Source organism: Vidua chalybeata, chromosome 3 (assembly GCF_026979565.1).
Source record: "Vidua chalybeata isolate OUT-0048 chromosome 3, bVidCha1 merged haplotype, whole genome shotgun sequence".
Taxonomy (NCBI): domain Eukaryota; kingdom Metazoa; phylum Chordata; class Aves; order Passeriformes; family Viduidae; genus Vidua; species Vidua chalybeata.
The window spans coordinates 2,441,853-2,558,398 of NC_071532.1; the positions used below are offsets into that span (position 1 = coordinate 2,441,853).

The following is a 116,546-nucleotide window of genomic DNA, read 5'->3' on the forward strand; positions in this document are numbered from 1 at the left end:
TACAATTACAAAGCTGTACATATGAATGTAGTCACTAATCCCACAGGCATCCATGAATTCTCACTCTTTTGTTTGTTTAGTTGTTATTCAATCTCTTTTACTTTTCTTTCATCTCTTCCTTTGGTTTTCATACCAATCTCTTCTTATCCATTTAGCTGTTGTCTTCCCCCTCTCTCTCTTATTTTTCCCCCTCTCTCTTATTCATACAGTTTTTGGAGCTTTGTTAGTGCTGACTGCCTTTCTTTCCGTAGTCTCCCTGTCCCCCTATCTCCCTTCTTCCCCTGCACAGCTCTGTGCATGGGAGAGAAAGCAAGAGAATGTTAATTTTGCCCCCTCATAGCCACATCTGTACTCACATGCACCAGGGGAATGGCAGCGTGGTGCTTGCAAGTGCATGGATAATTTGGGGGGAAAATGCTGCTTTAGGTTGTTCCAGCACAGTTCCTGGGGTGCCCACGTTCTTCCATCAGTGCCACTGTAACACAGAAACCAGACCTCAGAAAAGTCCTTCTTAATTGTATGGTCAGTCAAGAAAATAAGCTCCAGTGTGTAACTCCAGCTAGATCTGAGTAAAATCTGATGCTGTAATGATCTGTGCTTCCAGATGTATTTTTGATACTTTGCTATATCTGTAGTATATGTCCCACAGGGAAATTTCAGCCATTTTTCTTTACCCGAGTTATCCTTGCCATGTGACATTATTGCTAAAAAACTTCTTCAAAATTATTAGGCTTCTGACAAGCTGCAGAATTATGGGGTTTATACAGTCCTGAATTGACCATATTTTTTCTCAAATCTCTGGTTTTAGTTTGGACATTACACAAACACTATAGGACCTCCATTATTCAGACACCTTTGAATGCCCTTTGGCTACAGCAGCTACATGTCCTCTTCGTCTCAGAGGAAAATAATCTTTAATACACTCTTATCTTTTGAAACAAAACATTCTTTTTCTTCTTTTGAAATCTCATGTGTACTTTTGGGGTTTTAAGCAAAGTCTAACTGCATAGGCACCCAATTCCAACTGTGCAGCAATGGGCACTGGATAACTTAAGACCTTTTAGCCCCTTCAAAAACTTCATTTCATGGTGAAGTGAAATGAAATTTCACTTTGCTGTATCTGAATGTGTGCCCCTGCATGCAGAGCTTCTGCAGTTGGGTGAGTGACATGTGATTAGGCACCAAATTGCAAAATATCAAATACAAAATTTGTGGCAAAAGCTCGAAGAAGTAGACAGTTCTATCATGTCTTCATTGGGGGCATATTTAGCTCTTTGGGATTGTCAAAAGAATTCAGTTTCAGGAACAAAGTATTTTCCATAGGAGATTATATGACCCATCATCACCTAGTGAAAAATGCTGTTTGGGTGCTTGTGTGATAGCACAGTTCACATTTTAGGTAGGTAATGCCCAGTATGCAGGGCTTTAAAAATCAATGCCAACCTTTTACACTGCCCCCCAGAAGCTGATAAAAATCCTAGGAAAATAGTGGTTTTTCAGCCATAGTTTCAATCAGTATTCCCAGTCCTCCCAAGCTTAGGGATGCTACAGATTGAAATGCTTGCCAACAGGAGTCTACCTTATGTGTTCACCTTTTGGGCATTAAAACTACAAGTAATCCTATAAAATAGACATATTAAAATATAACAACCAATCCAGCTACAATAACTCATTCACACCTATTGCTATTGGGCCTGTGATTGTTATGTTATTATTATTATTAATTAGTTCAACTAAACACTTTTTGCAAAAGGTCACTTTTGTAAAAAAGTGATTTCCTCCAGTGGTGTGAGTGGGCTTGGGCTTTGACCCCTCCTCAGCAGGACTGCAAGTGGTCCTGAGCTCTTGGGGCATCCAGAGCTCTCAAAAGCTTTTCTTGGAGCTTGAGTCTATGTGGTGGCAGTTCCCAGCTTTCCCAATGCTCCTGGATAGCCTTGCAAACATTTAACTTGGCCATTTCAAACCTCACTGCCTGGAATTACATACCTTGAAAACCAATCTTGGTAACGTAGAAATGCCAAGGGCTGCTGAATGCCAGGAAGCCCAGCTGGCTCTCCACTTCTTTCTGTCTTTTTCCAAGGATGAGAAGTCCTGGAAAAAGTCTCATCCTTTTTCCAAGGATGAGAAGATGAGAAATTCTGTGGAGCCACAGCATCGTCAGCACTGAATGACAGCAATGAGTACAAGCGTACAGGTTATGATGCATTAGATGTGCAAGAGACTTTACAGGTTTTCTTAAAAGTGCAAATATTTATCCTTTAATAAAAGTCTTCAAAACAGTGCAGGCTGCTTGTATTAAAGATGGGTGCATCCCTCCTTTCATGAGCTACAGAAGTCAGGCCAGCAGTGTGGGCAAGTTAGACTTATAGAAGCTTTGTAGCTTTATAAAACCATTCTTTGTCAAAAGCTTCCTCAGCTAATGGCCATATCTGAATTTCACAGTCTGAGTGCTGTTCAGAAAGAAACACGAACAGGCCACCCTGCCAGGAAGACTGAGCAGATGAGACATCTGCAGACAGAGAGCAACAGCCTCACATTTACAACTCCTGGTCCTCACGGGGGACTTCAACCACAGCAGGACATGAGGAATCCAAGAGGTTCCTGGAATCCTGTCGAAACCCAAGGTGTCCCTCAGACACTCTTGGATGTTCCGGGTCCAGGGCAGAAGCCTCTGAGACCCTGGCAGGCAGCCAGAAACCCCTGTGGTTTTGAGTTTGACCCATGGAACAATTTACCAACTTTGCAGGAAGAACAAGAAATCACAAAAGTTTAGATATTATAATAGAAGTAATCACAAAGCGAAAGGTAGGATTTTTGAGTGCTGTACAGGGGGGGTTTTAGGCCTTGTACAGAGGGGTCTGAGTTTTGTACATGGGGGTCAGAGGTTCTAAGATGGAGGGATTTGGGCGTGCCCTGTCCTCCTTCTTTCTCCTTCCTATCCTCCATGTACTTGGTGATGTTGGCACTCACAGATTGGTTTAGAGCAGAAAGTCACTGTTCAATATAGGTGATAGGCATTGGGGAAAAACCATAAACATTTAACACGTAATGTGTGATATAAAAGATGGCACCAGCCCCCTGGGCAGGAGAGACGGAGAGAGACGCAGAGGGAGAAGGAGTCAGGGAGAATGTCAGGAAGTCTGTGTGCCTTGAGATAACATACAATAAACTGCCTTGAGAGCAGATGACTGAAGACTGCTGAGTCTTTCTTTGAAGGCACGGGTTGGAGGAGAGACTTTACCACCACCCGGAGTCACCCCAATCTGGGGGAGATTCCGACAGAATCCTTTGATGATAACTTCTGTCTCCAAGTAACAGAGGAGCCAAGGATGAGAAATGCAGCGTGAGCCTTGCTCTCACCAACAAGTAGGGGCTAGTGGGGAATGTGAAGCCCAAGGGCGGCCTTGGCTGCCAGGACCATAAATGAGTTTGAGGACCTCAGGACAGCGAGGAGGGCGCACAGCAAGCTCATTACCCCTGACTTCAGCAGCCTTTGGTTGTTTCAGGCACCTGCTTGGCAGAGTCCCAGGGGGAAAAAGCCCTGGAGGGAAAAGGGGCCCAAGAAAGCTCCAGATCAGCTCCAAGCTCAGGAGTGATACATCCCAAGAAAGAGGAGGACGGGCAAATTACCAGGAGGTCTGCATGGATGAACAAGGAACTCCTGGACAAGCTCAAACACAAAAAGAAGGGAAGAAGGTGGAAGCAGGTGCAGGTAGCCTGGGAGGAACACAGAAAAATTAAGCAGATGGGATCAGGTTAGGAAAGCTGACACCCTGATGACACCTAAGAAAAGGGGAAACACAATCCCCGTTTTTACAGAGGGAAACAAGGAATACCCAAAGAAATACATGCCACTCAGTCTCACCTTCATGCCTGGCAAGATCCTGGAGCAGATCCTCCTGGAATCCATGCAAAGGCGCATGGAAGCTAAGGAGGTGATTGGTGACAGCTGATTCATGCATTAAGGGCATGACAAATTGGGTGGCCTTCTAGGATAGGGTTACAGCAGTGGTGGATGATAAAAAGCCACTGACATCACCTACCTGGACTTGTGCAAAGCATTTGACGCTGGCCTGCATGACATCCTTGTGCTAAAATTGGAGAGAGATGGGCTTGAGGGGTGGATAAGGAGCTGGCTGGGTGGTTGCACTCAGAGCTAGTCAATGGCTCAGTGTCTGAGTGGAGAGCAGGACAAGTGACATTCCTCCGGGGTCATACTGGGACCAGCCCTGACCGACACCTTTGTCGGCAGCGCGCTCGCCGGGACGGAGCTCACTCTCAGCAGGTTCTGGGGATGGCCCCGAGCTGTGTGGTGGGATCGGCGTGCTGGAGGAGAGGGACCTTGAGAGGTGGGAGAGGCTGGAGGCCTTGAGACTGTGCAAACCTCATGGAGTTCAGCAAGGCCAAGTGCAAGGTCCTGCCTGCGGGCCAAGGCACACATAGAGGCTGGGCAGAGAATGGATTGAGAGTAGCCCTGGGAAGGACTTGGGGGTGCTGTGGAGGAGAGGCTGGACGTGAGCCAGCAATGTGTGCCAGCAGCCCAGACAGCCAGTGGCATTCTGGCAGGGGCAGCAGAGCGAGGAAGGGGATTCTTTTGTGAGAGCCCACACGGAGAGCTGCACCCAGCTCGAGGGCTTCCAGCACAGGAAGGATATGGACCAGCTGAAGTGACTCCAGAGGAGGCCACAAAAATGCTCATTGACCTGGAGCGCCTCTCCTAAAGAGGCTGAGAGAGCTGGGGCTGTTCAGTAAATATTCATAGAACCATAGAATGGTTTGGGTTGGAAAGGACCTTGAAGATCATCACTCCAAGCCACTACAACCAGCACACTGCTCACCCACCAGCATGTCACAGGGAAGGCAGTAGGCTCATGGCCTGATGTAATTGAAAGACAAGATTTGGTTTTTATTTTTTGCACCTTCAGTCACATTTCCATTTCCTTTGCTCCTGAGCTGATGGTGCAGTTATAAGGTTATAGAGCAGGAATTTCTCAGCTTCTACTTTTTGCTTCTTCCTGAAGTTCTTTTCCTTTTGGCTCAGACTGTTCATACCTACAGCAGATTACTTCTACCTGGCTCTAGCCTTCAAGGAAAAAAATGCATTCTTCAAGCTTCATGACTTAATTTCATTCCTGATTTAACCAAACCTCACACACAGCAAAACATGCCAGCATCAATCTGGAGGCAGGTATGACCCAATCACAACGAAATGACAAACGTATATATCCTTCTTAGGTAGGGAAGCATTGTTATTCCCAGTTTACTGATAGGGAGACAAGGTCCAAGGGAACTAAATTATTTGCCCCAGATCATACAGACTTTTTGGAACATAGCTAGGAAGTGACTTCCAGGCTCCTTGGTACATCCAGATTTGTAACCCCTAGACACAGTATGGAAGACAGCCTGCCTTTCTAATGTGTAGGTATGAGGTATTTTTAAATATATAAAAATATATACATGTATATACATATAAAAAACTTGATGAACATTTAACATAAATATTTACACTAATAAACATATTTCTTCATATAAAGGATTATGATAACAAAGGGGAAAAAAAGCATGTGAATAGCACAAAAACATTTTGGTCAAAAAGCCTTGAGTGGGTGAGTTTAAGGATGGGAAACAAATGCCTCCAAGTAGATATTTGTCATTCTAAAGCAAAATGGAGCAATTATATGTTTTCACAGAGATAACATTTTGAAATATGTTAAATATTTTCCTATGGCCGTTATCAGGGAGAGTATGGTCATGGATAGCTAAACTGGCTGGTAAAAGTACTGTGGTTCAGATGTGGAGAATGGGAAAGTGTGGCTCTGTCTCCCACATCATTGTTAATTTCTCAATCAGAGAAGCTAAAAAATTAAAATTTAAAATCCATACTTGCTTTGAATCAACTAACCACACTGATGCAATTAATTAAAAAAAAAAATCCATTATACCAGCCTGATTTGAAGTTCTTCTACACTTTGTGCACAGCCACATTCATGATGCCACATTGCAACACTACAGGGGTATTGCTGGGAGGAGAACATGGTACAGCAAACAGAAAGATACTGTTTTAATAGAGAAAGCTTTATATGAAAGCCACTTCTTCTGAGGATCTAACTTTAAATAGCCTGTAGCTTCCTTTAACTGTGAATCTAGCAGCCTACTTTCATCAGGCTACAAATTTACTTAATAGGTTATGATTATTATTGATTTGATCATGATTACTCTCAAATTTATGGTGTTGAGGAACTGACCCAGTATCTTTTGAATTCCATTTAACTGAGATCAATGCCAAATGGATCAGGCTGCAGAGGCACAGAGAGCTGTGGGGAAAATAAGGTGGTATTATGTTTTATTGGTTTTTCTCCCTACCATAATGGTACAATTATAAACAAGGAAACCCCATGCCTTACAACCCTTTCCTCCCTCTCTTCTTTTTTTTCAGATCATTTACTCATCTCCCTGTAAAAGTAATCCCATCACATGCATTTGAAGGACTGCGAGATGCCTTCATCATGTAAGTTGTCAATATTTTCCATAGGATTTTCCTTAATTTCTTACAGAAGTCATCCTTTTATAATAATGTAAAATGCTAATACGCTCTATTGATGAAATGAAACCCCAGGGAAAGGATGAACATAGCATTCCTTTTCATGTAAACAGTACACAAAAGATCCTTTGAAAATATGTGGTTTTTACAGCTGTTTAGAGATCAAATAACGAAATATTAATCATGTCAGAGAGAGCTGCATACAGCTCAGTAACTGATGAGAGGAGCATTTGATTAGCAGAGGAGATAGATTTCTATCATCAAACATTACCTCTGCAATGACAGCCCTGGCACATCATGCATTATTTATAGAAGACCCAAAGAAGACATTTCATCAGCATTTTGCAGTGAGAGATAAGCCTGGCAGAGGATCAGCAGGATTGAGCCCTTTCTTTGATCTTTCAGTTTGCAAGTGCTGTAATTTTGCACACGGGGTCTGTGCTGCTTCCTGACCCTCAGCATTGTACCTATTTTCCATCAAGGATTCAGACCATAAGGCTCTTCTCACCCCTCTTGCCCTCATTCCTGCTGTCATTCCAGCTGAAATGGCATGCTTGAGTCTCCATTATTTTTTATTTTTTATTTTGTCTGCATTGAGTGGCCTCTAAAGGACAAAGTTGATGACACAGCAGTGCAGTGGAGAGCAGGGGAATGACCTCCACCAGAACTTAAGCAGCAGCACAGAAGACGCTGCTTTTTCAAGGTGCACTTTTTATACTGCTCTGCTGCACATATCCAACAGCAATACAGTATTAAAGCAGAATCCAGTGGAGCTGTATTCTTGCATCCTCTTGCATCTGAATGTTTAATGAGAACTTAATCATTTTCACACTGGAGACCAACTTAAATCTACAAAATTTCTGCTACCGGTATCACTTGAGGCTACACTTTTTCAAACTGTACACATGTCATATTCTCCATAAAGAATGCTTTGTTCTTGGACATCATCCCTTCCATAACAGGAATTTCATTGATCCTTTTTTGTGCTTTTAATGAATCTCTCCAAATTCACTGCGTGGGAATCAATGTACATTTCTGAAGTTGCTTTATAGAACACTTCATTATTTTATTGAGATTTAGTGCTGATTTGAAAAATGGATATTTTATAATTATAAATCTCTAAATAAGCTATTTGGCAACACATCATTCTCTGAAAAATGATAAATTATTCTCATGTCGTAAGTCATTGCAACATATGTAAATGGAAAAACTGTGGCTTACAGGGAGGATCCCATGGAAGAACTGTGTTTCAGACCCCAAAAAAGTTCTGTGAGCAGGCACTGATCCTTCCCAGCCTGTGAATTTCTGAGGATTAGGTGCCCATTAATCTCTGAGGATTAGCAGGCCACTTATTCTACATCCATCTTTCATTTATAAGTAACCAATGCAATACCAAAAATAACATCTTCATTTAATTAAGATGATCAAACAAATCTTTGATAATTCTTTAAGACATACATACACAATAACTGCATGATTTCTGGTTTGCATCTGCCTTTACCACTACAAATGAAATACAGAATTTATTCTGCTCTAAGGGATTCTGTATCACCAATAGAGTTGTCTTCTCATAATTGCAATTGAATTAAGGGACTCAGGACTGTGACAATACTGACTCTGATGGTGTAAACACATTGCAGTTGTTTGGAAAATATTTTTTCTTGAGAGTGTATAATCTTAGGTGTGCCTTTCTAGTCAATTCTGTTGAGAATTTTTGAAGATCTTCCCCTTATATATGCATCAATGTATACTATTCACTTTCAGGATTCAGCTTTGCATAGCCTCTTAGCTCTTAACCTAAGAACCATCTAATAAGTTGGTTTTGTTTTTCTGTGTCAGTATTGATTAATCTCGAGTACACATGTGGAACAGGAGCATCTGTACATCACAATCCAGAGTGCCACCAAATACATGCATGTTTGGCTGTGTCAGGAGGAAAAGAGATGCTTCCTTTCAGTTTGCATACGTGTAGTGAAAATGGCATTTAAATCCAGACATTGTTCATGAAGTGTGCTGAATCCATAGCTGAGTATTTCTACATCTGTGGATGAGATGACCATAGCTCTGACTTGATAATAACATATGAAGTGCCGTGACCATTGTCCATGCCCTCACCCTGCAAAAAAATTTACTAAGCAGAACCAACGATGGGAGGGAGGAAGAGGCTCACAAGGCTTGGGCTCACCCTGCTCACATTAGTTCTGGCCCTCAGTCTCTAGCTTACCTGCAATTTGCTGAGGAAATGGAGATTGGCTGTTACAGTGGCACTTATTCCTAAGGGTTGGCTTTCCCTTTTGCCAAGGCAGAAAAAGGCTTGTCCTCTCTCAAACCCCACTGGCACGGCCTGCAAGGATGTCTGAGGTGAGGCACGGACAAGACTGATAGGAGGGGTTGAACAAGTGTGCACAAAAGAAGGAAAGCCAATTTCTGGGGTCTTTTCTGGTAATGTGTTGCTTTGTGTCTGCTGTTTTCATTGCAGTGAAATCTCCCAGAGTGACTCCCTGGAGAGAATAGAAGCAAGTGCCTTTGACAGCCTTCCCTCCTTGTCTGAAATGTGAGCACCAGTCAAAAAAAGGCATCCATGTTGTGGTTTTGGATCATCAAGGAGTACACAGGCTGCAGAGAAGTATTCCTGGACCAAATCTGTCTCTGTTACTTTGATTGGCTTTGATTGAGACCTGTGATGGGAAACATTTCTCTCCAAAGCACTGTATAAAGCAGTGAGCCCTCTGTAAGGCCTGGCCTTGGAGATCTAGCTCATGCAGAGATGTCCCTGCACAGAGTCCCACTGCTCCCAGTGAGCTCAGTGGCAGGAGTGGAGCTCTGGCACTGTCAGGTTTTCTAAGTAGGGAAATAATTCGGGATGACAACAGATGAGAAAAATCTTTCTTTTTGAAGATGCCGTTTTCAAAGCCCTACACTATTTAAATGCAGCTGCTTAGTATGCATAGCTCTTCTGCGGAGCACTAAAATATTACTCAAACAGAACACGCACTGATTTTAAACTTGACCTCCATAGCACAGGCATCTGAGAGAGAGAGTTAAAAGCAACAGCTAGGAGAGTGCTCTGAAATATTTAGTGAAATTGGAAACTCTAAATCTGATTCAATATCTCATTACTGCCTTTTCCGCACAGCATGACCAGTGAGTGGCTGAAAATTGTGCAACTGAGGACAAATTCATCTCTTTCTTCTTTTATATGTGAACATCACTGAAGCCAGTTACTCACATAAGCAAGGGATACAGATCAGTCGACCTCCGAGTCCAACTTCCACTAGAATCAGTGGTGTGCTTAGGGAAGGAATGAAAGATTTGACCCCATGCATTCACCGACAGTTTATGGATAGCTTGTCTTACGCCTGTCTTCCAAAACCCAAAAGCTAAGCAAGGCCATTAAAGAGCTATAGGAAGCTGGCAAGAAAACCTCCTTGAACCCTGAGAGCTGTGCAGGAAGGACCCACATTGCAAGGGCTTGATGTCCCAAGCTGCACTCAAGTCCACACTCAATGGATGATCAGGGTACTGAGTTCAATGGCATCCTTGAATTTCAAAGTTTCTTACTATATCACATGCTAAATGGATGATCAGGGTACTGAATTCAATGGCATCCTTGAATTTCAAAGTTTCTCACCATATCACATGCTAAAACCTTTACATTTTGTAAGTCATGCACTGGGAGGAAGCTGGGCTACAGTTATTGGCCTGTAGGGCAAACAGCTTTTCCAGATAGCTCAGCTGCAGGAAGTGCTCCTTGATTAAGAGAGTTGCCCATTTTTGAGTGACCACTAGCAAACAGGATTTCTCACACATTTCTCTCCCAGTTTCTGCTGATCCACTTCTACCAACCACTGCTCTAAGGAAGGCCATGGAGCTAACTCCCACCAGTGACCAGGATATCCAAGCCAGACCAGCTCAGAGAACCATGACAATTCAGGCACTGTTATCTTTTGTTGGCTGCCTAAAAATTTCAGGCCATTTTTATTACCAACAGTGCCTCAAAATGCACCCAGCAGCACATTTGCAGGCTGTTTTCTGAGAAAGTAAATTGCAAGCAAAACTCAGGGCCCTCCCAAATCTATATTGATGATAATACTGAAATATTTTTCCCTCACTGCAGATTAATCCTGAACACAAAAAATCTGTTGCACATTGAGGACGGAGCGTTCAGAAATCTTCCAAGGCTAAAATACTTGTAAGAAAGAGTTCTATTCCTTTTCTGTTTGCTCTATTTATTCTTTTCTCCAAAGGAGTAGACAAATCAAACTAAGGAGTGTAAGGAAAAAGGTTTTTCATGCATTACAGTATCCTAGAGGTACGTACATTGTTTACAAGAGCTTTAACCTGGAGTTAGCCAATAGTGAGGTCTTTCAGTGTACAAGGGCAGGGCAGTGATGGACAAAACAGAAGTCTGCAAAGTAATTCAGATAAGTGCTTATTTTTAGAATAAAGCTTTCAGACTAACACAGTACTAAACAAAAGATGTAACTAAAATCTCTCCCTCATGCTTAATGTAGTGAGAACATATGCTGCTCCTCTAGGATACTGCTTGAGAATACTAAAAACTTGATTTTTACAGGCCTTACAAATACCTTTGGAGCCTACTTAAACAATTAGACTTGTCAGTCACTTTTTAAAGCACTGTTAAACTTAGACCTACCAAGTCAGCTTCTCATTGCGTCCACTCTGGTAATATTTTCTTCCATAAATAGGAATTATGCTTTTCTCTAGGAGCATTTGTAACACTGGAATAAGACAATTTCCAGACCTGACACAGATCTTCTCAATGGAAGCTCATTTTATTTTGTAAGTAGAGACCCATGCTAACCCAGCTGTGTTTTCCATCTTATTCCTGAGACACTGACAAAAACACCTTTTTTCTTTCCTTCCAAAGGGAGCTCTGTGATAACTTGCGTATGACAATTATACCACAAAATGCTTTCCAGGGGATGAACAATGAATCACTGACACTGTGAGTAAAATAATCCTAGCTCCAGCTCCTTCTGTGAGGATAACACTTCTGCTTGAGGAAAGTGGGTTGACTTGATGAAAATCTTGACATTAAGCCCCATGAAAAGTAAATATGTATTGTGTGTTGAATTTTAAATGCCTAAGAAACATAGGGTTGTTCTTCAAGATGAAGAACAGATTTTATCCAAAAGATAAGTTCATTTAGGAAAGAAAATAGGACCAGGGATCTAAATCTTCATCTGCCATGCAATGTTGTTTTTGAAACTACCATCAGCAGGATATAAACTATAAAAACTGCATTGGAGGCCGGAGTCTTTGTTCTTACCATAGGAATGTGGTTTCTTGAAACAGTGCTTTCAGGGACCAAGCAGTCTGAGAGAGCCAGCTTCAGCTGCACAGGGTCCCTCTGAAGAGAAGGGATGGAGACACAGAATAAATTGGTACAAGCTACAGATGCTGCTTCTTACCCTGATTTCTTTTGCCTCAGCTTACTTTCCTACAAGATCCCCGTAAGCCTCCACACCCAGGACTTTCCTTTTAGCCAACAGTGGGTTCATTGCTTCAGCCCCCTGTGAGGTGGGTGGGTTTGATGCTGTGAGATGCCCCACCTGAGGAACACAGAAAGCAGCAGAAAGCCAAGGTGTAACGTCCTCTGCCAGCACAGCAAGAACTCTGTATGCATTTCACAACTCACTTGGCTTCAGGAAAACTTCCACCAAGTAGCGCCGGAAGAGCAGAAATCACAAGATGGGCCTCTTGGCAGGATGTGGCCAAAATTTGGGTCTCCCTAGGAAGGACCCAGCAGCAGCAGGCACCCAGTTGGTGTGGTAGCCACAAGCCCAGCCCTTGGGGCCAGGCTCCAGTTCACATCCAATGGGAGCCCTGCCCAAAACTCCGGGGGTATCTGCACCTGCAAAGGAGCTGTGCACGTGAGCAAGAACTGCAGCTGATGGGCTCTTCATCAGGCTGATGTGCCAGCATGACAGTAATTTTAACCCGGATTTTATGTATTGACCAATACCTTCTGGAAAGGAGAGAGGAACTGGGTATAAATGTGACTGAATGCTACTCCTACACGATGCTAAAGAGGAGCAATTGCTTGGATTAGTGCATCATTTCATCTTATGAGTCTCTTTCCTCCCAACAAGTTCTCAAAATAACTTCAGAAAAAATATTATTCTGCTAATGGTGCAAGAAAATGAACATAAAAGAGATGGAGAAAGGTGCTTAAAGTCTTTACTGTAACCCTAAAGTGTATTAAATGGGAGGGAGTCTAAGTCAGGAAACAGCCAACAGTCATTTTTCTCCCTTCCTTTTGTGATTGGGAGCTCACCACAAGAAGAAAGGAATTATCTTATCAGCAGCTTCCTAATTGTAGAGCTACGTGTTAACTCCACCCCATGTTGTTAGCTGTAATTAGGTGGAGTAATTCCTCCTGCTACAGCATGGTCTGGTGAAACACAAGTATCTATGGAGGTGTAAAGTCACCCTGCAGTCATACTTTGCACTGCAAGTAGCTGATTTAGCCTTTCCAGCAGTTAATGTTTCTTGTGGATTGGGAAATTGATCCTACATATTGTCATGGTCTTTAAGGCTATCACTAATTTCAGCGTTGTGCTGAGGTAGATACCATCCATCAAGTGGAGTCAGGTGCTCCCCACACTTGAGCACTTGGGAGCAGGCTTCACAGGGCCAGTTTGTGCTATCCCAAAAGCAAGTGAAAAAGCAAGAAAAATGTTGTTTAATCCATAAACAGTTCCAAGTTTTCTAATAGGGGCTTAATATTAAAGAAAAAAATAATAAATGCAAGTGACTATGTTGAATTTCTATTGGATAGGTGAACTTGATACCACAAATGGATATTAACAGACCCATACATTACATCTCCTGCTGAAGGAAAAGAGCTGGACCTGAGGTGTAGCAGATCCCAGGCTTTAGGTGTTTGGCCCCAGGGTGGGGAATCAGGAATCAGGGTGGCATCCAGTGTCCCTGTGCAGTGCAGGGGACAGCGAGGCTTCCACTGCACAAACCAGCAGCACTTTGGAGAAGCTGATAACTCACTGCCTGCTGGGTGATGCACAACTCACCCCTGCCTCTCTGCAAAGCTGTCCCTTGGAAGATTTGTCCATCCATAGAGGATCTGAAATCCAGCAGCTCCCTCCAGGCTTTACAGTTACTTTCCACCTGACACATCTCTAGGCCTTGCAATCTTCCACCACAAAATCCAGGTCTCCTGCCTCCAGATTGTGTGCCAGGAGCTTACCTGGACTAAAGTCTTGTTTCTGGATCTCAGCCCCCGGCAGGCACAGGTGAGCCCCTCAGCAAGGAGAGGATCTGTACCTCAGCAGAAGTTCTCTTCAGCTGCTAAACAGGAAGGAGCTTAGATCATTTAAACTGCACCTTTGTTAATTTAAGAGCTATAGTTACCTTCAGTCTTTATAAGCAGAACCTCTAATCATTAAAATGAATGCAGCACCGAGGTTTGAAACTTGTAGTACAAAATGTAACCTCACTTCTTCCAAATCTTTTTCCCTTATGTTTGCTTAATCTCCAGCAAGTTGTATAAAAATGGATTTGAAGATATCCACAGCCATGCCTTCAATGGGACAAAGCTGAATCAGTTGTGAGTATGCTATCCCTCCTCAGTAATTTACACAGTAAATAAGAATTTAAATAGTGAGAGGCTCTTCCTTCAGTTTAACTGGCTGTGTCTTCTGTTTCCCAATACCCACAGGAAAACTGCATCTTTCAGTGTCATTGTGACTCAGTCGTTAATCCTCCAGCTCTCACTGATTTTCCTGGAACAACATCCCTTAAAATAGTACAGCTTTTGTGAGAAAAGCTCATAATTCTTAAAAAAAAAAAAAAAAATCATAACTTAGTATAGAACTTGAAACAGCAGCCCAGACTAAGGAATCTACAGTTTATGTCTGGAAACATCAGTAGTTTTTAATCCCTCTCACACGCTAGGGGACTAGTGTGTTGGTTTGGGCAAAATGTATATTTGCTACCGTAGTGAAAGAACCAGCCTGGTTGTTCTAAGTCAGAAGAATTTGGAATTTATGACTTTGAAGTGCAGATGATAATGATCTGAAATGCTGATCATAATGATCTGGTGGCATCAGAGAAAGTAAAGGTCACATGGGAAATACAAGCACTCCTCAGCCAGGCAGTGCAACAACCACTGCTCTGGTGGGAGAAAGAATTGAAACGGGTGAAGAAGAAACCAAAAAAGTGATTTTTTAAAACACAGATGTAAAGAGAGTTCATTTTCGGTTCCACAGAATCCTGAAGGACAACAAGAACCTCAGGCGGATACACGACGATGCCTTGAGAGGGGCCACAGGGCCAGATGTCCTGTAAGTATCCACAGCTGCATGACCTGAGTGTCCTGTGGGAACTGCACTGTGCCACCAGAGCTGTGTCACCACAGCAAACACAGGCTTCGAGTGTGGAAGGAGATTTGATCTCTTACCCTCTGTGTACAAAGTGGAAACATGTCAAGGAGATGCCATGAAATTAGGGAGTGAAAGGGGTTTGCACCCTGGCAAACACATATCAGTTCTAGTGTTGGCATTGATCTCCACCTCCTAGACATTTTGGGTTTTTTGCTTTATTTATCCTCCTGATCCTCTTCCTGTATCTTATATTCTGGCTCTAAACTAACTTGTCCTTTGGTAGGATGCATATGTTTTGGCAATATATATATAGGTTTAGAATTTGTTTATAAAAGTGAACCAGTTGATTGCACACTGTAAACTCATGCTGAATAAAACTCGTTATTATCATCCTCATGATTTATTAATCAAGGACTTACTGGAAGGCTGTCCTGGCTCTAACTCCATGCAATAAAACACAGTGTGCTTCTGTAAATAGCACTTTGTGCTGCACATGCCTTTTTTGTGCCTTTTATCGGTGCTTTATGGAACATGGCATTACTGATATCACTTTCAGAATTATGGGCCTTTTTTTCCTTTGTTTAATGTCCTGACTCTGAAAATCCTCAGTCACTGATGGACTTTCTTCACACAAACAGCCCCTCTGAAGTTACTGTAAGCCAAACTGCTTGCATTTGTGTTGGCAAGAATGACAGATTCTTTTGGGGTTTTAATAGCCATTTAATTAAAGCATCTACAACAGCCCTTCAGAGCCAAGCAGGGAACAAGGAGGGCGTCCTACCTGTTAGCTGGCTGGAGAGTCACTACTGCCTACCTTCTTCTCTCCTTGTCTCTGGCTTAAAGAGGCATCCCTCACTCCATGCATGAATTTCAAATGGCAAGGTTAGGACGCAGCCCCTGGAGTGGTGGGTTTCAGTTTCCCCAGGACCAAGGGAGCTCCTTGCCTGGCTGGAGCTGCTGAGCCACAGGGATGCTCTTACCCTGCTGCTCTCCAGTTTCACAGACCACGTCTCTGAGCTGGGCATCAGATGCTGAAGCAGCTTTGTAGATCTGAACTTTTATGAAAAAAAAAAAAAAAACAAACAGTTGCTGTTACCTACCATCAAGCTTTGGTGGTATTTTTATAGGGATGAAAAGAAAAGTGAATGCTCTCTTTGTTTCGCAGGGATATTTCTTCAACAGCTCTGGAGTCCCTGCCTAGTTACGGGCTTGAGGCCATTCAGGTCTTAAATGCAACCTCATCTTACTCGTTAAAGAGGCTGCCACCACTGGATAAATTCAGCAGTCTTCTGGAAGCTGTCCTAACATATCCCAGCCACTGCTGTGCTTTTCGAAATCTCAGGACAGAAAGGTAAGTCCAAATAGCACATTATGGTACTGCCGTGCTTCAGAAGTTACAAAATGGCAATTCTGCTTTATTCAGCTCACATGGTTTGATTATCTTTATTCCAGTTACAGGGAAGCTGTGGTGCATTGCAAGGCCTTGCAGGAAACAGCAAATCTCTGCTAAGACCAGAAAAATTATGTCCATTTATTTTAGAGCAGAAATGGATCCCATCCTGTGCCCTGGATCTGCCAGCAGAAGCATTATTCTAAGTTTGTTTAAAGCTTACATTTTTCTTGGTATCTCAATCAAAAGCCTACTGGCATACAGAAAACAAACCTTTATCAATAGCACATTGCCCTAATTAAAAAAAAAAAAATAAACCCCTGTAGCCTTTAGCTTAATTAATACAGATGATATGATGACATAGTAGAAAGGGCAAGCTTTCAATTACCCACCAAAATGTAGGGCCTGTCACAAGCCTACAGAAAGAGGTTACACGGTTTAGTTCTAACCATTTCAAGTAATAGACAGTACTGTTCTCCCCACAACTGGAGCTCCCACACAAGAACAGCTTTGCATCCACAAACTTGGGGCAGTTAACCCAACACAACTGGAGCTCATTTTTCAGCATTTATGCTTCAAAGAAACCAACCCACAGTTGGCTTCAGGCAGCCAAAGCAACCCCAAATGGGTTTAGTCTGAGCCATGAAGGTGCCTCGTTTCTCATCCGTCTCAAATGAAGGCCACAGAAGTGATGCACTGAGCAGGCAGTTGTGGGAGGCCTGGTCGGTGTCACTCCCATGCCTTCACTTCAGGGATGTCCTGGAAAGGCAAGAGTACATTCCAGTTCTTTAGGGTAAAATTAGGGGTTAATCTATGCTTTCTCTGCCTACGTCATTTGACTAAGGAGTTCTTGATTCTGCAAGAACAGAACAAAGACTCTACTGTTAAGCATTTCCATTGCTAATGAACTGATTCTGTCACAGATCACATCTCTGAGTGTATTAAATGCAGGAGCAACTCTGGCAGAGAAAAAAAGATATTTATTCTAATAAACATAACTACATTTCTGATGCTCTATTATTTTTGGGGTACTTGACTTTGAAGCATGAGCATGGTCTATAAAAACAGGCAGGCCTTAGTAAGTCTCTTTCTTATAAAGAAGTGACTGTTTTCTTAGTAAATTGCTGGGGAGGAAATCCCATGCAAATCAGGAAATGACTACTCCCCTACCAGGGGCATCAGCAATGTGGTGAGACAAAGCCATTTCCATTCATACTGGTAGAGTACCTGGCTGCTACTTTCAAAAGCCTCAAAACCAGAGATTTTGCCAAATGTATCATCTTTCAACTCGTACTACTCAAAGTGCTTTACTTCAAGCTTGCAATGTCTACCTCCGGATCCCAGACAGCTTTTAAAATAGGGTCACCTGGGGAAGATTCACCCCATGCACCAGTATGAGTGCTCAGCTTTGGGGCTGAGCTGCTGGGAAACAGCTCTGCAGAGGACCTGAGGACCTGTCCCTGAGCCAGCAGTGTGTCCTCGTGGCCAAGAAGGCCGATGGTGTCCTGGGCTGCATTGGGAACTGCATTGCCAGCAGGTTGAGGGAGGTGATCCTGGCCCTCCACTCAGCCCTGCTGAGGCACATCTGGAGTGCTGCGTCCAGTGCTGGGCTCCATGGGAGGAGAGAGACGTGCAGCTCCTGGAGCAGGTCCAGTGGAGGGGGACAAGGATGATCGAGGGTCTGGAGAGCCTCTCTTGTGAGGAAAGGCTGAGGGAGCTGGGGCTGCTCAGCCCTGAGGAGAGAGGACTGAGAGGGAACCTCATCAATGTCTGTCAGTATCTGCAGTCAAGGGGATGCACCAGGCTCTGCTCGGTGTTGGGCAATAGGACAAGAGGCAACAGGCAGGAACTGATGCACGGGAAGTTCCATCTGAACATGAGGAAGAACTTCCTTCTGTGCAGGTAACCGAGCACTGGAGCAGGTTGCGTGGAGAGGGCGTGGAGTCTCCCTCACTGAGGATATTCCAGAACTGTCTGGAATGTGCTCTAGGATGACACAGGGAGGTTGGACCGGATGCCCCACCATGGTCCCTTCCAACCTGACCCATTCTGGGGTTCTGTATCAGGCCAGTTTCCCAGCAGCTGTCACCAGGCACTTCTCCAAAAGCCAGCCTAACTGCTTCCATTCATCCTGGTGGAGAATCTGGCCTACTTCAATACAGTATTTCAAAACACACCATTTAATTCAAGTTATTTCACTATAAAAAAAAAATACATCTTACACAATGACCAAGCTGAAAGACCATGGTTACACACCTTACACATCCTGACACTGCCTATTTTCACAGCATTTGAAGTCTTCTTCCCACTTCCAGATGTCTGCAGGAACATTTGTGCTGCCTTGAGGCCAGCACTGGCTTACCTTACATGTCTGTGAAGATCACTTGCAGAGAAGACAAGGCTTTGGCCAAAATCCAGCCTGAAACTTAACTTTCTTCTCATCCTTCTTGCAGACACAATTTGTTGTTTTCCATTTTTGACAACTTCTCCAAGGAGTGTGAAAGCACCATGAGGAAACTGACTAACGAAATGCTGTAAGTACCTCTCTGCATAGAGATGATGGAAGTAGCAAATACAGACCTCCTCCCCTCTCTGCTGTTCACATGTTTTTTCACTAAGCAAGCCTTTGCCTGCCAATTCAGTCACCCCTACACGTTACACAGTGGTAATTTTACTATCATTAAACCAAGATCTGGATTTTCAAAAGGAAAGGAGACTAAAATACCCTCATGATTTCACAAGCTTTTTCATTCCAGTTTGTCTTCTGAATTCTGAAAGGATTTCAAAATAATGATTAAATATTTACAGAAGTTAGTGGCCTACATGGAGACTTTCCATTCCCTGAAATAAATGCTGTTGTTGGTGTGATTCAAAGAGCTTCTATTGTTTTGTTTTTTTTTTTTTTTGCCTATAGAAAGGATAATCCAATCTCTGCATATCAATAGTTTTCCATGGCAGAATGGAGTCCCTGAGCTAGAAGTGTGATGACCCCCTGCCAATGGTTTTACTCTGCCTAAACAATTCTTTTCATATCATCACAGTTTTGCTTGACAGTGTTCAGTGTGACAATGAGAAAGGCTAATATCAAAACTGTTTTGTTGGCTGTGCTGGATGACACAGGCTCTAACCCAGCTTTTAAGGGAGAAGTTTAAAGATTTGCTATTCTTCATCCCTCTGCAGTTAAATGGGAGACCATGGTACTTCTTAGCATCCCTGACATGGCGTCAAAGCATTCTAAAGTCTAGAAGAAACAAGCCTATGGTCACAAAATTCCAATGGCTAAATACAGCTGAAATGTGATTGATTCATTGGGATAATTACTTCCTTGGACATTGTCTTGTTTGCTGGTTGGTGAGGCCTCCTACACTTGCCATTTGGTTTTATCTGTCTGCTTGTTTTGGATTAGCATCTGTTGCACTCCTGCTGTGCATTAAATAGTCTGCCCAGCCTGTTGGCTCCTGAAGCTTTTTGCTTTGGCAAATCCCAATCCCAGCAGGCATTATAATAAGCAAGTGAAAGTAAGGTTATGGTTCATGGGCTTAATGGCTGCAGAACCACAGCAGAAATCATCTGAAAGTCCTGAATACTTACTAGTAGTAAAAAAAAACACAAAAATCCAGCTTGCACATAGCAGCACATTCACACAGCCTCTCAGAAAATCACGATAATTTTATAAGTAAATAGAGTCAGATGTATTCTCTGGTCTTCCAGTTTGAGCCAGGCAAGTAAATGCAAGACATTGGGCAGTTTTCCATATACAGAGAGAAGTTAGGATAACAAATTTGGGACGTTATTTGCCCCACAGGAATAGCTGAAAACCAGCTCAGTTTCATTTACCAGTTAAGACCCTGCTCCAGAAATATCATTTAATGGACATGCTTCAGTAGATGTGGAAGCTTAAGCATGTATTTAAATTACCCTAAAGCTACCAGTTTTCTCAAAAATTGTCCTCAATAGAGATATTTTCTAGGTCTCACACTGCAGACTGAGTGTTTGCCCACCAAACACTCACAGTCAGGATGATTGGGAAGTTGGGAAATAGGCACCTGTTATGGCAGGAAAGTGCCAGAAAAGACAGTGCTTGCTTTTAACACGTTTCTTCTTTGGCAGGCTTGTCACCATACTCTTGATGACCTAGAGATTTTAGAAGTCTGTCTTAAAAAACCTACACTTTTTATTAGGCATCGGGTGCAGCCTAAATTTAATAAATTCCCAGCTATCAGTGTGATTTAGTTGACCATGCACTTTCACTCCTTGCCCAATGATACTGCGAACAGCAAACTCCTCAGCACCTCCCAAGCCATACATAGTCTCAGGAATTTGTTTGCTAAGTGCGTTTCCTAAGGGGAGCAAAGGTGCACAGTTAAAATCCATAGGTTATGTTAGTATGGCTTCTACTACTGCCTGCAAAACCTCTGTGCATCGAACCTGTAATCCATCAACCCAAGTGTTACTGTGGCTTGGACTGCAGCCAACCAGCAGCATGAGAACCATGGCTTCTTCACAAAGCAGTAAAAGTGAAGTACTTACAAATAAGCAAGTTGTGTAAGAGAGCATTTCTGTGGATGGGACTGTGACCCCTGCTGCTCTCCAAGGCTGCTTCCCCAACACAAAGCATCCTTGCAAGGCTTTGTTATTTGTAAACACCCTGTAGAAACACATGGAGGAAGTCACTGTTTTAGAACTGTTATCTGTTGTCTATTGAAAAAGAATGCCAGAGACATGTAACAAATAATTCATTTCTGTCTGGGGGGTGGTTTTTTCACGGTTACAGCAATGCCTCCAACAACACATTGCTGTGGTCAGCGGAGAGGAAGACACACCCCTTTGCAACAGAATATGAAAGTTCTCCCTACAGCTACTCAACCATTTTCGATGACAGCGAAATGGCTGGCTTTGACTTCGAGTATGACTTTTGTCAGCCTAAAGTCCTCACATGCACTCCGGAACCAGATGCCTTTAATCCCTGCGAAGACATCTTGGGGTACAGCTTCCTCAGAGTGCTGATCTGGTTTATAAACATCCTCGCCATCGCCGGCAATTTCACCGTGCTCCTCGTCCTCCTGACCAGCCACTACAAGCTCACCGTCCCTCGCTTCCTCATGTGCAACCTCTCCTTCGCCGACTTCTGCATGGGGCTGTACCTGCTGCTCATCGCCTCCGTGGACGCGCAGACCAGCGGTCAGTACTACAACCACGCCATCGACTGGCAGACGGGCAGCGGCTGCAGCACGGCCGGCTTCTTCACGGTGTTCGCCAGCGAGCTGTCGGTGTACACGCTGACGGTGATCACCGTGGAGCGCTGGCACACCATCACCTACGCCATGCAGCTGGACCGCAAGCTGCGGCTGCGCCACGCCGTGCCCATCATGCTCGGGGGCTGGCTCTTCTCCATCGGGATAGCCGTGCTGCCTCTCTTCGGGGTCAGCAGCTACATGAAGGTCAGCATCTGTTTGCCCATGGACATCGAAACGGGCCTGTCGCAAGCCTACATCCTGCTGATCTTGGTGCTGAATGTTGTCGCCTTCGTTGTCATTTGTGTTTGCTACATCAAGATTTACATCGCTGTGCAGAACCCGGAGCTGGTAGCTGCCAACAAAGACACCAAGGTCGCCAAGAGAATGGCAATACTGATCTTCACGGATTTCACCTGCATGGCCCCCATCTCCTTTTTTGCCATATCCGCTGCCTTCAAAGTTCCTCTCATCACAGTGACCAACTCCAAGATCCTGCTGGTTTTATTTTACCCCGTCAACTCCTGCGCAAACCCCTTTCTCTACGCGATTTTCACCAAAGCATTTCGGAGGGATTTCTTTCTGCTGATGAGCAAGCTTGGCTGCTGCAAGAGCCGAGCAGAGCTCTACAGGGTGAACTATCTCTCTGCTTATAACTCCAACTGCAAGAATGGCGGCGCAGCCACAGCCCCCACCAAAGCCTCCCAAGGATTCCTGCTCTCGTCAGCCTTAGAGAAGCCCTATCCTGCACCACAGGACAAGACATCTCACAAGGAAAATTTACCCGGAGTGCCAAGTTACCCTTTGCAAGGCCAGTTGTGATTATCTTAGTGACTGGGGATTGTTTTACAGTGTCTTGAACATTCCATAATAAATAAAAATGCCAGTCAGTAATTCTTATGCAACATAACGGTTCTGACATTCAAAGTGGTGCTTTCCCTTCTCTTCCTTTGTGATGATAGGTGTGGAAGGTGGCTATTAGGCAAAACCTTTCTCCATGGGGAACCAGAAGAGTCCAGGAGTAGTCAAGTTGCTCTTGAAGCTAGCAGTTACTGCAGTGATTGCAGCCTGGCTTCTTTTTCTCCAAATCTGCTTCCCTGGTGTTTGCTACCTTTCATGGCTTCTTTTTTCATTCCTATCAGCTGTGCTGGCATTGTTGGTTTAAAGAAAGAGGCACTAAACTAGATGCCTCCATTTCATCAACAGAAACTTCCAATTACACAGCCACCTACACACAGTTAAAGAAGAGCGTTGAAGTGATAGGCTGTAAAGATGTCACCAAGGAGGAAAGGTGATCTATTGAACCTTTGTCACTGGTAATTTTGCAGTTTACATTAAATCTCAGTCTGAGCTGGTGGGTAGTTTACCTAAATTATTAACCCATACGCAGCCATGTGTGATCTCACAAGAGATGCAAAACCCCCTCTGCTGCACACAGGACACAACTTAGGGTATCACATGTGAACACACACAAATCAGGTAAACTGTAAATGCTCCCTCCCGGCAGCAGGAGAGCTGCTTCCTGCACAGGCAAGGACGTGCTGCCTTCTTTTCCCTTCTGGGACAGTCTCAGGAATGATTTCCACCTGTCCATTCTCTGACATTGCCAGTGGCATTCAGGAATGCACCAGGGCCCCTTCAGCACACACAGTCCAACTCTATTCCCAGGTGATGAAGCAGAGTAGCAGAGTAATTACTTTTTTGTGACAATGTTTTCCCATTAAAATCTCTCTTTTCTTTCACTGTGCACTGCCTGATGCTAAGTGATCATGCTAAATTCCTGGTCCAGATTTGTGACTGCACTGCTAATTTAAGTAAGTGCAGAGTCTGATACATAAGAGAACAGTACTATTTCAATCACTTTAAACCTTTGACATTCTCCTTTTCAGCTGAGTCCTTTGCTTTCAAGTCTGTGACAGGAACTGAGTTCCAGTGCACTCCTCTTGTTGCCAAAACACTGCACCACAAGCTAAATTTATTTCACATTAATGAAAGAAATTCTTTGTACTGGTGACTGGTCTATCATTAGTTCATAATTGTGATAATTAGAAATAACATCTCTGACCCACTCTTACCTTCAGCATAATGCCATGATTTCAATCACTGCAAAAGCTCTTGATGTAAGCACAGGTGTGCTCACAAGCTGTTCCACAGGTGGGCAATGAAACAGGATTGAGAACAGAGGAGACTTAAAACTCTGTAGTTTAGCAATCAATACAAATTCCACTTGATGCACCTCTTTACACACACCAGCCCCTGAGCTTAGCCAATGATCAAATGGGACTGTGATAGGATATCTAACTATAATACAGCCAAAGGTACCGGTGTAAAAAAATAAAAAACTTCTCTGACACCTATCTCAAAACTGATTTTTTAGACTCATTTCTTCTGTCATCCCAGGGAAGAGTTCTGCACACAATTTAGGACATGACAGCACAGTATCTTATCTGGGCAACAACTGATTTACTTGCATTATGTTTCAACAGGATAAGAGCTTGCCAGCACACCCTCCCCACCACATAACATGGGCAGGAAACTACAGGCAAGGGAGATGAGTTAGAATTAACAACAACTGATGGCACCTGCCCTACAGAGCTGCAGAGGTTAACAGCCAAGCAGCAAGAGAGTCTCTGCGGGCATTTTTCTTTTTGTACCTGCTGCAAGTGCAGTGAAATCCACCATTTACAAAATTGCTGTTCTAAAAAAAAAAAAAAAAGAATCCACTGACAAAACATCAAATGTCATTTATATACTTAAATTTCGTCTATGCACAAAAGTAAGCAAGTAAGTAAAACTTTAATAAGAGATTTAGACATGACAGAGCTTCTCCTACAAGTTACACTTGTTATTCTATCTCATGATTTTTACTTTACCTTCTTTCTGGTGTAAAGTTTTAGACAGCCATACAAGTTACACTTGTTATTCTATCTCATGATTTTTACTTTACCTTCTTTCTGGTGTAAAGTTTTAGACAGCCATTTACTGAAGTATCTTTGAAGGCCATAACTGATATTACACACTTCATCCTGTCACATCTGCAGCAATATGTTTGCTAAACTGTAAGTAGGAGCAATCAAAAACATTAATTCAAAAACTATTTAGATCAAAAGCACTGATTACTGTTCAAGTCACAGGCTAGAGCTTACATTTTAATAAGAAACATTTTTTTTTCAATATAAAAATTCCTGACTTCAGGTGTATTTTGTTGTAAATGTCCTGTTCAAAGCTGTAATTCTTTACTAACGTCATCTTTAAAACTAGCTAAAAACTAAGTGCTCTTTAGCAACTTTATTTTATAGTGACCAGGAAAAACAGGTCAAATTCAGAAGCACCATTCAGAGCCTTCGTGGTGCTGAGTATCCAGTCCTGTCCCATGGATTCCTGTGCCACACTACCTCTGCTCCCAGTCTTTTCTGACATTGGAAATGGCCCCACAGTTCATAATGTGCACATTTACAGAGCATGAGCACCTCAGAGCCTGTGAAAGAGTGCTGAAACCTACAAGCATCTATCACGTGGTAAGAGCTGCATGCTTTGTGCATTTATGGGTCTGAAGCGTAGCATCAGTGCAGCTACAAGTCATCTGAATGGGGGAAAAGAAATCAAACACTGGAATACTTTAACTGCCTCTGAACACACAATTCTTCACCTTCCAGCAGCAGCATGTATAAGAGACAAAAGGAATGTCACACTTGGTTCAAGTGCTCTAGTTCAGTGTCCTGTCTTTGATACTGGACAGTAGCAGATGCATCAGAATAAGCATGCAATAGAAGAACTACTTCCATTATGAACAAGGGCTGGGGTTTTTCCCTTCATTTCTTCCATACATTCATTCTCTCCCACTCTCAGATTTTTCTTTCCCTTCTCCCAGCCTCTGCACCCTCTCAGGAATTAGAGATAAGCAAAATGCCTCACAGTGTCTCATTCCAGCAGACACGGGAGCAGCAGCCACAGGGGAGGTGTGCCTTAGTGTAGCACTGCCCTTCCAGCAGGATGATCCTGTTCTGAGGCAGCCTGGCTACAGCTTTACCATGGAATTGCCCATCTTGCCCTACAAGGAAAAGGAGCCAGCCAGGGAAAAGCTGCAGCTCTGAAAGACAAGGGCCCAAAGCTTCTTTTGGACCTTTATTTCTAGAAAAACTAACAAAAAGTTGAAGTTGGGAGGAATGCAGTTCTCACTGCCACGTGCATGGCTTTGTACCCATTTCTCTAAGAGAGTTTATACTAAGGGAGCACAAAAACAACTCTGTGCTAGAAATGTGTATGAGATGACACTTTTATTACTATGCACAATTTGTATCATTCACAGCTTACTGGTGTGTAGTCCTAGAACAAAGGGGAAATGTACAGTAGCAAACTTCAATGACTTCGCATTGACAGTGAAAATAAATCACATTTTAATATTACATCACACTACTCATTGCATCTCAGTAGACATAGCTAGTACAGAATAAACAATAATAATTCTCATATATTGAGAGTTCCAGGATCTTTCCCAGAAATTTCCCTTATTGCATCTACAGTGCATGTCTTTAAAATGAAGTCCAAAAAACACAAAGCAACTAAAAAATCAAGAGAAGTGTGCAGCTGAAACAGCTACAGGTTTCAGGCTTGCATAGCTATTGCTTTTTTTTTTCAAGTCAAGTGTCTTTGAAAAGAATAACACAACAGTGTAATTTTATATTTCAAGTCATACCTCAGCTTTTAAGAGCTGGGGAAAAAATAACAGAACTAAAACTTATTTGATTATAATCAATAAGTCATTCTTTACTAATTACTAAAATTTCTTTACCTTCTTGAATTACGAACAGATATAACATTTCAAGCTTTAAAGTTATTCATTCCAATGATGCTTCTTCATTGGAAAAAATTTTAAAAATCAGAAAAGAACAGCAAAGACAGTGGTTTAGTTTGCAAACTAATCAGATTAACACTACAAATTACCAACACAGATTTTTGCATATTTTTCATCACAGCTTTGCTGCTTTGGGGTTTGGTTCTTTTTTTTTTTTTTTTTTTTTAAATGGCACAACAACAGAAAGTCCAACTGTTTCACAGAAGGCTTATAAGAAAATAATGCCACAGCCTTCAAGGACATACTGGAGTGAAGCTTCACCACTCTGCATCTCCAGTGGCTTTTGCAAAAACATGGTCTTTACCCTCAATGGACATCACTCCATCTTTTAAGTAGAACTTCCATTTGTTCTTAGTTCGATGTATCTGGTAAAAAATAATAATCAAAATTAATGAAATCACAGATATAAATTAGGCCAGTCATTAAAAACACCCAGCAAGATTTAAGCACAACCTGTTTTACACAGCTTGTTTTTATTTTAAAATCCTTACGGCCCAAAATATTCAATGGAATATTCAATGGAAGCATTATACTTCAATTGTTTATAAGGAACTCCCTGCCCCCACAAAGAGAGAAACCTCCTGAATCTTATCCCATCCTGTCCCACAACTTCCCCCTAAAAACTGTTACCTATGACAGCTCAACACCAGCAGGACAAGAGAACAGTAACAGGGCAATCCCAAAACACAGCACACCTTGCAAACCAGTGTACCTTAACTAAAATGCAATGTTCTCCTTTTCACATGGCAAAGCAATGTTGCATGCACAGAAGTCTTAGGAACAGGCTAAAAGCATCAAAACTTGGCTTAAAGGCAAATTTTGCTATGAAAAAAAAAAAAAAGAATGTGCATATTGTTTCTTTTTAAATGCCTGCAAGGAGATCCATACTTCAGAAAGTTCTGTTTAATATTAAAAGTAATTTTAAATAGCCCTAGAAAATCCCTTGAATTGTCAGCATCAGTTTTCAATTCCAGAAAGAAAAGAAAAGAAATGGGACAGCAATTTTACCAAGAACATTGTCTTAATGGTAATAAGGAAATTAAAGACATAACTGGTTTAATCTACTTTCTACTGGGCCTACATGTTTTATTAAACCTGTATTGCAAAGGGGAAAGTTACCAACATCTTTCCCCAGCTTCTGTGACTCCCAATTTCTAATAACATCTGATATTAAATTTCCTATAAGGCATGCCCAACGCTGACCTTCCTAGTAGTTTCTTTTAGATTTTCAGGCAATTTTTTAGCTTATTTCAGACAAAACTTGCTCTAGATAACAGTATGCACTACCTATAGCAACTGTAAGGTCTGAGTTCTGAAGCTGCAAAACTTGGTGTACCTTTCAATACAATGCAGACATCAATGGCTTCATTTCAGAGGCATTTTCTACACATATCCCTATAACTTTCCAAAATAACTGGTCTCAGGAACAGTCAATCTGTCACAATTTATAAAGACAATTTTCTTAGCACCTCACTGTTTCCTAAACCACAGACAACCACACAAAAAAGTTACAGGCCGAGTTAGACACACACAAAAAGTTCTCTAGTCACTTTTGAAAGAATATTTAAAAAAAAAGTCAAGGCACACTCTTAAATCTTAAACAAACTACAGACACATTTTTCCATATTTGCTTTAAAATATGCCCTTTTTTTCTCTTTTAAATTACTGATATGTAAGCATCCAAAACCAAACAATAGCTCAAAGGACTCAATTTGATCTTCAGGAGTTCAAAGTAAGGTTGAATTTTAAGCATTAAAATGAAGGTGGACAATAAGGCACTTAATGACTACTTGGTTTCTCAGACAGAACAAAATTCTGGTATGAAAATCTCTCAGTGAGCACTACAAAGACAAATAAAAAAAACAGTAAAAGAAAGTACATACACCTTTCTTTCTGTTATCCTTTTTAAAAGCCTTAATTCACAGCTGAATATGCCTACATACATCCACGGAGATGTTGATCTTACTTAAAAGTTAAGGAAATAAACAAGCTTTTGCATCTTTACAAATCATTATTTTGCCAGACTTGTTGTTCCCTTTTCCTTTAATAGGCCATTATGATTATCCTCTTTTCAGAAAACAGTAGGAAAGTCTTCAGACTATTGTCAGCTAAACACATCATTTAAACACTCCATTACAGCATTAGAGTTTCTTCAAAAGGCACTGACAGGAGAGCAGAGATGGATTTGCTGCAGATATTATTTAGGATGATTAAGGAACAAAGATAAAAGTGTATTACTGTACCTTTTCATACTGACAAACTATCACATTGTCAGTGTCAAACAAGTCTGCAATGTCCTGCTCACTGACATCATCACCAGAGTTTAAGGGGTCCTAGAGATTAAAATTCTGTTTTATAACCTCTTTCAGAATAGCAATGAATATACTTGGAATCAAACATACCCAGAACAATAAAGTTACCATTGCAAAAATCAAGACCTGGAGGCTGTGAAGACCACGTTGCACCAACCTCATTTACAAGTACCTTTTACATGTTTGCATTCTCAAAACCCAAAACACCCTAAACAAAAACACTGGTCAAAAAAGCAAAACTGATAAAGCAGACCCCAGTAACTGAAAGTTGCTGGTCAAGTTGTATTTATATGAAGTCCAAATGATACAAGTTGATTCTCTTGTGAACAAACCCATAGGATACAAAATTGCATATCTTTATGAAAAAGGAAAGCCTAGGAAATGCAGGGCATTAGAGGGAGAACAAAGTTCTTGTTCATTGTTCTCTGTCTAATCCCCTGTGGTCCTTCAGAAGGAAAGGAAACCTAGATTTGTATCCTGATCTTATTTAAATAAATCTTATTTAAATCTAATTCTTTAAAAAACATCTTACTTAGGTTAAAAGCAGAACTCCATTCCACTGAGGCCAGGGTTTTACAATAAAACCTTAATTCTGATAGCTAAGTATTTTAATTCATCCAATAAACAAATTACTTTCCAACAGTTCTTTCATTTGGCCATACTCCTCATAATGTGCTTTCAAGTAATTTCTCTGCAGTACCTCCTGTCCCCAGAGGTTTGTAACTTCACTGTGCATGCCCTGCATCAAACTAACCAGGAACTGTTCTAGGTCCAACAATTCAACAGTCAAGAGAGATCTAATACTGTTATGTGCTTCTAAAGGTTTAAAAGTAAATTACCTCCTCAACTATGTCTATCTGGAGGTTTTCATTGTCCCCATCACTGCAGCTGGACTCTGTGTTTGAAGAACTGTCACATTCTTCATCGTAGTCTTCCTCATCATCCAGAACTCTTAGATCCTCTGAATCAATGAAGCCAATGAATTCATTCTCTTCTTTATCTTTTGTTTGTGGTATTTGTTCCTTGGAAGAAACATCCCCAGTGCCATCAAGCTGGCTTATGCCTTCAATGTCACTGCAGAGATCTTTCTCCAGCGGTAAATCCGATTCCGTCTGCTCCGCGGGTTCCGTGGGACAGAAAGAAAGAGACCAGGGACAGCTTGTGAATCAACACCACCCATGTTCAGCACAAAGCCTGAGATTTTTGTTTAATACATCAACAAGCCTGGGGCACTAATATGAGAGTTTCAGGTCCTACTGCTTGTAAAACCTGAGTACATTTGTAAACGTTGTGTTGCATCTAACTTAAATGGAACCCAGGACAAATATCCCTCAGCAATACAGAAAAAAAATTGTCTTACCCTTTTCTCTAAACACCCTTGTACTCAAACAACTCTAAAGCAAAGGCAGTCAAGTGGACACTTAGAATTTCTATTGCAAAAAAAAAAAAAACCTCCCATAAAAACAAAAAAGGAAGCTACTCCTCCACCCCTAAAAATAACATTTTTCATTTTTGAAATAAAAGTCAAGATGAACTGATCCCTCTCCCTCAACTCATTCAAAATGCTTTGTTTAAATAAGATATAAAAAGCTGGGAGAGACAGTAAATATTTCAGTACTTCAAGTTACTGTTCATAAAAGTGATAGAATTCCTAAACAGAGCATTCACAGGAGCATAAAAGGGCTTTAAGGTTTCAGCTATCTTCAGTTTCTCATTAAATCTTTATTGTAGCACTTAATTCCCATCCACATGCACTTTCTAGTTCAAGAAAGGAATGCTTGGTTTTGACCTCCCATTCTCACTACAGTCAGCCTTCATCATGCTGCCATCAGAGTTCAGATGAGCAACATTGCACTTTCTATTTACAGACATTGGGCATTACTGTAATTAAATTTGCATTTAATAAATCTGCCTCAATCACATATGAACACTACAACTCAAAGTCACCAAGCCAGCCTGAACTTCAAACATCTCCAAGTAATTTCTGGCACTAAAATTGGGTGAGGTCAGGAAAGCAGCTTGTTAATTAAAACCACTCAAGTTTCCCACACAGCTCCAGCTGAGTTCTGGTTTACCCAGGACTTTTTCCCCAAGGAAATATATTTTCTTCAAGGAGATTTTCACTTATCAAATTTGGCTTTTCATTTGGCTGAATGCATTCTCATTACATCTTTAATGCTCTTCACACATTACAAGTTAAAATTAATCCCAGCTGATCTTGTGAAAGCACTTTGCCCACAATTGACCAGTATCCATATGCAGATCAGTGCCAGAATATTGAAGTCCTCAAAGAGTCTTTCATGTCTGCTTAGTCACAAAAAAACTGCCATGAATCTCAAAAGTAATCAATGAGTCTAATACATTCTATCTATCCATTACATTTTTCAGTATTTTAAAATTGGTATTCTCATCACAGTATTTTAGCAGTAGTTTTGACAAATTCTTAATGTAAAAACAAGCAGTCAGCTACTGCTATTCTAAACAAGCTTAAGCCTGAACCATAAAATCAAAACAACTTTTGTTCTTCTCACAGAGAGGCGCTAGCTGTCACTTAGAAATGTGTCCAAACAACCATCTCTAACAGATGTACTTTCATTTGCTGAGAAACAAAAGGCCTTACCTTGTCAGAGGAAGCCATGCTGCCCTGATCCTTTAGAAATGCATTTTCATCCAAACCTTCCCCTGCAATAATCAGGTCAATGATATCATCAGACACCTGCTGCTGCAGCAGCTCAGGATGCTCCATGTCCAGCTGCCCCTCCACATCCAGCAGGACACTGCTTGAGCTGCTTGCCAAGGATTCATCCATAAAAAGTCCTTCAGAGCATTCTGGAGTAAACACAGCTGTGTGAAGGTTGTCATGCTGGAATTTTTCTGTGGATTCACTGCACTGATTCAACACTGCATTAATTTCAAACTCCTGCAGACTCACAGAAGGCTGCTGGACCAAGGTAGCAGAGGTCTCCAGGTGTTGTTTTTCCACAAAGCTTGGTTTAAACAGCACAGCCTGCTGGACAGCAGTCTCCTGGGGCTGCAGTGTTTCACCAGCTGCACGGGCAGCAGATGCATTCAGCTGTGTGACACTGGCAAGGCTGGCCTGCAGAACTGAAGCTTGCCCAAGGGGATGAAACATCTGCTGCACAGGGTAGTGGAGAATGCTTCCATCTCCCGAGGCCTGTGTGACCACAACAGGCACATTCACCTTGTAAAGTTGTCCTGCAGAGAGAAGAGTTCAAAACTGCTTCATCAGGTGAAACTACAGGCTCATCCAGGCCACTGACCTGTCACCACTGAAAACAAGAGCAACCACCAGGGCAAACTATGAGAAAAAGGACATTTGCAAAGCAAAACTTTCCTCAAGCATAATTCCTGCCCTTGAAAATCAGGCATTCAGAAGCTTTCCAAATCATGGCTTCCAGCCAGTCCATCATGTTTAATACCTCTTTTTGGGTTTGGCCTACACAGTACCCTGTGACAGTAAATTCAATAATTTAACTACATGCTGGATTTAAAATAAATAAAGAAATACCCTGGTTTTGAATTTTTCCATGTCATTTCAGAAACTAAGAAATGCAAGATGAAACAGTAAACTAGTCTATAGCTACAGAGAGAGTTCATCCCTTTAAGGACATTTAGGTATTCTCTCTAAAAAACCTGCCTATTTTAGTTTAAAAGAAACCAAATAACCCCTAATTTATATATCTTTTCTTAAGAAAACCACTCCAAATACTGAATGCTTAAAGTTATTACTATCAGTGTTAAAACAGATGCCGGAACCCAGTTCTAAATTTCATGTGATTTTTCTTCTCCCCACTCACTGGGGAGTGAGACAGAGTCACTGGTACCAGTCTATAGGTCTCATGAAAACAGGAATTATACCTGAAACAGATAACTAGAGACATCAGTTTTCATCAAAGAACAGCTGTTTGACAGAAGAGTCAATGACTGAACTAAGCCTTCCAATGATCACACCTAAACAGTACAAGGAGTTTTATCACCAAAAGAATGGGATCCAAAAAGTTAATGGATAGTTGGATTTTATTTTAATAAGAAATCAATTTTGTCTCTGAAGAACCACAGTGCCTTTAGCTTTTTGAAAGCACAGCAGATTGTCCCAGAGAGACAGGGAGAAGGAGATACCCGTGTCTGGGCTGACAAAGGAAAACACTTGTTACCAGTTGTAAAACTGACACACCAACTAATCAATGCAGTTACCTCCCCCACACAGCCACTACAAAAACAAAGAGGAGAATGACCAGCTCTACCCTACACTTCAACCGGTTTCATCTACTGTCCCTGGGACTCTTTCAACATCCCCAGGGCACTGCAAGGGTTGACATCTCCTCGTTACCCTTACCTGGTGCTGGCTGCAGCATCACTCCAGCTGGCATCTGTAAAGGATAAGCTACACACGAAGGGACAGCAAGAGTCACACCCACTCGTGGGGGCCCCTGCAACACAAGAGCTGGGTTCAGGCAGGAAAGGACACCGAGTGCCACACCTGGAATACCCATGGGAAACACCAGTGAGGGGCTCTCTGTGGTCATCTTCACTGGAAAGCTGCATCATGCTTTTGAGATTTAGACAGATGAAGAGTATTCTGCACTGACAGAGTAATGGCTTGCCCCAAGTGTTTCCTGCTTTCCAGCTATCACACTCCCTTTTTGTTAAGGCAGCTTTTTCCATAATCCCCTCAATGTACCCACCATCCAGAAAGGTGTTTTTCTACTCAAAGTCACTTTTACCTAAGTTTATGCATTACCCCACACAGCACAGGTTTGCTGTGTTTGCCTAGGCCTATGAAGTCACTTCATATTCTCTATTCCTCCTGGGAAGCAAAGAGTTGGATATACACCTCCCTTTCAATCTAGCGGTTCTGAGGAAATCCAACTTTTAAATCAGGAAACATCTTCCCAATATTCCATTTCAACTTGACAAGCTACTTAGCTTGAGGCTCAGGAGGCACTCAGTAAGTTCATCAAGCTCTGGCAATCAGTGGCTGGTCCCCAAAGAAATTTTGCTACGCCCAGAATTCTGATCTTGTCAACTATAAAAACACTCGTTTTCCTTCTGGATGATTTCTACACCTCACAGATAATGCTGCTCCCAGCTTCACCAGTGGTAGTATTTCCCAGCCATGCACTATTTTAACAACCAGTAATAATTTTTTTTCTTTAAAAAGTATATGTAGCTGTGCATTTCCACTACACTTTCATTCTATGGGCTAAATACATGCAGCTGTGTCTTTCCAGCATTTCTGGCTTCACTCCTTGCAGAACCAGCTGGTACATCCCATCCTTTTTCACTGCTCCAACAGAAGCAGCAGTGTTGCAACTCTCCCTACTTAAGCCTAATAACTGGAAAACAAGTTTAAAAATTTATGAGTCCAACATAATCAAAATTGAAGTAAAACAATCACTACAGCTACATACCAGTTTTGCTGCTGTGAAATGCTGAAAACCTCTGCCGGCCTGGATGACATAAGAAGCTGTAAAAAAAAAAAAAAAAAGCCACTTTACAAAAAACATTAATTTCTTGGATACAGTTATCATTCAATAATTTACAGCAAACATGGGTGAAACTAAAGCAATCTAACTTCAATTCATCCTCATTAGTGAGCACAAGTATTGCCTTGTCAACTTGAGGAAAACATGCAAGTATTTTTTTCACAGCAGAGCAAGTCCACTGATGCAAAAAGTAGGAACAGTAGGATAAGATTTTCAACAGCATCCAATACTGAATTGCACGGGAGAAAAAAGGGCAAAGGGAAAACTTTCCTGGGATTTTAGAAGCAAGCACTTTAGGTAGCCCTAACTACTTTGAAAATCTCTAGCCATGGGGCAATTCAAAGCCCCCTTTTGGAAACAAACAGATTTGCTCACACTGCTTGGCCTTAGTATTGCCCTTTAAAAACTTAAGAGTAAGAAGGTAAGGCTCATTAAATATAAAACCTGCAATAGCCTGCAAACACAAAAGTATATTCCTTTTAGTCACGTGAAACTAATAAAATACCTGCCTCCAGAAACAGTTCATTCAACTAGGAAGACTGTAAAAAAAACAAACACAAAAAAGGAAGAAAAAAAAAGAAAATAAGTAAAGAACCCCACTGATAAAGAATGCCTGCCCAAGCTTGAAATACACCGCAACACAGATTTTCATTAAATCACCTCATATGGGGTTTGTCCTTCATGGGCAAAGGTCCTAACAGCCTCTCACTTTGGGGTAAGTCTCAGCTGAGTACTACACTCTACCACAACAATACCACAGTGGTCAGCTGGACTTTATTAAGAATAGGTCCTGATGTCAGAGACTGTGTGAAAGTCAAGTACTCCTCTGCAACAGGAATGCTGCTTTTAGAAAAACTAACTGGAAGATAAACTAAAAGGCTTCCTCTCTTCTGTTTGAGCAAGGGATTACATTTTAACAAACTGAGAACAAGATTAAGCCCCAACCTGACAGCAGAACTACATGGCACAAATGAGCCATAAAACCTCTGAACATCAGGGCACACATCAAAAGGGGAAGCAGGAGCTTAACCCTGCAGGTAAATTTGCAATTGAAGGGCTACACTATTGGACTGCAGACAAGGAGGCTAAAACTCTGTGCATGTTTTGCCACTGGAAATGAGCAGCTGATCAAAAGCATGTAGACACAATTCTATTCGTTTATTAAAGTTTAATTCATCATTTACTGGTCAAATTCTGCTTCCAAATAATTACTGTTCCACATCAAGCTAAATATATGCATAAGATATATACACAAACCAAGATTATTCCAAGTCTTCCAAAAACATCCCTGAATCACCAAGATATTCTGAAATTGCATGCACTGTGTCCAACAACATCTGACCTGCTGAAGTCTGCAAAATGCTGTGAGAACTGTGTGGCAGCTGCAGACTGAACCGTGGAGAACAGTGGCTGTGTTTGAAGAAGCCTTCTGTTGCTTTAGACTGTGTCACCTTCGTTTCCCAAAGCTGCAGGAAGATTATTAAGGTCAACAAACATCAGCTTTAACAACAAACTGCATCAAAAAATATAAGCAGGTATTCCCAGCTTTTCCAAGAGTAAATTGACTGATTCTATCCAACAAACAGGGTAGCAAAAACGAACCAATTTCAACTCCCAGCAGCCCCCATATCACTTGCAGGATTTGCAACTCCTAAATTAGGGCAAAAGTTTGCATGTTTAGGAGGGCAAAGAAATGGACAGGTCCATCATCTCAAAAGAAAAGCACAAGCACAACTGCTGTTAATGCAAGGGAACCCAACAAACCTGCTTCAAGTCTTTCAGAACCTGCTCCTCTACACCCTCCTCTGCAAAGAGTTCCCGCACACCTTCAACCACATCTTCAATAATGGACTTGTATAGTTCAGGCTACGTTAGAAAAAAAAAAGAAATATTTTCAAGTTAAGAGGAGCATTAAGTCATTTGAAAAGATAGCACAAAGTCTAATCTCACTTCATAAAGTGCTGTTACAAACTGAACAGCATGAACAGATCAGTTTAATAAACTGAATGACAAATGCAAAGGTCTGCACGTCCACTCATTCTTTCAAATCTAACACCCTAAAAAAGTACCGGATTTGAGCCTCAAATTATTGTTTAGACTACCAATAATTTGGTAAATGCTTAAGAAAATCCTAGAAACATTCAAAAACCATTGCTGTGCTGTATTTTCAAACAAGCTTGTCTAACCCCATTATATCATACTAGAATCATTGCTCCTAATCTAAGGGCCAACCAATAATACAAGCTATTAAAAATGAACCCTGCCAGTTCCATCAGAAGCAGAATGTAAGGAACCCACAAAAAGTAATAGAGATTTTTTTTTTACCTTTGTGGAAACAGTCTGATGCTGCACAGTAACCTAAGTGGAAATTTGAACACTACTTCTATCAATACAGATCACTCATCTTACATTACAATAGGGCTCCAACAGAACATTTTATTCTTTCTTCTGTCCATGCCAGTGATTAAATCCTAATCCTCCAATCAGACCTGGACAGCAGATACACATGAGCTTCAAGTTTCCTACACTCCAATGCAAATGTAAGATAATGAGCCTTTAGCAATTTAAAGCTTATTCATCTTGACTCTCATTACCATCAGAATAGCCTACACAAGGTGAAAAATGAAGCTGAGATATTTTAGGAAACCTTACAAGATTCTGGATTAATAATATATTTTTTTAAATATCAAATTAATATTTTACTTATCCTAAGTTATTCTAAAGCTCATATGACAAACAAGTTCTTTTCAAAGAAAAGGAGGTATTAAGAAGTAACATGCTACACTTTCTTCAAAAAGCAACCAACACAACTACTTTAAAACAACCATAGTCATGTGTAATTTCTTATCAGGGGTTATCAACATCCAGAGTCCCCCAGCACTTTTTCAGGATACTTATAAAGATGAAGAGGGGAAAAAAAATTTGCTCTTGTATCTCTACACTAAAAGCTGCTGATCAGCCCATATGTCAAATGCTCTGCCTTCACTGCTAATCCAGAAGAGAATCTAAATGTTAATCTTTCAACGGGCCTATTCCTCTCCCCAGGATTGCCAAGCTACAGCGAGTACAAATATTTATTATGCTCTATAAAAACTGCACACAGGAACTGTAAAATTCAAACACCGCATGCCTGCAAATCAGAGGAAAATGGTTACAGCACAGGCGCTGTTGTACTCCAGCTTAATCCCTTCGCACGCAGGCACTCCTTCGGCAGAACCAGGCCATCCACAGCGGGAACTGTCCAGCTCCGGTTTTACCCGTGTGCAGTGGGGTGGCTCATCCACGTCCCGTTCCAGCAAAGCCTCCAAGGCTCCCCTGGGACTCTCATGCTTTGAGGGAGCCCCAGGAAGGGCGAGGCAGCAGCGGCCAAAACCCGCCGTGGCACCAAGGCCGCTGCCTCCCTGCCTGGCACCGCCGAGCTGCCACAGCGTCCCTCGCACCCCGCAGCTACCCAGTGCCAACCCCTTTTGCCCGCAAATGGTCATTTTCAACAGATATTTTTTTTTTTTTTTAGTTAAAAAAAAAAAAAAAAAAAAAAAAGGCTTTCAATGCCGTCCTTGGGCTTCCCGCGCCAGCGAACAGGTGGAGGCTCCTGGCCAGGCCGGGAGGCGACTTCCTCATCATCCTCATCCCTGCCCCCAGCGTCCCGCCAGGAGGAGCGGCCAGACCCCGCTAGCCTAGCCTAGCCGAGCCGAGCCTAGCTTAACCAAGCCCAGCCTAGCCACTCACCACGGGGCTGCCGTGAGCCATGGCGGCCGCCGCCGCCTCAGCCCCCGCCCGCCTTTAAGGCGCCGTTGCCCGGGGGACGCGGCCGGCCCAGCCCGGGCCCTGCCCCGCCGGCCCTCAGGGCTCCTGCGCCCCCCTCACACCCCAAAACCGGCTCTGGGGCACGTCGTGCTAAAGGCAGAACTTTAAAAACCCTAAAACTCAAAGAGTGAGCCGCCACTGTCCGGTCTGGGCAGCAAGCTGCAGCCTGAAGCATCGCCTTTTTTGAGCACAGGATTTCCCGACCTGGGGAGCCGCAGGTGTTGCCGGAGGTGGGAATGCGCCTAGGCGAGCTGGCTGCAAACGCGTATCATTTTTGCTCTAATAAACCCTGAAGTCGTGATTACCTCCTAAACGGGGATAGCTGAAGCTAAGTGTTGCAGTTAAGCAGCGGCAATCTGGTACAACTACTCAATTATTGCTTACATTTGCAGCAATCTGCTCATATGTTAATGCAGAGATCTACTAATTTAGCAGTTACTAATCTGGAAAAATGTTCATTAATGTCATAGGTGTAGGAGAAGATATACTTAGGTCTTTATGCACCTTCGGTTGGTGTTGCCCTGAGGCTTCTGAGAACCTAGAAATAGAATCTCTTTTTCCTTTCATTTTCCTTTGTTTTTCTTTTTTTTTTTTAGGTAGCTATGTCGTTACAGTGCCGTTTGGCTTGTGAAAAGGATTCTCACCCATTAAGCTTTAATTTTTAAGCCTTACACATCCTGAAAAATGAAAATATTTTAATGAAAATACTGTCAGACCCTTAATTAAATAGCCAGACTAACACCTACAAAATAGAAGAAGCAACACCCTTAATAAGCTGTGTTTTCACAAGTGAGACAAATGCAATTTGCTATTGAAGTAATTTTTCTCTGCAAGAAAATATGTTTAATGACACTGCTTAAGTCTTGAATTAAACAGCAGTTGCATATTCAGCTGTTCTGTATGCCCTCCATCATTGTGAGGAAAAGGCAAGCCACGTTGCTTTGCTTACAGAATAATTTAAATAATAAACCACATTTTTTTTTTTTTTTTCCTTAAAGCACAGTGCTCATTTGAAACTGCCTGGGCCAGTGCATACCAAAAGTGTCCTTATTCTTCTCCTGACTTTTTTTTTATTTTTCCTGTCGAGATAGCAGGAAGGAGCTGCAGCCTTGAGGCTCTTGCTGGGCCCTGAAGGTCGCAGATGGGGGATCCTGCAGCTGGCTGCCACCTCCTCGTCAGGCCTGACCCAGAGCCATCGCCTGCCAGCACGCTCTGCACGCCTTCTAAAAGGTGCAAGTGCAGCGAGAAAATTCCACAAATGAGCTCCCTGCTTTCTACCTCCCTCTGTTTATCTCAGGGCTACAAAGAGCCTTAGAATCACAGCAGTTTCCACGCCTAACTTCAAAAAGGAGGAGAGCCGGGGAGTTTGGTACTAAAGGATTGCTCAGCTGTCTCAGATGGTGGTCAGGTGTCCACGGGAAAATTTGCAGACTGTCATGGTTTGGCACTGGTGCAATGCTGGTGCTCCTATGGAAATATACCTTCCCAAATAAATGCTGTGAGACGTGATTAGGAATAGAGCAGAGCAGGCTTAAGCTTAATAATAAAGGGAAAAAAAAACTTTATTAAAGTACTACTACTATAAAAAACACACACAAAATCTAGGATTTTCGATGAAAACCTTCTAAAACATTCCTCCTCCTCCCCCCCACCCCAGTTCCAACAAAAACTACAGTGAGACACAACTCGGACAAGAAAAGTCGAGTCAAAAGTCAAAGCAAATCATCCTTACCTGCACTTGAGGTGGACAGCATGTGTCTGTATTTGCATTTCCACAAGGCACTGTGGGCATCCCCCTTGTGTTCTAAATGATACCCTCTGTGTTGTGAATAACAAAGGGCCTGTCACCGGGTCATGCCAGCTCCCTTCATGCTGGGACAGCAGATAAACCTACTTAGAGTACACAGATATCACCGGGGAGGAAGTAGGAAAGGGAATACAACTTTCCAAGCTGCACAGGGAAGTTGCAGAGGGCACTTCCTGCTAACCAGGACACTTCTGTTTTCACCTGTGGCCTAGGAACACACCTTCTGTAATTTCTTTTACGAATTCCTACGGAAGGTGTCTTTTCATCCAAGCACTCTCAGCCGAACAGCGTGAAAAAGCCTGGTATGCACAGAAAAAATTCAGTCATTTCTGAAAAAGGGGAAAAATATAAAAATATCTGTGACTAGCATTACTCATACTGACTGGCTAGCTTTGATATGGTGAGCTTAACCTACTGTCTGTGTCCTGCCAACACTGTTGTCATTTTTATGCTTACGGAAGGTTTTAACATTCCACTTTAATCCCACTTTTAAGAGAAGAAACTGAGGCACGGACCCACCAGATATCCTGCCAGAGCTCACAAATGACAGCCAGGAACAGCATCGGGGTTTCATCAGTCTTGGTTCAGTCTCTTTAAGAGCTCACCAGAGTTTTAGAGGAGGAAAGATTAGCATGCTGTTCAAAACCCTCCTGATTTTTCAGGGGTTTTGTCTGCCTTTGGGATAGTGCTGCTTAAGGGCACCTCAAACATTCGTTTACTAGACAGGCTTTAATTTGTAATTATTTATACTCCTTTTGGTACATGATGTCTAGAGAAGATTTATTTTTGGATGATAAGCCTTTATTAATCATTTAAAAAAAAAAAAGTTACCGTTTTCAAATGTCTTCCTTGTAAGAAATGGAGAACCCTCAGCACACTCAGATGCTTGGTCATGAATGCCCTCTCCTGTCTAAATCCAGCATTGCTGCTGGAGAGGAACACGGCCACACAACTGCAAAATTCTTTCTCAAGGCACATTATACAAACACCTTCTTGCCTTTTCTTTCCAAGTAAAGGCAATCATTCTTAGGAGGAACTGGTTGCAGAATCCAGGCAGTCCTCATGGAGATAACGTGACATGAGCAGAGGTGTAATTTCATTTTAAAGATACCCTCTAATGTGTTCCCTTTGTTTTCAGCTGTTGACTCATAGATATATGGCACTCCAGGCTCATAATCAATTTTGTTAACAGCATGATTTTGTTACAAGCTCCATAATTTCCCTCGGAGTTCTGAGACAGATAATACTGGGACCTGTGATTTGTTCCTTTTTCATTTATCATGTGTGACTCCTGTTTCTTCAAGAGCCTCTCTTTTTTTTTTTTTTTTACCTGATTTAAGCCACTTTATCAGAACTATAGAAAGAGCTCTGCCTTAATTCAATGTAATGACAAATTTTCAGGACATTGGGTGGTTTATGAAGGGCTCTGACCTGTACAAACTGCTATATAAAAATGGCAGTCTGATGGATTGAATATACTGAATAGTTCTGTATATCTCGGCTCCTCAATAAGCCCAAAGACTTGTGTAGTATCAGTAAGCCTAATTAAGGATGAAACAAGCCTTGCCTCTCCAAATACTCACCCTGATAGATATGCCTTATGTGGACAGAAAGCCTCAAAGGGAAACAGCAGCCACCTGGGGTGGGGCCATTTCACTGTGCTTATTCTTGTGCCTTTCTATCACACTCCTGCTGGTGTCAGGCTCAGTGCTCAGCCCCTGTTCCCTCACCTCCTTTGCTATCTGCTTTCTTGCCCTGGGTATGATGTATGGATGTGTACACCACCCTTTTTTCCCCAGAGACACCCCAACCTCCTGACCTGGGTCCTAAGAAAAGCCACAGTCCAGCTCCCTTCTCTTTTGTGCATTGTCTTTGCCTTCATGGCTCTTTAAGTCCTTTCTCTGCCATCTGGTTTTACCCTTCTTCATCAGTGGATGAAATCTCACCCCTTCCTCACCTGTCTGTAATTGCAACTCATCTGCTCCTGGCTCCCTGGCTCCAGTGGGGAGGGATTAGCTACCAGGGGGTGCAGTGGGGGAATAAATGCCAGAGACATCATTTCTCCTTATTTGAATTAGCTGCTGGAAGTTTGCTGTTGAGCAAAGACAATTGGAGAAGTCCAGCAGTTTTAGTGTGAAGTTAAATAAGAGCAGAGCAGCATGTTTTGGTCAAGGCCAGTTTGCTCCGCCTAACACTGAATTTGGTAATTTCAAGAGGAATAAAGCTGAGTGGCTGCATCAGGCCTTTGCAGCAGCAGTGGAATTTGCAGCACCAAGCAACCACTAAAATCACCCAGCAAGTGACTTTGAGAGACAGGCTGAAGCACAGCTAAGCAGTCAGGCTGTCCTTCTTACTGCCTCATTAATACCAATTTAACTCTGCTAAGGAATAACTCAGCTGTATGGAGAGTAACCTTCCTTGTCATATTGGCTGTGGGAAGCATTTATATGAGGACCCTAGTATTTGCTAAAGGTCATATTCCTGAGCTTCCTTTTCTGAGAAAACATGGAGGGGCTCCTGTTGTCCTAATACACAACTGTACACACCTTTCCATTTTTCTTTTTCCTTTTCTTTTTACCCCCAGCTCCACTTTTGTGTAGACCGAACCTGAGCAGATTTTCTGCACTCTCATTTTGACATTATAATCACATAATTAACATCAAAGATATTCAGTAATGGATTCACATGGAGGGGGCTAAAACAGCCTGTTTCTGTTCAGGCAGCAGTTGGCTCCCTCTGCTTTGGATGAAGTCTCATCTAAATCCCGGTGCCATCACTTCATTTAGACAGTGACATCTGCTCCGTGCTACAGATGACACATGAAGGTCCCTTCCTAAATGGCAGTCCAAGAAGGTTACAGTGGTAGCTCACTTCTGGATATCACCAGGCTAATGCCTCAATTCTTGCTTTAAATCCTCCCTTCTTCACTGCTGGGTTTTGTTTGATATTTTCATTGCATTCCTTACAGCGCTGATCTTGTCATTTCCGTGGCCTGAGCAAGATTGTCCTGAGGACAGGTCACCTCTGCCGGGAGCGGTGCAGGTGTCAAACGGGAATGCTGCAGGCCCAGCAAGCTCTGCTTGGTGCACCATGGCAGGATGAAAGCAGGGCCCCCTGCCTGGCCTGGCACTGCCCTGCTCGGGTGGGGAACCCTCACGGTGCCCCCCATCAGTCTCGCAGCCACCTGCTGTGCCCGCAGTGGCTCTGCCCATGCTCCCCTGCTCCTTTTCCAGCTGCTTCATCTCCTCCTCCCCACCCCAGGAGATCATTCACTTCCTTCCCCACCCAGCCACCCGCAGCCATTCCCAACTTTGTTCTCAGTACCTTCCCTTGAAGGCGCTTCTCTGCATGGGTTCCCCTGCACTTTTCTGTTTCAGTCCCTTTCCTCGGTAAACTTTTCAACTTGACTTGGAGAGGCATCAGTTCTCCTTAGAGACAACTCCGTGCAAACACGCTCTGCTTGCTGCCCCCTCCTGCCAGCTCCCGGCTCACTCCCCACTTCCTCTCTCTTACCCCACTGCTGCTCACTCCTCACACATCTCTTCCATTCCCAGCACATCCCTACTTCCGACCTTTTCCCCCTGCACTTTTACTGCTGGGAATGGAAGTGAAAGGTATTCTCAATTAAACCAAAAAGGCCATCACAGTGCAAAGTAATACTAGATTGTACCCACTCACAACCAGAAATACCTAATCACACTGGGATTTGGGATGGCAAAGCAGAAGGTTGAGCCAATGCTTTTCTTTTCTTATTATTGGTGAGGCTTCAGCAGGGAGCATGAGCACCACTTACAACATGTTATGCTTGTTATTGTAAAAAATTACTGGTTGTTTTTGCTAAGGAAAGAATAGCATGTACAAGGCATTGCAAATACTAGGAAGCTGTCCCAAAATGTTTTCATGTTTTTACTTACATTCTAGCAATCTGCCATCTCATTTTTTCATGTCCCTGATTCATGTTGTTCACTGATACTTTTAAACATTGCACACAGTTTAAGCTCTTTAAGTGAACCATACTTTTGCTAGATACCTGCTTTCCATTTGCAGGTGCTCACTGAAGGATAGCACTCCACTGAAGTGAAAATGGATGTTAACTCTATTTCCTGGTGGTTCCCAGAATAGGTGATTGCTTTGCTACAGACACCGCAGCACAGGACAAGCGGCACAGTTATTTTATTCTTTAAGCCCATTCTTTGAATGCTGCCTCATAAACCTCTTGCCTCATTCCCATATTTCCCCACAGAGGTCTGTTTCCCTAGTAACAGAACAGACTTTGAAATTTGTGAAAGTCTTAAACAGTTGTCACTGCGTTATATTCAAATACCCCAGAGAGACCAGAGGGAGCACTCAACAGGAAAAACCACGGCATTCTTTGGGTTAGTACTGCTAGGAAATAAGGCAGAAAAGGGTCTGCCATAAATCATGAGAGCCCCCCAGAGTGCTGCATCCAGCTCTGGGACCCCCAACACAAGATGGACACAGACCTGCTGGAGAGCGTTCAGAGTGTGGCCACGGAGATGCCCAGAGGGCTGGAGCAGCTCTCTGTGAACACAGGCTGAGAGAGCTGGGGCTGCTCTGCCTGCAGAAAAGTTCCAGGGAGACCTTACAGCACCTTCCAGTACCTAAAGGGGGCTACAAAAAGCTGTGACAAGAGCAATTAGTGCTAGGACAAGGAAGAATGGTTTTAAATTGAAAGAGGGCAGGTTTGGATTAGATGTAAGGAAGAAATTCTTTACTGGGAGGGTGATGAGGCACTGGCACAGGTTGCCCAGAGAAGCTGTGGATGCCCCACCCCTGGAAGTGTTCATGGTTGGCTGGGACTTTGCACAACCTGGTCGAGGGAAAATTGTCCCCATGCATGGCAGGGGGATTGGAGCTGGATGATCTTCAAGGTCCCTTCCACCCCAGACCATTCCATGATAAATGTAATATAGTGCATCGCTGAGCTTTCTGCAGCCAGCTTTATCTGAGTGATATTCCCCACTCACAGGCAGAACTGTACTTTCTTATGAGCTGCAATACCTGATGATCAAGATCAACCAGTTAATTATAGTAAATTCAAAACTAGCTTGATACATTTCTAGTGAGGGGACAAGAAACTGCTAGTTTGAAATACAACTTTATTTTTTTAATCAATATGCAATCTACAAAATGTTATTACAAGATTATCAGCATGATCTCTTTGCATTTATACTGACAAAAGACCCAAATAAAATTATAGTTTCCATTAGGAGTAACAGCACTGTTTCAGAGTTATCAAAATTATTGCTAAGAACTACTAACTGCAGCACTTAGTTACTGCGTTAAGTCATAAAAAGACAAATAAATGCAAAATAGAAGTATGGACACCAATACCACAGCAAAGAAGTCTGCCAGGTAAAATAAACACAACCAAAGTAACATGTGAAAACATGTGTTCAGAGTTAAAATACTTCTGGACAATTAATACAGAATCTGGAGGAAAACAAAGCAAGGAACATAAGGATGACAGTGGCTTGGTATCAAGCTCAATGGAGTACATCATCATCCTCATTGCTTGAGAGTTTCTACCCAGGGGCAACAGAACCATTGTTCCCAATCTCTGCAAACCTTCAGCTGTGGCATCCATAACACCTCTTTTCTTACCCTTTGTGCTCTCTTCTGGTTGGAATAAGCAGGCATTGCAGGTTTCTTACTGACATAAAAAATCATCTACAGACCATTACCACTATTCCTTTCTTCTTCTTTTTTTGCCTCTCTTTTATTCTTAAGAGACTTTGATGCAGATCCCATTTTGTCAGTTAAAAGACTTGCACTGACTTCAATGGGTGTTTGAATCCAAAATTACATCAAGTACCATTTACCTGGAGTAATACAATTAGCACGAGAAAGATGAACGCAAAGATAAAGTCTGTCGGTTTCAGCAAATACGATACTTTGTAAGTAAGGCAAACACTATAAAAATAGTTGTCCTCATTGATTTCTGTTTTAAATATAAAATCTCCCAAACCCTGCTGGTCCTTTGCGAAGGAAACACAGATAACATCTAAACACTGTCCTGAAGTAAATGTTAGTGAAATGTCAGCATCTTAAGTGACGCAGGCAGTTGGAAGCATTTCAGTGATTGCAGGCACTCGCTGTGGGAAGCAGAGATCAGACACGTGTGAAACCTGGTTCCTCTCATGATGCCAATACCTCATGGGTTATTTAAAGCTCCAGTCCTTCTGCTAGCTGGACACTGCTTATGCATCACAACAGCTTATAGCAACTGTTCCTCATCTCCATTCCCCTTCCCAAAATTACAATTAGACTACTTGTAGCCAAGATTTCTGAAGAATTCAGAGCCCATATGTTTACTCAGTATCAGCTGCTGTAGTACTCATGGAAAATGTTAGCAATGAGTCTTAAAGTTAAGAATATTTGGTCAGTAAGTTATGCTCAAGACAACACAGAAGAAAGGAAAAGCCTGGTTATTTCTGGTTTGGCATGTTGCAACATAATAGGAAGTTAAAATTTGATGGCAGGGGAAAAGAGTCAGACAACCCAAATTTTCTTTCATTAAACTGCAGCCTATTTTTAAACATTCTGACATCAAGGCATATGAACATCAGTGTGAGACTGAACAGGGCAATTATTCAATCTTAGGCTGCACTAATTGTCAAGTTTAAACTGAAAGCCATGTATTAAACAGAGTAACTTTCTTTCAATGTAGCAGTATTTCTGTGGATTTAATTCCCTGTTATCCTGATCCAATTCTGATTAAAGTTAATTATCTTGCAACCCTCAAATGAAAATCCAGGGGTTTGCATCACAGATAAAGCTGTAGCTTGACCTTTTTATGCTACTGAGTTCAGTAAGTCTGAATGATCATTTGCACCATAACACCTTAATACAACTCTCTAGCAGGAATGGTGACTTGTAAGGTGGTCATTCATTATTAAAGCCACTCACTGCAAACAGTAGCTTGTATCTTGAAGGGTCAACACTACACAGCCTCAAACACATCCTGAGACACAGCAGCCACCTGAGAGCACAACAGCAGCCACAGCTCCTGCAGGACCTGCAATACCACCAGGTACCCAATGCCCAGGTGAGTGCTGTGAATGGAGATCCTAAGATGAAAGAGAGATGGAATGGAGATATTCAGGTTCCTTGTTCTTAAAAACAGAAAAAAAGGGGCCAGCTGGGCGAGACAGAGAGCAACCACTGTTAACAGGCTTACTGAATTAGCTGTTTAATGCCAATCAAAACAAGTCAGCCTCAGACAAAGGTAACTACAGGTAATTGCAATGCATATTTTGCTTCCTCTACCTCACTGAGCAAAGAGGTTAATAAATATTGTAGCTGTAGTACAACCATGGACTTCAGCAAACTGCAGAGCTTGCCATGTTGCCAAGTATAAACACTTTGCCCTGGTGGCAATGCTGTGCCCCTTGGTTCAGCTGAGCAGAATATAAAGCAAAATTAAATATTAATGAAACACACCAAACATGACTTGAAGGTGCTAATGGCTTCTCAAGTCAAAACACAGACAGAGGAGGCAACAGCTGAGACATATTTGGATCACTACTATAGTCCAACGCTCGCTTAGATTTATAACAATATAATCTGCTAATAAAAAGGGATATATAGAGAAGCCCAAATACCATAATAGTCTATTTGGGGCTTTGGCAATGCAATACCCATAAAAAACCTGCCCTCAGGACTTACTATGGAATCTATTACCCATTTCATTCTCAGCTTCTGGATGGGGGGAAAAGTTTATTGTGATGAACTAGGTTCATATTATGGTCTTCTGTTTCCTCAGACTGGTGATTTTCTCTGTGTATGTCCCACATATTTCTACTTTTGGGGAATACCATTTATCTGTATTTTTACACAGTGTTCATATAAACAGTTACAAGCTGTACAAAATATAAAGTGAGGCAGTGCAATACTATATTTTGTTCTCTACAAATTTAGTTTGAAGTAGGGCTAATTTTAAGAAAACTGCAGCTAAAAAAAAAAAAAAAGGGTATCACGAGCACTTTTTAAATTCATTGTATTGTTATAGACCTGGAATTACAGCCTGCAGAAAATGGCAAAGGAGATAATTGCTGAAGGGAAGTATTAGAACCTTTCCCTAAAGGCCAATTGTTTGTTGAAAACACAATTATCACATTGACATTAGTGATTAGTAGCTCAGGCTGCCTGATGAAGCATCACAGCTTCATGTCTCTTGTGACATTCCTGCATTATTTCCCCATGGAAAATGCCTTTAGAGCCAGGAGCATGAAAACATCTCCCTTTCCATGCATGTCTTAAAAGTTACTCAAAGCCGCAGCTCCTGCAGTTTCCATACCAACATCTGGAACTTGCATCCTAAAGGAGACACAGAGCAAACAGCAGCAGCCAGTCTTTTCTCCAGCTTGTGGGGGGAAACCTCCTCTGGTGTAAATTCTCCAAGCCTCAGCAGATGATATGGGCTTGGACTGATTTACACTCACTGAAAATCCACCCCTTATCTCACTTGATGCAGTAGTGAAAAAGAGCTGTCTAATGTTGGCACAGAAACTCCAATCACATCTGCCATATGGAGTTTTTTGCCCAAGAGATTTCTTTGAGTGAACCTAAAAAGTGCTGAGGAGGGAACAGTTGCAGCCACAGAAGAATCAAGAGTGTTATTGCAGAGGACCCTTTTTCCCAGTGAAATCACCCATCCAACTCATTAATTAAGGCTCTTGTTGAGAATATTATTTGGACTTGTTCTACTCACATACATCAAGGGGTACCAAAACATGAGGGACTTTAGTTTTCAAACAGCACTAAAAAATGTAATTGGTCCTTTTGGACCTTACACAGGTGCTGGTAGATCATAAGCACTCTGGAAGTTTTCATTACCAAATATTACATGTCCGAGTGACATAAACCCTTTGAGTAATGCCATTAGGTTTCAGTAGGGAGTATGAAATCATTCCCCAGTCAGAACAGGAAAATAATTCCCCAGATACACAACAGGAAAATAATACATTAGAATCAGTCAGTGAAGTGCTCACATCCTGCTGCTCTGACAAGGAGACCTTACTCATACCAGGACTCCCACGACAGGAAGTTTACTGGAATGCAGGCCAGTCAAATGAGTACTGATTTGCAGACTCAAACCCATAAGCACTAAAAAAAAAATTCAATGACCGTGTTTACCCTAAACTAGGTCACTGCGCTTCTTCTAACAATAGAATTTCCTATGTAAATTGATTCCTACTAATCTCCTATGACGGTGCCTCCTGTCCTCTTTCATTGCATTAGGCAGTTGCCAGCCTTAGCTGGGTCTTCTCCATCAAGCCTAATCCACTTCTTTTCAATTTCAACCTGGAGGTAGAAAACAAAAAACAGCAGGTAGAATTAGCAAATAACTGGACACGGAAAGTGTGAACTGCAGCAACAGCATGGAAAAAGGCTTTGACACAAAATCACAATATTTCCAGACCCAACAGATTTCAAAACCACTACTCCCAAAAATAGCTCAAATGAGGGAAAAAAAAAAAAAGCTGCATTCACATTTCTGTTTTTCAGTCTCATCTTTGATCAGACAAGGAATTATTACTTAATGATTCTTTTGCCCAAAGTCATTATAAAAAGTACACGCAAGATATGTTTCGAATACAAAGCATATTTGCTTTTCAGATACCGTATGGGGGAGCAGGGAGGGACAAGAGGAGGAAAAACATGGAAAGCATAGCCATGAGAATACCTGGCAATTGTAAAAAGCTTTCTGAACCACGTGTTTCTGGGGCTGCAGGTCGCTCTCTATGCCCAGGGACTTCACTTCTGTTCCCGAGGCACAGGTGTCATGGACAGCAAACTGGACAGTAGCAAACGGGTACCAGTCAGATGGTATCTCCTGGTCTGATCCCAGTTCCAGTTTGTAAGAGAGGCTGTGTGGATGATCCAAACCTTGGGAAAGAAAAACACCACACCGTTAGCAAATTATTTTTTCTTTGTTTAGGTTCATCTCCTAGCAAGAGAGCACAGTTTTATCTTTTGTAAACACAGAGCTGTTGTTTGATACAAGGTTATTCTATCTATAATCTTTTGCTATTTGGGCATAAGGTGACCCCTTGTTCATTTTCTGTCTGCTTCAGCACACTTGTCACAGTCATTGCAATTTTACAAATTAATTTACACAAGATTTACCAGATCCTTTCAGCTTTTCATTGAGAGAATATTACAAATGTAGGGTTTTGTCGCTAAATCCAAATTATTTGATGGAATCTTAGTTTTCCCTTAAAAATACATTTCTTAGTCTGACAGAAAAATAAAATCTGGAAGGTCCCAATGTAGCCAAGGCAGAGATGCTGCCCTGTGTCCAATAACCCTCTTTCCAGAGCTCTGTGCTGTAGAATTTTTACTGCAGTGCTTATTTCAAGTACTACAGCTATCTAGTGTACCATCATTTATTACACTATGTCCACAGCAGGAAGATAAAGGTGCAGCTCAGAGTGCTGCTCAAACAAGATGCATCCCACCTGCCAGGATAAAGGCTACCTGGAGTCCCTGTCTAGTTTGGAAAAGAACATAACCCATTTCTTTAAAAAAAAAAAAAAAAAAAAAAAAAAAAAAAAGTACTGCTAAAATAACTGTGGTGTTATAAAGCAGAGTCATTAAGGATTTGTGCAGCATATTCTGAATTACTTTAATCATCTTAGGGATGATCCTAAGGATCAGCTGCTTCAGCATTTCTTACATGTGGCAATGATAAGGGCAAGCACTTCTCCTGGCACACAGGAACACGAGGTGAAAGCCTGAAGCAACTGGAGTCAGCAGACTGACTGTGTGTGTGAAAGCAGGATAATACAATTTAATATAATGAAAAGAATCCTCTCCAAATTCTTCAGGGCAAAATGTAGCAATTCTTCCTTTCTCCTTCTCTCCAGGATTTTAATAATCAGCATAGACAACTAACTATGCTTTGGCTGCAGGCAGGGAAAAAAAAATTAAAAAAAGAAGAAGAGAAAGGATTGACTGTATTTTGTCAAAGGCAAGCCTGGCAGTGTATATTTGGTTTTCATCCATTACACTTAATGGAATCTTGAAGTTCAGGAAAAAAATGTCCCATTCTTTATGCACTGACTTCCTCCAGTGACAGGAATCAATTCCAGATCAGAATGAAGGAAATACTGAAGATGGAGTTAACATTAACTGAGCTTTATCCACCCCATGGGAAAAATCATGCTAATATTCTACATCCACAGGCCCACAGGCATTTTGTAAGGCAAAAATAAATAAAAAAGCTGCATCTCCATTGCTCCTAGGAGCCCTGGGCTGGGTGCCTGTCTGTGCTGCAGGTTTTCCTGCACAGACCTCTGGGCACACCTCAAGAGAGGGTCCTGCAAGGCACTGGAGCACAAAGATCCCCATTTTGCAAGGAGTGCCATGCCAGGGGCATGCAGCATGTGGCTGAAGTCTCAGGACAATAACACAAAACACAGAGACAGGTAAAACTGTAACATCAGGGACTTTATTATGGAAATAGAGGAGGGAACAAAGCCAGAAATACGGATTACAGCCACCTGCCAATGTCTTGAGAATGAAACTGGAGCACAGAACAGGCGTGAGGAGGAGATGGTGTTTCATCACTCGTGTACCCAGGGACAGGCAGATCTCTGTACCTCCATGATGTGAGCCTTGTCCGTGATCTGCTGCTGGTCACCTCTTGCTGTGTCCATTTCTGCTGCACTAACACTCTCTTGGTCCACAGTCCCTCTTCCAGACTGCCCAGACATGGTGGAATGAGCCTCTGTTGATGTGGGCCTCTTCCATCCTTGACTCCTCTATCATCCCAGCAACAGGATCATCCCAGATGAGGAACATCCTGTTCCAGGGCCACACTGCAGGATGTCAGGCCATCTGAACTGTGCTCCTTTTGGCTCCCAGGACCTGCTCTCCTTTCCCATGGTGGTGCCAGGATGCAGCTTGGCAACACACTTACTTGACCTGCTCTTCGTGCTGTTTGCTGGGTTGGGCCTCACAGACTGCACAGTTCATTCCCACAAGTGAAGCATCCTGGGCAGCACAGCAGGAATTGCAGCACCAAAATGGCATGGCATGTCTTGTCCAGGGAAAAGGCCAAGCCCTCTGGGGCTGTGGTTAACCAAGGACCTGAGGAAAAAGCGTTTGTTGCTTGTAGTTAATTTGTGGTAGAAGGCAACCAGCATACATCTAAGGGCTTTTGGAGATCAAATTCAAAATCTTCTTGAGGTTTTTTAGGGGAGAGGCCTATGAAGAAACAAATAGCAATGGGAATTGTCTAGCAAATTATTCTGTCTTCTGAGAAATGGAATCCAGGAATAATCACTGCTTGGAATTTTCCTGGGATGGTAAATGTTGGATAACAGATGTCCGCTTGAGTCCAGGCATACATGAGCCATACCTCTTGGGCTGTTGCAGATGGTTTCCCTGCTGGACATGGCATAGTTGTGATTCAGGACAATCCAAAGAAACCTCTGGGTTTATATTCCAGCTGACCTACAGCCATAAGGTGCTGGGATGCAGTGAAATCTGGGGTGCTTCCTTTTCCTTAGGTGGTGACCTGCAAAGGCAGAGATAAGTTTGGGATTTGGATGAGAATGATGCCTTGGGTCCTCTGGAGCAGGTTCCATTGGACCTTTTTGCCTATTCCTAAAACACAGGGTTCCCCCAGCCCATCTGTCATTGTACCAACACCAATGTCAGAGGGAAGTACTCACCCCTTCACTTGTGGAGAAGTTCTTCTGCCACTGCTGGGCTGTGCTAGGAGCGTAGAGCAGCTTCTTCCCATCGGCTGACAGACGACAGAGTGACTGACCAGCATTTGGAAAGACTCTGAACATCCCCCTAGTTTTCACCTAAAACTGAGAAGTTCTTTTCATCTCTGTTCCATGAAACCACAAGGCTTCCCAGGCCTTGTGTTACACTGGAGTTAGAAGAAGAAAGAGAGGCTGTGTGTAGAAGATCCTTTTGCAAAATAAACTGTAATGCTGAAAAAGCCAGGTGTTGGCCAGAAGGAGAGAAAAGGTGGTGCTGTGGAAAGACAGGTGGGATGGAGCAGGCACACTGTGCTAAGGTGACATATTCAGACATATTCAAGATGACTTGTTCAAGCCCAGCTATCCAAAATGTGGCCCATCAGGCACTGTCGACACATGACCACCTGGACTGATGAAATCAAACCACTCCTGAGAGGCAACTGGGGAGATCACTGAGCTTTTACTATCTAATTTATGAGACAGAAACCCTGCAGTTTAGTTGTCTGTGCAACTTGTTAAGACTTCTGTGAATTGAGAGATTTTAGTCTACTCTAGTCTGAAAATCTGGCTCTAGTTTCCTAGAAATATTCCAAACTCTTGCTCTCTGTCTACAAATACCAATAAAAAAGCCAAAACAAACAAAAGATCAGTAAAACTATGAAACTAGATTCCAAATATCATTTAGAATTCATACAGCATTTCAAAAGCAATTAATAATCCAACTTTGCACTTATTAACACAGTTTGGCCTTTTCACCTGTATAGGTAGCATTCAAGCAACCTTGATCTGAGAAAGGCTCATGAAGCAAAGCAATTTAAGACAAAATAATGTACTGATTATCTTAGTTATGTAATAATTCCATTTTTGCCAAAATAGGTCCAGTTCTAAAACTCTTACTTTGAACATGAAAACATAAACAATCACTAAGGACAGATTTACATACATTAGGGTTGTTAGAAGTTAATAACTCCTGCAGCTATGTCTAAATGGGTACATTTATGCAGCCTGCTGGGAGAAGTGCATAGGGAATAGAGGAGTGGGACAGTACCACCACCAAGCACCAGCTCACTGTGGTGCCAGTGCCAGAAGGAGGTGGCTGGGCAGGGATGGAGCCCGCCTGACAAAGCCATGGCTTTGAGTTTCCACCTGGGCAGTTTAGAAAAGAAGAAAAGCAGCTCCTGGTGGTTCCTGGGAACCACATCACCTCCCACAGCAGAGTCCATGCACAGATGCAGTAACAAGGCTGCCAGCAGCCACAACCTCCTCAAGCTCCAATTTGCTGTCTTGTTTAATCCCTGCTTCCTCAGTGGCTCCGTGATGCAGAATGGAATAAGAAACAATCAGCTGAATTACTGCTGCCTTACACAATGGCTCAAGGATAGAGGTGTCCTAACAGGAAAAAATCACAGAGCTCAAATTTACACAGCAAGTGATGAAAGCACAGTGCTTTGCAGTTTAATCTCTCCCTTGCACTCTGGGAACTCCCTGGGAAGCAGCTGACACAGCTTCTCCACTGCAAAGTCTGGCCCCAGTACTGTGCTGAAATCATAACGTGTTCTGCATTTCCTTACACAATTTCACAAACATAAGACTCAATTCGCAGAAATTTCACTGGATCAGCCCTTCAAAGCTTTCTTCCTTTCTTTTCTCTTTTTAAAAATAATGCTAAAATTCTGACTCCAAATACAATATCTATATATCTGAATAGGCACAGGCAGCTTTTAAAAGTCTGGTGTTTCTTGCAGCTGCTACTGACTTCACTTGGCCAGCACTTTTCCAAGAAAACACTTCATTAGAATCCAGTGGATATTAACATATTTCAATGTCTATAAATGGAGCCACAATATAACTGTAAGCAACCTTTCCTTCTCCCTTCCTTTTTTTTTTTTTTTTTTTTTTTAATTTTAAGAAGCCTTGGACAAAGCTTATTTTTCTGCCTGTGGTAAACACATTATGAAAGTTTACATATTTCTATTAGTTTGACTGTCTCCAGACTTTTGGCACGCCTTGGACACAACTCTATTTTTAAACTCTTAACTGTGTACAGAGCACTTGATATAGAGGTTTAAAATTTGAGTGGGCAGTATTACTACCAAAATGTTTTTTCAAATGCACGAACATTTCACAGAGACAAATGATTCTGCAGATCTCAGCTAGAGGAATTATTCAAATGTCAGAAGTTTAAGCTACTGCTAGAAACTAATGTAAAGCTGCGGAATACCTCAAAAAAAACCCCAGTTCTTCCTTTCAAATAACTTAAATCTGAAGTTAATTGTGCATATCAAATCTTCAGGTGAAAAGACTGCAGGAAATTCGGAAGACTTACAATCTTCTTTAAAATTGCCTACCCTGCTGACTTGATTTTACAGAAGCAAACCTACATTAAATAGCCAAGGATACTAAAAGCTACCCCCAAACAATCCTTGGGAAAACACATGGGCCACAGCAACATGGTGCAAATCTCTGAAACCTGGAGCACAGGACAGGGATTTGGAAGACCTGAAGAATCTTCTTCTGCCTTCTCATTCTCCTACATCTCTCCACCACTCCTCTGCCCTCCCTGTCCATTTTCCAGCCTCCCCAGCCCATGCCCTTCACTTCCTTCCCTCTGTCATTGCTCTTCCCCCACCATTAGTCCTGGCTTAGTAGTAGAATGTCTGAAAGTGGGACTTAAGAAGGTAAAATCTTTTCTGGACATTTTAAAGAGGCAGTTAGCCCAGACAGGATAATACAAGACTAGTGCAATCCATATGTTAGTATCATACAGTTACCCCCTTTTTCAAAAGTACAGATTTTACAGGTATTTTACATTAAATGCTTTAACAGGTGCCCTTGTCTTACACAGATTCCCCAAAGCCTCAGGTACACAAAATGCAAAGGATCAAGCAAAGGATCAAATGCCCTCACTCTACAGAACTTGAAGCAGGATATGTATTCCTCAAGAATTTTTATGCCTTTAGAAAAGTACTATGTCTTTAGAAAGGTACTGGTAATATGACTAAAAATTGGAATTTTAAACCCAAGTATTTCTATTTTTCTTCTTCAAAAAGAAGAAAATTCCCATTTTTCTTCTTCTTCAAATATTTTCTCCTTTAAATTAAAGTAAATTAACTGCTTCCACGTGTGCAATTAAAAACGTAGCTGTTTGTACTGCTACCAGTTTTCAGTGAGAAACCATCAGAAAGGAATGGGAATAAAGTGGGAGGCATTTTTTGTCAGTGCAGTTATTGCCATGAATGTACAATCTCAATGCACAAACCCATGAAAGAGGTAATAGAAACCAGCCTTTGCAAGAGCACAGCACTTCCTGCAGCAAATTTAAGCCCAGCACCTTCTAGTTCTGTATCATACCTACCATTTCTTCAATGATGCTGGAAAGCCAAGACCCAGCAGTGACAATACCCCCTTTTCTATTAGCTGTGTGATGCTGGGTGAACAAATCATTTTACCAACTTCTGCTTCCCATCCCACCCATTGCCCAGCTGGTACAAGGGAAGCATAAACCCTCCCCTCAGCCTTACAGATACAGACTTGAGGTTTACTCAGAATGATCAGCTCTGCTTCCATGATACCACACACTTGAAATGACTGACTTGCCTCCATCAAATAAATTACAAAAACATGGCTTAAAGAAACTGGTAAGCCTGTATTCTCTTTTTCCTAAAAGATTATTCTGGCTTCTACCAACAGCATCCCACAGATTAAAACCCAAACCACAGCAGCTGATGGAGGTACACAAGCATAAACCCAGTGAAGACACACACCCAAGCCCCTAGCACAAATTATTTACTTGAATTTTTATCTGGAAGCCTGTCAATCTTCCACACCACGGCCCTGTAGGCGCTCTCGTATTTTGCTGTTCCGACCGAGACTTGGATTACGGGGTCAGACTCAACCTCATGCAAAGCCCCAAGGCACGCTCTCCTATTCATTTTCGCTTTTAGGGACTTCTGCCTTTGGAGGTTCATAGTCCAAAGTGCTTTGATCCACTGTGTGGGAACAGGAAAGCGTATCATAACATTTTCACAGTATTTCACAGAGGGTAAACGTGCCGGGATCTGAGCAGCTGAGGACATGTTTATGAAAGCCTGAAGTTCAATGTATGCCCCCTGAACCACCACTGCAGCCTTCACAGAAAAGGGAAGGTCTTGCCCATTGTAGCGCGTCCTGAAACGCATCAGTTCCAGCCTGCAGGCGTCCGGGGGTGTAAACTTAATAATCCGTGACTGCTCAAATTCCTGTGCTTTGACACAGTTATGGAAATGGCAGTCGAGAATATCGATCCACTTCTTCTCCTGCTCCTTCTCAAAGTAACGCTCGTCCCTCTTCTGGAGCTCCAGGTCGTTCAGCGTTAGAAAACACTCGGCACCGCCGTTCACAAAACACAGGCAGTAAACGTGTGTGATGACCGCACTTTCTACGAGTTTTCCTTCTGCCTTAGTGACTTTCCCCCAGAAGTTATCCACTATTTCCAGAGTCATTTCTTGCTCTTCGTAATTCCTCTTTTGTCTGGAAACAGTAGGAAGTTTCATGAGCTCCTCCTCGACCGTCACGAGGAAGTCGGTGAAGTCGTTATAATCGGTGGTGCCCAGCTTCAACATCTGCTCCACCTCTGGCTCGTGGATCACCTCTACTTTGGGGTGGTACCTCCTCTTCTCTGTGTAAGACACGCACTCAATCTTCACAGTGTGGATTTTTCCTGAGACGTTGTAGCTCTCCAGTTTGGGTTCGGACAGCTTGCACTGCGGCTGCAGCTGGAATTCCTTGAAAGGTTTCTCCAGGCCCTTTTCGTAATACATCTGCAACACCCCTCCAGCCAGGACGCTCAGGTAAATGGGGCCCCACTGCCGGGATGACATCATGTTCTTCTTCTCAGGAATCCTCAGCATGAACGGCCACCCATCTGATTTCTGGCTCCTGAAAAGGCTGTGTGGGATGGTGGGGGAGAGCCTGTGCCACGCGTGGGTGCTGGAGGTGGGTGGGTTTTCCACGGCCTCACAGCTGTCAGCTTGCAGGTGTTCAAGCCTCTGACAGATGTAACTGAAGGAGCCCTGGTTAAGGCTTTTCTGATCATGACATGTTTCTTTGTCTCTAGCATGACACCCGGTCCTGTCAAGCACTTTGTCCTTCCTGTGCATGCTAACATTAGCTGGCGACATGCTGAGGGAGCACCCTTCCTTCCAAAAAGGACTGGAAAAAGCACAGTCACTGTGGAAGTACGGGAAGTGTCCTGGAGCCAGCTCCTCGCAGTTTCCTGGTGGGTTAGGGCTTCCTTCATCTGCTGATTTGGAGACCAAAGTCTTACCTGGATGGTCATTAGGTGAGGAGTTCAAAGGAAGGCTGCTGGGTTTCTGCGAGGCTAGGGATGAGCAAATCCCGGGGGATGGAGAAGGGTTAACATTTGATGGCCATTCAGGGATGGGGTAAAGCATGTGAATCCCAGACTTTGGAATGCAGGGGTTTCCTGGGTAGTCTCTGGTAGGTGTAGTAAGTGGAGAGTTGCTGGGGGGTCCAGGGCTTAGGTAGAAATCAACTACAGGAGATGAGAGCGGAGTGCTGCCTGTAGAGGATGACCTACTTGAAGACTCATGAACACTGGACAGGTTGAGCTTAAGGCCATTTGGCTTGCAGCTGCTCTGATTGTCAGGTTTCTGAGGTGACTGGAAGAGAGGCTCATCATCAAAGGTGACCCAGTTTGCTGGATTTGGGGAGCACATCTTGTAGGAGAAACTTGAGGCACTTGCACAACACATCACCCGCAGGCCATCTATGAAGAAACAACAAACATGAATCAAATCAAGCTCAAATCACACAAAGCTCAAATCTGCAAGCAGTTCACAAATCCAACGTATTTTGTTTTACGTGTATAATCTGAGGTAGCAGTGTAGAAACTGATACACTGCCCGTGAATCCCCACTGCTCTCCCAGGCTGGGGATTGAAGGGAGCTCTAAGCTCTATGAGCTGTTCAGAGCATCTGATGTACAGAGCCTCTCAACCAGAGAGAGCAGAATGCCCCACAGCAGTACAGGACTGCTTGAATAATACTTTCAGTTTCATTATATACAACATAATACTATACAGCTTATGCATCATTTCAAATATGGGCAGAGATTTTTCCATACTGGGCATCTGCTCTGGGTAAGGTTTCCCCTCCTTCCCCCATCAAAGAACCCAGCATTTTACTAAGAATGGTGTAGCTGTTTCCAAAAATAGAATCAGGAGGGAGAGAAGGGATTATTTTTTTGATGAAAAGCTGTAGCAACTCAGTGCTGATGGCAAAGGTATACATCCTGCTGTCATCAGGGCAAAAACCTGGATGCCTGCCAACCCTTTACATCAGTTCCTTCAACCCAGGCTTACGCTCTTGGAGACTGGACATGTTACAAGGAAGCATTGGAAAGGCATTAAACTTTTAAACAAGAAATTAGCCCTAAGGATGAGCAGTACATTCCTGCTGAGGAGTAGACTGCAAGCCTACACCGCAGACAAAACGCTGATGAAACACAAGTCAAGGCCAAGTAACAGCACTCACATCTGCCAAGCACTGAATTGGCTGGTGGCCTGGGAAAAGGACAGGTCTTTAAACCAATTAATAAACTACACTTCATCAAACAAAGTGTCTTTGGTAAAGGGCTCAGCTGGATGTCCTCTGAGCAGGACTGCAACCAGTAAATCATTAATCTTGCCTTCGTGGTTCTAAATCGCGCGCTGGAATTTAAATGCATCCTTATGCAGGGCATGTTGTCCGCAAAGTTTTTCCTCCCCGCTACTCCTGCCTGATGAGGGAGCAAGCAAAAAAATGCCAGTGCCTGAGGAGGAATGGAGCACAATGAAACACCAGGGGGGCACATATAAACATCGCTCATTTGACGGAAAGTTACTCTTGTTCTGTCAGGACACATCCACATTTGCCTGAAAGCACAAGGAAGGCGGAGTTCACTTAGACAGAAACCACCTGCATGTACATTACCCCATTAATTAATGTCAGCTAATGATGACTTAGAGCTATTGCCCTTCATGCACAGACAGCCACAGTCAGGCTGTTTAATTGCACAGCACTACAGAATCACATAACCATAAAAGCCATTCTTTATCTGTAACACGTAGAGAACAGTTCGCTTCTAGACATGCTACAGTTCAGCCAAGTGAAACTTGTGCTACAAGTCTTTATTTTTATCATTATTTCTGGGGCAGTTCGTAGCCAGTAAGAAAGTGCCATAAACTGTGGCACAGTCTGCTTACTCTGAGGCTGAGCAACAGAGAGCTCTCAACAGAGGGGGACGCTGGTCCTTCATTAGTTTTTGAACTCTCGACCTTTTTGTTCAGAAAAAAATATTTGCACTATGCTAGTTATTTTATAAGCACTCTAATCACCACTTACAGAAAGAGAGAGAGAAAAGGAGCACACAAGTACAAATTACTATCATAGCTCAGACACACACAGCTACCAGTGTATCCTTCACCCACACAATCACTTCATCATAAAGCGCAGCAATGGAAAGAAAAATCACAGCTATTTGGTCTTTGACTTGGTCATCGTTTTTTCCTCCCATATCACACCCTTCTCCTCCTCTCCCTCTGGCTGCCACCATGGCTCTTTCAGCATTAATTATTTCTAGAGCTGAAGTTTCAAAGTTTTCAGCCCTTTTTTCAAAGCCTCATTTGTTAAGAGCAGCTAATGTGATGCTGCTCGGGGTGTGGCTTTTTCCTGGAACAGCTGGGACACTGGGGCAGCCTGGTAGACAAGAGAACATAAGGAAACAGCCTCAAAGGCTGCCATTAAAAACTCCTCTGGCATTTACAAGACATAAGGGATGGCCAGAGAGAGAAAAAAAAAAAAAAAATGCTGTGGATGGAAGAAAAGCCTTTCTCTGCAGAGGGGCTCTGGGGATGCTGCCACAACCCTCCAGTGTGACCACAGCCATGCTCAAGGGGCAGATCACACAACACTGAGATGCACCAATGGAAAAGAAATCATAAAATCGGGTGTTTACAATAAAGTACACATATGCAGACTGTTTCCTTTTCTTGTTAGAAATGGAATTTTTCAGTGTCCTTTATTATTCCCAGATGTTTGGGTTGTTTTTTTTTTTTTTTTTTCCCAAGGTCTGTTACTATTCCCCTTTTAAAATGTGATGTTGCAGATTATTTGGCAGGGTTTTTTTTCCCATTACAAAACAAAAAGATGTTTGAACTCCACCTGCCAAACATTTAACTTCAGTCAGTAAGTGTCAATGAAGAAAACCACTTTCCCAGATGGAAAAAAAAGTGGAAAAAACCACTTTCCTCTGCAGACACAAAACCCTCGGTGTACCTGTCAGAGGCTGCAGCTTTCACCTCTTGTTGCTGTTGCAGTTATGTGGGAATTTTTAAAAAGAAAAAAAAGATGCTGATGATAATAAAAACACACATGCAAGAAGTGTTGGAATAGATAGTGGTTCCCCTACTGTTGCTCACCAATCCCCAGAAATGACTACTAGGAATGGAGAACAAAAGCCCAAATGGATTTTTACAAGTTGATTGGATGATGTCATGCTAATGAAAGGAAATGCAACCTCTTGTGTGTTAAGGACAGCATCACTTATCTAGTATTTTTTTTAAAAATCAGTCTTATGCTGCTTTACTCACTTGTTCTCTGATTCTTTTACATCTGCACAATGCAATAAAGTAACGCTTTCCATTTCTATTTTGTCCTAAACCGTGATCCAAATTCCTTCCTATGAACTGGGACGTTTTTCCTTGAAAGCAAAATAAAATTCAGGCTTCAGGATGGATGTGTTTTTCCTCCAAAAAGCAAAAGTCTCCCATGGGACCCACATAAATGTAACCCAAATGCTTTGGGTAAAAGGAAAATGATACAAGACACCATTGATCACACATGTTATGTGGCCTGTGACATTTAAATTACAAGCACATGTGGTATACCTTGTTCAGATATGAGGCAGGAAATACCATTTTTAGAATATTGAAACTTCCAGTAAAAAAAAAAGCTGGCTGAAATAACAGTTTCAGGTGCATTAATTCCAGTGAACCCAAAAGTTGCCATTCATTTCAATTCATCCTCTTCTGCCTGAAAACAATCTTCCCATTTATCAGATTAACACACTCCCTCAGCATTTAATGAGCAGTCATTGCAGCTTAATTTCTTCATTTTAATACCTTGAGGACAGAAAGAAGAGAAATCCTATCCTATTATTGAGAGATTTCGTAGGCTGTAGCCATCACTGGGTCCTTTGTTGCTTCAGAAATCCCAGATCAAATCTGCAGCAAAAACACGGCTCCGCTTTCGTGCCTCGCTGGGGGATGTGGTTACCTCTTCCTACACTGAGCACTGAGAACAGCTCCCTACTCACTCTAAGGTGCAACTCAAGGGATTGGCTTTGGCACTTTTAACCCTGGCTCCTCAGAGAGCTGAGGTTGCTGGCGTGCCACCAGCAATGTCCCCAGCCGTGTCACCTCCTTCACAGCAGCAGCACTGAACCTGCAGGGTGCACGACTGGGCCCCCTGCACAGCTCACTCTCCCTTTGGGGTCTTTCCTAAAATTTGGCACCAGTCAAAACCCTTATGTTCGAACATAAAGGTCCTCTTTTAAAAAATATTGGAGGGGCATGGGGTCAGCTAAAGAGGGACGTCAGGGAAACGCCTCCCTTCTGCAAAGCATAAAGTAAATGCAGTGTTTAACAGGCAGCACTCACACTCCCAACACAGAGAAAAGCATAATTGTATAAATACATTCCTTACTGCCTCTCTAGCTCCAGAAGCCATTGCAGCTCCAGAACTGTTAAGCTACACATCCTCTAAACAAATTCCCTTTCTAACACCCAAGCACGTACCTTATGTGTGCCGCTTGTTCAGCGGGGTTTAACTGGGTAAACACCAGCCTCGTTACTTGCTCCAAGCTCAAAAAAAAAAAAACAACAACTCAGATTTATCTACATACAGGGAGATAAAAGAGTTAAATAATCCTTTCCAAACAAGCTGAGCTCTTCACATGAGCTGCTCTGGTTGTGGACAGTGCCTAGTCATTTTTATTTCTACCCTTCCAGAAAAACTATGGACCCCATACACTACTACAAGTCAATTTTATTTCCAGGAGCAAGGTTGTCTGTTGCATACAGGCCATATAGAAATGTAATGCAAAGCTCTGCATCCTGTGCATGCTGTGGTGAAGCTGCCCCATAACCACAGCATGAGTTGTTGCTGTTCCTTGTACAAACACCCAGACAATTCTTCAAGCATTTTGCCACAGAGTGCAATAGTCTCGCAGGGAAGTACAAGTGCTCTGCAGTTTAAGCAATAAAGCACATATGGTATATAAAATGCCCTAAATGTTTCTAAGCCCTTGTGACATCCAAGTAAAACATGGCAGATTTATCTCTGTGTTTTACAGCCATATTCTTTGTGTCACTGTTTCGGTTATTACTTAACTCTGCAAAAGAAAAAACTTGAAGCACAACTTCTGCATAAAATACTGCTTGATTTATGATGATTTGCCTCAAATTTTACTTTGATACTACATGTGGCTGCACTTCTATTTAACTCTGCTTTTTCCATCCTAGATACACATAAAAAAAATTTCTCCAGTCTATACAACTGAAATAAACATAAGCAAAAGCCACAACTGATGGAAAATAGGAATTTCTTGGCATTTTCTTGTATTTGGGTATGGATTAAGCCTCCCACTGCATTACTCATTTTAGAAAATAAGGAACTGGTGTAATAGTCAAAAATACACCGACTTCAAAGTGCAATGTGACCTTTTATTTACATTGCTCACTCTCTGGGGCATAGGCACAGCTGGGAGAAGTTCAGAGCTTGCAGCTAATCTGTTTAATTTGGAATTCCTTACTCTTGGCCCCGAGAGCTGGAGGAATTAAAGCTTTCAGCTTTTGACAGTGTGCACGTCCCCAGAGCAAAGGCAGGCCCAGCTCTTGCAAACATCTCTGGCTGCTGCTTCCTCCTGCCTCGGGCACAGGGGGGTTACAAATCAGGTGCTTGGTATTTGAAGGCACAAGCCTGAAAAAATTGCCACTTTAAAGGGTATCAGCACAACCCATCACAATTCCCAAGCAGAGACAGCACTCACGTTCCTTGATAGGGAAAAGGGTTGGGCAGAGGCTGAAACGCTCCCTGGTGAGGACGATGTCCCAGGGTTTGGGGTGTGGGGGACCCCCCCACCACGAGGTCAGGGATGATGGTGACAGCACTGCTGGTCCCTGCACACTGGGAGAGCATCTGGGAGCCAGCCAGGGGGGATCCTACAGGTGCTGCACGATGGAGGCCTGAGGAAATTCCAACTGCTCTGCCTCTTCATGCTTTAAAAGGCTGCGAGCTGATATGAGAGTCACACCAGAGGGAAAACCTATGGGATGCTCCCAAATGGAGAATGAAAGAAAAGCAGCCAGAGTCACATCTCTGGTAACTGCTCAAGCCTGCTCAGCTGTGCCTGCAGTGGATCCCCCCCAGAGAAGCAGCTCTTCTTGCTGACAAGAGGAGGAGGTTGGAGGGTGAGGATCTTCCACTGGATGTGAAAATTTAGCACAGCTACTCAAAACAATTCCTGTCTTTGCCACGGATAATCACTCAAACCTCAGCTGTTAGGCACTGTAAAAAAAAAACTCCTTTTCATGTGCAGATCCATTCTGGGAGTCCTTCCCTAACGCTCAGATGTGAAGTCATTCCAAAGCTGCCTCGAAAAGACAACAAAACATCATGCATGGCTGCTCTTGTGTGTAACACCATCAGCTTCAGCCCCTCTTCCCATACACGAGCCGTGATTCCCACACCCTCCCTCACCCTGCTCCAGCAGTCACATCACCACGGCTGAGTCACATCAGCTTTGTCCTTCACTGTTTTCTTAGTGGGGAACAGGAATCAAGGCAGAAAAGCCTAGAGACGTTTCACTGGGAGTGTCTGTATGATTTTATGGAGGCAAACCAAAGGTATTTCCTAAAGAAATTGAGAGATTTTTACAAATCACGGCTGCACAGCCACCCGGGGTCTGCACCCTCTCAAGGATTTTTTTGCAGAGCTTGTTATGAGGGACATAACTTTCAGAATGAGATAACATAAACTAAATAGAATAAACTAAAAATAATCATTTTTTAAAAATATATTTAAAGAAAAAAAAAAAAAAGAAAAAGAAACTAAAATAGAGATCTAGTGTAAGTGCCATCGGGAATGCAGAGGTGAAGCTGCAAAAAGCAGCAGAGTCCTCTTGCCCCACAGGCCACCTCTCTCACCCGAGGGGAGCTGTAAGGTTTCTCTCAGCAGGTCCTGCACTACCTGCTGGGACTCAGCCCACACCCAGGCACCTTACAGAACACATCAAGCAGTGAATGTAACAGCGTGGAGAAAGAAGCCAGGCAAAAATCAGCCTCCAGCTGCAAAACATCCAAGGCTCACAGGCTTGCAACAAGCGCTTTCTGACCTAAAAAACCCAAGCCACAGCTGCATGTGACTACTTTGTTTCAGGGAGATGAAATAACAGCTGACATCACACCATAAACTGCATAATTCTGGTACCTAAAGAAGAGCCAGAGGTACACTTAGAACCGGTTTGGTTTTCCTTCCAACATAACCAAAGTGACAAAAAACACATTTATCTCTGGCATGTCTGTCAGAATAGCAACAGCAGTACTCAACACGAGTCCGAGCACCTTTCTTGAGTACATCAGCTCTAACTTCTCAGTCAGCTCCTGCAGATGACACCCAGCAGAGTTCCACCCCAGCATGTTCCTGTTCTCTGGGCAGATTCCCTGTCTCAGGAGGTGACAGACTGTCCCAGGTGTCACTAACACAGCTCTAGAGACCCGTGGTTCTGTGCATCTTTGGGCTCCAGGCTGGGAACAGAGAGGCAGGACAGGGGGCCCTGCTCATGCCCCGTTTGCTGGCAAATGGGATGGCCAGGAAAACCCTCAGGAAGACACAGGCTGCTACCAAAGACAGGAGGAACAGCTTTACTAGCTCAAATTAGAACTGGATTAAATCCTGAGAACCACAAAATGGTTCTTTATGTTTTAGTAAACTTCTTTAACAGAAAAGGCTCGTTTTTCCTAGAAGAAATAGCAAAAAGGCTGATGAAATCAGTATTAACTACTCAGTGTTTTTATTCTCTTCCTTTCTGGATATCACAGTATCAGTATTAACTACTCAGTGATTTTATTCTCTTCCTTTCTGGATATCACAGTATCAGTATTAACTACTCAGTGATTTTATTCTCCTCCTATCTGGATATCTGAAGACACATCTCTTGTGTGCAAGAGGTGACTGCAAGGTGTGATGCAAGACATGATTGCATCTTCTCAAAGCAAAACATACCATGTATTGTGAAAACTTCTTTGGTTTTTTTAAAGCTAGAAAGTGCTCACTGCAAACCTGTGACCCCTAAAAGTTTTTTAGCTGGAAGTTAGTATTTGATCTGTGCTGGTGCTGTACTTAATTTCTTCCCATCCTGTGCATGGACAAAGTAGGTAAATCATGTTTAATTGACTCCCCTGTGTTCCTGTCATGTGTAGAACACACCTCCCACAGGGCCCACTCACATTTAGCTCCCTGGGCTAGTCCTGCTTCATCCTCTGAATCACACTCCTCTTCTGCATCACCACAGTGGTGGCAGAGCTTACACCCCACAGGCACATTTTGGAGAGCCAAGGGACAGTAGGGGTTCATGTAAACTGTTTATTGACACCAGCTGTCGTTTTACTGTACAGAAGGTTTGCTGGGTTCTTTTAATAATAATAAAAAAATAAATGCTCTGGCCTAGAAGAGACAGGAAAATAAATCTATTTTTATTTGCAGCATTTCTGCAGGTCACTAAGTTAATGGAATATTACTGCATCTACTGAAGCTTTTTTTTTTTAACTGTGTTTAGGAAACATGTTATTATTAGGAACACACGCACATCCCACAGAAGTGCTCTGGTCACTGCAGCTCTGCACAGGACTCTGGCAAGTACATCAACATCCCAAACCTCTCCCTCTCTTCTCCCCCTGGGCAGAGACAGAGATTTATAATGGACTAAGAAGCAGCAGAAATGCAGCTATGGGTGGCTGTCCCATTTCTGTAATAGCAACAACTTTTTTTTTTTTTTTTTTTGGATGAAGCAGCTCTCTGGATTAAAAAAAAAAAAAAAAAAAAAGCCTGAATACTTTGGCACACGGATCACATATCAAAATATTAAGCTGGCTGTGGTGAACAGAAAGAAGTTTAAGCCTGGTCCTCTGCTAGTGTTTGCAGTGTCCAAGGGAAGGGAGGGATGAAATGCCACAAAGAACACACAGCACAGAAGAACACTTTAAAACTCTTGCCTCTAATCTCAAAGTGATAAAAAATAGGGAAGCTGACAGAAATACCATATTTAGGAAAATCACTGAACAGCATAATAGCCCCCCCCCCCGCTTTTTTTTTTTTTTTTTTTTTTTTACTTTAGTTTTAGTTGTGAGTCAGTTTTTATATCTGCCCTTAAAACTGCCTCATGCTTTAGAGCCCAACAAACACATGGCAATACCTTCCTGGAGTATAAACCCATGACATAAGATTCATAGAGGTCTTCTAAACATGAAAAGTACTGTCTGACAGCTGTCAGGAGCATTTTCTGACAGAACAGCTCTCACCTGATCTGTGGGATACTCCCCTTCTCCCTGCTATAAGGCTTACAGGAATACTAGCACTAAGGAGAAGATGTGCTGATTAAATCCTTGTTTAGCTGGGTGCAAGTACTGTTAATAGCAACTGCTGACAGTCATGTCAGAAAGTGTAACTCACAACACAGACACCAAAAAAAGCCTCATTTGGCTTCCTCTCCAAAAGCCTTTTAAGACAGACACGTGGGCAGCCTGCTTTTCTAAAGCAGAAGACGTCAGCTTATATTTATGCCAATCAAAAACAGAAGAAAAGGAGTGGAGGACCAGAGGGATCTGGTTTACCCAAACACAAAAGCCAAACACTGCCCAGGATTGCGCATCTCTGTTTTCATGTTGGAGTTCACGTCCACACGCCAATTAACTTACAAACCTACATTAACTTGCTATTCAGACACCATCAACAGGCTGGGCCACTAAGTTTACAAACCTTTTGAATTGATAGAAAATAACACTGACTACATATTCATGAGGGAGAAGGAAAACAATCAAAGCCGGGCATGAAGCAAGGACCTCATACCTGCCTCGGGGCAGGTTTTCCCAGGGGTGTAATTTACAACTCCAAGCCCAGGTAAATGCAGCCTGTGGCCACACTCCCTGTTGTACAAATTCCTCTCGAGCTCAGCCACAGCTGGTTACAGAGCGCAGTGCTGAGCTCTGCCCCGCTCACACACAGAGGCAGGGAGGCAGCTAATCTTTCCTCACAGCATTTTCTCCCATTGCACAAATCAGACAGCATCAAGTTTTCTCTTCAGCTACTGCTTTTTCTTCTTTCACAGCCACAGAAGAGTCTCGGTCCCCAGACAGGGCAAAGTGAGTTAACACCAAAATGTACAGCTCATGTTTAAAAGCCTCAGGCTCCAAAACTTCTGTTCCCTCCTCCCCGGTCAGTCATTACCACTCTCCCCAAAAAAAGCTAAGTCCTGTTTGCAGAGAAATCAGTCAGGGTTTCTCCACCTCACAGAAAAAAACACTGGGGAAGCATAGAATTGTGTAACTTTCCCTTGGGTCCGTAGAACAGCTTAGTCAGCAGTTTTCTCGGCACACTTGTTTCCCACAAATATCAGAACAGCTACACCTTTAAAAAAAAACCTTACTGCAAAGCCCCCTTCGGTGAGCACTTACCTAAAGCCAGAAAGGGGATATTTTCTGCATTTTTTTTTTCCTCATTTACACCTTAAAACTCCATCCCCAGGGTCTGCACTAGGGGGACATATGGTCAGTGCAGTTTAAACATCCCAGCCCTGTGCAGCACATCCTCTGCATCCGCTCCGTGTGTTTTCCTAAAGCCCCCGCTGGATTTATGGGAGAGATTTCTGCAGCCACGCTTTCAAACGCCCTGACCCTACGTGCATACTTTAACATCATCAGCCGAACCACTAAGAAAACATGAGAAAAGCTCCAGGAATTCAATTCGCTTCGAGTATTAAAGAAAAACACTCCTCGCTTGGCCCCAACAAGGCAAAAGTCATGGGAATGCGATCCCTTAGGATGCCCGGCACCCAAAGCCTCCCGATTTCCGCCGTGATTCACAGCCCCGGGTGCCCCTGGGCAAAACCACCCCCTTTTCCCCACTTGTACTTGAAAAGAAGAGGAGAGGAAGAGGAGGAAAGAGGAAAGAGGAAAGAGGAAAGAGGAAAGGAAAGGAAAGGAAAATGGGGAAAATAAATTTAAAAAAAAAAAAAAAAAAAAAAGAAGAAAAAGGAGCCAAATATTTTTGTTAAATGTATCATGTTCTTACACCAAAACAAAAGAGCCCCATCCGCCGGCCCGTTTCAAGGCAGAACTTCGTGGCTGCGCCTCAACTACCGGGAAAATTCCTCTTCGGGCGGAGTCCCCCCCGTGCCCCGCTCCTCTGGCCCGGCTGCCCCGGGGCAGAGCCGCTCCTGAGCCGCTCCTTACCCGCTCCGGTCCCGCTCCCGTCCCGCCAGGGCCCGCCCGCCACCGGGAGCGCAGCAGCGGCCGCGGCCGGGCCGGGGGCGGCGGCCAAGGACAGGCCCCGCCCGGCGCATCCCGCGGGAGCATCCCCCGGGAAAGGCACGGCAATCACCCGGGGAAAAGGCACGGCATCCCCCGGGGGAAAGGCACGGCATCACCCGGGGGGAAAGGCACGGCAATCCCCCGGGAAAGGCACGGCATCTCCCCTGGGCAGCCAGCACGGGCAAAGCTCCTCCAGGGAAAAGAGATCCTCCGAGGGTTGGGAAATGTCTGAATAACTGGCAGCACATTTCTCTCTCTCTCAGGATTTTTCATAGAGGTGCACAGAGAGAAAGAAAGAGAAAACAATTTCTGTTCCTGCTCCTTGTTTTTCTCACGTGGAATGTGCTTGGAGAATTGTTTACCTGGGCTGATTGCTTGGTTGGATTCTGGTGAGGATTGTTTGAGCCTGATGGCCAATCCAGCCCACCTGTGGCTGGGCTCTCAGAGAGGGGGCACGAGTTGTGAGTGAGTTAGATATGGTAGTTAGAAAAGTAGGTTTGTAGTTTTAGTACCTTCCTTTCTATAGTATATTAATGTATTATAGCATAGTTATAATAAAGAAATCATTCAGCCTGCTGAACTGGAGTTGGACATCAGCATTTCTTCCCACTGGGTTCGCCTGTGTTTTACAATAAATAACCAACAGGATTGCACAGTTGTGGTACCTTAAAAGTCCTTCTTACCCATCCCCCTCGGCGTGCACCTAGCAGAGGCGCAGAAAGGCTGCTCCCAAAGGAACACATGGATTGAATGTGGAGGGTGAAGAGGGGGAAACCAGCTACAAAACCCTGCAGAGGGTTCCCAGGGACACGGGGCAGAGCTGCCAGGGGCTGCAGACACCCAAACTGCCCATCTGAAAGGCTTCCAAGTAGCAGGGACAGCTCACTTAGAGCAGCGAGCTGCGGTTTCTTGTGTAATCCACCCAAAAATCTTTGTGAAGCATTATACATCCATTTCAGCTCCACTGCTTTCCAGTGGTTAAAATTTTAATATTAAAATTGTGTTTTAATAAGGAAGGACCTCCTTATGTAAACTGGGTTTGTTTGTTTGTTTGTTTGTTTTGTCCCATTTATCTCCTCTGTGAAGTTTTCTTATGTTTTCTGTAAAAATGAAGCAATCCTACCTCTTTGTTTTATGCATGGGGAGCACTATTCAGGCTCTGTCTGCATTTGCAACAGAAGTGTTCAGTACAGTTTTCCCTACAAATAAATTCTTTTATAAGCTTAACATTATTACACAAATTGCACTAGGATGAACACTGGCCATTTGTGGTTTAAAGAGTTCTGCATTTGTTTTCTTGATTTGCAAAAAAATCCAGTGCCAAATTCAGCAGGGAATTTTTTCACCATAATTTAACCAGTAACTTGTTGCAAGCCAGGGAATTGTCATGTTCTTCTCTCCTTGAAGGCCTTTTCTGAGCACTGCCAGACTGAAGTCTCCAGGCTCAGAGAACAGGGTTAGGCAGCTCCACCTGCCTCCCTCCTCCCAGCAGGGCAGCCCTGGAAGTGCCAGAACCTCTTCCCTTGGGAATTCCATCCCTCTGAGTCTTCTGCCCTTGAAATCCAGGTGTCAAAACTGTATTTCCATAAAAACTGCATCTTCCATAAACAATTCAATCTTCTGCCTTCTCCCGGGCCACACTCGACCTCTTAGCAGAGGGAACCAGTGGATCAACACCTCCTGTTTTGCCAAAATGAGTCCTTCAAATTCTCATGTACTCCTGCACAACATTCAGTGAAACCTTTTTTTTTCCTGTTCAGCTTCCACATTAGCTCTTCCTAATGGTTTTCAAGTGGGAAGGGCATTAATGTCTCATATCTCCTTATCGAGGCATGCATATCTAAAAATAGATCAGATTTTCCTTTGCTGAGACAAGTGTATACATTTTCAAGACAAGACTATTATTCTCCAGTAAATTCTGCTAGCATTTTCTCTTCTAGAATAATTCAGTGCAACATAAACTCAAGCACCAGAGGAAAAAAAAAAGAAAACAAACTGATACTGAGATTTAAAATTCCTTAAAATAATTTGACTTTGATGAATAGTAGATGCAGAACAAATTACAACTATTAAAAGTAATTTCTACTGCAAATACAATTTGAAGAGCATTTCACATAAAGATACAGTATTATATGTTGCTAGAGACAGTTCTAAAACTCATTCAACATTTTACAACACTAACAGATTCAGTTTACATTGCTGACTATATTTAAATTGATCTTAACATGATTTGCAGTGTTTGCCCATTTATAAAATGTTTACTGTCTATGAGTATTTCCTCAAAAGTGAAACCTGTCAGTTCATATGTGGCTAGAACCAAATATTTGTAAATAGAGACAGAAAAACACTTGTTTCTAGACTTATTTTAACTCTTTCCTCTACTGCTTTGCTTTTATTTTAGCAAGAAATTTCTGCAGAAGTTCATCTTAACTAATACGTATTTTGTTTTGAAAAGTCAAATTCTCCTCACGTTAAATGAATCCATCTTTCACTGAGTACAATTGCTATTAAAAACTTACAAGTTTAGTATATTCACTACTTAAATAATGCAGATTTATTACATATAAACTGGTAATAGAAATTTAGCATATTGATGTCCTTTTTGTGAGAAATTGAGTCTTTGTTGGTTTCAAACATTCCTGCCCTCATGGGCTCCATCAATAATCTAAGATAAACTTGTTCTTGCCTGCTTGTTTGGACTAAAAATAAACCAGACTTTCCAGACTTCAAAAGAAACTTTTGGTCAAGTTGATTGTCCCCTCGGCAGGTCCAAATTTCCTGTCCAACCCTGCAGATGCTACAGACAATTTGAAAGTCACGAAGTGCAAGGCACAGAAGAGCTGCAGCACCAGTTCCAGGACTGCAGCTGCTCCCTGTGCCAAGGGCTGCAGTTAATGAAACTGCACTGAAATTCTGCATTCTGACCTTTTCAAGCTCGTGGCTTCATTAAAATCATCTTTCTCGGATACAGCGCTCTGCATTCGCTATTCAAGCACAAACTGAAGACTTTTAAATCCAAGGGAAAAGAAAGTTGAAGCTTTAAGGGAGAGCAGGCAAGGATGAGGGGGCAGAAAGGGGAGTGTGTGGCAGTGTAAGGTGTTCTCACACTCATTTCAGAAGCAAAGGACTTGATACAGGCAGAGCCTGCAGGAAGCTAGATGCCACCATTGACTAGACACCAAGAAAATTCATGAAAGAATCCCTAGTGCCTAAAACAACTGGAAATGACCTGGACTCTTAAGCTTTGTGGGTTTAATTCTTCTCTTCTCCGTGTTGTTTATGGGAGACCATAACTACAGTTTTGACTCCAGGCCTGGGGTTCTTCATTAGTTAAGACCTCATCAGCTTAGAAAGTTTTGGACTCACGGGGGGAATCGGTGCTAAAACAGCTAAATTTTGCTTTCTACTGCTACCTCTGCAATTTCCACGTAAGAAGTTTATAACCAGAATTCTTTTTAGGGCTGTTGGCGGGGAGTCTTGCCCTGCAGATTAAGCCCAAGGAGAATCACACACTTGGGTTTTTTTTGCAGCTCAGCATTGCAGCAATTGGGGTATTTGCCTCTGTAAGGAGCTGGGTGATTCTGAATGAGCACTGACTTGTCTGAAGCTGCCTGCACACACAGCACAGGCAGACAATGAGGGCTGCCCCAGGCGAGTTTCCATGTGCTGCAGTCCCCTGCCTTACAAAGGTCTTCCAAAGCTCTTCTCTGACCCCTTCTGTAACCACGCTGTCAGCGCTGCAGGCACAACTGGCCTTAAAGTAGGTTTTTAACGCTGTGATTAAAAGAAATATTCAGGAGTTGGGGCAAAAATGCCCTCTAAACAAACGTGGATTGAATTCACAGCCGAGCAGTAGTGCAGGTAGTGACAGAGGCAGGAAAGGCAGAGCAAGAGACAACAAGAGTTCTCAGAGCAGCATCCAACCTTTGTGGGAGGAAGCAATCAGACCTCTGGCAGCAATTACAATTTTTTACTGCACTAAGCTTTGTTTTTATTATGACCCTACTGTTGCTAAGATAGTGCTCTCAAATTACCTTACATACAGACTGTATTAAACAACAGGTTTGCCCAATTTACAGGGCCAGATGGTTCTCCAAAGTTTAATGTATCATTGGATTTACACTATTAAAAAAACCCCACAGCCTCAGTAAGTAACTTCTCCCTTCTCCTGATAGGCACCATGTGGATACAAAGTTTATTTCCTTTCCTGTTTGCAATTGACGCCTCACAAGTCGGGGCAAATCTGTTTTTTGGAGCCCTAGGAAGCAGTGTTGAACAGTGAAGTCAGCATCTAGGAAACATGCTGGGCCAAAGACCTTCACACCAAAACTTCATCTGCCAGCAAGGGAAGGTAGAGCAGCAGGATTATAAATACAAATTAGAAATTAAGCTGGCTTGGGGAAAAGGGAAAACAACCATATAAACAGCCAAAGGTAGGAAAACAAACTGTTCCAGCCTGGATATTTCACATGCAGCAAGAAGATCTGGCACATTTCATCATGCCATGAGATGTTGAACTGGTTCAGAATGAAGCTGAAGGGATTAACAAGAGACATGACAAACACCACCAACTTTAAAGCAACACTGTAGCTGATTGCTGTTTAAATCATAGTTGTAGCAATTCAAAATAATCATTGTCCAAACAGCAATGAGGTCACAGCTTATGACACCAGCCTAAAATTCCTGTTTTAGGAGTTAAGCTTTCAGGCAGGGAAACCTCTGACCTCCAGGAGCTTAAGGCCTTTTAAAATAGACAATGGCTTTGGTGCTTCTTGGGCAGTTTCAAACTGATGAAGCAGTTCTTATATCTGATAATGGTTCTTAAGAGGGCAATCTTGAAGTTAAATTAATGCCTGATTAGAGCAAATATTTATTTGGAACACCCAGAATAGTTACTGGGGATGTGCTTTCAGAAATCTAGGACAGCTGAGCATTTTGAAAGCCTTGAATGTGTTAGTATAGCTTTAAAGATTTTTTTTTCTTGAAAATCCAATTAAAACCATTAATATAGTGGTTTTCTGAATTAGCCACTTAAGCCTGAGAATGAGAGGTTATTCATGAGGCACCCAACATTATGGAGAAATTAATTAAGCACTCAAAAAATGCTTTAAAACTTGTGTGTCATAGTGAACTGCCATTAAAAAAGGTAACTGACATTCAGGCTTTTCTTTAACCCTGGTTTTACACTGTATTGTGCTGAAGGTTTTTACACTTTACAACACTTTCTCACTGGTTTCCCCAATTAACCACCTCAAAGGCAAACATTCACACTGCACATTTTTGAAGATTAATTCTATTAGTAAAATTTCCTTGCTCAGATTTTGCACATTCCAGGATACTCTGCATGTACCATTGCAAACAAAGTAGTTCAAAATAATTTTTCTGGAAAATTTTGCCTCAAAGATGAATTTTTAGCTGCAACGTTGAAACAAGTCTTCAGTTTTTTTTAACAGCAAAGCCTTGTGCTGTAGCAATTTTGACATTTAACAGCATTTGAGATATTGAGGAAGATTCAGCATCACCTGGTTAGCAGATAATAAGCACAAGGAGTTGGTGTTTCCACTTGATCCAGTTTGTAATGCCACTGAGTTCAGTGTAACATCCTGTGGCCCCTTACAACACTACTACAGCAGTATCCAAAACACTGATTTAAATTTCTTTTGGGTATTGATAATTTAGAGTTGTCTAGAACTTACTCAAAACATTTCCTTGAAAAACTGAAGGCAGCTTAAGTGATCAGAACTGTCTCTTCTTGAGCATGGTTACTGTTTGCTGAGGACGACACCCAAATGCATTTCCAAACAACACTGCAAAGAAAAAATGCTGATAAACTGATGTACACTGGAATTGTACCTAAATGCCTGCACATTCTACATGAACCCCAGCTTGGATATTGGGGTATACTCTGAACATGCATTTGATTTTTTAATGCAAGTTCTAAGCACACACTGTTTTTATTCAGACATGTAAAAAATGGCCTAAGCAAAATCTTTTCCTAAAGGCAGCAGCCTATGGAAAGTACTATTTGTAGAAGTAGTATCAGTTCAATCATTTGATTCAGAGAATTAAAATAACTGGACTAGTACCTTCAGTGCAAGGTGAGAGTTCTCAGAAAAGGCAGCTTCAGAAGAATTGGAAGAAAGCAATTCCCAGCCCTAAATGAAACAGCTGAAGCTGTATCTGCTTCCATAAAACAGCTGGAGAGAAAGCCAACATTTCCCAACCCACATTAGCACCAGCACATAGTGCTTAATTCAACATCAATAAGAAACCCTGCAGGCTTCCCCACCATCTCAACCACTTCTATTTTGCATTTCTAAAATAAAAAAACTCTCAGAACAAAGAGAAGCCCTGAGAGCACCTAGACTGGTGTAACTACTCCACTGGCAACAGCTGGCACATCCCATCACAGTGTCACACTCTGCAGCCTGGGCACAGCCAGAAGTAAGGGAAAAGTCAAGCTGGTTTCATGTGGTTGATTTTATTATTACATACTGATAATACATTTCAGCACATCTGGTATCAGAGTAAACCCCCGTGGGACAAAAAAAGTGCCACAATGGAAATTATGGAACAGAAGACTGGTGTGGAAAGTGTGGAGCAGCACAGCATCTGTTTAAAAAAAAAAAAAAAAACAAACAAAAAAAACCCCACCCCAAAACACCAACCAAACAAAAACTCAATGCAAAACCAACAAACCCCACCCCCCAACAACAGATCAATGCTGTGAAAACTTGTGATATTAAACTTCACTTGAAAAAAAATTAAAAAAAAAAAAACTTAGGAGAGAACTTTTTTTTTTAAAAAAAAAAAGAGAAGTTTCAGACAAACTTCTGAAAACACAGGAAAAACCATGTGCATCCCCCCAGTGAACCCATCACAGCTCAATTCCGTGAAGACCTTTTGCAAACTGAGTGCTTAAATCTTCTACATATTTCATATTCTTCTTTACTGCAAGAGAGCACAGTAAGCTGATCTATTCTACACACATTGTTTCACTCTTTTGGGGCAAGGGACAATCACAGTTTCCTCTAGCCTTAAACAGCTATTTCAACCAATATATATATATACATACATGTGTAAACAAAATGTTACAGAAATGGCTTAAAGCAATTAAGTATCCCAATTCAGCCATTTGTGCTCTTTACCTCAAAATCCAAAGTGCCAAATACAAGCAGGAAAGGTTTCCACTGTTGCAGTCTAACAATGATCCCATTTACTCAATGAATTTGTAAAAATCATTTCAAGTCACAATTCCAATTAATTCTAGAGGGCTGAGAACAGGAGTATTACATTTACAGTAACTGCACAGCTTGCATGGCCAAAAAAAAAGTCTCCAAACTCATTTTTAAACTGTTATTAACAAGTAATGGAATGTACATGTGCTGACCATTAAATGTAGAACTCAAAAATAGACACCTACTTCACCGATCCAAATTTGTTAACATATCTGAAAATATACAAAACCTGAAGTTGTTACATGAAATCAAAACCTGGTTTTAAAAAGTGCACAGTAAAAACTGAAGGTAATTACTATATAAATTATCCACAGAGTGTGTATTTCCTGGTTTAGAGCCAACATTAAGTTCTGTTTTATCTGTTACAAGTACTAAATATTTTCAAGCCATTTACAGCACCAATTCAGTTTTTACTTGACCCAACACCAGCCTCAGCTTCCTGGAGCAAACAGGAACTGGATAATGAATGGTCACTATCTGCATCCTGTGCAGCAGCAGCTCCCAAAGACTCAGCTGTAAGCTATCGATTTTTGTTCTTTTTAGAATTTCCCTGCAACAAGAAACAAGCAAAGAGAACGTTATCATTCAGGTAAGGACATCTAGACAGGTAACATACAAAATCTGATGTCTGATAATTTATGCCTACAGCAAACAAGGCACAGTCAGACTGAAAATAAACACTCCACAGACTTCTAAGTTTGACAGATTGTAACCATTTGCTCTGAAGATTCCTCTATTTCTATAAGCACAACAGAGGCAAGTACCAGATAGCAAATAAGCACAACAGTGCCTCACTACAACTTGTGAAAGACATTTGAGGGACATCCCAAGACATTCAATTGCATTAACACCACTAATATTGTAAGGGCAGTGAAGGCAAGTCAAATCATAATTCACTTCAGGTGCTACTCCACATAACTTCTTATAAAATAATTGCATCAAATTAAAAATCAATCCCCCACCATGTTGGTTTTTTTTTTTCCAAAATTAATTTTATTTGAATTCAGGTTGTAGAGATTATTCCCAGCTCAGAATAGAGTTTGTTCCACAGCTAGCCAACTCACATTTGACCTTCAGTAATTCCACAAAGGAAATGTGCAGCTTAAAATAAAGTTTTGTGCAATAGTTACTTGCTGGCAAATCTCAGTCTTCCTACTTCCTGAAGATAACATTTGTTTTGAATCTAAGCAACAACTCTCTCCAAGTGATAAAGGCTTTAACTGCATCGTTTGGATTTCAGCTCAATCTCCTACATTTGGTAACATCTGAAAACCTGTGTGGCTTCTGTTGGGAGATTCTGGCGTCCTTACACACAGATTACCAAGTCAAGTCTTAGAAGTATGGCAAGTGAGAAATTCCAGAAAACATTTTATAAAAACATTAAGTGCTATGGTCAGTATGCAGCCAAGAGCTTCCTGCTGGAAACACAGTGGCTTTTACACCACAAAGTAATTTTAAATGCCAAGTTAAAACACTCAGAAATCTGAAGAAAAGCAGGGGGAAGAGTTTACTCTAAAAAAATTAAAATCACCATCATGGGATATTTAATTAGAACATGGAATTTTTAAAATTATTTTTACTTTTTTAATCCTTCAGTGACACCTGCTTCCATGCATCCCAGTAATAAGGGGAATAATGATAATTTATTTTGTTTCACAGTCAGACAAGTGAAGGGCAAAGGCCTTCACAACATCTGTTCCTCCCTAGAAGCATCAGAATAGGATATACCATGGTTTAATCACTGGCTGCTCAAAAAAGCAGACTTCTGTATTTTTCATCATTAGGTAAGTTAAAAATCTGTTTCTGACAAGTGGGTAGACTCCTTGCCTGGTAAAGAATTTAAGAGTGCATTTCAAGCTCACAGAAGAATACCAGTAGCTACTTTTTCATTCCTACATGAGGGACAGACGAGCTAAAACATGGAAATAACAGAGGGAGACCAGCTGCCAAGGACAGAGTATGCTGCAACCAAAAGGAGTGCAGAAGGGACACTTCTACCCAGAATTACATCATAACCACCCAGCCTCAACAGCTGGATTTACAAACAGCTCCATTTTCACCACAGTGGAACAAAAATATCGGTGTGATCTGCCATCAGAGGGTACAATTTGAGAACCTAATGTGAAGCAGGGACATGAAGAGCTTGTTCTTTGCCACGTGTTTAGCAAGAATCTTTTTCTTCACTGAAACCTGCAGGAGCAAGTTTGGAGTTTTCTTTCCATGTGGCTCAGGGTAAGAATTACAGCTTGTGAGCTGGTTTGTCCAAGGGCAGTGCTGCAGGAACACCAAATGTAACCCTCCCACCACCAGCTGCAGCCAGGGCCCTGTGCCAGCACTGCCAGCTCACCTTACTGGCCATCTTTAGTGTGTCAATCTCCTCCCTTTGCTTAGTCAGGGTTTCATTCATACTGCACAGATGGTCACTCATCATGCTTAACTGGTCCTCGTAGCTCCTCTTTGTCGTCATCAACTCGTCCTAAGAGAAAAATAAAATGACCAGAGGCCCTGGCTCAGTATTAGTGATACCTGGCAAAGCAGCACACTTCCACCTCCACTTAGTAAGCTCCACTTTAATGCTGAGTGTGTGCATAGTTTGTTCTCTTTATTTTTGTGTTGTTTCCTTTAGATTTTTTCCCCCCATTTTTTATGGCATACATAAAAGAGTAACAGCTAAGTTTTCCACCACTGCTTCCAGCCAGGAAACAAGTAGTGTTTATAGGGTTAAAGCATGGCCTGTGCAAGAACACACATGGCATCCAAAGCTCCACAGGCAGCTAGAGAGAACTATGATCTCTCTGGGATTACACAGACATGGGGGCATAGTGTGCATGACTAGAACACAGCAATGAAGGGATAAACACACTTTAGGAAGGACAGAGGGGAAGAAATCATGCTCTGTGTCAAGAAGTGGCTTGGAGACTAATAAATTTCATAAGTAAGAGAACAACAGGGTGATATGACAGGCATCTGCTGCAAGCAGATAAAAATCTCCCACCCACAGACCCTGATCCTCATTTAACTACTCTGACACATCCTGGAAGGGCAGCAAGGTGGAACACAAGCAACTGAAGGAGTTGTCTTGAGTGTGGCATAGAACTTCTTGATCCCAGTGATCAGTGGGACCAAGAGATGCTCTCTGCTGGACCTGTTACTCACAAATAAGGAAAAGCTGGTCAGGGATGTGAAAGCCAGTGGCAGCCTTGGCTGCAGCTCCCATGAGTTAGCAGCATTCAGGATCCTGAGAGAAGCAAGATGAGTAGTAGAATTACAGCAGCCCTAGACTCAAGAGGAGTAGATTCTGGCTTCTTTCAGGGTCTGCTTGGAAAGGTCCCAGGTAAAAGTGCCCTGGAAGTTACAGGGGCCCAGGAAAGCTGAATGAACAAGGAACAATCCAATGCCTAAGACACGGAGTGACTGTGGCAGAAGACCAGCATGGCTGTAAGGGAAATACCCATTTCCACAGCTTGATCTGAACTCTCTGCTCTGACCAAAGGAGGGGGACAAATCACCTTCAGAGGACCCCTCCAACCTAAACAATTATTCAGTACTATGCAGACTACTAAAAATATAAATGGTGTGTGCCTGCTATCTTTTCCTCTGAAGTTTAATATGCAGTTGGAAATCAACATTTCATGCCAAGTTCAACATTGACTGTGGAATTTCTTAAAGGAACAAATCAAAAAAGTGTTTAAAAAGGATTGTTCATGGGCACAACAGCTCAGAGTTTCTAACATTATATTCACAGCCTGTATGGAGCAATTTTGGTACTCACCATCACAGACAGATGAACAACAATGATATGAACTAAGTGTAAAGAGAACACTAGAGGAATTTATGAATTGTGTAATTATTTATACTTTATTGTACTACTGGCTTCTTTCTCAGCTGTGTGGAGGAGAAGGACAAAGGGACAGGACACTCACAGGTGTAAGAGTTGATTTTTGTTAACAACAGTTCCTTAAAGGTAACCCCAAAACTATCTTTGCTTAATATTAAGGTATCTATATTCAAAAAATCCAAATCAACCTGGCATTCTTTAACACTTTCAGACCCAGGTGCAAGAAACAATTAAGAATTCCTTGTTTCATCTGAAATCAGTCAAAGCACCACCCCTTTTGACATTACAACTCTGTCATTTTTATGAAAATCCTTGACATCAAATGTGTTAAGACACAAAGGTTTGGTCACTATAACTTTTTCCTGGAAGCATGTTCCACTTCCACTTTATACCTGGGATTTAAAGTGTATTATTTAAAGCTCCTCTCTACATACCACTAGAGCTTTTATATTCCACAACTCAGGACCTAGTAATGCCATGGCCAGGCTAGATGGTTGTAATTTTTCTGCTCCAACTTCCCCTTATACATGATTACAAAATGCACCTATTACATTACAGAACAATTTACTTGCCTGTAATCTGGTGATGTTTTGACTGGCGAGCTTCAACTCTTCTGTGAGGGATTCCTTGGACTTCTCTGCCAGAGAAAGTCTTTTGGCAAGTGCTCGACACTACCAAGAACAGGACAGGGAGGGTACAAGGGACAAAAGTCAGTTCCACTGTATTGCCTTGTGGCAATGCTTGCTTTGGACTTCTCCATCTTTCTGTGATACTTAAGATTTCAAGAAACTCAGAGCTTGTGCACATTTTTAAATGCAAAGGTAATGGAATAGTTAACATGAAATGTTTCATTTTAAAGAGCTACCATATTGCCAATCCTGTAAACATTGTATTTTTCACGTAACTGCTACAAAACTTCCCATAAGTAAAAAGCCATACAAACAACTCACTTCACACAAGGCTCAAATATCACAGAAAAGATGGTTCCTCCATACTATGTCATCTTCCATTAAAAAAAATATTTAAGAGGATTTGCTCTGTTAACCTGGAGCTTTAGTGTATTGCACATCGTTTATTACACAAATCAAAACAGTCACTACTTTCAAGAAAAGTTCCCTCATGACTTGAAAAGAAAAGGAATAGATCCAATGAATCATCTTGTTCATTCTTGCAGTATAACTTATGCCTAAGAGCCAATTCTCTCAGGAGAGCTATTTCCATCACTTCATAATACACTCAAATATTTTTGAATGACATCAGCATCACTATAAAATTAAGTCAAAACTTCCTTGGTAACTAAAACCAGCTGCTTCAGCTTATGTGAACAAACCTATACATGACACACATTATACTTCTTAATACAGCCAAGACAAGGCTACCAAAGAATTTATTAAACATAAAAAGTTCTTTTACAATATGTTTTTATGCATGCTAGACCACAATCAAAAATTTTCCAGGAACAGATTTTTATAAAACATTATGCTCTATGTATTGAAACTCGCTATCATAGCACTTGCCTGTGGGGAAGTGCAAAAAGAGATTTACTGTCCTTGCCTGCATGCTCACCTCAGCATGGAAGTGCACTGATTTGCTGTCAGCAAGCTGCAGGTGAGAGGTCAGCTCTGCTATCCTGGCCATGTAGTGAGTTTTTATCAGGTCTTCACGAGACTCAACATCTGGAGCCTGGCAGAGAAAAACGTAAGCAGACAACATTTATGTTTAGCAGACTGAACACCTGAATCACAACATTGCCTCTGTACAGACTTTTTTTCTTCTTTCCTTCTGAGCCCTGGCTGTTCTATCAAAAAGTATCAAATTCCCCAAACACAACAGATGAATTACAGCAGGCCACACTGCAATTTGTCACTCTGATGGGGACTCCTAATGTCAGAATTCCTTACAGGACAAGGAGCTGACTGAAGAGGTAAGAATTTAACTTGCTTTGATAGATCAAGTGTCTGATGAAGATGAAAATTCACTGCAGAAGTGAACAGCTTTCACCTATATGAAAACTTACTGTCTCTTCCCAAAAGAAAGAACTCCTTCCCATTACTGTATTTCAGAAGTATACAAAAGTCATAACCATTACTGATGTTGCGTGTTCCAGAAGTTTCTTTAGACATTTGAAATTAAAAAAGAAAATAAAAACTAAAAAAGCCCAACTCAGTAGTTTACAGACTAACCCACTGGAGTCAGCTTTCACAGGATTTTTCACTACCTTCAAGTTCAGCACTGTGCAGAAGCCTTTAAGGACTTGTATCAGTTATTATCTAGCCCCCTACCCCTTTTTAATCACACTTTCAGAAGACAAGGAGGAGCGAAGCAAACTACACATCAGTTCCCTGTGACACCAGAAAAGGGAAAGCAGTGAACCTTACTCATTATAGCAGGGCTCAATAAAGTGAACCTTACTTGTTATATAGCAGGGCTAAATAAAGAGTTAACATTTAGTCTGAGGGCTGGTTCAAGGTTTGCTTCAGTGTGACCTCTGCTTTGGAGCCCAGGCACTGCAGCCAGGGTCTTATATGCAGCTTGAGCCCTTCCTCCAGGGTTAATTGAGGCTTGGGATACTTAATTGAGGTTTGGGCTACTGAGGCACAGACAGACCAGTGCCTTCCTCAAATTACAGAGAGCATACCCTGAACTCCAGTTCACACTAATCCAAAATGCTTACACGGGCCAAACACAGTTCACTAACAGAAGAAGAAAATTAAAGAACACGTGGATTTCAGAAATTTGACCACTTAGTACATAAAGGCTACAGGGTCAACTTGTGCCATTATACAGGAGTATTCTTGGTAATTAGACCTGTGGGGTAAGTTTAGCAGAATCAGAATTGAAGTATTTAACAGATGGACTTTACTAATGTTTAAAACATATTACCTTTTCATTATCAGTAGTTACAGTCAACATTCCAATCTAGAACAAGGAAGAAAATACACTTAATGAGAACTGCAAAAGAACAGATACCATAGCTTCATTTTGGTTTCAGTCATAGAAGGACTTTGAATTAAAACAAACTTGCAACCATTCAAACTGAAACCAAATTTAAGTACTTCCACCTGTAACATAAACAGGAGCGGTCACATGAGTGCCTTGAACAGAATTAAACCTGACAGCAGCTCTCAAAAATATATCTCCTGCCTTAGGAGGTACACAGGGAAAAGGCAATAAAAGCAACAAGATGCAGCTGGGTTCCTATGGTTATGCAACTGCTTGATCATATGAAACTAATTCAGAGCCACATTAGCACACTGAAACATCACTTGTCATGTTTAAGAGGAAGGAAAGTCAACCTGGATTTCTTGAATAGCTTCCAAATTCCTTCCTTTCCCCTCTGACTAGTAAGCACTGACAAAACTCTACAGGAGCAGTGTAAGCCCATAGCTGGTGTCATGAAAGGAGATCTTCCCAGAGAATCTAAGGGGCTTTTTTCCCCTTGATCTCACTAGGACTAGAGATTCATGTTGATGGGACACATTCATACAATATGTTGACCTGTGAGTAACATTCTCATCAAACTCCTAAGGAGGAATCAAATAGAGGATCAAAACCTTATGATGCCAGTGTACTTCAAAATTGGGTATTTCAAAACAATCTACTGGTTACTTTTATTCTGGAGCAGGAAAGTGGGGAGGACAAAAAAAAAAGAATTCTATTGAATGCTGAGTGGATTTATTATTTCTTACAGATGACATTCCTGTTAATACCACTATGCCACTTCAGAAGTAGAATTCAGGGGAAAGGCCAATTCATTTAGAATATGTTAGTAAACAGGAAAAAGCCATTTACCAACACAGAAGAGCAAGGAAAGAATGCATACTACATCCAAAAGCAATTGCTGAACCCAAATTGACCCCAACACCCAATAAGTTTTCAAACCCATTTACAAACTCTACCTACCTACCTCCATTTGCTTTAACATACCTAGAGATGAATAAAAGTATTGCAAACACAGGCCCAACCCAAGATACACACCACTTGCAGAGTTTCCTAACTACAGACAAATCAGGAGGCTAAGCACCTATTATTTCCCCCTCAGTTACACAAGGACAGAACTACAAAAATATCTTCACAATACTAAAGACAGTGAACAAAGTCTCAAAATCCAAGAAGTGCCAAACTCTGCAGAAAGAATTTGCAAGCAGCTTTGCAAATACAAGGACCCCAAGAGTGAATGCTTTTCAATAGAGTCAAAAGGCTTTCATTTTTAGTGTTCCACTGATCAAACAGCACTGCTACTAAAGAAAGTGGATTTTTCTCTATTGAAGGGAAAGGTCACTTACCAGACTGGTGCTCTTAATAGGTTCCCTCAGACTCTTTTCTGTGGTTTCCTTCTTTTGTTCTGCTATATTTGGCAAAACCGAATGCTCCTGGATAGTTTCAGTTAAATGCCCACTAAGAGAGTTCTTCAGTTTTTGGTTTTCTTTCTCTAGCTTAATTTTAGCTAGCTGAGCCTCCAACATCCAGTGTTCTTTTTCTTGTTCAAGTTTTGCAATTTTCTCCAAACTCTGCTGGACCTTTAGGAGGGAAAGTTTACAGTCCAGGTTATTGAACCCAGGGAGGAAAAAACCCACACACAGGAAGTGTTTGAGGACAGTATTATTTTAAACCATTACATAAGTGAGCTAACAAAGTGCAGCAGGTAAACAACCACTGTTTTGAGCTGTGTGCTTAGCTGTGGCTCTTTGCCAAAAATGGCCACGTTATTTAATTAGTCTGAAACATGCACAGCTCATAAAACTGGCAACATTGAGTACAATGGTGAAAAACCAAAGCAGGGAAGAATTTTATAGAAACTTGAAAGGTGTGTACCTGGCACTATCACTACCTTTTTCTATGCTAGAAAGACAAACTGTCCCCTCCCACACAGACAGAACCACCCATTTTGTCCAGGTAAGAAAACAACTATGGAACAGGGCACATCTAATCACTGCACATTTCTGCTGAGATTCATTTCACTCCTACTAATACACTTCAAATATTGGTAACTACAAAAAAAAAAAAAAAATCAGCAAAGTATTTGCTTCTATAACAGTTCAGTAACAATGAGTCAAGCACACGCTCAGTATACAAGTTAATAAAGAAGTGTAAGTATTAATTAGTTATTCTCATTCACATGAAGCAGTGGACACACTGTGCAGGTCTTTTAAATACCATGCTACCCACCCTGTTTCACCTACTAGGAAAAAAAATTATATATATGCATACTGGAAGATAGAAACTCTAATCTATTACTCTAACTGAAAAGAAAAATCAGTGCTCTTAACCAGTGCAAATAATTCCTGCATAGTCCAAAGAGGACTCAAATCAGTATACAACATTAAAATTAATCCTTCAGCATGTCTTATTCCTGTCTTTATTTTGCATTTATTTTAATTATTAAAGATTACCTGACTTCTTGTATTTCCAAAGGAAGGTATCAATGGCATAATCCTGGCTCCTCTATCTACCTACATGTACATTCTGCAGAAACCTGACAAGGGTTTTACTTTCAAATCTCTACAAGACATCTACAGTCTAAGGTTCAGCATATTCATATATACCTACAAATGACCACAGACATAAATGTGGAGACTCTGATACAAGTTTACCTTCACAAAACACACTGCCATACATGTCAGTACAATACCTGTTGTGCAAGACCTTCCCTGCTTTCTGTAGAACTCAGGAGAACTCTGCGATTGGCTAAAGCCTCTTCATAAGGCACTGAATCTGCACAAGGCTGCAGAAGAATCAAAAAAACCCTCTCAAAACATGTCACACACTAGATCAGAACATGCATTCTGCTTTTATTTTCTTACTACTTTCCTTACTTTAAGTAAAGGGGAAAAAACCCCCCATGTTCCATGTGCTTATTGGGCAGTAGGAAAAATGGTTTGAGCTCTCAAGAAATACTGCCCCAAAAGGTACAGTTGATTAAAAAGTGCTCAGAAAGCTCTGAGTGTTAATTAATGATCAAAGGCATCTTACAGTCCTCTTTATAGACATTGCAGTAAAGTGATTTAGTAACAACTGCTAAGCATATCACTTAATTGTTAATTTTAATGGAGGCAACAGGGAGATCTGACTGCATTCAATCCTTTGGTTCAGCACATTTTCTGCAGGGTACCTCCTTTTTTTTCCCCTATGTCTTCCAGTGAATGCAAGTGTAAGAATATGTTTTCATTAGCTCCATACTCCTGGTGAATACTGGAGGAAATTTACATAAGCAGCCACCCTCTTCTCCTTGAAGTCTTGGCACAGAAATAATTAGTGGAAATGGGGAATGGCAGAAATGGCACATACCCTCAGCTGTGAGGGCAACTACATACACTCCCTAAAGTTCTCAGCAGCATTATTGCACTGAGGGCTCCACTTCCTCAGCCAAAACCTGTTGTTCAGACAATCTCTTCCATTCCAAACCCTGCAAATCCTTAGTTTGTGTTCTCCTTGGCATAACCATCAACAGAACCGTGCAAGCATGCTGGCTGAACACACCTTCTTCAAGGACTTCATGAAAGCAGCTGCCTTCTTCTTGTACTGCAGCATGCACTCAGCTGAGAGAGGGCTGATGAACTCTGCTCCTCCCTTAGGGCCGTAGCTCAACGAGGTGCTGAAGTGATCCAAGTTGTTGCTGAAGAACGAGGCCATCTAGACACATCGAGAGAAGTGGCTCTTTGAATTAAGTTGACCAGAAGGAGCAATGAGTCTTTCAAGAGACAAGTATTTAGTGAAGCTGGACTTAGCAAGACTTTGAAACAAGCTACAGGCTCTTGCATGTAGCTTACACCTTCCTGACACAAAGCATCCTCTTCACAGGATCTGCTTTTATCACTCAGTTGTTTTTAACTCATAGCCTGAAAATAACTCAAGAATCAACATGACCCTACAGATTATTAATATCAGAGGCACACACAGATTTTCTAAATCATTCAGCTAAGTTTTTTTTTTTTCCTTAAAAATCCGTACAAGTTAAGGCATTGTTTGAAACAAAAATATCCATTACCTTGCCCGCTCCATTTGTTAAAGCAGCAACAGAGGATAAAATACAGTCATTTGTAGTTATGAGTTTCTGTGTGGCAGTTGGAACTTCCTGTTCTAAAGCAGCTTTCTGACTATAGTGCTTGGAAATATCTGGAAAATGAAAAGCACATTTATGCCAAATTAAGAATAAAAAACTTTTTGAAAGTCACTCACATCTTAGCCTAAATATATCAATTTCAACAACACCAACATTTTTTTTTAAAATCAAGTATTTATAATGTAAGAACATTCTCAATGTGCCTGATTAAAAAAAGAGTAATTGACAAGTGAACAATGTGCACCTATTTTAAAACAGAGTACTATTGCTACAGAATGGAGAAATCCCAGCTCATCACCACCACAAATTGTAAATTTCACAAATTGTAAGCTGAAATAATCTTATGAAGTTCAAAATTAGCTGGGATTGAGAAAGAAGAGAGAAATCAAACATTCTGGAGTATGAGAGTGTGAGCTATTAAGAGGAGCATTTTTGTTGATAGCTAATGAATTCTACTGACAGTTTTCTTCACTACTTCTATTTCTGTATTTTCTTTAAAGTATAAGTTGGATTGACTTTACAGTATAGCAACCATATTAAGAGGTAGAAAGTATTTTAAACTTATCTATGCTACAAAACTCTTGGTTTAAGGTCTCATTTTGTGTGAGGTACAACCTTAAATATCTCTTCTTTTTTTTTCTTTAAAACAAGGACTCCACAAAATGGGGCCATACAGCTCATGCTATTCAGAAAAAGAAAAATTGCTTAAAATTATGAAAGCTTAATGTTTAAACAGCTGACTAGTAAAAATCCAGTTCATTTCTATGGATTATTTTCTCCCCAGAAACAGCTACATGGTACTGAAATTCTAGGTATTCAGGAACATCAGATTCAAAATTGAGTTTTAACCAAATACCCCTTCACTGAAAACATAACATATCCATGCTGTCCTGATAAAAGCAAGGTAAATCATTTTCCAGAAGAAACCAAGTTTCAAAAAGAACTCAAGACTTCTTTGTAACCTTTGGCTATACATTCATGTTAAAAATAGTCATCACCCTAAAAATAGGAAGGAAAAATTCCACTTTGAAGGCAGGTACTAGGCCAGTGCTACATATGCAGGGGGAAATACATACATTTCACAGCATTCCATTTGTGTGCTAGCTTCAGGAGAGCAATGAAGCTCAGAAAGTAAAAGTGATACTGCTAAGGAAAATCTGGAGAGCCACAATTAAATAATCCAGCAACTCTGAAGAACAAAGCTAACAGAATGGAGGAATGAAAACCACGCATGAATGTCTAAAACAAGTGGTTAGTAGGTTTAATTTCTTAGCTTGTACAAGTAAAACAAACCAGATTTATCACTTACAATACATTCAGCACTGTCACAGAGACAGTGCCTGTGTGCTACACTAAACAAGAAAGCAGCAAAGCTGAAATGAGAAAACATTCCCAACTCTCACCTTTTAAAATGTCATGGAATCCATGAAGACTTGCAGCAATGTTTGTAAACACGAAGTTGTAATTTGTCCTAAGGAGTCCTTCTGGTCTTGTACCTAAGAGTAACACATAAGAAGGAAGAGAAAAATCACAACACTAAGGTTTGACCATGAATGAAAAAAGGTAGCTTTGAAAACAATTCAATTTCTACCTACATACCCCATTTGCATGGAGTATGAGCCATAACAGACTCACTTATATACTCATAATTTACTTAAATTTACCCTTCAATATCAAATATATACATATTTATCCAATTCTGGCAGAGCAGGCAGGTGACTTTCAAGTCCCCTAGTTTTTATTCAGATTTCATAAATACCAATTGTGTTGGTCTCAAAAACCACACATATAGAAAGACATGCTCACAGCTGTAGGAAAGACAATCTGGGCCTTTCTAAAGAGTGAAGACTGGAATAACCTGAAGCTATCCAACTTTAACCAAATACCCCTTCCTACTTCCAAATACCCATTTCTTACTGCTATTTACAGGATGCATTTGGAGACACACACACACACACACAAAGGCTTTACCTCATTTTATTCAGTCATTACCACGAGAGTTGTAATAACCTTATGAAAACGAGGGGCTGGAAGTGATGATTAGTGGGAAAAAGTAGTTTATTAACCATTTCATAATTAAGAGGTGACAAAAGGTACACTGTCAATTATAAATATTATAAAAACCCACAGAAAACCACTCACAGGGTAGCCAACCAAGCCAGCACTGACACTTACTTGGTAAGGCCAGAAGGCTGACGTACGTGTGGAGCCTCTCAAAGACTGCAGTCAGCCTTTTCATGTCTCTGTGCAGCTCCATATTTCTAGCTCTTAAAGCAGCTGTGCAAAGAGAAGACTCACACTCTTCTTCCAAACTAGGAATATATGAATTATTTTTTTTTAAAAGCAAGCAATTGCCTTAAAAAGAACAAGTTCACGAGTTTTAGAGCACATACGTGTTCTCTACCACCCCAGTCCAAAGCAACAGCAGACCAGGAATTGATTTTAGAAAGGCTAACACAGCACATGAAATTACTGTGTGCATGGCCACTCCCAGGTGTTTCTGTCACATCTCACAGCAAGGAACTGATTGCAGCAATTTAAGTTTGAAGACTTTTCCATCTACTACATAAATTCTCTTTTGCTTCCTAAGGAGCACGAGAACAGGTATAAAGGAGGCATACATCAAGGGTTTTTTTTCTTCCTTAGTCCAAACCCTCTCTTAAAGCAGTTCTTTGCACCTATAATTCACCTTTCTTCAATCAACTCAGGAACAAAGATTTTCATAGCAGAAGGGATGTACACCTAGCCGAGTTTTACCACATTTGATACATTTACTGATTGATGAAGAACCTTCAGAGAGGCTCAAGGCATTAAGAGTTTCAGTGTATCACACCTGAATGGTATCAATGCTATTGAATCACACTATAAGAAACATTGAAAGCTTCATTATTTTTAAAGACTCATCTGTGAGGGAGGGTGTGTGTGGAGGGGCTTTAAAATACATGCTTTTAATCCTAATGCCTCAAAAAAGCTGTGTCTAATCTCATGGAAAAAAACCCAAATAAACAAACAAACAAACAAACAAAAAAAAAAGAGTTCAGCCTTTTAAGACAGCAGAGGCCAGAGTATTTTAAGGTTTGACTTAATATTTGAGTTATAGGGGCTGACAGTGCTGCATGCCTGACACGGTGCCTTTAAATTTGATCTATCAAATGAAAGGTACCTTTTTAACTGATAAGGAAGAATCTTTCTTAAAAAGCCTAAGTAGGAAGCTAAATGTTCTGAGAAGGCCTTCAATTTCACAGTTGTTTCCTGTAAGGAAATAACGACAGGTAAGTGGTTTTGCTCTGTAAAACTCTTTTTGGGTGCTAAAAGGAGGAAATCTTACCAGGACTGTCACAGTATCCTCCGTGATGCTCTCAAACAAGTGCAGCATTCCTTCCTCCAGAGGGCGAACATAGGAAGCGTTTTCATGGAGATACTGTGAGAACTGAGCACAGAGAGGTTTTGAAATGGTGCTTGCTGACAGCTGGGGTGAACTCTGCCAAGGTCACAACCGAAGGGGACATTGTGGCAAAGCCCCTGTCCCCTGCCTAAGATGTCCCTGATGAGATACAACAGTTCAATGATGTACAGCAAAAAAACACACCCTGAGGGAAAGTGAGAAGCACTGGAAGTCCAGGCAAAACCACACCTAGGGCTTTGCCACTGCAAATTGTCTCATTTCAGCTGCCATGCAAAGCACACCAAACCCTCACTTCTTAGTTTTTAGACATTCCTGCATTCCTTTCTCAACTCCATCCAATTAAAGCTAGATCCATGCACCATTTAGCCAGCAGAATAAACTATCCCACCTTCCCCCCAGCCTCGTCCATCAGCACAAACATTTGCAAAGCTATGCTGTGCAAAGTACTGAAGAACTGAACCCAAGTCAAACTGAGAGCAAGAGATGTGTCTTTTTTGTCTTTTTATCTGTGTCCAGTCCAGTTTTCAACACGAGTCAAAGCATGCTTATGCTAATGCAAAGCATGGAGCTCCAACTGATCACAGGAGAATTTTTATTTCTAAAACTATGACAGCTTTGGGCAATAGCGAAACTTTGGCTTCATGGACCTGCCTGACTTTGCTAAAAATTGCTTAATTAAATCCTACAGTTAATTTTGCCTTCAAAAAAGCAGATTTGAGAACATAAGGTGTACTCTTACACAAAATCAAATGTAACGACACCATCAGCTTTCCATTCTGGTACCTCAGTATCACAAAAAGCTTCTTCCACAAATTCATACAGGTAGTCAAAAGCAATCCTGGCTTTTATTTTACCCCACAGAAAGACACCTTCACCTTTGATTATTTACACCACAAGAGCAGCTAAAGATCCCAGGCAAACAGAGTACAAGAGATTTTCATTGTTCCTTGTGTTATTACAGTGTGGTAACACAGTGTTAACAAGAAGAGTGAGATGCTCAGCTCTGATCCATGCATGCACAAACCTGGATGGAATTAGGGAAAATTCCTAAATCTAAGGAGGAAGAAATAACACATGCAGAGTGCTCCTGACTTGTGTTGCAAGAGAGAGGATTTGAATTATCCAGCATGATGCTGTAGACCCAGCAGAACCCAGCAATCCAAACCTTAAAGAGAAAAGGAATACTTGAACCTGGCAGGGAATTGTCCACATCTACTTTGAGTGTTTGGTGGGGAAAATAGCTTGAAAGCACCAGACAAGACCTGGAGTTGGGGAAAAATAAATCAGTGCAAGTCTGCTAAGCCACTACCTGACACTTGTTTCATCTTCTCTACCATACTAAGGGGACATTTCTGACCAACTTGGTGGAGTAGCTAAAATCAAAATTAAAAAAAAAAAAAAACCACACTGAGAATACTTGCCAAGCAAATAGATAAATTAATCAAAAATACAGGAGCAACTACAGCTTCACTGAGCAATAAAAGATGCTTCAGTGCTGGAAAGTCACAGCAAAAGCCCTGAGAAGTAGCATGCATTGAGGGAATTAGGCCATGAATACACAATGGGGCAGACTACAAGAGAAGTAATTATGAAAACAAAGCCTGAACTACTGAATCAGAGTCAATTATAAGACAAGGAAAATGAAATTATGGTTCTGATTAAGTTGCCTGTTTCAGCTGTGCTGAAAAACAATAAAGAAGTGTTAACTAGGAGTTCGGGGAAAAAAAAAATCTTTGAGAAGAGATGTCTAGGAAATCTGATTTTATTGCTTTAGTGCAAACTGCAGTAGGATCTAAGAATGCAGTCACCACACTGGGTCACATCAAAATAAAAAAAAAAGAGATACCACTCCTGCCCCAAAAATCTTAAAGATGACTAAACCACATAATTTTCACAAGAAGGACATGCCATTCTGAGTGCATTTGGTGGCAGGAGCAAGAAAATGTTCTCAAACTATGCTGAATCTCTGCAGAAGGCTATTCTTGACTAAAACAGTAGAAATAACTGAGAAGGCAAACGGAAAGGGATTTCTCTAGTGGATAACCACCTTCATAAGCATACTTGTTACCTGAAAAGAAATTCTAGGAGGTTTTCCAAAGAACAGGAAAGTTTTGTGATAGTTAACATTGACACCACATGCAAACCACAATTCACCTCAGTACCTTAAGCCTGAGCCCTAGCAACTACTGAACTGAAATTAAGAGACTGATTCACAAAATACTCCCTGCAACTTAAATACTCACAGATCCCCTTAAACTATGAAGTCAACCCTGATCTTAATGCAATTTGTTCCAAAGCATACATGTATGCATCCCCACACAAATCCTCATGCACAGTTCTTTTCTCTAGTTCACAGCATAGGAAAAAAAAGTCAAAACATGCAGCTTAACAGCTCTGGATGATACTCTCAGAAAATCTTTCCATGGAATTTTGTCAAAAAAGATGAGTCAGATTTCTCACACTAATTTCAACATGCTTTACAAACTTGAAGCTTCAGAACACTTAGAGGAAACATCTTCACCCAAGCAGCCCAAAATCAGCTAACAAAGTTGTTTTTTGACAAGGGAACAGAGTCCAGGTTCTCTTCCTCATAAGTCTACCTTTTATCCTTTATTTAATATCACAGCTAAACACTTTAAACACAAGACCAGATTCTTTCTCAACATCTCCTATGCCCCAGTGCATTAACTAAAACAAGCTCTATTCAGCAGTGCAATATTTGTGCGTGATTATTTTAAAACTTCAATTTAGCACTTAAAAAAGCAAAGCTTTGATTTGACTAGCATTTGATTGTGCCTTCTAGCAGAGGCAAAGGATTCTCTGCAGCTACACCTCACCCACATTCAGAGAATTCATGGAGCAGAAAAGATACCTCATGCAGGAGGGGCTGGCTCTCAGGAACACACTCACAGCAGTCCAATAAAGGTGGTGCAAGCTTCCATGACTAAGATCAATCACTTTAAAGTCTAACTAACTGAATATATTTGTAGCTGAAGAGTGTAAAGTTTACCTTCTGATTCAAGGGTGATATTGTGTCTGTTGCAGAATCAATGGGGAAGATCTGTACCTTCTGCTCAGTGTATGTGTGGAAGTTCAGGAGAGCTGTTACAAGTTCTTGGACAAAAGCCATGGCCTGGCCAGCAAGATCTCGCAGCTTCAGCTGTAAAGACAGTTATAAAATGATTGTATTTGACATGGATCTGTTTAAATATGAAAAAATGCCTGTCTGGATACAAAAAAATCATTATCAGCAATTTCTTTCTTGTTATTACTTCAACCTAAAATACATAAAAGCAATTATTTTTAACTTAATTTTTATTCATAAACTACAATGTCACTCAGAAGGGCACATTGTTCTTTGACAACAAAGTATCTTTTTGTTTCACACAACTGGCGATGGTTTGCCTCTGCTGCATTTTTCAAACTTGCAAGCCACAAAAACACTGAGAGGCCAGCACAATTACAGAAACCATGTCTGAAATTTCCAAAGAACAACAGACTAATTGCTGACAACAATTGCTCAACACCAGGTTGCAAGGAAAAGCTCAGTTTTCTCCCAGAATGAAAGGTGTCTGCTTCTCTAACCAAGAACACTCAATTCTTATTCTCCTGGACAGAACTGAGCTGCTGCTCCTGAGTAAGGCTGTTCTGTGGCTTTAGTACAGCATCCAGGTATCAAAGAAATTAATCCAGAATGGAACATAAATCCAAGAGAGAAGAAAGCTATTCTCTGTTGGGATTTATGGGAAGAGAATAATGTTATAAGTGACATTTCAGCCAAGAATAACTTATCCTTCAGAGACATACTCCTAATGCTTCAGTGGACTGTTAAATCAGGTCAGTCTTGATTACGGATCTGGGATGGTGGCAAGTAATTAAAGCAGTCAATATACTCAGCTTGTGTATGTTAATTAGCCATGCAAGGAAGGGAAACAGACACTATTACTGTTTTGCTGTCCTTTACACCACAGCCTGTGCTAATACACCAACATTTTGCCTCCACTGGCAAAGCCAGTCATAAAAATCTGTCCTGGAATATTTTCAAGACTGCAGATCTTGAAACATGAGGCTGCCTGACATAGTGCTGGCAGAAAACAGTAAAAGGAGAGAGTCTCCATGCAGCTATTCAGATTCTTCTTGGAACTCAGCAGCAGCAACCTGAAATTTAAGGCTATTTCCGTAACAAAACTGAACAACAGGTCACCTGTTCTTACAGCAGACGTTATTAGGAAAAAGGACTCTTTATAGGCATTTCTGAGGAATGGAGAAAGCATCTGAACGCACTAACTTGAAGACCTGAGACACACAAGGAAACAGAAAAACCCCACAGTGCTGTAGAGTCCTCAGTGGTAGCAACATGGGAAAATTTTGACTACATACAGGTTTCTGGTTTGCTGTTGTAAAAACCCTTAAAATATTCAGTCATTCACAGAAAAGCAATGCTCATTTTTGAATAATGAATACACAACATTCACAAGGAATCTCAATAAATTACGGCAGTGAACAGAAACTGTTTTCTAAAAATGTTGCAATATATAAGAGTTAATGCTGCAAGTAAGAAGTGCTTTGGCAAGAAGTAAATCCCACAAAATGTAAATGAACCATGCAGAGATCTCAAAGTGACATGATTTATTCCTTGAAAAGGTTGTGACTGGTGACAAGTAATGTTAACTAATACAGCATTTTAGTGCACACACTAGTGTGCAGTTTACAAATGCATACAGCTCAAGGGATGTGACTGAAGAAATTCAGTTTGAGGGAAAAGGAATTTAGGATACCTTTCCAACAAAAGGCCTCTGAACTGTAGTTTTAATCAGCTTTAAAAATGAAATGTTCCAACCTCTAGCTTACTGAAGGTTGACCCAATAAAAGAATATTTCATATAACTTTAATAAGACTCTTTGACATAATGATACACACAAACTCTTGAAAAAAGTGCAGAGGCTCTGTGGGCAGAAATGCCCTCAAAATATCATGGCAGCAGTAAGACAGGCTGTCTTCTGCCATTTGAGGTACTAAAATGACTGGTTTTATTTCAGCATCTGTGTAGAAAGTTGCACAGGGTCCCATGAAACCACAAGAAGCACTTACCTGATTCCTTCTGTTGTGCAATGGTACATTCAGAGCATTGTATCGAGCAGATCCTACAGGACAAAAATTGAGTTATATGCACTTGTTAAACTCTAGGGAAGAGACATTTTTTTGTAAATACTGATTTTAAAAAGAAAATTCAGTGCAGAGATATTACAGGTTATGTGAGCAATATTAACTAAAGAGATACAACAATTGACTCCAATAAAGTAGGCCTAAATATCCTCACTTAAGGGTTTCTGTGATTAAGTGGAAAGGAAAGCAGTTCAGTACTTGCCTCAGATTCTAAGTCTAAATTTAATCATCTGAAGACCCTGATTTTGAAAGATAAGAGCAGACTCCTCTTGCCCAAAGAACAATATTCATCACAAACAAGAGTGAAAAAATATTTTAAAAGAAAACACACTTAAAGAATTCAAGATTATCTTCAAATTTCAATTACATTCCAAGGAGGGGCCAAGACTAATATATTTTGAATGGTTTCCATGTTTTTAAAGCTCCTGTATACACTTAACATGTTGATAATTTAGACTAAGATGTACTCTCCATCTATTTCAGCATTCTTCTCTAGTCATGAAGTAACTAGAATGGTTATTCAGTTACAAGCAGCCACAAGTAGAGGGGAAGAGGGCTATTTGTACCTAGAGAACAGCTTACAAAGTCTTAGAGATTTAAAAGGGGTCACATCCATGCTCAATTCAGTTGAACAATAACCAGATTAGTTTAAAAATTGCTCACAAAGGAAATTTACAGTTTCTTGGTCCTTTTGTGTCATTCACATTTGGCTGTTAACACACGGAAAGAGGTAGTTATGTTTCGAGGAAAATAACCCTGTCTAAAATGACTGAATCCTACTTCTAACTAAATGCTACAGAAAACTTTTTCTGCTCTGGAAATCATGCTTAGAGTCATTTGATTGTTACTGAAATGAGCTGCTAGTTACACTTGAAGCCAGCTGCAGGGTCTACAGGAAGACAGCTGGAATCCACAGCAAACAAACATCTGAGTTTTGTTGATCTATCACTAAAGAGATGCTCTCTATTTGCAGTGTTTTCTACCACACAAGCAAAGGCATTATGCTATGGCAGCTGAGTAAGCAGATAAATTATTTTAGCAAAGTTCTTGCTACAATGATAACCACCTAAAAAAAAAAGCAAGCTAAAGAAGCCGAAGTAAAAATAGGCAGCAGATGCCAGGCAAAGTGAGAGAAGTGAAAAGGATACCAACACCTAAGTATGACGTGCTGTATGGGAGTCAACATTTCCTAAAGAGATGATGATCTGGTGTTCCTGAGCCAAGACTCACTGCATTGCCAAACCAGTGGAGAGCTTGGAACACTCACCCCTGCAGCACCTGCCAGATCAGCTTTCAGAGAACCTAAGGCTACTTAAAACATCGTCAGCAAGTTTTAAACTGAATGAAAAATGCAAAAAGCCACCAATGAAATATACAAGAAATTCAAAAGCCTGTTTTCACTTCTCTGCTCCACCTTCACTACCTTCAGCTTTTTCACTATTCTAGGTCATCCTGGCCTGGAAAGGTCCAGAAGAGCCCAGGCAGTGCCTGTCCACCCTTGTGTTCAGCTGTTTAGGAAAGCACACAGTGCACAGCACTGACCCAGCACATACGAACCCATGCTTGTACCAAAGCCACGCAAAGGCTGGGCACTCCTAACTCCAGGGGATCCTCTGCACTTCAGCTGATCTAGCAGCAGTTGGAAAGGAAGCACAAAAACACTGCTTCAGGTCAAAGTCCCCAGGTCCAAAGGGCTTTTTTTCCCCATGAAGGGACAAACGAGTCTAAGACAGCCTTCAGGTAAGAACTACTCTTGTGTTTTCTGATCAAATCCCCCAAATTCCCTGACAAATTCCCCGCTAGTAATAAGTGCAGACATTATTGATACAGTATCTCTGCAGCCACCAGTTCTCCCCCAACTTAACTTACTGCACCTCTTGAATATACCCTGCCAAAAATAATACTCTTTGAGATGAGTAACCAATCTTTATGGAGCAGCCATTAAATTGACAGTGTTCCTTCTTCGTTTACAATATTCTGTCAACACTGAGCAAGACAAGTGGCAAATCACTCAAAAGCCTTCAAAAGTTTCAATTTTCATTATACATATAAAAACTTGGTATTTTAGAATTACTGAAGAAGACCATGACAAGTATCAGAAATACTTACTACAGTTACCTCCAAGTGTCTGTTCAGACGTCCAACATCTCTTACAGCTAATACATTTTAATTCATAAGGAGTACTCCCTCCAGATGGATACCCAAAAAAAAAAATCAAACAAGATACCCAGGCCAAGGCAATACGTACTTGTGTCATTAAAAGGTACTTTTTCATTAATTATGCATAGAGATTCTTCCAGTCTACTGCCCAAAGCTGCTTGAAGATTCTTTAGCTGTTGCTGGCTAAATAACAAAGAGACAAACGAAAAACCACACACACACACACATTGTAAACCTTTAAAATTTCATCTGGATCACCAACACCATATCTCACTATAGGCATCCCTTGAGTGCATAACTGTCTCCTTCTAGAATTTGGATAAAAATAATACAGTGGGAGTCATTTGTCCTCCTTTATCTCATATTTAACACAACATTGAATCCTAATCCCTAACAAAAGTGGTGAAAGTTACCATAAACTTGTAAATCCTAAATTCCATTCTTGAGAAGCTCCATTTACTTCAGAGTTAAAATTCACCTTATTTTCTTATAGTGCAACTATTATATAAGCTATATGAAGGTGTTTTTTTCTACTAGAATTTGGATGGGAAGGTAAAAGGGCCTCCAAATTAGTTACTATGCATCCAGTGCAGTATTCCAATAAGCAGGTAATGAGTAATAATTAAATTAACTATGTCACATCACTATTTGAGATACCTCAAAGGCTTTTCAAAACCCATATTTAAACACTGCTATGATACTGCCTGTTCTGTCAAGACTTGACAATTATGTTTCTGATGCATTCTCAAGTGATTTTTCTCTAAATTTTCTTCACTTGCATTTGACTGTGTATGTAAATGTGACCCTAAGTAATTAAGATTACTTATATAATGAGAATAGACTGCTGAGATGAACAGTAATATATTCCAGCATTATATACATATATCTACAAAGAATACTCCATAATTCAGACCAAATTCCACACCTTACCCAGCTTAGACCCCCAAATTCTTCACTGCTTTGCTTCCCATTTGACATCTAGAACTCCTGCACATATAGTGGAGGGTGGTGGGGGGAAGGTGTCAAAGTGACAGGTTTTTTTTTTTTCCTTTCTTACAATATTTGATACACAGAAACTTATCAACTCTAACAAAGAAAAATTATCCAAAATAGACACAGAAGATATGAAGAAACTGGCCAATAGGTAGCTCATGCACATTAAAAAATATGCTTCTAGGAGAGCAGCTCCAAAATTGCATAGAAACTGTACAGCAGGTACTGCATGAGCACTGAGCATGACAGAAAATGAACTCCAAGGCAAACTGCAAATGTACTGGTATTTCCTTTTCAAACTTACAGGAATGACAAACAAGTGGTTTGACATGTTTTGCCTTACATTCTGCCCTTTAATTTTCAAAGCATGCAGGCTCTCAAGTCCCATATCCTCTGGCTTTTCTGAGTAAAGTGTGGGTGTCAGAGGCAAATGAATCCCTTCCCCTGACAAAGCAGGGAGAACAGAAGGGCAGTATTCTCAGGGACACATCCTGCCATGTGTTCAACAGACAGTGACTTCAGTGTTTAAAAAGAAGTGTCAGGCTTTATTACTTTTAAAAATTTAATACAGTATAATTTAAAATAGTAGGGACAACTTTTAATTACACCAATAACCCAGTCACCATAGAACATGATAGAAAAAGCCTGAACTGACTAGTAGCAGATTAAAACTACAGTTTTTCAAAAAAAAAGCAAATAGCAGTCAAACACAGCTTTCCTCCTCTTTTGCAAGTCATTTTTAGTGAAGGCCTGACTTGTATTAGTGGAGTTACTGGATTCAAGTATCTTCACATCTATCAAGATAATTAAAACACACACTTGAGGGTTACCATGTGAAAGAAGGAACTCTGCATCTGATCATTCACTGTACATCTTATCCATTACATTAAAGATCTATACTGCACGTGTATCTTCTAAAAAAATGCAGCTTAATGAACTTCAGAGAAATGCACCCTAATTTGATTTGGGCCACAGTCCTCAACTTCTACAACTTGTCTTCAAGACAATGAAAATATTCCAAAACTAACAATACAATTATCTGATAAAAACTTTCAACTATTCTAGCTGAGAACATTCTACCTGAAGCAAAAACAGTTGTTCAAGAAGCTTTTGCAGTGGAGAGGGATTTTTGAAACTCTTTTCAGTCAGTTCTCTCAGCATATGTTACTCAAACTTTTTTCTTTGAAGCAGTTTTTACAAACTAACATATCTTTGTTTCATACAAGTTTTTACTTTCTATGGTTTTGCACTACAAATAAATTCTTCAAACTTTCATCAACATTACTGCTATTGAAAAAGCTTGGAGACAAAACTGCTCTTACTGAAAGCAGAAATTGTGGCATTGTCTAGTCCCATACATAGTAAAGGAGAAAGGGGCTTGACCTGCACTGCTCACATTTGTCTTCATGATAATATAATTTGAGTTTTATCAAAGTCTTTTAATTAAACCCCTTTTTTAAAAAGTATTATTTTTAGCAAATAATCCAGTTAGTGTTTCACAGGAATTATTTCTTTACATCAATGAAATAAAGACACTTACCATTCTTCAGTTCGAAGCCTACAGTCCTTAGCTTCTCTTTCTAGTGTCTGAGACTTGATCTTTATGCAAGAAGATAATCTCACAATGTAAGTGCTGACACAGCAAGACATTGCATTTCAAAACTTTTCAAACTTGCAAGCAAGAGGAAAAACTCCTTACTTCTAGTTTGGCTTTATCATTCTGCAGCTTTTCTATGGTCTCTGTGTATTTCTTCGTTAAGCTGTCCACCACAGCTTGGTGCTGGGCAGCATCTGTTTCCAAAACCTCCAGTCTGCTCCTCAGCTCTGCTTCTAAACGTTTGTGCTGCTCATCTGCTTCAAAGAACTACAGGAAGAAAAGCAAAGCTCTTAAAAAAAAAGCTTCATTTTACTATTGAATCCAGTCCTTTGAGTTACTCCAATTTCATTAGGCAGATCAGCTTAACAGCAATTACCAGTTCTCAGAAAAACAGAAATTTTACTTTATCGACAGAGGAAAGAACTCAGGGACAAAGTACTTTAATAAAAACAAAGTTTTGTAGTGCTAAGCATTCTTTAAATAAATTGCTGACTAATAGCAAACACATGAAAAACTGAACTTGAGCCAAAAGGTTTTTCTTAAGTTTTCTAAAGTGAAATGCATTCCACTTTGGTGACGTAATTCCTGACTTAATTATGGCAACTTGCAGAAAATATTTTAAACCTTAAAACAATTCTGAAACAGTTAATGAACTAGTAAGAAATTTCCTTTAAGTACCAGGCTATTTTCAGTAGGGCAGCTGTCACCAAAAGTTAAAAGCCGAAATGAGAAAACACGTATTATGTGAGTCCACACACTGTCTTAAGAATCCAAAATCAAAATACTTTATTTGCCTAGTGAACATCTTTATAAGCAATCCAATCTAATCTACTGCTCTGCATACAACTAAGCTTCTAAACCCACCAGTTTTCAGACAGCACTTTACTTTCCACATCTTTGTTTGTATCACTAGTTCTCTGAACCAAAAATAAGGGCAAAACAAAGTTTCACTCACAAGTATATGCAGTCGTTCATTTTCTTCTATTTTCTTCTGAAGATCTTCATTGAAGACACTTTTCTGTTCTTGACTCAGCTGAGATGAAGATTCTACACTTTTCTAAAAGAGACACAATGCACTCATTATCTCCAAGTCCCAGGTTTGGGAGAACAGCTCCCACAGGTAACTCCCAGCAGGGGCACACCAGCAGAAGTCCTGCTGACCCTGACTGACACATCAAAAGGTGTGAACACTGGCACACAGCACCAGCCTCGAGGCAGCACACGTTCCTTCACACCCCTGTGACCCTGCAGTGGTACAACACTGCCCTGGGAAAGCCTCCACTCAGGGGTCCCATTCACACTCACAGGGAATCAATCACTTGGATGGGCAGCAGCCCATCTGAATTCACTGGAATCCTGCATGATCCCATGCAGTCAGTAATCCAAACCCCTCCATTCCCAGGCTCAGCTGGTTTGGTAGCTGTGTGTAAGGCACATCTGTGCCCAGCAAGCCCAGGAGTAAGCCAGGCTGCTCTCAGCAGGCTGTAGCACAAGGTGCCACGGAAACCACATCAACCACACATACCCCTCTGCCTGTCTCCTCATCTTCCACTCAATCCAAAAGACTCAGACCACCAGTGAATCCCACACACCACACTGCTGAAGAAATGTATTATCACCACCAGACACTGTTTGCATTTAAACTCAACACCAAACCTCAAGCACTTGGGATATGCAGGGCAGATAAGTCACCTCTGTATTTGATGCCAGCCTGTGAACTCCACCTGAGATATGGGCACATGTTCTGCTCCTTCTAAAAGGATTGCACTCTAACACAGATCAGGGAACTAAAGCTGTGCATTTTGACAGATGAACAGGAAAGAAACTCAGTGGAAACTGTTTGCAAAGCTACTAAAGACAGGCTGACGTCCTTCAAAATTTGCAAACACAGCTAGCAAAACAGTAACTTACACAATTTGAAATACAAGAACAGAAGGGTCAAACTGCATTTGAAAGATTGATCTGTTGTGGCTCATGTATAGTGCAGTCAGAAGCACTATGCTTGTCAAGGAATTGGACAGCAGAAAAATGGGCAAGAGTTTAGGGGAAAAGTAAGGAAGATGATCATATGACTAATCAACTGAATGATTTCTTTAAAGCCAGTCTTGGTAACGACAGCACATTGAAAAAAGACAGCACCAAAAAGAAATGACAGCAGTAATTAAAAGGGGTTTCCTCATGAGGAAAGTAGCAAGAGATGCTTGAGAATTACTGAAGACCAAGCACACACCACTCCTGGAATTGTGATGCTACCTACAGAAGGCACAGTTAGAATATGACATCACTAGGTTTAATCAGCAAGCATTCTGGCAGAAAAAGATCACAGTGTTGAAATCATTCTGTCATTTTGAAATAACATAAAGAATACAAGCTAAAAATTTAGATTTCAAAACATTTGACAAGATTCACATAGAAAAGCTATGATCACAGGGTTAACTACCAACATCAAAATTACAAAGCAAAGAGGTGGGGATGGGAAATGAGGAGTGATCAGCTTTCTGCAGAGCAGATGACCAATCACAGAGCTGCAAAGTATTTCCCAGTTATTTGAATACTTAATAAATATCCATTAAAAAAAACCAGCAATGACAGACTAGAAGAGTAGAGAACTACACAGCATGTATTAGATATATACCAATACCTGTTTTATGGGTATTTTCACTAACATCAGGTAAAATAACACAAGTTCTGACAAGGACATTCAGCTCAATGCCTGACACAAAATACCTGCTGCTAAAGATCAGGACAAGGCTTTGACAGGTGAGGAGCAGACATCTGCTAAGCCAGTCTTTTGTGCCTTCAGCACATACCTTGTTCTTTTTGCCCCGAGCTTCACTTAATGCAAGCTCATCTTGAAGTAGCTCCACCCGCTTGGCAAGCTGCTGATTTCGAAAGGTCAAGCTGTCCATTTCTTGTTGCAGTTTCCTCAGTGACTGATCCTTCATCTTCAGTTGTTCCTGAATGACAAAAAAAAAAAAATCTTCACGTTTATTTTTACACATTAAAAACAAGAACAAATTGAAAAATTGCTTCACTTCTTAATACTGAAGAGACAGAAAGTATCGTTTCTAAACTAAAAAAAAAAAAGTATTTCACTTCCTTGAGCTGACCACAGATCATACCCAATACCCAAATAGCTATTTAATTCTGTAATCATCATGAATCAACCTTCCCCTTTTACAAACTCAGCATTTACAGAGAACAACAGGCCAGCTGCAAAACAGAAATTCTTTTACTGGAATCAAGTTCCCTCTTCTTTCTTTATTCACATTACTTTCTAGTAAAAAGTACCCCTAGATTCTTATTTTGTCACAGCTTAGTACACATCTGACATGAGCAGTTTTTAGAGATTACCTTCAGTGAGGCAGAGTTTGCTTGCTCATCTACAACTCCTTTTTTCAGGACTTGGTTCTGAGCACGAAGCTGAAAAACAAGAGATGCCAGTAACTATGCAAGACAACAGAATGAATAGAAGCCATTCATGAGAAAGTGCAGAAAGCATCACATTCTCTCAGGAGAGTGAATGCCAAGTGTGAATGCTTTTTCAAGTATTCTCTTCAGGGAGATAGCAGTGGTATCAGGGTGAAAAAAGCATCCAATTCATATCCTGACTTGCCAAGGAACAAGAAGTACATTTTGGTCAAATAGAACAGAATTCTTACTCAATAAATACCCTTGAAGACCAGTTACTTAAATATAGCTACGATCTGAAGAACTAGGAACAAATATGGAAAAGCTGCAGCCTCTTCCTTGATTAGTGAAGTTCTTGGTCATATTCAGGGCTATTTCTGTCTCTCCCCTCTTCTTCACAAAACTGATTATAACCAGTTCTGGAGCATAAGCAGGACTCACAAAGTCAAAATCTGTATCAATTCAAGAGGAGTTTAAAGCAAAATTACTTATTACCAGCGGCAGCAGATGATCCATAGAGAACAGACTGACACAAAAAGGCATAAAAAGCATACAAGGAGGCCTTACTTATGCAGGACCCAAAATCTGAGCTAAAATCACTGCAGTGAAAAGTGATACTCAAGAAGTCTATTTCCCAGTCACCTCACAGAGTACCTCTACCCTGCAGCAATGAGGATACTGACAGTTCCATCTTCCCATTCCTTGAAAATTGCTTGAATCCTGGTTTCTTCAAAGGCAGTTTGCATTCATTTGACATGTGTGAGTCCAGCTGTTGCAGATATAAATTAAAAGGGTTTGTAGAGGTATCTGGCAGGTGCATAAAAGGCAAGATTCAGTGTAAAACAGCAGTGGCTCATTGTTTCAGTGTGGTGACTGAGTGCATTTGAAAGGTCAGAAGTCACTGCTAAGCACAGCTGTTTCCCCTGCAGTATTCCCACTGTGCCTCTCAGGCATCACAAAGGCAGGACAAGAAACTTCCCAGTGCACCACAGAAAAACTTCCAAGCACAGGGCTTCCCTAGCAAGAAGGAGCAGTGCAGTAGTTTCCCACACCTGTCTTTGTGCCACTGCAGGAACGTGCCAGGTGCAGAGAATGAAAGCAGCTCCTGCTGCACCCACAGACCCCAGCTGAAGTGTGACCCACACAGGCTGCTTTGACTATTCCTTCATGAGAGAGCCAGAACCCCTGTGACTTGTGTGTTTTCAGAGTCTCTTCTTCTCCTCATCCTTCTTCTGGACTCGTCTGTGAACCAAGAGGAAAAGCAATCCTTTGGCAGGGACTTCCCCCAGCACTGCTTGAGTGTGTCAAACTCTCGTCCACCTCTCTCCGTGGCTCTCAGAGCACCACTGAGTGAGCAGGCTACTCCAGGGCTACTCTGCATTTCCACCTGCACGCAACAACAAAGAGAAGAGGGGGTTCTGCAAAGGGGAGTGCCACAATGAGCTGCTCTGCACGAGAAATGGGATGAGATGAAAAAAATAGTTCCAGCAAAGGAGAAGGGAAATGCCACAGGCTGACAAGTGCACGATGAAGCTCAAATAAAGCTTCTGGACACCATGATACTAAAAGAAAGAATCCAGCAGCTGGAACTTTTGGAAGCTACAGTCAGAAAGTCCACATTTCCAATGCCCATTCAGGAATCAAGCACCAAAACCCCTCCATTATCTCATCCTCAGCCACGACTGATCTCCAAGGAATAACAGGGCCTCTGTATAAAACAAGTTCATTCTGTGACCTATGAAGCTACAAAGTAACTTAAATGTTCTTAAAACTATCTTGTGGAAGCATTAAAAGGGTATCTATCTGTAAACTATTTAGATGCTATGGTCAGAAGATGCAAAGTAAATTAAATGTTCTTAAAACCATCTTGTGGAAGCATTAAAAAGGTATCTGTTAACTATTTAGATACTATAATCAGAAGTATATAGATGCTATAGTCAGAAGCTGCAAAGTAAATTAAATGTTCTTAAAACTATCTTGTGGAAGCATTAAATGGGTATCTGTTAACTATTTAGATGCTATAGTCAGAAGCTGCAAAGTAAATTAAATGTTCTTAAAACTATCTTCTGGAAGCATTACAAGGGTATCTATCTGTAAACTATTTAGATGCCATAGTCAGAAGTCCACATTTCCAATGCCCATTCAGGAATCAAGCACCAAAACCCCTCCATTATCTCATCCTCTGCCACGACTGATCTCCAAGGAATAGCAGAGCCTCTGTACAAAACAAGACATGTGAATTCTGTGACCTAATACCCAAATTAAGTGTTCTTAAAACTATCTTGTGGAAGCATTAAAAGGGTACCTATCTGTTAACTATTTAGATGCTACAGTCAGAAGCTGCAAAGTAAATTAAATGTTCTTAAAACTATCTTGTGGAGGCATTAAAAAGGTATCTATCTGTAAACTATTTAGATGCTATGGTCAGAAGCTGCAAAGTAAATTAAGTGTTCTTAAAACCATCTTGTGGAAGCATTAAAAAGGTATCTATCTGTTAACTATTTAGATGCTACACGTGGTGTTTTTGTAACGGTTCCAAGCAGAAGAGACATGGCTCTGTAAGCTGGGAGGAGTGTCAAATACAGACAAGTGCCGGGTGCTGATGTGGGGCTGCACAAAACCAAAGCGCTGCCTGTCTTCCCCAAGGCTGCTGGAGCACTCTGCCACTCGAGACCAAGCCTCCTCTTGCTTTCAGCGAAGAAGAAAGAACGAAGGGCACTGTACTAAGCAAGGCTCCACTATTTTAGAAGTCATCTCAGGCACCCTGGAAAGGAAAGGCATTCCCCACTACGGGCTACACATCTTTGCAAAAGCCTGCGCACCAGGAACAGGATGCAGAGTCACCTAGGGCAGAAGAAGGGGGCCAGACAGGAGGCAGAGGTGGAAGCCAGCGTCCTGCTCGCTTCCGAGCCACTGCAAGCGCCACTGACACCGCCGAGCTCCCGCACCCGCCGGCCGGAGCGAGCTGGCACGGCCGAGCTGCACGACCCAGCCCTCAGGGCTCGGCACAGCGGACAGAACCGCGGCCCCGCGCCGGGATGCCCCGCACGACGAGGCCGCTCTGCCTCCCCACCTGCAAACCCGCCCCCGCCTCACCCCCGGAGGAGGCACCGGGAAAGCCGCCGAAAAAGCCGCGGAAAGCGGCGCCGGGACGCGGGCCCCGCGGGAACGCCCGGTACCTTGGAGTACTCCTGGGCCAGCTTCTGGTACTTCCCCTGCAGCTCCGCCGCCGCCATCTCCGCCCCGCCGGCTCGGCCCGGCTCGGCTCGGCTCTGCTCGGCTGCACTCGGCTCGGCTCTGCTCGGCTGCACTCGGCTCGGCTCGGCTCGGCTCGGCTCGGCTCGGCTCGGCTCGGCTCGGCTCGGCTCGGCCGGGCTCGCGCGCTCCCGCCGGCCCCGCACGCCCGCGAACGCCAAGACGCACTTCCGGGTTCGGGGCGGCGGGAACGCGGTGACGTAGCCGCGCCGCGCGCGAGGCGGAGGGGGCGGAGCCTTTGGGCCGCCGGCGCCACCATCTTGACGCAACTTTCAAGATGGCGGCGGGAGGGGGCGCGGCGGCGTGGGGGCGGGCCCGATCACGTGACACCGGCGAGGCTCCCGTTGCCACGGCGACGGCTGCGGGGCCGCGCGCGCGGGCTACGGGGCGCCGCCACGCCCAAAAAGCTTCGCCCGCGAAGCGATATGGGCTCGTATCGCGATAATCGCTATGGCGGGGGCGGCGAGTGATGCCCCGGCGCCATCCCTGCCTGGGCACCGTGCCCCCGCCGGCCCCGCGGCCCCCGCCCGGGCAGCTCTGTCGCCAGGGGGAGCCCCGGGACTCGCGACACGCAGGGAAACTGAGGCAGGCGCGGAGAGTCGCGGGCCCACAGGGCAGCCGGTGGAACAAAAGGCGGTTCCGTCACTTCCCACAGCTCCAGTGGGTGTCAGTGCCGGCCCTGGCTCTCCCTGCAGCCTCCAGCCCTGACTGAAGGAGGCACTGAGCGTGTCCATGATATCCCAGCTGTGAAAAATGCGTATTCTGCGATTGGCTCTTTGCAAACATTAAATTGAATACTATATGCATTGTGGAGGGTCATTTTGTAATTCTGTATTAATCCTGTTTAAGTAGTGTGTTAAATATAGTTTTAGGTTACAGGACAATGTTAAAATAGAAACTGTGCAATGTAAGATATTTTTTACTAGCTCAAGAAAGGGATAAGATAATCAAGAAACTCTTCACACAGAGATAACAGCGACAGGAAACCTGAAGAGTTACAGCCTCCTTATCAGAAAAGACAAACATCCTTCCACCTTCTCTCCATCTCTATGGAACCACCAGGATTAAGGGGAAGAAGTTGGCAAAAACCAGACAAATTCTTAATTTGCAAGGAATTTATGCACCATGTATGAGATATATGAATCTCATACTGTTGCTTTTAAGGGTTATTCCTTTTTTACAAGGCATGGTTGTGGCAGCTCAGTGCCCAAAAACCATCCAGAGATCCATAAGTCTTTGCTTTTTAGTGTCTCATAGTGTCCTAATCATCACTTTTATTACTATTTCTATAACTATTTTATTACTAACAAACTTTAAACATTTTCAAAACCAGGCGATTGGCGTTTTTCACGCAGTGAAGGAGAGCAAGGGGAGATGCCGGGTCGTGCAATGCCCTCTCGGTGCCAAAACTGGAATTCCACAGTCTGGGGCATCACTGAGAGGGGACTGAGAGTCCAGGACATCCCTCTGGCTGTCTCGAGACCCTGCAAGGGGTCTGAGAGACCCTGCCATCAAATCAGAAACACCTGTGCCTTCCATTTTAGCCCGTGGAAAAAGCAGCCAACTCTGTATGAGGAATCACAAGCCACAAGGGTTTTAGGAGTGTGATATTTAAACTAAAACGGGGTGGAAAAATGGAATTTCGGGGTTTTAAGATAAGGGGTTCAGGGGACAAGATGGAGGGATTTGGGCACGTCCTGAGCTTCTTGTTCTTGCCCTCCATGCCTTGCTGTGATGGTGACACTTTTCTGTTGGTTTAAGGTAGGGGCACGCTGTCCAACAGAAATGTTAGGTATTGGTAACAAATTGTAAACATAATGTACATAACTTTTGATATAAAAGGTAAGCACCGCCCGAGGGGGCACGCAGAATGTTATGGCCTCCTTGCTAGCCAGAGCTCGGCAGGTCAGAGGGAAAATATTTCAGATAAGAAGAAATAAACAACCTTGAAAACACAATCGGAATCATTCCAGACTCGGCTGCGTTCGGGCTGGGGAAGCCAAGACTCTTTTTGGATCTCTCTTGGGGTCACCCCGACCTATAGGAACCCCGAGAGAGAAGAAATCCACAGGGATCTCATCAATGCATGTAAACATTTCTGAATTCAAGCAGAAACTGAAAACATCATGAAAGGTGTATTTTGTCCTGCCAGGTACTCAGCCAATGCAGAATTTTGTTTCTGAGCATGACTGGAAACAGATGTGTGAGGAAATGAGTAATAAGGCAAAGATGTGGTGAGACTTCACCAGGATATGCTGAGCATCTGGTGATTTGCAGGTTAAGGCCTTCCTGGTCTAGGGCAGAGATGTAGCAGCAAATTATTAATTTTGTTCCGTTTCCATGGTATCATTTTTTTCCACTTGATTTCAGCACGGTGTCTTCAGAGCTGTTCCCTAGTAGTGGGTACTGCTAGAGGTGATAAATCATCGTTTTGGTACCTCCTTTTGTCTTTTGTTCCCCTTCAAGTGGGAGTGGACAGAAGGTGCCCACAATGGAAGCTAATTTCTTCCTTAGTCTTGAGGCTTTGGTGGTGTGTGTGTGTGCTGTTCTTTTGCTTATCACAGTAGTGAAGTTGGCAAGCCCTAAACATGACACGGGGGCCAGATTAGCAAACATGTTTGTGTCTCCACGGGAAGTCTTAATGTTGGAGGACACAACAACAGCACTGTGCATTTTTAGGAAGTGTAGAAGGGGAGATAGGCAAAACACACATTGTCATCATTCATCCAAACGCTGCTGTTCTGCTTGACTAGAAGAGCTTAAACAGCAATCCTGGAATAAGAAATAAGGAAGCTCTGGTTTTTTACTGTTAGAGCAGATACACTTCTCTTTCCACTCCATTTTGCACGCCCTACAGAAGTTTTCTAGCGAAGCAAATGGGGTTTACAACTGCTGCAGATCAGGGTTAAGAGCAGCACACCTTCCGTGGTATATCCTTATATGTCAGTGCAGTAAATTTCGCATAGGAAAATTATTTAAAGCTTTTACATTTGACTCCAACCCGTACTTTTAAGTTTGCGTTTTCTAGGATGTGTCTTTCATCGAAATGCTACACTGAAATACTTTGAGCACACTTTACAAGTACTCCCGAGTTTGTGCTGCCTCCAAAGCTGCTTTTGTGATGCAGTTCTCCCCTTGTCTCAGGTGCAGTGAATGCTGGCAGAGGGATTTCACAGCTGAAAGCTGGGAGACAGAGCTCAGGGAATGACAGTGCCTGGTTGTGGCAGGATGAATTGCTTCCCCACTGACTGGGCAGCAAGCACTCGAAGTGGAAGAGCACAGAATTTATTCACCTGCACCCACCCAGAGTGGCAAGACCCAAGTGGAGACCCATAGAGAGGCAATGCCAGTTGCTTGGAACAAGTGAAGGGAGCAAATAAAACTGGGTGCTTTTACTGCTTTAAGGCTGAGAGCTGGCTGCAGGATTTTTAGGCTCATCAGAACAGCCCTACTTCAGTGTATTTAAGAGTCAGGCCAGCCTCTTGTGTTTTGAAGTGGCACTGTCTCTTGCCCAGTTTCTCACAGATCCCAGAGTCCCCTATAAAGCCAGGAACATACAAAGTTGTAATTTATCAATTATCCCAGACAGCTTAAGCAAATTTCCCTGAAAACACAGGTGACAAAAGTTAGCTTGTTTGCTGGTTGAGGCTTTTTTCACCCTCTTGCAGGAAATTCTCAGATTCATCCTTTTGATTTGCCGTGGCAGCTGCGAGCGCTACTTCCCCAAACGTCAGCTGTGCAAAATAAACGTCTTCATTGTTCTGTTTCCTTGCAAGCACATCCTTAATTCTCACCTCTCCCTGGAGAGCAAGGTTGTCCCAGCACTGCAGCCAGGGACGCGTTGAAGCGATACACAGAATAAAAAAATAAATAGACTCCACACCCTGGGGTAGTTATGAAGTGGGTGTGTATGTCAGTGCCCAACACAGGTGAGATATCTCTCCAAGACTTGTGCCCCGAGCCTCAGTCTGACCCTTTATTCCCAAAGATGTTCCATATGCAGCACATTGCACAACTTTTCCATGCATATTCAACCCCTGTCCTCGCCTCTCATGCTGAATGAGCCCACGCCCTTCTGGGCACGCCTGGGTTGCTGTGGTGGTCGCACGGGGGTCTCTGGTGGTCCTGAGGCTGAAGATTTTGGTCTTCCTCATGGCTGAACTTTTAAACTTTTCCCCTCTGCGCGTGCCCTTTTGGTCCTTTGGTGCTTATCTGAGTAGGTCTGTCAGGCTTGATAGGCTTGGAGACAGAGGAGCTTCTTTATCTGGGTTCTTTGCTTCTTCTGGTATTGTTCTTTACGCAAAAAGCTTCAGGATTTTGCATTTTCTCATGCCCTTTGTACCAGGCAGAGGTTTCTTAAGTAAAAGGTTAAAATTCAATGCATACCTCTACAAGCTAAATTATAAATGCTTAATTCATTTTGTTAACTTAACTCCAAAAATCTCTGTTTCAGCTTCACGGCAGCGCGGTGTCGCGAGGCTTCCACTGCACTGACTCAGTAACTGCAAGGGCCTGCTCCTCTTGTCAGAAGTTTGGAGTGAGAGAGCTCGTGGCAGTGGAATGCCAAGTGGGGTGGGGTGGTTGCCACAGGACCCCCCCCCCCAAAATCCAGCCTTCTGTAGCACACCCACAGGAATAAATACAGGTTATGGCAGCGGAGCTTCGTGCAAGCTCAACGGTGATGTGTGGAGCAAAGGAATCGTTCCCAACACTCATGGCATTTTTGTTTCCATAGACAGTGTAACAGAGGCTGTCCTTCCCTTGTGTCTGTGCTCAGCAGCTGGTACAATGGGTGTTGAATTCTAGGTGCTGTCTCAAGACAACTAATTTATTTAAGAATTACAGTGCTTGTTTCAAAATCATCCTATTTTCAAGCTCATTTCTCCTCCCTTCCTGCTCAAACGGTGTCTTTCCCCTCTGTCTGATTAGTCAGAACCTGTACTCACAGAGCCTGGGAATAGGTGCAGGTAAAGAAATAAACAAAGAAAACATTTCAGATTATCCAGGATGTCTTCTGTGCTTTGGGAAAATAAACTTCATTGTCATCACTTATGTCCTCAAAAGTACTCACAACAAAAGGGTTTCTAAGAGACAGAAGAAAATTCAAAAATGATTGGAAGAGAGCCATCTTCAGTCATCAGACTATCACAGGCAGCAAATAAACCACATCCTCGGAAGCTGCAAACACCCAAAACCAGTGTTTTGTTTCTGTTATCGTAGCAACGGCAAGTCTGAACAGCAGGATGTGTGCTCACAATGAACGCTCGTTATTTCTCATGGTGACTGGAACAGACTGCTTGTTAAGAATAACCTTTCACCTCGTCAAAACCTGATTGCTCTGATAAAAAAAAAAAGGCAAGTAGTAAAAAAAAAAAAAAAAAAAAAAAAAAAAAAAAAAAAAGTATGTGTATGTACAGATAATGCACCTCACAGACCAGTTTAATTGTTATTCATTATAGTAATTTCAGTGTTTCCATAGCATTTAAAAATAGAAGTGAGAACAAGTCTCTCTCTCTCTTTCTCATATGTCCCTTCCCAGCCCATAGGTTAAACAGCTTGAGTCATCTATAGGGTGTGTGCACGGCCAGGAGAGCGGTGCCTTTGTACAGAAAGAAATTGCTGAGGACGAGAAGATGGAAAAACTGAGCAGGCAGCTGCCTGTGATAAGTCAGAGCTGAACTTTGCAGCTCACATTCCACGTGGGTACAACACATACCAGCCCTGCGTGCAACAGCAGGAACTGCTGCCCCTCCACAGCAAATCCTTACTGATACTCGCTCCAGAAACCAGCAGAACTTAGTAACAGCTCCAAAAGTTCCTGGGTTACTTTTTTTTTTTTTTTTTTTTTTTTTTTTGAATGTGGAATTCCCCCTCTCCAGAGAAATGAAACCTCTTCCCTAGCTCTGCCATCTTTTGTTGAAGGTCTGTACATCTTCTACAGCCTCGTTTCTTGCTTTTTTATGGCCCACTTGCAGGGGCCATAGCTGAGAAACCTCAGCCTGGCTAGAAATGCCCACACTGAGATTCCAGAGTCTTGCACGTTTGCTGGTGAAAGAAAAATAAAAGCAATCTGCATTAAATCCCAGGAGAGAAATTGCCTGATTTCATAGAGAAAGAAATAATGGAGGAGGAGCATTGGGAAGATTATGGAGTGAGAAATGGATGCTCTCTCATGTACCCCAGTTGTGATGCAGATCTGCAAGCCTTGGGAAGAAGTCCTGACTTACCCATGCAAGGAACATCCAGAGCCAAGATCTCATGGGTTTGTCTTCTCTCCAGAGACAGACACGTGAGCAGAGAGAAAGGAGAGAGCCGGGAGATCTACCAGGAGTTTAGGGAACGTTTTGGTCAGAACTATTCCTGTTCATGATCTATTTTTTATTACTAATTTTAAAAGGATTGTGGTGCCTCTGGGAATAATTTGGACTTTCGGAGTGAGCTAAAGCCAGGTCTTTGATGTGTAAAGACTGGGATGCAAAAGAAGAGGGGGATGGAGGAGATGTGGGGCAGGGCTCCTCGCTGACAGCACAGGGAGAAGGCACAGCACACCACACAGGAGGAGAAAGCCATCAACAGGTTTTGGGCAGCACGAGCCCAGCGATGGGAATGGGAACTTGGAGCTGTGGAATTAAAAGAGCATCCCAATCAAATCGACTGCTGAAAAAAGTACCTTGGCAGGGCCAGGTTTGTCTTTGTGGATTAGTGTGGAATTGGAAGGAGAGACAGCATGAGGAGCAATGTGGTGTCAGTTTCAAACCCTAACAGGAGGAGGAAGAATCCTAGGTGGGATTATAAGGCTGAGATGAACTATATTAGCATTTTACATATGAATAATCTATTTTTTTTTTAATTTTACTGCATTTGGGGGGAGGAAGGGCTTGTGCAGTTCTGTGTTTTTTCTTTTGTTGTTGTTGTTGTTATGATACTGACCAGTTAGAGCAGCATTATCTCACCTGAATCAGATATCACATTAAGAAGGTAGCAGTGAACTTGAGTGCACTTACAGGGATGTGTAGTAATTAATCAAAGAGTGACACAGCTGGTCAGAAATTCTTTTTTTTTTTTTTTTTTGGTAAAATACCTGAGTAGCTTTCCAGTCCTCTACATTTTAGAAATAAATGAAATGCAGATAACTATTAAAAACAAGCCACACCAAACCCCCACAAAAAAAAAAAAAAAAAAAAAACAACAAAAATTCTCTGTAAAACTTAATATCTGTAATGATTTAAAAGAATTAAAGTTTTCCAGTATTAAAACTCCCTTAAATTTCAAAATTACAAATTTTTTTTTGAATGCCATTAGGTAAGATGACAAGCTTCTTAGCCTAGATGACATACAGCAAGAAACAAAAGGACACATAATATTACTAAAAATTGAAGCTTAATTGTTATTGCCACCAGCACTCATTCAACTTGAAATCCAGCATTCCTTAGAAGGAGAGAAGGGGTGAGCCACTTGCACAAGCCAGCAAAGAAAGGAAGATTCCCAGAACAACAATGCAGGATTTCCACCTCTAATTGTGTCCCATATTCCTGTGTATAGATCAGAGCTAAAATGAAATTTGGTATCGAGCTCTACCTGGGGCGTTTTTGCTTCTCGTCGTTCTGAGATGTTATCTGTGATAAATCAAACAGCACCACTACGAGGAGCAGGGCATTTGTGAAGTTGGGCACCAACAAGTAGGGATTAACCAGCACACTGGAAATAATGAACCTTGACAGATCTAGGGTTAAATGCTTTAAAATTAGATCCTGCTGAAAGCCGAATCTTGTCGCTTAGCAACGGCCGCACGGGATGCTGCTGTCACTCAGAGGATGCTTCTCTGGGGACTTCACATCACGCTCACAGAAAATGGGCTGTGATTGGGGCAAGGTGACGTCATATTTTAAGGTAGCAGCCAACACGACTGCACCCGAGTTAATACCCAGAGATTGAAGGAAACATCTTCTCTTTTGGAAAGGCTCAGCTCTGCCCGCACCTCACCTGAGCCCCGGGAAGAGCCTGCGCAGAACAGCGGGACGTGTCGGCCAGCACATCACAGCCAAACTCAACAGGTGGAGTCTTCGTCTTTTAAATTACTCAGTGCCAAAAGAAAAGCAAAATGCCTGCTATTTGTGGAGGCCTGGCTGCATTCAGAGCATGGAAACCTCCAAAGCCAGTGAGAGAGAATAAAATGTACCCTTACTGAAAATAACCGATAATTCAGTTTGCTGAGCTAATTTTAGCACTTGTAAAAACTGAGAACCTACTGGATTTTAGTAAGGAATCAAGATACCAAGTTAAATTAAAAAAAAAAAAAAAGCCCTTGAGGCACAAAATCTGTTTTTCAAAGCAATGCTGTGTTAAGGTTGGTACAGGCACTTACAGAGATTCTTCTGAACACCTGCCTGGCAACTCTAAAACACATAAGCACATCAGAGCATCTGAGGTTAGTCTGATAGGAACCATCTTGCATTTCTAAATATGAAAACACCCAGATTCTGAATTGCTATCAGCACCTCTGGAATGGATACAGAAATTTGGAATACAGTCCAACCTATTACGCTGCCCATTAGGGCCTGGAGCGTCAAGATATCAAGGAAATGGAGATTGTGGAAACCAGCATAAAAGCAACACTCAGGTAGACATACCTAGATTTAGGACACTGGATGTCCTTCTCTGAACACTGAAAGAGCAGAGACACGTCCTTCTTGCTTTATTTTGGGCAGGCTGTGCCAAAAAGTTGCTCCTGGTGAGCAGGAATATCACCAGGAGGGATCACAACGATCATGACAGATGTCATTACATCAACTTGCAGGTCGTGAACCACCAAATTTCCTGCTGACTGGGGCCTCACCATTTGGCAGCGATGGAGGAGAACAAAGATAGGGATCTACTAGTTGATAACAGGATTAGTCAACTGCTCGTGAGCAGGTGAAGGCCATGCAGGCAAAAGTGCTGCAAAAGCAGGGAAATATTAAGGCCAGGTTTCAAAAAAAAAAAAAAAAAGCATTTTAGAAGAGTGGTTTTCGCTCTTCTCACACACGTGCCAGCAGGCTGACTTCAGTCTGGAAACGAGGTACAGAGAAGCGGTTAGGAGGAATGAAGATCATGTCTTCCAAACGGAAAACAAATAATTCTGGTTTGTTTAACAAGTCAAGGGTCTGAGGAGGGAAATGATTGCTTTTGTGCTGATGCAATAGGAAAATAAACAGGCCCCTGTTTAACGAAGAGCTGTTTAAATGAACCCTGGC

General features: G+C 42.0%; 4 protein-coding genes across 16 annotated transcripts; 1 reads left to right on the plus strand and 3 right to left on the minus strand.

Annotated features, from left to right (window-relative positions):
* The first annotated feature begins 6,395 nt into the window (after positions 1-6,395).
* On the plus strand, positions 6,396-22,409 carry LHCGR (luteinizing hormone/choriogonadotropin receptor). The gene is made up of 10 exons (XM_053938274.1): positions 6,396-6,508; positions 9,021-9,095; positions 10,659-10,733; positions 11,270-11,344; positions 11,433-11,510; positions 14,064-14,132; positions 14,794-14,868; positions 16,073-16,258; positions 18,751-18,831; positions 21,072-22,409. Exons 1-10 carry the CDS (start codon positions 6,396-6,398, stop codon positions 22,351-22,353), a joined length of 2,109 nt encoding a protein of 702 aa, XP_053794249.1. The 3' UTR covers positions 22,354-22,409.
* Positions 22,410-25,791: 3,382 nt separating this feature from the next.
* GTF2A1L (general transcription factor IIA subunit 1 like) lies at positions 25,792-38,306 on the minus strand. 5 transcript variants are annotated; one of them, XR_008430052.1, is made up of 10 exons: positions 37,935-38,306; positions 35,970-36,071; positions 35,548-35,671; positions 34,131-34,186; positions 33,056-33,149; positions 31,319-31,914; positions 29,538-29,810; positions 28,630-28,719; positions 27,099-27,208; positions 26,664-26,751 (listed from the first exon to the last, which is right to left on the minus strand). XR_008430052.1 is itself a non-coding variant. In XM_053938683.1 (9 exons), exons 1-9 carry the CDS (start codon positions 37,953-37,955, stop codon positions 26,644-26,646), a joined length of 1,464 nt encoding a protein of 487 aa, XP_053794658.1. In that variant the 5' UTR covers positions 37,956-38,305; the 3' UTR covers positions 25,792-26,643. The 5 variants fall into 5 exon arrangements, 2 of the variants coding, with proteins under 2 accessions (XP_053794658.1, XP_053794659.1); XR_008430053.1 differs by lacking the exon at positions 27,099-27,208 and adding an exon at positions 27,723-27,821 and having other exon boundaries at positions 26,665-26,751; XR_008430054.1 differs by lacking the exon at positions 26,664-26,751 and adding an exon at positions 27,723-27,821 and having other exon boundaries at positions 27,123-27,208.
* Positions 38,307-44,922: 6,616 nt separating this feature from the next.
* STON1 (stonin 1) lies at positions 44,923-69,015 on the minus strand. The gene is made up of 4 exons (XM_053938682.1): positions 68,948-69,015; positions 56,353-58,329; positions 49,529-49,731; positions 44,923-49,146 (listed from the first exon to the last, which is right to left on the minus strand). Exons 2-4 carry the CDS (start codon positions 58,313-58,315, stop codon positions 49,072-49,074), a joined length of 2,241 nt encoding a protein of 746 aa, XP_053794657.1. The 5' UTR covers positions 58,316-58,329; positions 68,948-69,015; the 3' UTR covers positions 44,923-49,071.
* Positions 69,016-75,648: 6,633 nt separating this feature from the next.
* Positions 75,649-107,354, minus strand: PPP1R21 (protein phosphatase 1 regulatory subunit 21). Of its 9 annotated transcripts, none has more exons than XM_053937714.1 (23): positions 107,238-107,274; positions 104,742-105,445; positions 104,002-104,070; positions 103,458-103,604; positions 101,603-101,704; positions 100,750-100,914; positions 100,591-100,649; positions 98,146-98,240; positions 95,823-95,875; positions 93,742-93,891; positions 90,654-90,755; positions 90,489-90,577; positions 89,501-89,637; positions 88,729-88,821; positions 87,251-87,378; positions 86,743-86,895; positions 85,895-85,987; positions 84,549-84,782; positions 83,146-83,181; positions 81,829-81,945; positions 80,835-80,933; positions 78,772-78,900; positions 75,649-76,974 (listed from the first exon to the last, which is right to left on the minus strand). In XM_053937714.1, the coding sequence occupies exons 2-23, from the start codon at positions 104,802-104,804 to the stop codon at positions 76,945-76,947; spliced, it is 2,343 nt and encodes a 780-aa protein (XP_053793689.1). In that variant the 5' UTR covers positions 104,805-105,445; positions 107,238-107,274; the 3' UTR covers positions 75,649-76,944. The 9 variants fall into 9 exon arrangements, with proteins under 9 accessions (XP_053793689.1, XP_053793692.1, XP_053793693.1 ...); XM_053937717.1 differs by lacking the exon at positions 107,238-107,274 and having other exon boundaries at positions 104,742-104,827; positions 105,111-105,773; XM_053937718.1 differs by lacking the exon at positions 104,742-105,445 and having other exon boundaries at positions 107,238-107,353.
* Positions 107,355-116,546: the final 9,192 nt, after the last annotated feature.

What these genes read in the sequence shown, in the direction of transcription:
- LHCGR (XM_053938274.1), top strand. Translation starts at nt 6,396, where the DNA reads ATGCCTTACAACCCTTTCCTCCCTCTCTTCTTTTTTTTCAGATCATTT. An exon ending in AACAATGAATCACTGACACT is followed by an intron (nt 11,511 to 14,063) that starts GTGAGTAAAATA and finishes CTTAATCTCCAG; the next exon opens with CAAGTTGTATAAAAATGGAT. An exon ending in GCCACAGGGCCAGATGTCCT is followed by an intron (nt 14,869 to 16,072) that starts GTAAGTATCCAC and finishes TTTGTTTCGCAG; the next exon opens with GGATATTTCTTCAACAGCTC.
- GTF2A1L (XM_053938683.1), bottom strand. Translation starts at nt 37,955, where the DNA reads ATGGCTCACGGCAGCCCCGTG. An exon ending in TTCTGAAAGACTTGAAGCAG is followed by an intron (nt 35,672 to 35,969) that starts GTTTGTTGGGTT and finishes ATCTTCCTGCAG; the next exon opens with CTTTGGGAAACGAAGGTGAC. An exon ending in AGATAGACATAGTTGAGGAG is followed by an intron (nt 28,720 to 29,537) that starts GTAATTTACTTT and finishes TTTAATCTCTAG; the next exon opens with GACCCCTTAAACTCTGGTGA.
- PPP1R21 (XM_053937714.1), bottom strand. Translation starts at nt 104,804, where the DNA reads ATGCAAACTGCCTTTGAAGAAACCAGGATTCAAGCAATTTTCAAGGAA. An exon ending in AGGATACTGTGACAGTCCTG is followed by an intron (nt 90,578 to 90,653) that starts GTAAGATTTCCT and finishes ATTTCCTTACAG; the next exon opens with GAAACAACTGTGAAATTGAA. An exon ending in TAACTACTGATAATGAAAAG is followed by an intron (nt 81,946 to 83,145) that starts GTAATATGTTTT and finishes TTTCTCTGCCAG; the next exon opens with GCTCCAGATGTTGAGTCTCG.
- STON1 (XM_053938682.1), bottom strand. Translation starts at nt 58,315, where the DNA reads ATGTGTTGTGCAAGTGCCTCAAGTTTCTCCTACAAGATGTGCTCCCCA. An exon ending in GCTTCCAGATAAAAATTCAA is followed by an intron (nt 49,732 to 56,352) that starts GTAAATAATTTG and finishes TTCTTTCCCAAG; the next exon opens with GTTTGGATCATCCACACAGC. An exon ending in AAGCTTTTTACAATTGCCAG is followed by an intron (nt 49,147 to 49,528) that starts GTATTCTCATGG and finishes TTCTACCTCCAG; the next exon opens with GTTGAAATTGAAAAGAAGTG.